This window comes from Pristis pectinata, chromosome 9 (genome assembly GCF_009764475.1).
Source record: "Pristis pectinata isolate sPriPec2 chromosome 9, sPriPec2.1.pri, whole genome shotgun sequence".
In the NCBI taxonomy this organism is placed as follows: domain Eukaryota; kingdom Metazoa; phylum Chordata; class Chondrichthyes; order Rhinopristiformes; family Pristidae; genus Pristis; species Pristis pectinata.
In genome coordinates this window covers 82,980,389-83,124,567 of record NC_067413.1, presented here as the reverse complement: position 1 = coordinate 83,124,567, position 144,179 = coordinate 82,980,389, and the positions used below count along the sequence as shown (strand labels likewise).

At 39.7% G+C, this 144,179-nt stretch overlaps 3 protein-coding genes across 8 annotated transcripts; 2 read left to right on the top strand and 1 right to left on the bottom strand.

Annotated features, from left to right (window-relative positions):
* Window positions 1-26,354: 26,354 nt before the first annotated feature.
* Window positions 26,355-36,291, bottom strand: tmem70 (transmembrane protein 70). Of its 2 annotated transcripts, XR_007956861.1 has the most exons (4): window positions 36,087-36,291; window positions 32,361-32,463; window positions 31,413-32,046; window positions 26,355-31,362 (listed from the first exon to the last, which is right to left on the bottom strand). XR_007956861.1 is itself a non-coding variant. In XM_052022728.1 (3 exons), exons 1-3 carry the CDS (start codon window positions 36,282-36,284, stop codon window positions 31,613-31,615), a joined length of 735 nt encoding a protein of 244 aa, XP_051878688.1. In that variant the 5' UTR covers window positions 36,285-36,291; the 3' UTR covers window positions 26,355-31,612. The 2 variants fall into 2 exon arrangements, 1 of the variants encoding a protein (XP_051878688.1); XM_052022728.1 differs by having other exon boundaries at window positions 26,355-32,046.
* A 6,038-nt stretch (window positions 36,292-42,329) lies between these two features.
* On the top strand, window positions 42,330-61,656 carry LOC127574081 (elongin-C). 5 transcript variants are annotated; one of them, XM_052022732.1, is made up of 5 exons: window positions 42,389-42,432; window positions 56,186-56,222; window positions 57,954-58,010; window positions 59,712-59,855; window positions 61,057-61,276. In XM_052022732.1, exons 3-5 carry the CDS (start codon window positions 58,007-58,009, stop codon window positions 61,245-61,247), a joined length of 339 nt encoding a protein of 112 aa, XP_051878692.1. In that variant the 5' UTR covers window positions 42,389-42,432; window positions 56,186-56,222; window positions 57,954-58,006; the 3' UTR covers window positions 61,248-61,276. The 5 variants fall into 5 exon arrangements, with proteins under 5 accessions (XP_051878691.1, XP_051878689.1, XP_051878692.1 ...); XM_052022731.1 differs by lacking the exon at window positions 56,186-56,222 and having other exon boundaries at window positions 42,330-42,432; XM_052022729.1 differs by lacking the exon at window positions 56,186-56,222 and having other exon boundaries at window positions 42,362-42,432; window positions 57,954-58,025; window positions 61,057-61,656.
* A 23,131-nt stretch (window positions 61,657-84,787) lies between these two features.
* Window positions 84,788-135,728, top strand: ube2wb (ubiquitin conjugating enzyme E2 Wb). Its single transcript, XM_052023696.1, has 6 exons — window positions 84,788-84,815; window positions 85,886-85,977; window positions 101,225-101,327; window positions 111,032-111,187; window positions 128,566-128,641; window positions 134,907-135,728. The coding sequence occupies exons 1-6, from the start codon at window positions 84,801-84,803 to the stop codon at window positions 134,918-134,920; spliced, it is 456 nt and encodes a 151-aa protein (XP_051879656.1). The 5' UTR covers window positions 84,788-84,800; the 3' UTR covers window positions 134,921-135,728.
* The last annotated feature ends 8,451 nt before the right edge of the window (window positions 135,729-144,179 follow it).

The following is a 144,179-nucleotide window of genomic DNA, read 5'->3' as shown; positions in this document are numbered from 1 at the left end:
AGAGTCCATCTCATCGTATAAGGGAACCGTTCAATAGTCTTACCACAGTGGGATAGAAGCTGTCCTTGAGCCTGGTGGTGTGTGCCCTCGGGCTCCTGTATCTTCTGCCTGATGGGAGGGGGAGAAGACAGAAAGACCCGGGTGGATGGGGTCTTTGATTATGCTGGCTGCTTCACCAAGGCAGCAAGAGGGGAGACTGGTTTCCATGATGTGCTGGGCTGCGTCCACAACTCTCCACAGTTTTTTGTGGTCTGGGGCAGAGCAATTGCCATACCAAGCCATGATGCATCCAGATAGGATGCTTTCTTTGGTGCATTGATAAAAGTTGGTGAGTGTCAATGGGGACATGGCAAATTTCTTTAGCCTCCTGAGAAAGTAGAGGCGCTGGTGAGCTTTCTTGGCTGTGGTGTCTATGTGGTTGAACCAGGACAGGCTATTGGTGATGTTCACTCCTAGGAACTTGAAGCTCTCAACCCTCTCAACCTCAGAACCATTGATGTAGACAGGTGCATGTACACCACCCCCTTTCCTGAAGTCAATGACCAGCTCTTTTGTTTTGTTGACATTGAGGGAAAGGTTGTTGTCATGACACCAATTCACTAAGCTCTCTATCTCCTTCCTGTAATCCGTCTCATCATTATTTGAGATACGGCCTACAACGGTGGTATTAACTGCAAACATGGAGATGGAGTTAGAGCAGAATCTGGTCACACAGCCATGAGTATATAGGGAGTAGAGTAGAGGGCTGAGGACACAGCCTTGTGGGCACCAGTGTTGAGAATAATCGTGCTGGAGGTTTTGCTGGCTATCCTTACTGATTGCGGTCTGAATATGTTAGAGTGTTTTGAAGTTGAAACAAACAGAATGAACAAGTTCAAACTGTTGGCCTGGTGTATTTGGACTTCCAGGCGGCCTTCAATAAGGTGTCATACGAAAGGTTATTAAACAAAATTAGACCTCATAATATTCAGGATAATATACTGGCATAGATCAAAGATTGCTTAACAGTCAGAAAACAAAAGGAATAAATGGGTTATTATCGGGTTGGGAAGATGAGAACTTGTGGGGCCCCATAGGCATTGGTGCCAAGGTCCCAGCTTTCTATGTGGTTTGAATGAGGGAGCCAGGTGTAATATATCCAAGTTTGATGATGATACAAAGCTGCCTGGAAGTGTGGACTGAGAGAAGGATGATGCAAAGATTCAGGAAGCTAAGTGAACATCTATGGATATGGAAGATGGAATGCAATGTGAAGTCAACCACCTTAATGCTAAGGGCAGGGTATTTTAAAATGAGAGATTAAAAGATTTTGGTGTTCAGAGGGGCCTGGGTGTCTTTGTGCATAAAACTCTGAACATGAAAGTAGAGCAAGCAACGAGAACGCAAACAGTAAATATTGGCCTTTACTGCCAGAAGATTTGAGTACAAAATTTGAAATGTCTTCCTCCAATTATCTAGAGTCCTGGTGAGACTACATCAGGAACATTATGTACAGGTCTAACCACCCTACCCAAGGAAGGAAACACTTGTGATAGGATTGTAGCAAAGGTTCACCTGATTGATTTCATGATGGTGGCTTTGCCACGTGAGGGTACATTAATCAGACCAGGCCCACAGGCTCTTGGACTTAGAACAATGAGACAATTTCAGAAACTTATGTCTTTTATGCGTCTTGATTAAGTAGATGCGAGGATGATGTTGCCCTGGCTGGTGTACCTAGAACAAATACTCAGTCAGAAAATAATGGGTTGGCCAATAAAGACAGAGATAAGAAAAAATGTCTTCAGCCAGAGGGTGAATTCTATACCCAGAGTCTGTGGGGAATCAGTCGTGGAGTATATTCATGACAGATTAATAGGTTTTTAAAGATTATGGGAATCATGGGATATAGAGTAAGCTCTGGAAAGTGGTGCTGAGGAAGAATATCAGCCATATCCTTACAAATGCTGGTGAAGGCACAGGGGTGCAAAACTCCTGCTTTTATTTCTTACGTACATTTGAATTTATGTTATGGGTAAGAGACTCAGGGTTGTGGGGGGGGAGTCGGGAATCAGAAGAGAGGAGGATATCAACAGATGGGGAATAGAAAGGTAGAGGGATCAACAAGTAGAGAGATGAGGATGAAGGGTTGTGGCCTATCAGTTGGGAGAGAAGTTGGGGCAAGACTGGTTAAGGGTTCATTGTCAGAGGAGATCAGGGTAAAGGGCAACTACCAACAACTACCAAAAATTATGGGGGGAGTCTGTATTTTTGTGGGGCATGGGGCGGAGGGTGTGGACAGGCTCCAATGTAGGGAGGGAATGTTGTTTGTCAGTAAGTGGAGGGGGGGGGTGCGGGGGAGGAGGAAGGTCAGAAGTCCAGGAAAGGTCACCTGTTGGGGTAGTGAGGGTTGAGATTGAGGGTGGAGAAGGGGTGTGTGATGGGGGCCAAGATAGGTCTAAGAACAATACTTAATGGAGAACTGAGAGAATTGAATTCTCAGTGTTTTAAGTCAAATTGAAGCAGGCTTTGAGGTCATCCTTCTGCACGAATAGATCACACGCTCATGAACTAAGGTGGAGGATGGAACCATTGCACATCTAAACTCCTCTTATATGTAAGTTCATCAGATGTGCAGAGGACCCAAAGGAGGAAATCACAATCTTCATACAACATGCTGCAAGTCCCCTGATATTCCATTATGTTTCATTTTTCATTGAATGTGAATTGCTTAGTACACAAAAACACTTTGCTGCATTATCCCGTTTTCAGGAAGAGATGCAATTCCTCAAGTTTGAGGTTAGCATTAATGGAAGAATGTTGGAGATTAAGACAGAGAAGGAAGAGTGGAAATAAGTGATGGACAAGGCTGAGCGGTCCCACTACCAACAGATCTCAACAGAATTTCCCAGACCTGCTGCATCTAACAACAAACAGTGGTGGACAACCACCTATGGGAGCAAATGCCCTTTGAAAATCAAAACCCAGTCATCTAACACAGCAGCAGCAGATCAGTCCATCATGTCCATACCAGCCAAGGGGAAAAGCTATTCAGCCTGATCAAACTTTCTCGTTTTTAATCTGTATCATTTGAGATAATTATTCTTTGAGAAAACATCCAACTAGTTTTTAAATGTGATGAGCATTTCTGCATCTGGCATGATTTGAGACAACTGTTTCCAGACCACAATCAGTCTGGATGAAAGATTTCCTTCTCAATTTCATTTCAACATTCTACAAAACGCTTTAAACCAATGGCCACTGGTCACCGACCATTCATAATTGAGTTAAATGCTTCCTATCCACTCCACCCAGGCCCTTTATGACTTTATATACCTCAATCAAAGATCCTTTCAATCTCTTCTGCAAGAAAGAAAACAACTTTAATGCAGCCAATCCCTCATCATAGCTAAGTCCTTCAGTACTCTCTCTAGTTATATCACATCTGCTTTGTAATGTGGTGACCAGAACTATACATAGTATCTATGGCCAATTTAGTGTTTTGCTTTTGTATGATTCTTGTCTGAACTTCAACTTCATGTTTTGCCTCTCCAATAAAGTTTTCTTTTCTGCCTTCTTAATCTTTTCTGTCCTCTGCATTGTCACCATGTTAGGATTGCACATTCAGATTTCAAGCATCTGCAATTTTTTGGCTTTCATTTATTATTTTGCATTCCCTTTCCTTCTTTGCAGTTCAATGTTGGAAATAATCTTTCCTTCAGTTCAATGTGGGAAATATGAAATAAAAACAGAAAATGCTAGAAACACTCAGTAGGTCAGGCAGCATCTGTGGTAAGAAAAACAGGGTTAATGTTTCAGATCCTCGAGGGTGTCAAGCCTGAAACATTCTCTTTTTCTTTCCATGGATGTTGCCTGACCTGCTGAGATTTTGCAGCATTTTCTGTTTAAGTTCAAACTTGCAATTTATGTCTCCCACTGATCTGAAACTGAGTTACTTTCAAGTAGCTGTTGAAGGCTGGGCTGAAGTGTTTGCACATATCATCAGCCAAACGCACTGAACTGATGTCCCACTAAGACACCCCCTGAATCCTTACTATGACAGATAACAACTTGAGTAACTGTGGGCAGCATTGATCAGCAGCTCAGCAATTAAGACAACAAAGACAATGGGCCATCAGAGAATGCTGGCATTGTACTGAAGACTTCTGCTTCCCTCTTATTGGAGATTGCTCTTTGCAGCAACCATCTTTACTACTGGAATAATAGTTTTCCCCTCTGATTCCACGGTGCACAGCTCATTCACAACTGCAGAAATAATAAAAGGTTTAACATGGGCAAAAAGTACAGGTGTGTCAATGGGAGGTTTAGAGTCATAGAGTCATACAGCATGGAACCAGGCCCTTTGGTCCAACTCATCCATGCTGACCAAGGTGCTTCCTGAACTAGTCCTATTTGCCTGCATTTGGCCCATATCCCTCTTAAACCCTTCCTATCCTTGAACCTGTCCAAATGTCTGAAACGTTGTAATTGTACCCACTTCTACCACTTCCTCAGGCACCTCGTTCCACATACCCACCAGCCTCTGTGTGGAGAAAGATGCCCCTCAGGTCCACTTTAAATTTTTCCCCTCTCACTGTAATGTATGCCCTTTAGTTTTAGACTCTCCTACCCTGGGAAAAAGACCACGACTATTCACCTTATCTATGCCCTCATGATCATATATGCAACCACAAGGTCACCCCTCAGCCTCCTACACTGCAGGCTGAACAGTCTCAGCTGATTCAGTCTGTCCTTATAACTCAAGCCCTCCAAGTCCTGGCAAAATCCTTGTGAATCTTTTCTGCGCCCTCTCCAGCGTAATCATACCCTTCCTATATAGTATGGTAACCAGAATTGCACACAATATTCCACCTGCAGTCTCACCAACATCCAGTACAGTAACTCAGTGCCCCATCAATGGATGCAATCATGCCAATATGCTTTCTTCACCATCTTGTCTACCTCTGTTACCACTTTCAGGGAATTATATACTTATACCCCTAGGTGTCTCCATACTACAGCACTCCCCAGGGCCTTGTCATTTACAGTTTAAGTCTTACCCTGGTTTAACTTCCCAAAATGCAACACTTGGAATTTCTCCGAGTTAAATTTTATCTGCCATTCCTTTACCCACTTTCCCAGTTAATCTAGATTCTGTTGTAACCTTGACAGCCTTTTTCACTGTCCACCACACCACCAATTTAGGTGTCATCTGCAATCTTACTAATGATGCCATCTACATTCTCATCCAAATCATTAAATATATGACAAATAACAGGGGACCCAACACCAATCCCCTGCTGTGCACCACTGGTCACAGGCCTTCAATCTGAAAAACAACCCTCCACTACCATTCTCTGACCTCTTCCACCAAGCAAATTTTGTTTCCAGATGAAAAATACGATGATGCTGGAGGAGCTCAGCAGGCCAGGCAGCATCCATGGAGAAAATCAGGCAGTCAACGTTTCGGGTTAGGACCCTTCTTCAGACCGTTGACTGCCTGGCTTTTCTCCATGGATGCTGCTTGACCTGCTGAGTTCCTCCAGCATCATCGTGTTTTTCATCTCGATTCCAGCATCTGCAGTCCTTTGTTTCTCAAATGTTGCTCCCAATTGGTTAGCTCACCCTGGATCCCTAGAGTTCAAAGTAGTGACAGTATCCCCATTCTAGATATGGGGACCCAAAGGCGCAAAAAAAAAACAATGAGCTTAATCATCAGTCTTGCCACTGAGCAGATTGTTGTGTAGTGAGCTGCATTCTTTGACATGTCATATTCATGCTCACACTCCAGGGCAACGTAGTACAAGCTGCATCAGTTCTGTTCTGAGCATTTAATGTAATGAAAATAATCTACTTTATCTGGTAGACATTAACAATCTCAAAACACTAATCAAAATTAACTTAACTAATCATTGATTTCAATGTTGCTTAGGGACCTTTGTGTTTGGAAAAACAGCAGCAATATTTAACTATGTAATAACAGTTGCTGTAATTGTTATATGTGAATTGCCAGGAAACAAGCCACCATACAAAAGTGACATACAGCATACAATCTTTCAGAAGCACAAAAATATTGACAGTATGCAGTTGCAGTGAGATAAAAAACTTCTAATATGAAAGATAAAACATTTAGTCTGTATCACCTACAGCTTTGCTCTGCCAGCCTGTGGTTTAACAGTATCTACAATACCTTGTCTGGGACATTATTCCATTGAGTAAATTAGTTTTTTTTCTAATAAATAATTTGTGTAATGTCACATTAATGCTTATGTTCTCTGGTTATGCAAGCCTGACATATTTTCAAGATGTAATGGATACTTTTAAACATGTTATATATTCTAATTAGATCCTCAGTTTTCTGAATTCAAGCCTATAAAATTTGAGTTCCCTAATCTCTCCTTCTAATTCTCCTTTATACTTGGGATCTTTATTTCAACTCTGCACAGGGCCTCGCAAATACCAAGAAATTGCATTAATATAATATCTTACCATAACCTCAGGACATCCCAAAAAGATGGCTTCTGTAAAGGTGTCAATGTTTTGCCAATTTGTGCACAGCAATATCCCACCATCAGTGAATGAGAAATTATTAACTAATATGCTTGACAGCACGGCTGGGGGATGAATATTGTCCTTCAATGACTGCATTATTCTTTAACAGACAGATGGGCCCTTCGTTTTAGTACTTCACCTAAAGGAGGCCACCCCTGACAATGCTGTACTGCACTGCATTGAAAAATTAAACCAGGTTATAATGAGGCACGCATGCTATCAAATGAGTCAAATTGACAATGCATATATCATTTTTTGGCTTACTAACTAGAATCGAACAATAAATAATTTAAACTCTGAAGGTGTCATTCAGGTAAATTCAAGGTCAATACATCCTTCCCAAAGTGTGCTGCCTGGAACTGTTCACCATATTCCAACTAACCAGAGTTTTTCCATTGCTGTAAGATAACTTCAACTCACTTGAATTCTAGATCTCCATTTATAAGGTCCAACATTTCATTAATTTCTTAAATTATTTTCTTCATTGCAGTCATTATGCTAGTGGTAATTTTGGTGTTGGAGTCCCCAATTTAATATTAGTTTCCTGGGAATGTCCTGCATGCTATTCTTTTCCTCTACTATAAAAGTAGAGGCTAACTAATTATTCCACTTGTCCAGCCTTTAAACATGGATGTACAGAGAACATGAAATGGATCCAATCTCTTTGGATCTCCATGGTTTCTATCTTTTCACTGCTTAGAGGGCAGTTTTCTTTCAGTTTCAGGTACAAAATGAGTTACCTTGCCACTGCCTTGCACATTTGTACAATCTATCAACACCTATCTTTGTAATTTAATACTTCCATCAACTATGCTAATATTCTTCATTATTTTTGTAATATTGGCAACTTAGATATGCAAGTTTCTATTCCACCAGGCTATTTCCCAGTCACATCAATAATTTACCTTCAACTATGAACTTCAATTTTGGCTGAAAGTCACTTGTGAAGGGCTTTATCAAACCACGCTCTTAAGGTTCATCTATATAATCTATTATAGACACATACAGAATTTTTTGAAGAGGTGATTACATATGTACATACTCCTATCCAGCTCTAAAAAAAGTCAGTCAGGTTCATCAGTTTTGCCCTTGGCAACTTTCTCTAATCAATTAAAAAAGGATGATCTAATCCTTAATTGTAAAATCTAGTAATTTCCAAGCAATAGATGTGGGTTATTGAATCTATCATTCCCTGGTTAACCCTTCTTAACCTTCATTAAAATTCCCAACCTAAAGGAACAGTTACGAAATTAAGACAGACTTATAAGATTAAAGTTAGGGTTTCTGCAGGGGTCTCACCTACATAAAAATACTAGAGTCTTGTCATCTTTTGGTGCTGTTATTTTCTTCATTGCAGTCATTATGCTAGTGGTAATTTTGGTGTTAGAGTCCCCAATTTAATATTAGTTTCCTGGGAATGTCCTGCATGCTATTCTTTTCCTCTACTATAAAAGTAGAGGCTAACTAATTATTCCACTTGTCCAGAAGTGGACTTTCCATGAAAATATCACTGTTATATGTTTGTAAGACCCTATTGGTATTGGTTTATTATTGTCACTTGTACCGAGGTACTGTGAAAAACTTATCTTGCATACCGATTGTACAGGTCAATTCATTACACAATGCAGTTATGTTGGGTTGGTACAGAGTGCATTGATGTAGTACAGGTAAAAACAATAACAGTACAGAGTAAAGTGTCACAGCTACAGAGAAAGTGCAGTGCAATAAGGTGCAAGGTCACAACAAGGTAGATCGTGAGATCATAGTCCATCTCATTGTATAAGGGAACTGTTCAATAGTCTTATCATAGTGGGGTAGAAGCTGTCCTTAAGTCTGGTGGTACGTGCCCTCAGGCTCCTGTATCTTCTACCTCATGGAAGAGGAGAGAAGAGTGAATGACCCAGGTGGGTGGGGTCTTTGATTATGCTGGCTGCTTCATCAAGACAGCAAGAGATGAAAACAGTGAGAGATGAAGACAGAGTCCAAGGAGGGGAGGCTGGTGTCCGTGACGCGCTGGGCTGTGTCGACAACTCTCTCTGCAATATAGCTCCTGACCAACTTTATCTTAGTAAGTAAACAATTCTGTTGAATTTGATATCTCTTGTAAACTTCTTTCCATACTCAGTTTGTTTTGCAACTTTTGTTATGCTTTGTACATTTCCCATTCACTGATGTCTTGCTAGATTTTGAATTTTCATATTTTTCTTTTATTTTGATGTTGCCTCTTACCTCATGTCTTCGTGGTTATTCTTTAACAACTGGACCTCTTGGTATATAATCTGGTTCTGTATCATGTTAAATTATTCCTTTTCAACACCTCCTACTGATCTTCTGTCATTTTACCCATGAACAGATCTGCCAAGTTTACCACAAGCAGTCTCTGTTCATTAAATTGAAATTGGCTTTATCCAAATGTAGAATCTTAGTAGTTGCCTCATATTTCTTCTTTTCAATTACTACATTCAATACAATCGCATGATGATTGATACTAGCTTAATGTTCCACACCATTAGGCTGTTAACTAAAAACAGCTAATTTCCCATTAACCTGGCTCATTATTCACTACTTTTTATTTTAGTTTTTTAATTTTATTGACTTTGCCACATTGTAATTTATGCCTGTTATTAATTCCAAGGATCTTTGAAGGTCTCTTATGAGAACAACTATATTCATTGAATACTAACACAATCCACTTCTTGGAAAATTTACATTGGTAATCTGGCAAAAAATTGTAAATTAACAAAGGGATCAATATGCTTTGCAAAGCTGATCATCATCTCTCTGTCTAGTTCAATATATTTGTGTACTTTACAACAATTTGGTTATTTCAAATAAATTAGGGCTGTCGATTAGTCAAAACCATCAAGCTTGATTATCACTGGTTTTTTAATACATTAATCATGCATGTCAACAGAAATTAGTCAAGATTGTCCAGTGCTTGAGCTCCCCAGTGACCTCTGTTAAATCCACTTTGCGTGAGCCTTCAATGGACCAGCATCTTTTCAGAGCATGGGTAACTTTTACTTATCTCTAGTCCTAAAATTTTTCAGATTCAGGCAGCTGTCAACAAACATAATTGTTAAATTCTTATATTGGCTTCATTTCACCACTTTCCATGCTCAACATCCACTTAAAGCTATAATTGTATTAACATAAGGTGGAAAGTTACAATCTTGTGGTTACATGTTATAGAAATATTGACATTACTTTATGCAGATGTTGTAAACCATCAGCCTGACCCAACACTAGTTTGAGCAATACTTTGGAGACTTAATATGTCACTTCATGTGATATCCAGTAACTGCACTCAGTTCACCGTCACTCTGCACCTCACCTTCAGTATGAAGAAAAAGGATCCAGCTCAAAGTTCTCGTGGTTAGTACAGTGATGTACCACATTGTAGCGGTCTGATATTGATTCTGAGGATGCTCTATCTGAAACATCATCACTCCATTAATTCCTAGGGTTGATTTAACTAGCCAGGTGGGTGCAGTCTCCCATACAGTTGCGCATGTGTTATTCCCTAAGTCTGTGTTCAGTTGTGTGGGATGATTCCAGAGGAAAGGATCATTCCATTTGTTTAAGGTAGGTACTCTCCTACTAGACTTAAAGTTCCTTGATCCCAGAACACAATGTCTCGAGTGCATCTTAAAGACCACATCTCACAACAAGTGATAATTTACACTCAAAGGGTTTAAGAAATAAATACAGTAATGATAAAGGCTTAAATTTAACAGATTATTCACTAGGAGTTAGCGCAGAGATTCTTTTAAAATAAAATTTTAACAATGTGCTTTCACACATAAACTGATGAAAACTGTTCCCCCATCCATTTTCTCCCTCAGATTAGTGCTATCTGAAAAATTGGAAGGTAGTTAGACATGAATAATAGAAGAAAATCTAAAGAATTACTGTATGTTTACTGCAAACAAAAAATCTCCAATTTCAAGAAAATTTTTTGGACAATACACTTGTTATAAATGAGCAAACAGCAACCTTAAATAAAATTGGTAAATTGGTTTATTATTGACACATGTACCAAGGTACAATGAAAAACTTGTCTTGCATACCATCCATACAGATCATTTCATTACAGTGCATTGAGGCAGTTCAAAGTAAAAACAATAACAGAATGCAGAATAAAGTGCTACAGTTAGAGAAAGTGCAATGCAGGTGGACAATAAGGTGCAAGGCCATAACACGGTAGGTTGGGACATCAATAGTCCAACTTACCGTACTGAGGGATGTTCAATAGTCTTATAACAGTATGATAGAAGCTGTCCTTGAGCCTGGCGGTACATGCTTTCGGGCTTTTGCATCTTCTGACTGATGGGATGGGGAAGAGGAGAGAATGTCCTGGGTAGGTGGGATCTTTGATTATGCTGGCTGCTTTACAGTGGCAGCGAGAAGTGTAAACAGAGTCCATGGAGGGGAGGCTGGTTTCCGTGATGTGCTGAGCTGTGTCCACAACTCTCTGCAGTTATCTGTGGTCCTGGGCAGAGCAGTTGCCATACCAAACTGTGATACATCCAAATAGGATCCTTTCTATGATGCATTGATAAAAATTGGTGAGGGTCAAAGGGCACATGCTAAATTTCTTCAGCTTCCTGAGGAAGTAGAGGCACTGGTGAGCTTTCTTGGCTGTGGCATCTACATGACTGCATCAGGACAGGCTATTGGGGATGTTCACTCCCAGGAACTTGAAGCTCTCAGCCTCAACACTGTTGATGTAAACAGGAGCTTGTGCACCGCCCCCCCCCCCCCCTTCCTGAAGTCAATGACCAACTCTTTTGCTTTGTTGACGTTGAGGGAAAGGTTATTGTCATGACACCATGTCACTAGGCTCTCTATCTCCTTCCTGTACTCTGACTCATTGTTATTTGAGATACTGCCCACTACGGTGGTATCATCTGCAAACTTCTGGACGGAGTTAGAGCAGAATCTGGCCACACAGTCATGAGTGTATAGGGAGTAGAGTAGGGGGGTGAGGATGCAACCTTGTGGGGCACCAGTGTTGAGAATAATCACGGTGGAGATGTTGCTGGCTTTCCTTACTGATTGTGGTCTGTCAGGTAATATAAGCTGTGTAAAAATAAACAGCATGAACTAGTCTATATATTTGACATAGTTTAACTCAAAAACCAAACCTCAGTCTTATCCAGATTTGTTATCTCCAGATGCCTGCAGCAAGAATGCATAACTCATGGTGAACCAAAAATTAACTGAAGGTGGACTGAAATTCCTATCCCAAGGTGCTGTGGGGCCCAGCGCCTGAGCTGAACCCTTCAAACAGTCTGTAAACTGGAGAGGAAATCCTGAACTATGTTTATTTAGAAAACACTTTTTTAAAATCCGGACCCAAGCTATGTGACAACATCAAAGTAACACGACACTGCATACATAACAAGATGACTTTGGCAATGTCTAGCTCCCATCTTCAACAGGCATTCACAGATGTGAATACAAATGAAAACATTCATTAACAAGTTGCTGATAAACTCAAAACTACCCCCCCACCCCCCATTCAAACCATCTTTGTTGTGCTAATCAAACATGCCTTCATGAGACACAGAGAATGAAAATAGTACAGTCAAAAGGGAAGGTGTGTTAATCAATTGATCACAGGTGCAATTTTTGGATTATGTGTAGTGCGCAGAGAATGACAAGCAGCTGCAGTTAAGGATTATAGTGGTGTAAATGGTGCAAGGAGTTGGGAGGCAAAACAACCCAAGTGGTCAGCATGGGGAATTCCATCTAAAGTCATCCAGAGTTAGAGAATAAGTAATTTTCGGAGTTTAAAAAGTAGCTTGCAAGGCAACTGCAAGCAGGATCAATCACTTGTAGGGAGGGAAAGGCCAGCAGCTATATTGAGGTACCACATACAGAGATCCTATTAGAGTGCAATAGCTTGCAACATTTTATATCATACCTTCAGTAATTTCATTTAACATCATGTGTAATATCTTTTTTAATGCTTGAATTTATATGATTTTATTAGTGGCGTTTGGTCAGGTTTTAATTAAACTGTTTAAGAGAGTTCTAAATTGCGTTTCTGTGAGCCTTATCTGATTTGCCCCACCCAAACAGTTCACAATGAACTCAAACAAAATAGCAGTGAAAGAAACTACCTACATTACTTAATAATCCAATGATTCAGCATTCCTCCACAAGCTGTTTTCAGTCTTCACCACACTAATCAAGGCAGATCAGTGAACTAATAAAATACCTCAGGTGTTTACCAACTAATCTCACTGTAACATAATCAGCACACATTATACTTCATTGCAAAAGATCCTGGTGGGTTTTTACAAAGCATACTTAAATTTTATATGCCAAAAACTGATTTTAACATACATATCAAAATGCAATAGATTTTTAAAATACTCTTAAATGTTTATACAGAGAGGTTGCAAAGAAGATTCACCAAGATATTGCCTGGAATAAGGAGAGACTGGAGTGGAGGTAGTTAGGTGGGACAAGATTGAGGTATATAAAATTATGAGGAGTATAAATAGGTAGACTACAGGAAACTATTCCCCATATCAGAGGACATAGTTTCAGGGTAAGGGTCAAAAGATTTAGGGGGGATTTGAGGGGGACCTTTTTCTACCCAGAGAATTCCTGGAATACACCACTGGAGAGAGTGGTGGAAACAGGATTACTAACAGTTTTTAAGAAATGTCTAGCACTTAAATTGCCTAGGCAGAAAGCTATGAGCTAAATGCTGGGATTTATATGGTGGGTGCCCACTGGTCACTGAATAGCCTAATTCCCTTCTGTATGACTCAATATTGCATCTTCCCACTTATCCTAGTGCATTTTCAATCTTTGTTACCTTACAAGGTGTCTAAAATACCAACTGAAAATTATGCTTTTTCCTTTCTGGTTTACATCTGAAAGAATTCTTTCATGTGATTGGTCCTTCAGGTAGCTTGATGAAAGCACAGTTGCTGAACATATGAATTAGGAGCAGGAGTTGGCCACTCAGACCCTCAAACCTGCTCCATCACTTAGAACATAGAACACTACAGCACAGTACAGGCCCTTCGGCCCACAATGTTGTACCGACATTTTATCCTGCTCTAAGATCTATTTAATCCTTCCCTCCCACATAGCCCCCTATTTTTCTATCATTCATGTGTCTATCTAAGAGCATACTAAGATCATAACTTCAAATCTGCATTCTAGTAACCTTCCCCCCACCCCCGCTCATCAAGAATCTATGCCAGCTGCCTTAAAAATATCCAGAAACCATCCATGAGGAAGAGAGTTTCAAAGATGCTCAATCTCAGAAAAGAAAATCGCCTCATCACCCCTGATCTTTGAACAGTGACCCCCTAGATTGTTCCAGAAGAGGAAATATCCTTTCCACGTTCAACAAGTTAAGAACCCTCAGGATCTTAAATGTTTCAATGAAGTTCCCTTTCACTCTTCTGAACTACAGTAGGTACAAGCCTAGCCTGTCCAACCATTCCACATGAGACAATTCACCCATTGCAGGTATAAGACTAGTAAATCTTCATTGAACAACTTCCAATGCATTTACACCTTTCCTTAATCAAGGAGACCAACACTGCACACAATACTCCAGACGTGGACTCACCAATGCTCTACACAAGTTAAGCACAACCCCCCACCTTTGTATTCAGTTCCCCTAACAATAAACAATAATGTTCAGTTAGCTTTCCTAATTACTTGCTTCACCTGGATACTAGGTGTGACACCAAAATCCCTCTGCTTTTCAGTGATCTAGAATCTATCACAACTTAAGATAGGATATTTCTTTTATTTATCCTGCCAATATCAAAAATGTCACATTTTCCCACATTATGATCCATTTGTCAGACCTTTGCCCACCCACTTTACATATTTATATTCATTTATAGTTTTCTGATGCCTTCTGCTTAATTTACTTTCCTACCTTTCTTTGTTGTCAGCACATTAAACAACCATACAGAATCAGGTTTATTATCACTGACTTATATAACATGAAATTTGTTGTTTTGCGGCAGCAGTACCGTGCAAAGACATAAAAATTACTCGAAATTACAAAATAGTGCAAAAAACAAGGAATAACGAAGTAGTGTTCATGGGTTCATCAACCATTCAGAAATCTGTTGGCAGAAGGAAAGAAGCTGTTCCTAAATTGTCGAGTGAGGGTCTTCAGGCTCCTGTACCTCCGCCTCAATGGTAGTAATGAGAAGAGGGCATGTCCCTAATGGTGAGAGTCGTTAGAGATGGATGCCGCCTTCTTGAGGCACCGCCTCTTGAAGATGTCCTCGATGGTGGGGAGGGTTGTGCCCGTGATGGAGCTGGCTAAGTCACAATCCTCTGTAGCCTCTTGTGATCCTGTGCATTGGAGCCTCCGCACCAGGCTGTGATGCAACCGGTCAGAATACTGTCCTCCGTACGTCTATAGAAACTTGCACGAGTCTTTGGTGAAGTACCAAATCTCCTCAATCTCCTAATGAAGTAGAGCAGCTGGCATGGCTTCTTTGTGACTGCCTTTGGTGGCTTCATCCACATCTTTGATTTATATTTAAATGGTTGAGAACCCAGCATCAATGCTTGTGGCCCACCAGTCATAAAATCTTGCCAACTAGTAGAATCCTATTTGGACCTTCTCTGTTAGCTTGCCAATATTTTATCTAAGCCTGTGTGTTACCTCCCACACAATGAGCTTTTATTTGAACTCTGGGAATCCTTTTTGAACTGACTCCAATGTTTGCTTCCTTTTTCTTGACCAGAGCCTCAATATCTTTCGTCAGCCAAGGTTCCCTAAACTTGCCAGGTTTACCCTTCACCCTAACAGGAACATGCTGCTCCTAGACTCTTGATATCACACTCTTAAAAGCCTCCCACTTGCTATTCATTCCTTCCCTTCCAACAGGCTCAACCAATCGACCTCTGCTAGATCCTGCCAAATTCCCCCAAAATTAGCCCTGCTCCAGTTTAGGACCCCAACCTGCAGACCTGTCCTATCCTTTTCCGTCACTTTCTTAAAACTAATAGAATTGTGGTCACTAGAGCTAAAGTGCTCCCTGACTGCAACTTCAGTTACTTGTCCTGCCTCACTTCCTAAGAGAAGGTCCAGTATTGCACCCTCCTGAGTAGGACCCTCCATACATTGACATAGGAAACTTTTCTGGACACATGTCACAAATCCACCAGTCCAGGCCCTTAACACTCTGGGTAGTCCAGTCAATACCAGGGAAATTAAAATCTCCCACTAATACAACCCTATCATTCTTACAACTATGAGCAACTTCTCTACAGACCTGCTTAAGTTCCCGTTGACTACTGGGGGGGGGGGGGGGGGGGGGGGAGGCGCGGGGAGGGTCATCTATAATACAGCCCCACTAGTGTGACCCTTCCCTTCTTGTTTCTAAGTTCTACCCATATGGCCTCACTGGACGATCTCCTGAGAATGTCATCTCTCAGCACTGCCGTACAAGTCATCACTTCCCCACAAAAATCTAAGACATTGGCTGTTTCTCACAAACCTCTGAAAAATCTCACTTTTGATTTCTTGAGGCACACCAAGTCAAGTGAGTAAAAGTATTTACTCATTAAAGTGAAGCACACATTTTTTAGTTAGTGAGAATTATGAGAACTCAAATATAGCTTTCTAGTCCTGTATGTTCTCAGTGTCAGATAATTCAGCAGACTTTCTCCCAAATATCAAATGGAAAGCACAATGGACTATAACAGAACCTCCACATGATGTTGTGAATTCTTTGATGCCAAGCAAATGACGACTTAGCAAACCCACCAGTCCTAAAAGCTTTCACATCCCCTTCTCAGTGGTTCTCCCACATTCTTGGACTCTTAATTCTACCTCTATTATTAATTCCATTATTGTCACTTTAGCATTACTTTTTGCACTACTTCAGACTGCACTACAATCTTTGCATCATTCCGTTGTTTTGCACGCATCACTGTATTAATTCGAACATAGAATAGTACAGCACAGGATCAGGCCCTTCAGCCCACGATGCTGTGTCGAATTAGTTAGACTCCTAACTAAACTAATCCCTTCTGCCTATACAATGTCCATATACCTCCATTCTCTCCAATGTACATGTGCCTATCGAAGAGTCTCTTTCATGGCTCTATCGTATTTGCCTCCACTACCACCCTGGCAGCACATTCCAGGCAACACCACTCACTGTGTAAAAGAAACTTGACCCACACATCTCCTTTGAATTTATCCCCCCTCACTTTAAGTGCATGTTCTCTGGTATTAGACATTTCCACCCTGGGAAAAAGATACCAGCTGTCTACTCTATCTGTGCCTCTCAATTTTATAAACTTCGATCAGGTCTTCCCTCAGCCTCCACCGCTCCAGAGAAAACAACCCAAGTATGTCCAACCTCTCCTTATTCCAGGCAGCATCCTGGTAAATCTCTTCTGCACCCTCTCCAAAGCCTTCACATCCTTCCTATAATGGGATGACCAGAATTGAATGCAATACTCCAGATGCGGCCTAACCAGCTTTATAAAGCTGCCCATATCTGCAACTGATCTATATCTGGCTGTATCCTTTGGCAATCTTCTACACTATCCACAACACCACAATCTTTGTTTCATCTGCAAACTTACTAACCACCCATCCACATTTTCATCCAAGCCATATATATAAATTGCACAAACAGCAGAGGTCCCAGTACAAATCTCTGTGGAACACCACTAGTCACAGACCTCCAGCCAGAATAAGTCCCATTGACCACTACCCTGTCTTCAAGCCAATTCTGAATCCAACCGGCCAAGTCACTGTGGATCCCATGCATCTTAAATTGTTATATTTATTATTACAATGTATACTGTTTACTGTTTGAACTTCACAGGAGCAAGGAATTTCATTGCACCCTGGTGTATATGACAATAATCTGAATCTGGACTATTAATAACTGATAAGTTAAAGGCAAATGCATTTGCAGAACACTAAACTGTTAAGTGACTATATTCACAGTAAAGAAAGCAAGTTCAAATATATAAAGTCCATTATTCAACTACCACTAATTGCTACTGTTACCAAATATTTACACTGTCTTTGGTGATACTGCTAGTATAGAGTTCAGTGGCATTGCTGATTTATACACTTCAGCATTGTGTTTACTTTACAGAAACTAACATCTGTCTCACCTTGAACCCACCTGCACAAAGTGATAAAAGAAGATTGATTGGTATGACAAGTAAATGACTCCATTACCATAATATCACAATGGTATAAAGCAAACTGGGTGGACTTTCAACATTTCTCATTCAACAACTATGCTTTATTCCTCTTAAAGGTTTTGCTTTCTTTCTTGTCTCTCAGCCCTACCCTATAAAAGAAATTGCAACTAGAAAGTTACCCATATAAAAAACTTTGATAGGTAAAAACATTAATGCATTTCTAAAACCCGTTCTCCTTCCAAGAACAGCTTAGAGCCTTTTGCCCCAAATCCTACCAAAGAACACTGTATGGCATTGCACTATGATATCTTTCACCCAGTATCCTGTAGATGCAAATGCACCTGTAGAGATTTCAAGTTTGCTATGATCAATATGCAATCAAATGATCTATTAGTGTGGATGGTCAAAACTCAAGAAGCTTATTGGCTGAGTACAAGAGATTATAATCTGTAGAACACCTGCATTTGTCAATATAATACTTAGTTTTAAAATTGTACATACTAAACAATAGAGGAGATGGGTTAGCTATAACTGTTACCAAAATCAGAAATATTTAACTGTGTGTTTAGAGAAGATGATACAAGTATAGGGTGGCACTGTAGTGTAGCAGTTAGCGTAACGCTATTACAGCGCCAGCGGCCTGGGTTCAATTCTGCTGTTGATCTCCCCGTGACTGCATGTGTTTCCTCCGGGTGCTCTGGTTTCCTCCCATGTTGTAGAGACGCACAGGTTAAGAAGTTGTAGGCATGCCATGTCGGTGCCAGAAGCATGGCGACGCTTGCTGGCTGCCCCCAGCACATCCTATGCAAAAAGACACATTTCACTGTGTGTGTTTTGATGTACATGTGACTAATAAATAAACATTAAAAATATTATTATTGCAATTTGTGGTCGAGGAAGATAATTTCATAATGTGTGGCTAAGAAGTTGGAAGTTATAACAGATTAGGATAGTGCGAGAAAGGAAAGGAAGCCAGTCTTGAAGAGTACAACATACATATTAGAACAAAGGTCAAGAAAAGGAAGCTTATGGATGGAAACAGCAATTGTGTTTCGGCCATTAGGAGAACGGATCCTTTGATTTCCTCCTCAATAGATCAGTAAAAGTGACCTCTTTTTTCTTAATTTTCTTGCTATGTTGGTTTAAAGAAAATATTTCCCCATATCTTCAAAGTCAGTAGTACTTAATGGTATGAGCCAACTGAATGTTATTACATTAAATTCAAATAACAAAACATTGGCTCATCTGGTTTCAATTTACATTTTGAATGAGGGGTTCACTATCAATTAACCTTTTGTAAGTCTGTTGCCCTTTAAAATCTGTTGAGCTCTACTCCAAATCCTTCCCATGAAAAATCCAAAAATATCAAATAATTGAAGCAACTAAAGGTTCTGCTGCCAATCATTGGAAAAAATGGTGGTTAACAAAGGGTGTCAAGGCATTCAATGGTTGTCTTAATACTAGTGTATTGCCAATAGCAGTTATCATGTGTAAATAAAAGACATGCAAATTGGTTCAAGAGCACTTCAGTCCAGGATTTTTTGCTTGTAAAAAAGTTTGCTTCACTTACTTTATTGCCCCCACGTACTTCGGATTATCAGAAAAAAAGATTCAGTATCCTTGCTACTTATTGAAAGCAACAAACAAGGAAAGCATAAAAAAAGCATGATTTAGAAAAGGAATGATTTTCAAGTTCACTTTACTAATGGGAAGTCCAGCTCACCAACTGCATATGTTGAAAATCAGTAGTGTACTAGAACATAGAACACTACGGCACAGTACAGGCCCTTTGGCCCACAATGTTGTGCCAACATTTTATCCTGCTCTAAGATCTATCTAACCCTTCCCTCCCACATAACCCCCTATTTTTCTATCATTCATGTGTCTATCTAAGAGTCTCATAAATGTCCCTAATGTATCTGCCCCCACAACCTCTGCCGGCAGTGCGTTCCACGCACACACCACTCTGTGTAAAAAAAACTTACCCCTGACATCTCCCTTTTACCTTCCTCCAATCACCTTAAAATTATGTCCCCTCTTGTTAGCCATAGTCGCCCTAGGAAGAAGTCTCTGACTGTCCACTCAATCTATGCCTCTTATCATCTTGTACACGTCTATACTGCTCATGAATTTCTTCTAAAGCCTCTCACATTATGGGTATTTTAAACAGGGTGCTGGAGACTTCATTAAAATAAATCAATTACAGATGGCTGCAGATGAGGATTCTCACCTGGAATATAAACATACATTTCTCTGATACTCTAGCAGGTTCTGGTCTCATTTCTCAAAAACTGTGAATGTATTGTCCACACATTCAACGCTGGCATTCCAACTACCTTGTGTTTAGGTTTGTAATGAAGGTTTTTTTTCAAATAAATGTTAAGTTAGCCATAGAACCTTGAACTGAAATATTTTCAGTATACATCTGTTTCTGAAGATGTCTGATTAAATCTGCTGCTATTGTACAGTTGAATCGTGAAGCACATTAGTAGAAGTAATCAGCTTACAAAGTGCACCATTTCTGAATTATGTAGCAGGGTGGAATTTTTTATTTGTAAATAAAATAAATATTAAGCTGGCAAGGATAAGTTCAAACTAATGCAGTGGAAATAGGTAATTCAAGACAATATATTAGTATTGAGCCTGTGCTCTAGTCCTATAAATTGGTAGTTTGTATTGGCTGGCTGGGCTATCCTGATGTAACGTGTTCTTTGTGAAAAATTAGTTAGCTAAAAGCAAGGCTGATTGTTTAATATGTGGGACAATGTGTTGGGCAAAATAACATTCCTGACAGAAAAGATTAATGCAGTTTTAAAACAGATTACTCATTTAATATTTTCAGAACAACTGATGTTATTGAAAGGTTGAAGGAACTTGGGGCAAGGCTGGGGAGTTAAATGCAAGTAAAGCAGCAGTGGTTAAAAACAAGTCTTAGGAAAGTGATTCAAAAGAATTAGCCACTGCTGTGTGTGCTTGTGGAAGGCATGGATTAGCCAGGTTTAACATCTTCAAAAGGTGAATAGTTTGCAATTATTGTTTACCTTCATGTGTGGAACAAGTGCCCTGGATTAGCAGTGAATAGCTGGAGGAGACCAAGGATGAGCATCACAGTAACAGTGAGGGCCACTGGGCAGAAGGAAAAGGATCATTTTTAATTCTACAAGTGAAACATTTGTAATTTATCTCTGGATCTTTGGGTAACTAGCATCATCCAACTCTTGCTGACAGTTCTTTCGTTACAGAATCACCAGTCAAACTTCCACTGTCCCGAAATGGCTGAAACAATTTTCCAATAAAGACCATATCTTAGCCAAGCAACTGACAGAATTTAAACAAACAGCACAATGGCAGGAAACTCGTGTTGTTAGCTGATCAGAAAACACTGCAATATTAAACCATACGGAATAGAGATGTGGTTATTTTGCTGCTCTTCAAATGTATTGAAGGTTCAGGGAGCAAGAGTATTAACATGGAAAAAAAAAGACATCAGACAGCAGTTAATAAAAACAGCGATAAAGCATTCAGAGAGATGCTTGCTGGTGTTACCAAATTAAATGCAAGGCTCTTTCAAACATATTACTGAATTTTTTTTTCCAATTTTCACACTCAGCATAGACTGGAAAAATATACACATTTTCAAAATGCAGAAATTAGGATGTCAGTCTATGCAAAATTATTTAAGATCAAATCCAACTTTTATTTTTCTTTGGAGTCAAGGATCTCAAGTAGCAGAAGGTACAAAAGAATTGAACAGATAAATTTAATGCATGTAAATATATTTAAATTTTCTTGAGACATGGAAAATAGATGCAAAAAAAGTTTTTAAAACTAAGTGATTGATCAGTTAAGCAATTATTTACGATAGCGAAAATTGAATGAAAATTGTTAACATAAGGGTGCGTGGAACACACTGCCTGCAGAGGTAGTGGGGGCAGATACATTAGGGACATTTAAGAGACTCTTAGATAGACACATGAATGATGGAGAAATGGGGGGGCGATGTGGGAGGGAAGGGTTAGATAGATCTTAGAGCAGGATAAAATATCAGCACAAAGATCCTGTATTGTGCTATAGTGTTCTATGTACTCATTTACACCATAATTGGCATGAAAGTATCAATAAGTACAATGACTTTTTAATAAGCCTGTAGTCAGTTTATCATGGGATTGTACATTGGAAGTCAAAACCAGATGTCTGGAAAGTTAAATAAGAAGTGGGTAATAAATTGGGCCCAAGTGTGACAATGTTTTTTTTGATTACTTCAAAATTATATTGTCCTTTTTTATTATTTAGTTGATTTACTATTCAAGTTAAACACCAAAACCTATGGCTAATTGGGAATACATACCGGTTTTCTCCAACGACCTATTGTCACGATCATCCAGAGTTGGCTGTCTTATAATGAATTAGTATTCTACTTACAAGTATATTTTTAAATAAAAGCCTCCAATGATTTGCAGCAAACTAAATGTGTCTATGATAGAAATTAGAATATAGAAAGAGCAGGGGTAGGCTTTATGGCCCCTCAAGGCTGCTCTTCCGTTCAATAACATCACAGTTGATCCTGCATGTCAACCACTTTCCTGCCCGATCCCTATATGCTTGCATTTCTTCAAGCATTGATTTCAACCTTAGATATAAATACTGAAATCTAAATCAACTGTAGCAGACAATTCAAGAAGTACAACTCATCTTTCTCCCTGTGTCACGTACTGGTGTGAATAGAGATGGGAAGATAGGACAGATGAATGTGTGGCTCAAGAGCTGGAGCAGGAGGGAGGACTTCAGGTTGTTCCAGAGTTAAACAGCACAGAAATGGACCCTTCAGCAAGTAGATAGGGTGGTAAAGAGAGTGTATGGCATGCTTGCCTTCATTGGTCAGGGCATTGAGTATCAGAGTAAGGAAGTCGCATTGCAGCTAAGCAAAACCTTGGTTAGGTCACACTTGGAGTAGCGTGTACAATTCTGGTCACCCCATTACAGCTTTGGAAAGGGTACAGAAGAGGTTTGCAAGGATGATGCCTAGATTTGAGGGTATGAGCTAGGAGAGATTAAAATTTTAGGTTGTTTTCTCTGGTGCTTCAGGTGCTGAGCAGAGACCTGATTGAAGTTTATAAGTTATGAGAGGCATAGATAGGGTAGACAGTCAGAATCTTTTTCCCAGGGTAGAAATGTCAAATACTAGAGGACATGCATTTAAGGTGAGAGGGGTAAGTTTAAAGGAGATTTGCAGGCAAGCTTTTTTTTTAAAAAAAAGCAGAGTGGTTGGTGCATGGATCAGGCTGCCAAGGCTAGTGGTGGAAGCAGACACGATAGTGATGTTTAAGAGGCTTTTAGATAGACACACGGATATACAAGGAATGGAGGGATAGGGATCACATGCAGGCAGAAGAGATTCTTTAATTTGATGTGGTATTCAGGGCAGACATCGTGGGCCGAAGGGCATGTTCCTGTGCTGTTCTATGTTTCACATGAATCAGCACACAATCCCTCTGTGCACCATCATTTAATAAATTTCTCACCATTGAAAACTGAGAATAGGTGAGACCTCCCATTGATATGTCTGCCAGCTTGAAAAGCTCTGCTTGTTCCTACTCCCAATTAGTTCCTATACATTAAATACATTACTGCCCAGACCTACAAAGTTTTATTTTGTATAACAACCTTGTGCATGGTATCTTATAAAATACCTTTAGAAAATGCAGATACACTATATCCCACTTATTAATCCTTAGCTACACTGCTAGCTATAACTTCAAAAGAAATCCTCAAACATGATTTTCCCTTCATAAAACCATGCTGACTCCACCTATTCATACTATTTTTCTAGTTCCCTGTTACTATGGTCTAAATAGGTCAGCATGTAATCTTCATCTGATGGTTCAGAGAATTACTGAGTGTCAACTTGTTTCTGACTTTCTATGAAGGCAATGCATAAAGCAAAAATTAGCTGGAGGTCAAATGTCTCCTACTCCACTGGTGAACTAGTATAAACATCATAAGCTGATGGGAAAGACCCACTTCACCTACAGACCCTTAGCTTTACACCAGGCATGGCTGGTTTTGTAACATGGGGTTTGCAATCTAGGTTGGTAGCGGTAAGGGAAGGCAAGTAACTTTTCTTAAAAATTGATTTCTAACATTTAGTTGTATTTTAAAAACATTTTTAAAAAATTTATTTTAAGTTAATTTAAGCATTTAAGAAGTCTCCATAGAGACATTTAACAATTGTTCAAAGGCTTTCAAGGCCATCAGGGCAAGAAGATCTTCAGCCAGGGCTCCTGGACAAATGGACTGTGAAAAAGCACAGCCATGGAAAAAGTATGCAGAGTGGGCAGCTGGCCAGATCGCACATAATCGAGTCCAATGCTAGATTCTAGCATTTGGCAATAATGGACATCAGCTAACATCTTATAATTCCATATTTTGTCCTCTCCCTTTCTTAAACAGTGGTGTCACTTTTGCTACATTCTAATCTGCTATAAATTGTTCCAGTAGTAATGGAGTTTTGGAAGATCACAAATGTTCAATTAGCTGTACAACCACCCCTTTAGAACCTGTGATGCAGATGACTAAGGGGGGGGGGGGTTATCCAGTTTTAGTCACATTACTTTCCCTACAGTTATACTAATCCCATTATCATTTGGCTTGGTTTCCCTCCATTGCCGAAGACAATAAATACCACAAAATGAAGAAAAGAATATTTATTAGTAATCAAATGCAGCATACGTGGAGAGAGAAATAGTGCTAATGCATCAGATCAATGAGCTTACATCAGAGCTGGAAAAGTGAGAAAGTACGTTTTAACTTACAATGGAGAATGGATGGAGAGAAAACAAAAGGAATATCTGCAATAGGTTGGAGATGAAGGTTGGCTGGGTGACATGTAATTTGTCTCATTTAAAGGAGGGCAGTGAATGATTGTTAGTCAAATAGTGAAATGAATGAAGCCAGAAGAAAGAAAAAACAAATAATGCTGAAAATGAGATGAAGAACACAGCAGTGCTGGAAACCTGAAATTAGAGAGAATGCTGGAAGTACTCAGGTCAAACTGCACCTGTGGAGAGTGAAAACCGACTTAGCATTGCAGGTGTATGATCTTGCATCAGAACTGGCCAGTTCTGATACAAGCAGAAAGGTCGGTTGGAATTACTAAATTCATGATCGTGTCCCAAGGGCTGCAATTTGCCAAATGAATGATCAAGTACTGTCCTTTTATGGGAATAGTGGAAGAGATCAGATGGAATGCAGGATTAAAAGGATGGGCAATTGAAAGCTCAGAATCATCTTATTCTGCAATGTGCTCAGCCAATCTGTATTTGGTTTCTCCAGTGTAAAGGAAGCTATATCATGAGGACTGAATGCAGTACAATGAACTCAAAGTCCAACTGAATTGCTGCTGCACCCAAAGGGACTGTTTGTGTCCCTAGATGGTGGAAAGGTAGGAGGTAAAATAGATGTTGCATCACCTGCAGTTGCATAGGAAAATGTCAGGGAGTGGTTGGTTGAGATGGAAGAGCCAAACAGGGAGCTATGGAGAAGCCACTCCATTCAGAATGCTGAAAAATGAAAGAAAGGCATGTCTAGTGCTTGTTGCCTTCACCCCACAGTCATATCTTTATTCTTCCCACCCCTTCCCTCTTTCCAACTTGTACTCATTTGATCACTTTCCCAATTCTGATTAAGACCTAAAATGTCAACTGTTTCTCTCTCCAGAAGCTGCCTGACATGCAGAGTGTTTCTGGCACTTTTAGTATTTGTTGAATCTCTGGTTGAGATGCAAAACAGACACAGCAGAGGATCTCTGCAAAGCAAAAGGAAGGGAATGGATAGGAAAAGAGAAGTTACGCTTTAAAGCGACTAAATCTGGACTCCTTTTCGGCATCATAAAACAAACATTCAGGAAAGGATTTGCAGAATACTAGGCATGGATGCTTAAGGCAGAGATAACAACAAAGCTGTATGACCTGTGTGATAGCACAGGATTCCTGAGGTGTGCAAGTATGAATAGCAGATATATGAGAAAGACTGCAAAATTCTTATTAATTTATTCTGGACTCAATTTCCTACAAGTTGTCTCCTATTGGAAAAGTTTTGTAAAAATATTTTGATGACAATATATGCAATGGCCAGATTATCCAACCTGCAGACTGAAAATTGCCATAGTAACTATCGGGTCACTTTTTCTCACCAGTTAAAATGGTGTTCAGATCAAAGTGGTTTGCCAGTTTTCCAGCCTGTAGGCCAAGGAAGCCAGTCCCTCAACACACCAATGGGAGTTGGAATCTCAGGGCTTTTACACCAGCATTCAAGTGATTCAACTCCAATGAGATTTTTCTACCCAACTGGACCAACCATCTCACCAATATGCTGAGATGCCTCAAGCTCAGTGAGATGGACTCCCCAGGGTGGGCGAGGAAGAACAAATTTGAATAACAGTATCCATATAATTCTTTGCTCAAAATACCAGCCAACAAGGTGGAGGGATTTTGGCCTTTTCTCAGGCGTGTCCTTTTGTTGGAGTAAGGATCAAGTATGAAGCCACTCCAAATTAGGACATAGTTGAGAGATAGCACTACAGGTTTTCACATTAACCATCTGATGAAATAAAGGAAGTTCTGTCATCGGTGTGTACACAAGGGGCTGAAAACAGGCCTCACTCATGTGCTAACTAACCTTGAATGCTGTGGGGTAAGTATGCTAGAGCAAGGAGTTTGCAAACCACACAGTGTGGTCGCAAACTACTGGGGAGTCATTGACAGATGTCCAATTGCACATCACAACCCAATTAGGAAGCAATTTCCAGCAGTATATCAATTACAAAAGAAGTGCTAAATTATGGCAGCTTTCCAAATTCATCATAAAGAATCCAAAGTATAGCCCTGGAGGAAATCCCAATAATTTTCTAATTCATAATGGTGCCTGACCCAATATTGAACAAACATGGCAAGGTACCCAATTAACTACAAATATCAAGGTATAAGATTTGAGACAATAAGACTTTAAAATAGAGATGGCACACACTCTAATCCAATTTTCTCCCATTGTCCTGCCACATCTGATAACTACATTTTTACTCCACAAATACATGCAATCAAAACTAGATAATTACTGAAAAACACATTTGAAGTAAAATAAAGATCTCAGATTATTTATTCAATTGCTGAGCTCATGTAAATATATTTAAAGACAGCACAAAGGGTGAGGTTTTCAAATATATAAATACTTGCTGTCTTTAGTTACACAATAACTAAAGCTGTGATTCATATTTTAATGTGCAAACATCACTTACAATTTCACTGACTTTCAGAACCAAGTGCAATGTTTGGTACAAATGAGGAAATTTGTCACAGAATTGATGCACAATCATCAAGTTATCAAAATGAAGTGGATGTGACAATTAATAGTCAAAAAATTGACCATCACAAATACTGAGGTTTGATCATGTGCTCCTCCAAGTTACATAAATATAGCTATGCAATATAATGTTCTACAATTTAAATATCCTCAGTATCTTCATAGGAATAATTGATAATTAATGTGTTTTCACCACCTAGTGGCAAAACACTTAAAACATTTTCAGATTTAAACAACAGACTCAATATCCATATTTCACAATTGCTTCTCTTCTCTGTAGTAACACCCCATATGCCAAATCCATTGGCTGAGCCCATCGTGTAAAAGTCACCATCAACAAAGAGGATCAAAAAAAAAGCCACACAACTTGGTCTAGTACCAGAACAATGCCAAGCACTGGGTCTCATTTTCACAACAAATGGCCACAATATTGCATGTGTTCATTCAATCAGGTCTCAAATTCCTTTAAACAAATCTTTCAAATAATGATCTATGTTCACTTTATACATTTATAATTTTAGCTACAAACTTGTACATGACATTCAACAAGGTATCACTGTGAGCAATATTATCACTGATGTTAGGTCAAGTGGATTCTTGGATTTGGTTAAATATTTTATAAGTATATATACTTTTTGAAGAGAGTTTGGAATAGTGTAGGAACAGTTTAAAAATGCCAATTTCCTATCTTTATGTCCCAAAATAGAATCTCAAATCTCAGCTTAAGACATACAAACTGTGACCAAAGATTGCTTTAATTTGCAATCAAATATACAAAATATCTAACTTCCTCCTTCCACCAACAATAGCCTGAAAGCTCTTGATCCAAAAATTATTGGATGATTATAGGAGAAGTGCTTTCTTTAAAAGGCCGGAGCAAAATGAGAGGTGTTACAACAGAACGCCAGTAGGAAACAAAAAAAAGTCCACACACATTTATTAAATATCATGCTCATTCAAATACAATGAATTTCTATTAAACAATCAGTAACAGGGTTAGAGACGAATTTCTCAAGTTTGTTTTCCTGATAATCAACTGAGATTTTTTTTGGGCCTCCAAGGAGATTGCTCAGCCAGCTGGCGGAGATGTGAATGTACTATGAAATGCTTGCCTTCCCTGTCACTTCAAGATGTTCAAATTAAAGAGAAAAGACAAAGCGATATTTCAGGGTAACATAACAACAACAGAAAATGCTGCAAACACTCAGTGGGCAAGTTTCAAAGAGATGGGGATGGATGAAGACAAAGGGAATTTCTCTGTTTGGGTGAGATCTCACCATCTCTACAACTTAAAACCAACTTGTTCTCTCTTTCCCAATTTTAGCAAAGGATATACAACCTGAAACATTAACTCTTTTTCTTTTTCTTTCACAAATGCTTCCTGACCAGCTAAGTGATTCCAGCATTTTCTGCTTTAATTTCAGATTTCCAGCATCTGCCATTATTTTTATTTTTCATTTTCAGGATAAAAAGCAACTTTACTTAAGAAGAGATAGAATATACAGACAAGCATATACAACCAATTGGAGCCAGAGCAGGGAAAGACTAGACAAAGACCAACATGATACCTCTTTATCCAAATGTGCACAGCAGTCACAAGGTAATTGAATTTGACACAACCAGAAATAAATGGGTTCAATCAAATAAATATTACAAAGTAACCAAGTCTGTGAAATAAACATTAAGAGGATATTTAGTGGAGACACAAGAGACTGCAGATGCTGGGATCTGGAGCAAAAAAAAGAACAAACTGCTGGGAGGAACTCAACAGGTCAAACAGCATCTGTAGAGGCAAAGAGATAGTTGATGTTTCAGGTTGAGACCCTGCACCAGGGTTAATACAGGGTCTCAACCAGAAACATCAACTATCCCTTTGCCTCCACAGAAACTGCTCGACCTGCTGAGTTCCTCCAGCAGTTTTTTTTTAAACAAGAGGATATTTAAGTTTTAAAAGAGAAAAAGAAAATTGAAAAGTGGGCAGGGCAACCCTGATATTAAAGAATGGGATAAAGGATTTTAGCTCAGAAAATCAAGCAGCAATATTGGTTTGAGTGGACCTAAAAAAAGCTGCAAGGAGCTGAAAACATTGGTGGTAGCTGAAAATAATCCTCCAACAGTAATAACATTGGGCATAGTACATGCCAGGAACTTAGAGGTTCATGTAATAAGGATTATGAAATACTCATGGGAGACATTAATGTAGAGACTGGGCAAACCAAATTACTAACTGTGTGGAGGATGAATTCACGGAATGTCAAGGATGGTTTCCTAGATCAGTATGTGAACCTACAATCAAACAAGTGGTTAAGGAACCTCGAAGGAATTTTTCAGATATCATAGAATTTATAAGAAGAATGAAAGCGACTGAATTCAATCCGAAACCAGGATCTTAAGTATGTATAAAGGAAACTATGCAGAGCAAGTAGCTCAATTTGTCTATGGTAGTTTGAAAACTAAATTAAAAAGGTACTACAGTAAACAGTGGGTAACTTTTAAAGAGTATATAGTCGACAAATAATATGGCAGAATAAAAAACCAGAAGGAAAAGTGGTCCAGCTATGATTATCCAGGTAGGTCAAAGATAATTTACAATAAAAGGAAAAGACTTATAATGTTGCCAAAAAAAAAGTAAGCTGGAGATTGGGGAAAGTTCAAAACTGAGCAAAGGATGGCCTAGGCATTGACAAGGGAACATAAAATATATAAGTGGGCTGGAGGGAAACATGAAAAGAGATTGTAAGAACTTCTATAAATATCCCAAAAAGGAAAAGATGAACAAAAGTTAATGCAGCTCCCTTACAGGCAGACAGGAAAAATTATACTGGAGAATAAAGAAATGGCAGAAATATTAAACATGTTTCTTTTCCCCCACAGAAGACATAGAAAACAACTGGAAATAGCAAAGTAAATGAGAAGCTCAAATAAATTACTCATTAAAAAAAAGAGTATTGAAGGAATTACTGGGACCCAAAGCCAATAAATCCCTGACGATCTGGATCCTTGCATTTCAAAGATGGTAGCCATGAAGATAGTGGTTGCAAGGCTGTCATCTTCTAGAATTCCATACATTCTAGAACTGTTCCCCAAGACTGGAAAATTGTAGAAGTAACCTCACTATTCGAGAACAAAGGGAGAGAGAAAAACTATAAACTAGCTCATCTAACACCAGCACTAAGGAAAACACATTATGGAAATGATAAGTGGGCACTTAGTAAATAATATTAGGATTGGACAGAGTCAATTTGGAGATACAGAAGGGAAACTATACTTGACTGAACTGTTGGGATTTTTTGTGTTTCTAACTAGTAGAACAGACAAGGATAAACGAGTCGACATGTTTTCTTTTGATTTCCAGCAGGCTTTTGGTAAGGTATACAAGAGAATATTAAACAATATTAGAGTGCACGATATTGTGGTAACATACTGAACTTGTCAGAGGATTGTTAAGGACAAAATATAGTAAAAATAAGCAGAGTATTTTACATGTAGCAAGCTGTAACCAGAAGGGTGCCACAGAAAGCAGTGCATGAAAGTTGGTCACATGACTTTCTCTTCACCATGGCAATCAGCAAGTGGTGCAGAGTCCACCATTTGGACAGCCTGCTGTATTGTGGACATTTACCCAAGCAGTACGCATTGTGGTTGCAAATTTATGAATAGGGTGAACACCAGTTAGGCTATCTGGTCTTGTATTTTGAATGAACATGGTATTTTACAAATACGTACTAAGCAATTTCAACAGTTTATGCAAACCAAAGAAGGTTCCTTTGATGCAGCAATTTCTTACTATTTTGTGGATCAGCAAATTAGGAAGCCACTTCTATCACAAGCCTACAGTTCTGAACTTTACACTTTAGTACAGTACCTATTCATCCAAATATCAAAAAGAAACAACTAAAGTGGTATGGGAACAGTGGGATAGAGAGTTGCTTCTCCATCATCAAGTTCTAACACACATCCTTACAAGATCAAAAGATATCCAATAGTCTTTCTTACAGTTCTCCTATTCCTTTCAAGCTCACAGTAATAATTGCAGAGGCCAAAGTGCATTTTATTATTTATCCTACTGCATAATATGGAGAATATTAAAGTTGGAGAGGAGACAAATCAGTTCTCAGATGACACAAGCACTTCCTATTGAGCAACTTCAATTGCTGCAGTACATTTAGGAAAAGAATAATTTGTAAATAATGTTTGAACACATTAGAAACAACACTAAAACTGAAAAAATTGAAATCTCAGCAGGTCAAATACTAGAACAATTCTCAGCAATGATTCTCATGAAGCTCCATGAATCTATAGCATCAATGCTGCTATAGATTCATGGAGCTTCATGTCCAATGGACCTACTGTGTATTTTGATACCTAATTTGCATTTCAGATTTCTAACATCTACATTATTTTAAAATATATACAGTAAGCTCCTCATATTTAAGTGTATATAAAATTAAATGGAGCCTTTTGCTAACTCCAAATGATTAAAGAAACAATTTTACTATGTAAACAAACTGTACACACAACCTCCTCACCCAATCTCATTTCCTTATTACTTTTTTAATTCCTCCAAATCAAAGGAAAAAGGTTGATCGTAACCCATAAGGTGATTATAATCATTTGGATGCCAGAAAAGCATTGGATTTACTAGCATTGACTTCTTGTTTGCATAGAATGTGGTGAACATCTTGCTGACTCCAGGAACCTTTACATCCTTTTGATGGAAAATAGTTTTCTTCTGTTGGAGGAGGGCGCTGTAAGTGACTGCTGTGTAATTGTCAGTTTCCGCATTGTGATAGAGGCGAATCACATAACCTTTAGTGAGGAGATGCAATACCATGGGACTTAAAAAAGTAAAAAATCCAATGATGCCACAGAAAGCAACTTGTAATGCAGGGCTCTGAATTCCAAGGCCAGACTGCAGAATGATATAAGGCACCATACAACAACTAAAAATGCTGGTGGAGTAAGAGAAGAACTTCACACCTGTAAAATGAAAGTTAGATATATTTAACAAAATGGTTAATCAAGTTTACAATTTTAGTACAAGGCTAAAAACATTTTGGCACAAACATAATGAACTATTTTAGCAAATATGATGTTTCACATTTATCGAATGCTCAAATACTTGAAATTAATTAGGTGCAGGATAGGTGTTGCAAACTTTGGAAAAAAAATTATATGTAGCATTTAATCCTTAAAAATGTTCTCACTCGGGTAGATAATTTCAGATATTTTTCCTGTTCCAATTCCAGCAATATGTAGTCAAACAATAATCAGAAGGTAATGCCACCCCTTACCAAATACTGCCTTGGCCAAGTTTCCAGCGTAAATCAATCGCCCCTCCCCGGTGTTTCCATCTGAACAAAGACAGCGAGAATGTTGACTGCATGTAAGGTTAACCTGCACATAGAAGAAAAATTCTTATGGTATCAAGTAGAATGACTAGAAAAAAAATTGTAGACACTGGAGGGCAAAAATAAAACCAGAAATGCTGGAAATACTCGGAAGGTCAGACAACAATCAGGGAGAAACAGTTTACTTTTTTGGTCAATGACATTTCTTCAAAACTCATTTGGAAGAAATATCATTGGCCCGAAAAGTTAATGCTCACTTTTCATAGATGCTGCCTGAACTCGAGTATTTCTAGGATTTTCCCAGTTTTATTTAGGATCTTTCAATTATTCCTTACTTAAATAAAGGTGGTCAGATGCAAAAAAGTGTTCTGAACCTCTTTTAGCTGAAGGACGCATATGCTCGGGAATAGAATTTTAAAAAAAATGACTCTTCTCAAATATTCACAGGCTAAATCTAGGAAAGGAATCTCCCCTTTACCCTTATGTAGCCTCATTCTCAAAACAGGACGTCTTATCCCAGCAAGCTCAAAGTGAGCTGACTATGTCTTCTTTCAGGTCCCTTTTTGGAATCAGTTTCTGATCTCAATCTCTCCTGCTCAACATTAAGTTTTTCTTCCTTAGTTCAGCATCAACATTAAAGAACAAAAGTTAATTTAAAATATTAGCACCAACATACCCCAAGTACTAATTAAGCCAATGCATTTTAATGATATTGCAATAGGGTAAAACACATGCTGTGATGTACTTGAATTAGGTCACTGACATCACAAATGCACTTACACCACAGAAAGTCATTTAGCTTGCATGCCCTGGCCAGCTCTTTACTCACATAATTCAAACATAATGCTATTGCTCTTCACTCTCCCCATAGCTTTAAAATCACTTTTTGTTCTCAAAGCTCTGTCCTCCTTTAAGAGGATCTTAAACAAGGAAAGGATACCAAAGTTCAGGACTGTACTTCCAGAGCTACGGACCCATCCAGCTGTAGGCACTCTGAACTGCGAATGCAAAATTAAGTTTGGAATATGCAAAAAACAAGAACTAAAAGAGCACAAATGTCAGAGCTGTAATGGTGGGATATTAGGAGAGGGGAGATTTGAAAACCGGGATTGCAAAAATCAATGTGCAAGCGAACAGAACTTGGTGCAAGTTAGGATATGGGCAGAAGCAATTTTGATGAGCAGAAATTTATAGAGACTAACCAGAACAGTATAGGAATGCTCAAGTCCAAACAACAGGTTAACAAACAACAACTGGCATCTATACAGAGCCTTTAAATAACTTAAGCATCCTTAAGCATGGTTGAGATAGAAGCTTTAAGGAGCATCTTTGCAAAGTGATGGAGAGGTTTATTGGTAGGATCCCAGAGCTTAGTCATAACAGCTGTAGACACTGCTAACAACCATGAAGTGATTAAACTCAGACACATGCAAGAGGCCAGAGTTGAAGTACAGAAATCCTGGAAGGCTGGAGAAAGTTGTCAAAATAAAGAGATAAGACCATGAAGAAATTTTAAAAAATGTTTAAAAATTTACAAGTCAAAATATTGATTAATTAAGTGCTAACGTAGGACAGAGAGTACAGGGGTAATAAGTGACAGGAGCATGGTGCAAGTTAGAATATAACTTGCAGAGTTTTGACTAACAAACTTATGGAGAATGAATGATGGAAGGCTTACCAGCACTGCAACAGAATACAGAGATATGGATGATCGTTTCAGCAGTTTCAGCAGTAACAGACTGGGTAGTAAAAATACAAGGTTAGTGATTGCCAAGGTACAGTCCAAAGCTCTCTCAGGCTCAACACCAAGCCAAAGCCGCAGGTGGTCCGATTCAGCCTCAGACAGTTGCCAAGAAATGCAGTTACAGTGTAGTGTTTGTGATGCTGGGGACATTTGGGGGAAAGGAAGAAGAGAAGAGACGGTAGACAGAAAGCAATGACATCAGCCTTCCCGATATTCAAGTGGGAAAATCCATTTAAGCTACGTGACTACTTGAGAATCAGTAGCAGGATCAAGGTCATTAGAGCTGGATTGCAAAACCTGATGCTCTCAACTGATATTGGAAAGAGGGCCTGGAAGGACTTCAAAGATGATAGGATGGGAGGGGGAAGAGAAGACATTGCAGGTAATTCATTGATAATTACCAAAGTACGAGGAGGATGCGATTGCGCTGGAAAGGGTGTAAAATCAGAATCAGATTTATTATCACTGACATATGTCATGAAATTTGTTTATGCAAGACATAAAAATTATTAAGTCACCAAAAAATAAATAAAATAGTGCAAGAGGAACAACGAGGTAGTGTTCATGGACCATTCAGAAATCTGATAGTGGAGGGGAAGAGGCTGGTCCTGAAACGTTGAGTGTGGGTCTTCAGGCTCCTGTACCTCATGTTCCGATGGTGAGAGTCCTTAATGATGGATGCCGCCTTCTTGGGGCACCGCCTCTTGAAGATGTCCTCGATAGTGGGGAGGGTTGTGCCCGTGACAGAGCTGGCTGAGTCTAAAACCCTCTGCAGTCACTTTTGATCCTGCACATTGGAGCCTCCATACCAGGCGGTGATGCCACCAGTCAGAATACTCTCCACCGTACAACTACAGAAATTTGCAAGAGCGTTTGGTGACATACCAAATCTCCTCAAACTCCTAACACAGTAGAGCTGCTGGCGTGCCTTCTTTGTGATTGCATCAATGTGTTGGGCCCAGGATTGATCCTCTGAGGTGTAGACACCAGGAACTTGAAGCTCGCTCACCCTTTCACAACCACTGACCCCTCAATGATGACTGGTGTGTATTCTCCGGCATCCCCTTCCTGAAGTCCATGATCATTTCCTTGGTCTTGCTCACTTTGAGTGTGAGGTTGTTGTTGCAACACCACTCAACCAGCCAATCCTTCTCACTATGGTGCCTGGATTGGAACAGTTCAGCTACAAGGAGAGATTGGATAGGCTAGGTTTGTTTTCCCTGGAATGGAGGCAGCTAAAGAATGACGTGATAGCATACAAAATTATGAGGGTAGATAATCAGAATCATTTTCCCCCACAGTGGGGGTGTTTAAAAGAGGGCAATAGGTATAAAGTGAGAGGCAGGAGGTTCAGGATTTGAAGGGGAAATTTCCCCCCCCCCCCTCCCCAGAGTGGAATCTGGAACGTGTTGCCTGAGGTGGTGGAGGAAAATACTCTCAGATCATTTAAGAAACATCTAGACAAATACTCGAATTGCCAAGGCACAGAAGGGCTTGGACCAAATGCAGGAAATCAGGATTAGTATGGATAAGTACACTGGTTGGCATTGACATGCTGGGCCAAAGAGCCCATTTCGGTGCTGTATGCCTCTATGACTATTATAAATGGACAGATAAGAATGGAGACAGGTAACAAGAGTACCGCTCAAAAGGGGTGTCAAAGAACGGAAATGTAGTCAACGCAGTCAAAACCTGAAAACACATCAAGATGAAAGGTGGTCGCAGTCATAAAGGATGTAACTTGCGCCAATCTGCAGCTGGAATGGAGCGAAGCAATGTTCTACACACTCTTACAACTGCCGTGCTCTCACCTACAAGAATTTATCTACTTCAAGTGCCCTGATAGTGTAAACCCTCCAAAGATGAGTGGTTCATCGGCTGCTAAGTGAAACCCAGGCCCCTCTGTCACCCCTCCGCTCCTTTACCTGGGCGCCAACGCGGCTGGCTGCGGCTCGGGACCCTCCCGTACGCTCCAGCCGCCCACTGTCCAGCAGCCGATAACCAGGACGGTTTTTGAGGCCACTAACGACACAGAAGGTCCTGGCGGCCGAGAACACGGAACCCGCCGCCGGTGTCCTGATCAAACCCGCGCCAAGGCGCCACACCAGACCCAACGCCGCCATCCGCAGTCCCCGCCACCTCCAAACACGCGGGCACATCATTGGCTGCCGGTAATCACCAATCACAGGCTCGCTTACAGCAGGAGCTCCGCCTCATTCCCCTATTCGGACCGGTTAGGGTCAACCAGCAGGGCAGTGGGTCTGGTGGCAGGTTGTCCATGTGCAACATCAACTCTTTCTCTCTCCACCAATACCGCCTAGGATCTTACAGTGGGATTGTAATATATTGTAGGAATAAATTGGGAACGATGTAGTTAAATAATTGTGTACCATTTTATAGTTGGGATGGATTACCTTTCACTCCACTTCTGTGGTTTGGGGCATGGCTGATGAAGCCCAATGTGTGACCTACCGACATTCCCTGTGGTGGGTCAGGAGGTACACGGCGGGGTGGGCAGTATTATGCCCCATCCACCACTTATATTGGGCTTCTGTGTGCTGCCAACACATAAACTCATGGTTCTCCACTTCAGTGCTAGGCATTCTCAAGAACAATGAGGATGTTGTGTTTTCAAAGAGGCTTTAGGAACATCCTTAAGTCTTTTCCTCTGTCCACCCTGCGACAGAACTTGGTAACAGACTATCTGTTTGGGGAGTCCGGTATGAGAGGCATGCCTGAGTATGATTGGAGCCTCAATACTGGGGCATTGGTCTGAGAGGTTGGTGATGTTGATTTGTTTATCCTGCCAGTGGATTTGGAGAGTTTTATGGAGACAGCATTGATGGTACTCCTCTGGCGCTTTGAGATGCCTAATGTCAGTAGTTCAAGTTTCAGATGCATATAGGGAGGCAAGGATTATTACAACCTGGTAGACTATGAGTTTTATGCCAAGTTTGATGACTTGATCTTTAAATACACTTTTTGTCAGATTACCAAAACCTGGCACACTGAAGGTGATGGTGAATTTAATCACGTGTGTCTGCCTTACTTACCAACAGGTCCTTAGCAGAGACAATCTTGGTGCATACCAGTGTAAAGCAAGGCTTATCATTTCCCTGACACTTTTTTCATTCTCTTTTGCCTCAGTACTGCACCTCACCTCCAACAAACTTCCAGCTAGAGTGGAACTATTCTGGAGGACTGTTGAGAAACTTGAACCACTTCACCTTCACTCTGGAACAACGTCAGCCAAATTACTGTTTGCAGACAAAGCTTATATAGTCAAAGTGCATTCAAAAACAGACAGGCCTTACACTCAACATCTACACAATAAATATCCTCTATCAACCTTTATAATGCACCCTTTTACAATACAAGTCTCTGATGAGACTCTGAAAAACATGAACACTTCCAACAATACATGTACTACATGTACTGAATTGGTCATTGGCATATTAGGTTCTATATACATACTACACATTTTATGACTACACCAACGTGGGTCAGGAGATGCATGGCGGGGTGGACTGTGCCCCTTCCACCACTTATATTGGGCTTCTGTGTGCTGCCAGCACATAAACTCATGGTTCTCCACTCTGGCACCAGGAATTCCCAAGAACAAAGATCAAGTCATCAAACCTGGCACAAAACTCATAGTCTAACAAATTTCTTGGGAATTCATCAGAACATCAGAAGAAAGGAAACACAAGAGACTGCAGGTGCTAGGATCTGCAGCAAAAATAAAACAAACTGCTGGAGGAACTCAGTGAGTCAAGCAGCATCTGTGGATGCATAGGGATAGTTGACATTTCAGGTCATGACCCTACATCAGGACCGAGAGTGTAGAGGGAAGATTGTATGAACATTGTATTTTCCAATTTCAGGTAACCCAATGCCCTTGTACCTTTCCCACTGCTACCTGTCCACTTAGGTTCCCTCTCCTTTGTTCACCTTTCCCATTTCCATCTGCCCATCACCCATACACCTATCCACCTGGGTTTCTTCTTTTCTGGCCTACTCTCCCTTTCCCCTCACACATCTAGTTCCATGCACCATCCATCCCGATGCAGGGACACGACCTGAAACATTGACTATCCCTTTGCCTCCACAGATGCTGCTTAACTTGCTGAGTTCTTCCAGCAGTTTATTTTTAACATCAGTAGAAACACTGGCAAAACTGAATGTACCTTTGATAGCAAAGGAAAGACGAACACTGTATCTACAGAACACATGATGAAGGGAAATGACTACAATCATGTCAATAAAATGAAGATATAAAATTTTATTGCCTGAGCAAAATAAGGAATAGAAATTTCCATGGCAAATGATGAAAATAAATCAAATGAGATCATCCAAGTAAAAGGTGACATTAAAAAGAAAAAAATGTTATATATTGTAAAAATAGAGAACTATATGTGTACTATTTTAAACTGTGTTACTCACTGATGTGCTATATTCTGTACAAATATCATCTTTGGCACAACAATGTATTTATTCTTTCAATCTCTGTACAAAGAGTACTCATTGTTTCACTCAGCAGAGCACATGGCATGAGATTGGAAGAATAAACAAATTGTTGTGCCAAAGATTTTATTTGGAAGTCTGATTAACAAACTGTATTCTGGAAACAAACAAGATGTAACATCATCGCATGTCATTTTAAAAGCATTCAAGTTTATCCGAATTAGTAGGTGGAGCTTATTTGACACCACCAAGTGATGATTTTATGTTGCAGAATGCACTGTCAACGCTCAAAGAATCTCCATGAGCTTGGCTCCAGATAATAACTTGCAGAAAGCACTGATTTATTTTGGCAAACAGTTTTCTCTCAGACTCTGCCGAAAGAATGGAAGCAGGTAGTCCCGTTGCGCCATTACCAGGTTCCTGATGCTCGTGGTTGGTTGGACCCTGTTGGAATGTTCCTGTCAATGTTTGCTACACTAAGTGACCAGCATGACTCTGCAGCTCATAATCAAAGGAGACAGGGCATTTGCCCAAAAAAGGATCTTAGCTCGAGCTGGGGAAGGGTGGATAATGGATTCTGTGGTCCCTATCCTCACTGCTGCTGTCTCTGTTCCCACTACTGAAATGCTGCCCTGCTCTCATTCATCATAAGACCAGGACTGAATTTTCAGGGCTACCCAACCAAACTGGATCATCCAATTCTCTTCCGTTTCTCTCATACCTTGATAAAAGGGTCTTGGAGCAAATCATGACTGTTCTGTACCCGCTATATGCCATCCGCATTTCCTTCAAAGAGAGCTTCTTTGGTTTAGTTGCAATTCTGCCAAGTCTAAACGATTCATTCCTCATATCTTTTATATCCCATTCTGTCTAATTCCGGTTTCTCCTCTTTCCCAACAATTTGGTATTGCACCCAGTCTAATCCGTAGATCTCTTCATTCTCTGTACTTTTAATATCAGATCTAGTCTAATCCCACTGTACTTCCAAACAGCGTGAGATTATTGGACATTGGCCCAAAGTGGGCCCTCTTGCTCACTGCTTCTTCTGCAGCTACGTCTGGGACCCACTACCCACAGGGTTGTTGCCGAGAACCTGCAGCCACAGCGAGACAAAAAAAGGTAGTAGTCTGTTAGGCTTTGGGGACTACAGGGCAAATGCTATCCAGTATCCTTCAGTATGGGACCTGAATTTCAGGGCAGCATTTGACCTGTGACCCCCAAAGCCTAATTCCTTTGCAAAAAGGAGTGGATGGCCACCCCATTGATGTCTGACCTGTAATATTTCCATAATTTTATGCTTTTATTTCTGATTCCAAACTGTTATTTGTTTTAGCTCCATTGGAGCTAAAACAATCTGCAGAAACAACTTGGAGACTCAAGACACTGCATATGCTGGAATCTGGAACAACAAACAAACTGCTGGAGGAACTCAGCGGGTCAAGCAGCATCTTGGGGGGGGGGGGGGGGCGTGAGGAAAGGAGTTGTCAATGTTTTGGGCCAAAACCCTGCATCAGGACTAAGAGAGAAGCGGGAAGTGTGGGGTTGGGGCACCATCAGGTTGAAGGCTGTGGAGGGGAGATCTCCTGACGTGATGAGATCTGTGACGGTGAGGGAGATGGTGGCCTGGTGTTCGTTGGTGGGGGACATAGTTGGTAGCTATCCAAGAGCTGTCACCCTGATGCAGGGCTTCAACCCGATACCTCGACAATTTCTTTCCATCCACAAATGCAGCTCAACCCACTGAGTTCCTCCAGCAGTTTGTTTGTTACTACAGAAACAACTTATTCACTACCTTGAATGGAATTAAAGAGTTTGTAACTAGCATCTCTGAAAAGCTGCAATTTAAGAGGTGCAGTGCAGTACCAAGAGGGAGAAAAGGATCCCAGCTTGAACTGTGGACTAGAATAGTCTGTTCACATTAACTTGCAAATATGCAGTGATGGACAATGTCAGGTCACTAATAACACTCACAATCCCCCCACCCCAACATATCTCTGGGGCAATAATAGTCCATCAGGAGATAGAGAGCTTATTGACATGGTGTCACGACAACAACCTTTCCCTGAATGTCAGCAAAACAAAAGAACTCATCATTGACTTCAGGACGGGGGGGGGGGGGAAGGTGGGGGTGGGGGGTGCACTGCACATGCTCCTGCCTACTGCAACAGCGCTGAGGTCAAGAGAGTTGAGACCTTCAAGTTCCCAGGAGTGAATATCACCAATAGCCTGTCCTGGTCCAACCACATAGAGGCCATGGCCAAGAAAGCTCACTAGCGCCTCTACTTCCTCAGGAGGCTAAAGAAATTTGGCATGTCCCCTTTGACCCTCATCAATTTTTATTGATGCACCAGAGAAAGCATCCTATCTAGTTTTATCACGGCTTGATATAGCAACTGCTCTGCCCAGGACCGCAAGAAACTGCAAAGAGTTGTGGACACAGCCCAGCACATCACGGAAACCAGCTTCCCCTCCAGAGACTCTGTCTTCACTTCTCGCTGCCTCGGTAAAGCAGCCAGCATAATCGAAGACCCCACCCACCCTGGACATTTTGTCTTTCCCTTCTCCCATTGGACAGAAGATACAAAAGCCTGAAAGCACGTACGACACAAAGGGCAGCTTCTATCTGCTGTTATAAGACTAATGAAAGGTTCCAAGGTACAATAAGATGGATTCTTGACCTCACAATCTACCTCTAGCAGTTAACATAACACTATTACAGCGCCAGTGACCTGGGTTCAATTCCAGCTGCTGTCTGTAAGGAGTTTGTACATTCTCCACATGCCTGCGTGGGTTTCCTCCGGGTGCTCCGGTTTCCTCCCACATTCCAAAGACGTACGGGTTAGGAAGTTGAGGGCATGCTATGTTGGCGCCAGAAGCGTGGCAACACTTGTGGGCTGCCCCCAGAACACTCTATGCAAAGATGCATTTCACTGTGTGTTTCAACGTACATGTGACGAATAAAGATATCTTTATTGTCTACCTGCACTGCCCTTTCTCTGTAACTGTGACATTTTACTCTGCATTCTGCATTGTTTTACCTTGTACTACCTCGATGCACTGTGTAATGAATTGACCTGTACAAACGGTATGCAAGATAATTTTTTCACTGTACCTCAATACAAGTGACAATAATAAACCAATACCAATTCTTCTAGACCACCTGGAGAGTGATAACCCTCACTGCAACCTGCCTGGGTCTGTAATAATCCTCCCGCCAGTCTACCTAGGTCAATAATATCCCTCACTGCACTGACCTGGACCTGCAATTTTTTTTAACCAAAACAAACTTCATTCATAATAAAAAAACAAACTATATACAATAATAAGACAGTGCAAAACTTTACATTCATGTACAGATCAATCATTAGTGTTACTTTTTATATAAAAAAAACCGATGCCACTCGTGTGGCTCCCTGGGGTGCTCCCCAATCCCATATTTACAGTATTTAAGGGGCTTCCTCACCCGACCCTGTCCCTCCCGCTCCTGTGGCAGAAGAACCCTAGACTGTGGTCCTTCCCCACCGAGCCCTTGTGATGGCTGCACCCAGCTTCAGTGCGTCCCTCAGCACGTACTCCTGCAGGTTGGACCTGCAGTTCCCCTGCCCTGCCCTGCCCTGGTCTGTGAGCTCCTTGCCTGCAGTGGCCTCCCTGACGGGCTCCATTCCCCCGCCTCCCCCGCGTCGTCACCACCGTTTGACCCGCTGACGGTCGGCAGGCGACCGGGCGGAACTTGTCTTTTGCGCTTCCGGATCAGCAATCTGGCCGCATCCTGAGGACGAGGGGCCCGTGGGTCTTGGCAGCGTCTCGGTAAATGTTCCCGGTCGGACCGGAGGGAGGGAGGGAGGGAGGCGGCGGGTTTAATGTTAACGCTGCGTGGAGAGGCTCGGCCTCCGACGGTGCCGGAAGCCAGCCGGGTGTTGTTGACTGGAGCGGGGACCGCGACCCCGTGGCCCCGGGGATCGGCTCCTCCGCCGGGGCCTGGCTCAGCCCCGGTGTTCGTCCCGGGTCCCGGCCCCCGGCCCCGCTGCTGGGAGTGCAGGGGATCGCGGCGCTTCCTCCTTCCTCCGGGTGGGGGCGATTCCAACTGGTCCTGGTCCTGCCCTTGGTGACCTGTGAAACGAGGGTGAAACCTGTTCAGTCACGGTGAAGTTTCTGAGTCTGCACAGACTCTGATGCCACTCCATTGTCAACCCCAATCGATGCCCTTTAATTTTCCCAGATGTACCACATGATGCGCTTCCCAAGATGTAGGAATCATATCAAGTTCATCTGAATAGATGGAGGTCTTTTGGCCTGCTCACAAAATAACTATTCTGCCTAATTTCAATCTCTGGTCGGTAGCCTTGTGGTGTTCGTATCCAAGTTCTTTCAATGTGATGAGGGCTTCTGCCTCTCCCACCTACTTGGGCAGTGAGTTTCAGACCCCCAGCACCCTTTCTGTGGGGAAAAAACTCATCCTGGTCTTGCCTGTAATCTTTCTACTAAATCTATGCCCCCCCCCCCTCCTGACTTTGACCTATCTGCTAAGAGAATTAAGTCCTTCCTGTTAACTCCTAGATTCCTCATTTTATACAATTAAATCTTATGTCAATCTCTGTTCGAAAGAAATAATCCCAATCTTTCCTCAGTCCTGGCAACATTTTTGTAAATCTCTGCACCCCTTTGAGCACATCTTTTATATAATGTGGTGACCAGAACCGTATGCTGCGGTCTAACCAGTATTGCATATAGTTCTAACATAACTGCTCATTTTTTATGCCTCAGCTAAAAAATGGAAAGAATCCCATATGCCTCTTCAACTTCCTTATTGATGTGCTCTGCTACTGCTAAAGATTTGTGGATATATATTTCAGGATCCCACTCTTCTTCCATTGTCCTTAATTTCCTTCCTTTCATTATATATTCCTCTGCCCTGTGGCACCTGAAATGCAACAACCTTGCACTCCTTTGGACTGAGTTCTTCCTTGGATTGAATCCTTGAGCTCAAATGCTGTTGCCACAGAAGATGGAAAATGATAGTCAAAGCTACTGCAATTTTGCTTCCCTGCTTCTTTTAACAGCCTGGGATGTCCTATCCCTGCTTCTGTATGGGCATAGTTGTAACTTTATTCAGCAGTTTACTGCAGCAATTAGAAGATGTACTTGATTGTATTACCATTTAAGAAATGGGGCATTTTGATTTAAGTTAGGATTTCTTTGTCCTGCTGAGGGAGTGAAGTATTGCAGTCTCTTTGAGATGTTTGATTCTCAGTGGACTGCTTGTTCAAAAAATTGTCATTATTTGAGGAAGAAAGAAAATCACTCTACAAGTTTTTGTTGTGTTAGCAAACTAATCTGACCTAAATGCTTTTCCTGTATGTATGTAGTTTCAAGATTTTGTGAAATCTGGTAAAAGCTCAGATGCAGTGAAAGCCTTATCCTGTGAACATAATGATATGCTGGGTTGTGGATTGCCAACTGTCAAAGAACAATTCCTGTGTTTAATTGTATTCTGACATAAACTTAGTCGTGACCTTGCCCTTGGGCTATATACTCATACAGCTGGAATGACTGAATTACAATTTTAAATTGGAACCTAGAGTATGATTTAAAATTGTAGTGGCTCATCTCAGTCTCTGCTGAGAACAACCTGCTCTGTGGTACTCAAAACTATGAAGTTCATTGTATTTGTCCCTGTGTGGTGAAAAAAGTAATAAATATGTGTGAGAGAGAGATTTGTTTGAGAGAGATTGAGAGAGAGTGATTTTTTTTAATGCAGGTGCTGTTTTGTGAGAGATGAGGAAATCAGCTTGTATATTAGCAATGTCTGTAAACAATAAATGAAACTATTCACTTAACAGCTGACAAAAGCATTGAAGTGGTAAAATGAGCAATAAATGGAAGAGCACAATTCCTTGCATTGCTGGATTTGGAAAGATATTCAGAAGCAAAATAAAAACACCCAAGGTGTTTTGAGTGTAGACAACATAGATCTGTCACATAGCGTTCTACTACACAGAATATTCCGTTGCATTCCAGAGCATTGTTATTTCAGTTTGCAGATTCAATGAGCTAAATGTTATCTCTGTAGTAGTCTTTGTGGTGGCAGATTAATAATATTACTATAATTGAAAGACTGTAAAATGAAGGAGATGTTTTGTGTGGTGCACTGTGACTGAACAGTCATTTTTGTGGTTTCAATTGCGTCATATAGTGACCTGCATGACTTCAAATAAAAGCAGAAAATGCTGTAAGATCTCAGGAGGTCAGGCAGCATTTGTGGAAGGAGAAATAGTTAATGTTTCGGGTCTGGGATCCTTTGTTATAACTGGCAAAATGGAAAATTGATATGCAAAGTGGAGAGATGGCGCTTAGCCAGAAAGACGGCAAGATCTAGTATGTTACAAGGTTAGCATAATAGTAATTTTTTGGTGAATTTAAGCCTATAATAATTAGTGAGGTTGTGTCCTGCTAACTTATAATCGTGTTTGGTAATTTCATAAAGAATTCAGGTACCATAAAAACATTAAAAATGTTCACTGCATTTAGATGCTGAATGACTTGCACAGGGATTTAAATTTGACAGCTAGCCTGAGTAAAGATGGCCATAAAAGTACCAGGCCGTCCGAGGGGTGAAAAAAGCTATCTACTTTGCTAATCCCCTTCAGAGGAAGAGACTCGCTATCCTTACCCAGACTGGTGTATGTAACTCCAGACTGACAGCCGTATGATTAACTCTTATCATCTGAAATGGTTGAACAAGACACTTTGGGGGGGAATTAAATATGGGAATTGTATGGAGCCTTGCCAGCACTGCACACATCCCAAAAATACAAACATTTGGTATAAGTTCAGTGCTTCTTGCATGTTAATTTAGTTGGTTCCACATGCCGATTATTCTACTTAACGCTTCACAAATCTTCACAAAACTATAGTGGTAAAGGTTTAGACATCAAGGAATTAGATCTCTTGTTGCTGTCTCAAAATTCTAAAATGATATTAGCATAATTTAAACCCACCTTAAGATCATAATTATGTGGCAGATTTGTAACCTAATTTATATTTTTGGTATCATAAATTGACCATATAGTACAAAAGTAATGGGACAAATATCAGGAATGTGCTGCCAGAGGTGGTCGTGGAATCAGGTGCAATTACTAAGTTTAAGAGGCATTTAGACAGAGAAAGCAGAGAAGAATATGGTCCCAATGTGGGTAAGTGTGATTAGTGTGGACGGACCAAAAGGTCGGCTTGGAGCGAGTGGGCTGAGTGGCCTGTTTCTGTGCTGTAAGGCTCTATGACTCTCAAAGAGAAACAATAAATGCTGGAAATTGTCAGCAAAATAGTCATCCTCCTGAAACATTGACACTATTTCACTCTTCACAGATGCTTCTTGACCTTAATTTTTCCAGCAATTTCTGTTTTCATTTCAGATTTGTAGAGACCATTTTTCCTAGCTCTAAAGAGCACAGCTTCTCAGTATCTACCCTGTCATTGCCTCTCAGTATCTTGTATGGTATATTTCTCAATTCCAGTGAATGTGGAGCAATCTAGACCAATGATAGGACAACCTCTTATCACCCAGAATCAGTCCAGTGAACAAATGTTGCACTGATGCAAATATATCCTTCCACTGATACAGAGATCAAAATTGCTCACAATACTCCAATCTGAGATCTCACCAAAGCCGTGTATAATCAGTGAATGATGTTCTCACTTTCATACTCTGGCTTCCTTTCGACAAAGGCCAATGTACCTATAGCCTTTCAAATTGTTTTACCTGCATGTTTACTTTGTGCATCTTTTGAACCAGCGTACTCTACATATAACGTGAATCAATTTCTCAGTAGTTAAACATTGTTTTTCTGTTTCTTCTTCCAGTGTAAATAACCTTGCATCTTCTCACATTATTCCACCTGCCCACTCCCTTAACCTGTCCATATCCCTTTCCAGTCTTGTGTCCACATCATAGGATATCCAAGTTATTAATATATATTTTGTACAGCTAAGTATCCAGTAGTGATGCCTGTGGCATTTGACTTTCACAGTCTACCAATCTGGAAAAAAAAATTATTTCTACTGTTTCATGTCCTGTAACTAATTCTCTAGTCATGCCAATACATTGCTCTCAAACCTAGAAGCCCTTTGTGTGGTACCTTATCACATGCTTTTTGAAAATCTAGATACACCAAATCCATTAGTTCACACTTAAATGTCCTATTTGTTACAGTTACTTTAAAGAAAACATTTTGATTTGTCAAACATGATTGTCCCTTCAAAATATTCTTGTTCCCTTTGCCCATTTATGTTACGATCTTCTCAATACCTATTGCTACATCCTTAAAGATGGATTCCAGTATTTTGCTGACAATTTATATAAAGCTAACTTTATAAATAGTTCCTTGTTTATTCTTTTCCTTCCCTTTTAAATAGCAAATATAATTTGCTGGAAAATGAAAGGTTTTGTTATGTGGACTAGCATTTGCCACGTGGACAGTGAGTATTATAGCTTTGAAGGGAAGAATGGATCAATGAAAGATGCAAATAGGGGAAACAGTAGGACAATGAGATAGAATCATACAGCACAGAAACAGGTCCTTTGGCACAACTGGTCCACGCCAACCTAGATTCCCATCTCAGCTAGTCCCATTTGCCTGCAATTGGCCCATATCCCTCTCAACCTTTCTTATCGGCGTATCTGTCAAGTTCCTTTTAAATGCTACCTGCCTCAACCACTTCTTCTGGTAGCTCATTCCATATACTGACCACCCTCCGGATGAAAAAGTTGACCCTCAATTCTGCATTCTTAACTGGAATCAGAAGGCTCAAGTCCTATTCCAGAGATTTGAACACAAAAACCTAGACTGACACTTACATAAGGTGTTTTTGGATATAACATTAAGTTTATGTCTTGCCAGCCCTCTCAGATGGATATAAAAAATCCTTTGGCATTATTTTGGATAAGTACAGGAAAGTTATCCCTGGTGGCTATTACATATTACATATCCTTCAATCAACATCAGTTAACAGATTATATGGTCATTGTTCCATTGCTGTTCCAGTGGATCCCACATTCTTACGAGAACATAAGAATTAGGAGCAGGAATAGGCCATCTGGTCCTTCAAGTCTGCTCAGCCATTTATCAAGATCATGGCATTAGGATCCCATCCTTCTATGCTCCAACTCCATTGGTTCCCATAATATCTAGAAATTTTATCTCTATTTTGAATGAACTCAATGATTGAGGCTGCACAGCTGTCTAGGATAGAGACTTCCTAGAGATTCACCACTGTCTGCATGAAGAAATTTCTCCTCATTTCAGTCCAAAAAGGCTTATCCCTTATTCTGAGATGTGCCCCCTGGTGCTAGACTCCTCAGCCTTGGGAAACATCCTCCCTTTATCCACCTGATGGAGTTTGTAAGCATTTTATAGGTTTCAATGAAATTTCTCCTTTTAAACTCTAGAGAATATGAGCCTAGTCTACTGAATTTCTCCTCATATGACAAACCCAGCATCCCTGGTGAATCTTCTGTGCACTCCCTCTATGGCAAGTATATCCTTTTGTAAATAAGGAGACCAAAAGTATAGAAATAACTTCCAGCAATAGTCTTACTAAAGCCCTAAATAATTGCACTATGACACCTTATATACCAAATTCCTCTTGTAATGGACGCTGACAAACCATTTGCTCTCCCCGTGCTTCCTAGAATCAGATTTAGAATCAGAATCAGATTTATTATCATGGAATATGACATGAAATTTGTTGTTTTGTGGCAGCAGTACAGTGCAAAGACATAAAAATCTATAAATTACAAAAATAAATAGTGCAAGAACAAAAAAGCAATAATAAGGTGGTGTTCATGGGTTCATTGATCGTTCAGAAATCTGATGGCGGAGGGGAAGAAGCTGTTCTTGAATCGCTGAGTTTGGATCTTCAGTGTCCTGTACCTCCTCCCTGATGGTAGTAACAAGAAGAGGGCATGTCCCAGATGGTGATGCTCCTTAATGATAGATGCCACCTTCTTGAGGCATTGCCTCTTGAAGATGTCCTCGATGGTGGGGAGAGTTGTGCCTGTGATGGAGCTGGCTGAGGCTATAACCTTCTGCAGCCTCTTGCGATTGGAGGCAGTGATGCAACCAGTCAGAGTGCTCTCCACCATACATCTATAGAAATTTGCAAGAGTCTTTGGTAACATGCCAAATCCCCTCAGATGCCTAACGAAGTAGAGCCACTGGCGTGCCTTCTTCATGATTGCATCAATATGTTGGGCCCAAGATAGATCCTCTGAGATGTTGATACCCAGGAACTTGAAGCTGCTCACCCTTTCAACCGCTGACCTCTCAATGAAGACTGGTGTGTGTTCTCCCGACTTCCACTTCCTGAAATCCACAATCAGTTCCTTGGTCTTGTTGACTTTGAGTGCAAGGTTGTTGTTGCAACACCACTCAACTAGCCCACCTATCTATCTCACTCCTATAAGCCTCCTCATCACCATCTGAGATTCTACCAACAACAGTGGTGTCATCGGTGAATTTGTAGATGGTGTTTGAGCTGTGCTTAGCCGCACAGTCGTGAGTGTAGAGAGTAGAGCAGTGGGCTAATCACGCATCCTTGAGGTGCGCCTGTGTTGATCGTCAGTGAGGAGGAAATGTTATTGCCGATACACACTGCTTATGGTCTCCCTTTAAGGAAGTCGAGGATCCAGTTGCAGAGGGAGGTAGGCTCAGGTTTTGAAGTTTGGTTATTAGTACTGAGGGAATGATGGTGTTGAACACCAAGCTGTGATCGATAAACTGTAGCCTGACGTATGTCTTGCCTTGCAGTTGTCTAGGTTGCCTATACCTATCTGTCAGCTTTCAGTGATTTATCTGCAGATGCCATTGAACCTCAATATAGAACATAGAACAGTACAGCACTGGACAGGCCATTCGGCCCACAATATTGTGCCAGTCTTGATGCTGATTTACACTAAATGTCCTCCTGTTTATCATCCATATCCCTCCATTCCTTTCATATTCATGTGTCTATCTAAAAGCCTCTTAAACTCCACCAAACTGCCCGATTCTACTACTACCCAAGTAACCCATTCCAGGCACCTACCACTCTCTGCATAATAAAACTTGCCCCTCACGTCACCTTTAAACTTCCCCCTTCTAACCTTAAAAACATGTCCTCGGGTGTTGGACATTTCTTTCCTGGGGAACAGATTCTGACTATCTACCCTATCTATGCCTACCATAATTTTAAAAAGCTCTATCAGGTCTCCCCTCGGCCTCTGACACTCTAAGGAGAACAACCCACGTTTGTCCAACTTTTCCTTATAGCTCGTACCCTCTAATCCAGGCAGCATCCTGGTAAACCTCTTCTGCACCTTTTCCACAATCTTCACATCCTTCCTATTATGGGGCGACCAGAACGGCACACAATACTCCAAGTGCGGTCTGGCTAAAGTTTGAAATAGCTTCAGTATGACTTCCTTACTCTTGTGCTCAACACCCCTACCAATGTAGGCAAGCATTCCATACACCTTCTTTACCACCTTATCCATTTGCGTAGCCAATTTCAGTGAACTATGCACCTGGACCTCAAGATCCCTCTGTAGCTCACTGCTGTTCAGGGGCCTACATTAATTGTATACTTTCTCCTTTCATTTGATCTCCCAAAGTGCTACACCTCACACTTGCCCAGATTAAACTCCATCTGCCACTTCTATGCCCAAATCTGTAACTGATCTATATCCCACTGTATTCTTTTATAGTCCTTTACACTGTCCACAACTCCACCAATCTAAGTGTCATCTGCAAAATTGCTAACCTACCCATCTACATTTTCATCCAAATCATTGATATACATCACAAACAACAGAGGTCCCAGCACTGATCCTTGCAGAACACCACTGGACATGGACCTCCAGCCAGAATAACAACCTTCCACCCCTACTTTCTATGTTCTATGGGCAAGCCAGTTCCGAATCCACCCTGGATCCCGTGCATCTTTGTCTTCTGAATCAACCTGCCATGAGGGACCTTGTCAAATGCCTTACTAAAGTCCATGTAGATAAGATCCACTTCCTTACCTATATTGTCCCTATTTCCCTTCTTGAACAAAGGCACAACATTTGCTACTCTCCAGTCCACCAGGACCTTGCCTGTTGCTAGTGAGGACACAAAGATCCTTGTCAAAGCCCAAGCAATCTCCTCACTTGCTTCTTTAAATATTCTGGGATATATGCCATCAGGCACTGGGGACTTAATCTACCTTAATGCTTTTCAGAAGACCAAGCACTGCCTTCTCCTTTATCTCAAAATGTCCCAGCACATTAGCATGCCCCACTCTGTTTTCACCATCCTCCAATTTCTTTTCCTCGGTAAATACCAATGCAAAATACTCATTTAGTACCTCAGCCACTTGCTCTGACTCCAAGCACAAATTCCCTCCTTTATCCTTGAGTGAACCTACCCTCTCCTTAGTTATCCTCTTTTTCTTAATACAAGTATAAAATGCCTTGGGATTATCCATGACCCTGCTCACCAAGAAAATTTCATGGCCTCTTTTGACCTTCCTAATCGCCTGCTTGAACATTTTCCTGCTATCTTTATATTCTACCAGGGCCCTTCCTAAACTTCACATATGCTTCCTCTCTCTTCTTGACTAAATTTAGGACCTCTAAGGTCATCCAAGGTTCCCCTACCTTACCATCCATGTCCATACTCCTTACCAGAACATGCTAATCCTGAACTCTGATCAGCTGGTCTTTAAACAACTCCTGCATGTCAGATGCAGACTTGTCCAACAGCAGCTGCTCCCAATCAGTGCCCTTTAGCTCCTTTCTTATCCTGCCGTGATTTGCCCTCCCCCATATTAGTACCTTCCTGCAAGATCCAATTTTATCCTTACTCATAACTATCTTAAAACATAATGAGTTGTAGTCACTATTCCTAAAATGTGCCCAACATTTCCCAGTCTCTCACCACTTGAAATATATTTTGCTTTTCTATGTTATCCACTGAAAGGGATGACCTTACAGTATCCACTTGGCATTCTGTCATCCACCTACTAGGTGTGTTATATCCCCTTGATGCCTCTCTGCATTCCAGTCACAGTTCCACATAGTTTGGTATGATCAGCAAATTGTAAATATGGTATTTAGTCTTCTCACTAAATTGTTGATATAGATTATGAATGGCTGGGGCCCAAGCACTGATCCTTACGTACCCAGTCAGTCACAGCTTCCCAACCTGAGAGAGCCCTCATTTTCCCTGGCTGTTAACCTATTCTTATTCCATACTAGTTGTCTCCAATTTCCTTTGCTCTAACCTCACAGACAGTATTCTGAAAATCTAAAAACACTACATCCACTGGTTCTCCCATTACCTACACAATTTCCCTTTCATAAATCCATCCTGATTCTGCTCAATCCTATCATTGCTTTGTAAGTGTTCTGCTATTACATCCTTTATTGTAGATTCCAGCATTTCCCCTGACTAACACATTGGTAGTTTCCTATTTTCTTTCTTCCTCTTTTAGAACATAGAACAATTACAGCACAATTCAGGCCCTTTGGCCCACAAAGCTGTGCCGAACATGTCCCTACCCTAGAAATTACTAGGCTTACGCATAGCCCTCTATTGTACTCAGCTCCATATACCTATCTAACAGTCTCTTGAAAGACCCTATGGTATCAGCCTCCACCACCGTTTCCGGCAGCCCATTCCATGCACTCACCACTCTCTGAGTAAAAAAAACTTATCCCTGACATCTCCTCTATATCTACTCTCCAGCACCTTAAACCTATGTCCTCTTGTGGCCACCAATTCAGCCCTGGGGAAAAGCCTCTGACTATCTACCCTATCAATACCTCTCATCATCTTATACACCTCAATCAGGTCCCCCCTCATCCTCCGTCTCTCCAAGGAGAAAAGGCCGAGTTCCCTCAACCTGTTTTCATAAGGCATGCTCTGCATTCCAGGCAGCATCTTTGTAAATCTCCTCTGCACCCTCTCTGTGGCTTCCACATCTTTCCTGTAGTGAGGCAACCAGAACTGAGCACAATACTCCAAGTGGGGTCTGACCAGGGACCTATATAGCTGCAACAATACCTCACGGCTCCTAAATTCAATTCCCCGATTGATGAAGGACAATACACCATATACCTTCTTAACCACAGAGTCAACCTGCGCAGCTGCTTTGAGTGTCCTATGGATTTGGACCCCAAGATCCCTCTGATCCTCCACACTGCCAAGAGTCCTACCTTTAATACTATATTCCGCCAACATATTTGACCTACCAAAATGAACCACTTCACATTTATCTGGGTTGAACTGCATCTGCCACTTCTCAGCCCAACTCTGCATCCTATCTATGTCCCTCTGTAACTCTGACAGCCCTCCAAACTATCCACAACACTCCCAACCTTCGTGTCATCTGCAAACTTACTAACCCATCTTAAGTACTAACCTTAAATAACAGGACCATACTTGTTTCCCTCTAATCTGCAGGAGCCATTCCAGAGTCATTAATAAATGACAACCAGAGCACCTACTAATTCTATAGTCTCCTCTTTCAAGACACTGGATGTCGATCATTGGGTCCTTAGGATTTATTGGCTTTTGGTCTCACCAACTTCTCTCGTGCTATTTTCTAATTTCCTTCAGTTCCTAATTCTAGACCCTTGGTTGTCAAATATTTCTGGTGGGTTTATTTTGTCTTCTATGAGAAATGGCACAAAGTATTTGCTTAATTCTCTATTCCCTTCTCTCAGTTCCTCCGCCTCCACTGCATCCGTTCTCGTGATGAGGCTTACCATTCCAGGACATCTGAGATGTCCTCTTTTTTTCAGTAAACGGGGTTTCCCTTCCACCATTATCAATGCAGCCCTCATCCACATCTCCATTTCCTGCATGTCTTCCCTCACCCTATCCCCCACCCACGACATAACAGGGATAAGGGGTCCCTTGTCCTCACCTACCACCCTATGAGCCCCCGCATCCAACATGTCATTCTGCGCAACTTCCGCCATCTTCAATGGGATCCCACCACCTGGCACATCTTCCCCTCCCTCTCCCCTCTGCTTTCTGCAGGGATCACACAGACTGGTATGGACTAGGAGAGGTCACCGAAGGCTTGTTAATGGTAGTGGAGGAGGTGTAAATGGAGGAACCACAGGAAATGATAACTGCTGGAACAGTGAAAAGTAGAACCAACAGGTGAAGCAGCATCTGTGTGGAGAAAGAAAAGCTATGTTATTTGAAAACTGGCGGGGAATCGAAAAACATTTAAAAAAAACGTGGATTCTGAAATAAAAACCATAAATTATGGAAACAGTAGGCCAGGCATCCACAGAGAAAGAAATAGAGTTAATTCCCAGGCTTATGACCCCTGCCTCTGGCCATAACATGTGAGATTGTTAGTCTGTGATGTTAGCTCTTTTTCCCTCACTATAGATGCTGAATGATCTGCCTGGTTTACCACAAAACCACTACACCTACTTCACCATTTAGACTGTTCCGAGATCAACAGTACAACTGCTGGTAAAAAGCAAAAACTCATTCTAATGTTTGCTAAGAGCAGTCACCAAAGGGACAATTCTCATAGATTGGTACAGCACAGAAATGGGCCTTTTGAACCACCTCGTCTATGCTGACTGTGATGCCTATCAGCACTAATCTGACTATCTATCCTTTCTATGCCCCTCATAATTTTATAAACCTCTCTAAGGTCACCCCTTAGCTTCTTACGTTCCAGGGGGCATAAACCCAGCCTCCCCAATCTCTCCTTATAACTACATCCCTCCATTCCATGCAACATCCTGGTGTAACTTTTCTGCACTCTCTCTTTTGTTACCATATCCTTCCTGTAGTTTGGCAACCAGAATTGTACACAACACTCTTGTTGTGAAAAATTGACAGATTAAATAGAAAAATATATGCTCCCACTTAGCTTTATAGGTGAGGGATTTGGAGAAATCATGAATTTTGTTGAACTCAATAAAACCTAAACACAAAACAACAGCAGCAAGATTGGAAGAGCTTAAAGAAAATATCAGGGCTCTGTGTAAAACCTAAGGAACCCTGAAAAAGTTATCATTATAACAGATAAATGGATGGCATTGAATACAAAGATGTATTTCATTATACCTGTCTTTACATCCAAGTATTGAGTATGCAAAGTGTTGCTTTGCCCTGAGTTTTGAAGCGCGGTATGCACTGCCCAGAATACAGCATATTTATGTGCATGTGTAGTATCTGGGAACCTGAAGGGTCAAATTATGGCATAATGGTGCAAGCAACATGGTCCAAGCCAATGAAAGTTTACTTGAATTGTGTTGGTCCCATGCTTTACTTGGACATTTCACCTGGCTATCTGATGGCTTTAAAGTACGAATTGTATGGTTACTGCTTGAAAAATGTTGGTGTCATATTTTCATTGTTGCAAATGCTTTAAAACAGAAACAGGATGTACAGAACATCAGCTTATTCCATATTGCGCTCCACATGTTGAAATTCCTGATGTGATCCATCAGAGTGATTACGGGAATAGAGGTGACAGCTAGTTTATCTGACAGGCATTTTACAAGCTGATAGCAGATGAAACCTTGCAAATAGTTGAAGAATAATTGTTTGGCATTATACTTTCCTGTAAAGTCCTACGGGGATGCTGGGCAGTCAATGTGTTGTATCTATTTAATGCTGTACCCAGTTACAACTGCGTTACTTTCTAAAAATAAACTGAGCAGAGTCCAGTGAAATGTTAGAATTTCAAGTCAGTCAGTGTGGATGCTTTGGAGAGGCTGAATGCTCCTCCTAGCACGGAAGCAGTAGGAAGAGTACTGCTTAAGGCTTCATTTCAGCCTTGAACTTCAGACACAAACCTATGAAGTTTTTTGATTCCCTTTATGAGTAGCTCTGTGAGAGATAGAGAGGGAACATGAAAATCTTCCCAACAGCATTAGAGAGAGCTTAGAGAATGAGTGTGATGAATGAGTAAGATGGTCGCCACAATCATAGACACAATGGCAAAGAAAAATCACAACAAATCATGAATGGATATAAGCACACCTTTTGGAGAGAAATATCTAGCTTGGGAAAGAATTGATCACATGAAAATTGAACACTATTTTCAGGAGCCCTGTATTTCTGCTGATCAAGATCCAATTACTTGGAGAAAGACAATGAAAGACAAATGAAAGCCTTTACAAGTAAACTAGTTGACAATCAAATTTTACTCTGGGTGTTCCCACGACATCAGTTCCAGCAGAAAGAGTGTTCTCCATTGCAGAGCATGCAGACAATGGACTTTGCAGCTCACTGTCACCAAATCTTATCTTTTCTTTCAAGGAAGAGATAAAAATATAAAGTATGGCTTTAGTTGAAACAAAATAATATTTGGAAAGGGGACTGAAGTTGTAATTTGTTTGCGCTATTTTTAAACAACCTAGATAAGTTGTCAGTATTTGGATTTTGAATTGGACTTGGGGAAATGTTCCAAATGTTTGACAATATTACTATAATAAGTATTCAAACATTTTAAGCAGTGGAGTATTCGGGCACTAAATTAATCAAAATTTCTGTCCCTTTAGGTACCAGCCTAGGTTTTGTATTCGAGCAGAGGCAAAAGTATGAAGGGCAATTATAATGTATCCTTGAAGTTACCAAGCAGTAAAAATTGTCATCCATGTTGGGCTGTCTGTACAAAATTAGCTGAAGACTAATAATAACCATTTGAAACAGTTAACTAAAACTATTGTAGAGTAAGGTAACAAATATGATGGTTTTTTTTCTGTTTTGTACTTTAGATACTTTCCTTAGGATGAGAAAAGATATTTGAAATCACTATTTTTAAATCCAACTGGTAGCTCCATATAAATGGGACGTTAAGGATGTACCAGGAATGGGTCTACAGTAATTTCTTGTGTAACAACATATGTGATAGACACACAAAACTAATTCGACTGATTTTCCAGGTCTGTACTAGAGACAGCTAACGCGGCATTGGGTTCTAAAATCTGATTTGTACAGCCATTGGAACTTCCTCAGATACTTCTGTTTGATCAAATACTTCAAAATTTGTATAATGAGATAACTAAACTAGTGGAAAATTCAACCCATCTCAGCTCATGCATTCAGAAAGACTCTTCCAGGGCATTAATATTAAAATTCCCATGATGGATAATGATAGGTTATTACCCTGAAACATTGACGCTGTTTCTTATTCCACAGATAACACCCAGCCTGCTGAATGTTTCCGGCATTTTCTGGTTTTACTTCATATTTTCAGTATCTGCAGGTTTATTTTTGTTTTTAAATTATAGTTTTTAGTTTCTTCTCCAGCTTAGTCCAAAACCTTGGTCCTTCCCATCTCTAATCCCTTTGATTTTTGCAGTCCTTAAGAATTGCCGTGTTTCTGCAGACAGAGGCACTTGCACCTCTTCTATCCAGCACCAAAGTTTTAAACAAGTTGCCTCTCCTGTATTTTTTTATCTAAAATATGACTTAAAACTTATCTCAAGGAACCTCTGAAATATGGGAAGAAGTAGCTGACAAATCAAAAAACCACATAGATTAAGAGAAATGACTACAATAAAGCCAGAAAAGGGAGTTTTAAGGAATTACGTGAAGATGAAAATCTGAATCAATTAATAAAGGCAATTCATACAACATTGGCTGATGGAAAGGAAGGACAGGAAGGATACATTGGAGACTGAAGACAAACATTGAGAGGTTGATGTGGTCTGGAATACATCAGAAGTAGGAAGGGTTGAGCCCATAAAAGGACTTAAATGGTAGGATGAGAATTGAAAATTCAAACTTCAGGGAATCTGGGAGCAAGTTTAGGTTAACACTGATGGCTGTGATATGCATGCAGTGCTTGATCTGGGTTGGATACAGGCAGCAGTTAATGTTCAAAGAGGCTGAGAAGCCAGGTAAAGAACGTTTGAAATTTTTATTTGATGTAGAAGATGAAAGTTTCAGCCATGATTTAAACTGTGCCTTCTGTCATTTGCCCAACTCAGTTTTATCCCGGTCAATCTTTGACCCTCTGGGACAAAGAATTTTCAAAGTTACAGGCTCTGCTTGTACGTATGCTGGCTAAAAATGAATTCAAATGTTTAGTTACATTTATTGACTTGCATATAAATTGAAGGTTCACAATTCAATAGAAGTGACTTAATTTTATATTGAAATGCTATGCTTATTAATGTTGATTAAGATAGAAATTTTATCTGCCGGTTACTTTGTTGACCTTGAAGTTCATTATAAACTCTGTTTGGCAATTTTTTTCTGGATGTTGCTCACATTCCAGAACAATTTACAGGAAATGCACTTTTTTGTTTTCCCCTCTTTTAGGACCCTATCAGAAGGTTTTCTTTTGAAAAATTGGTAGCTCGTCTCTAAGGAAAATGGGCAAGTATTATGCTGGTACCTTTGAAAATTTTGTGTGCTGTTTATTTTTGTATCAGCATTTATTGGATGCATAAGGTGAATCAATGTGCTATAAAATCACTTTAATGTACTAAGCCCAGCAAAGTAAATTTTGATCTTGTTGAATGCTTTTGTGCTGATTTGAATGAGAAATAAGAATATAGTAACCTAAAAGTGTTATATTAGCAATCCAGAGAGCATGGCACAGATTTTGAAGTCAGTGATGAGTCACCTGTGCCTATTGCAAATCTACAAGAAAAATTTCCACTTATTTCACGAGGTTTCCCTGAAGGTGGGTGGATGTGGTGTGGAGGGGATTGGGAGGGGAGAGCAGGGGTATCATAGGATGTTTAGGATGCAGGGGTTGTTGGATTGTGGTGGGAGAAACAGAGCAGTGTTGAGTCTTCTGGAAGGAAAAATGGATGGGGGTTATAGGGATTATAAGGGACAGTGTGGGATGGGGATGCTGGCAAAAGCAGAGAGAGAGAAATGTGATTAGGGAGAGAGAGAGGGGGGATGCAAGAGATCCAAGAACTAGATATAGGAAAGTGCAACCAACTGAATTCCTGGCTTCAAATTAAAGGAGCCAATTCCCTTCATCACCCCCTACCATTTGCCCCCAACTCTTGCCCTAATCTCTCAACAGTCTCCTCCATAGCGCCTGAACTCTCTCTTCCCTTCCTCCCCCATTTCCCAACTCTCCTGCCTCCCCCAGGCGATCCTGTCCCATCCTCCTGCCATACCCCATGTAGTCCCCGTACCCTATCCTTCCCTCCCACCACTCTTGCCACTCCCTGCGCGCTCCTTTCTGCCATCCTGCACGATGCAATTCCCAACCACCCATGGCAGCCCGCTCTGCCACCGTACCGCACGATACCCGCCACCCACCCCTCAGCTGTGCTTAATCGCTCTCTCCTCCTCCTCCTCCTCCTCCTCCCCCCTCCCTCCTTTCTCTCCTGCCCGCCCCCACACCCCTGTCCACACACACTCAGGTGCTCTTTCTCCACCCTCCCCTCTCTTGTCAGCCAGTGGTTTGCTCACTCACCCTTAGCAGCTCACCTACATGCTTATTCTCTCTTGTCTTGCTTTTCTCCCTTCTCGCAAACACTGGGCATCACCCCCTTTCAGTGGGTCTGTCTAGGTATGTGTCATAGCCACCTGTGTGTCCCAGCAGGGTGGTTTGTGTTTGCTGTGGTGGGCTACAGTGTTAGGGGCTGTCTGTTGTAGTTCTTGCAGTAAGGCTGGTGGAGTTTGTCAAGCACACTGTGGCCCAGGGGACATCAAATAATTTTGTGGTGTGTTCTACATTTGCATTTTTCATAGGGACCAGGTTGTACCTTTAACTGAATTGTTCTCAATGTTTGATTGTCACATTTCTTTAGTGCTTCCTGATCAATCATTGTCGTTTGGAAAAAGTTTTTTTTTTGGTTGCTCTAAGGCAACTAGTGTTTGGTTTTCAAACATTTGCCGCTTGAGCTGCATTCTAAAATTGTAGGACTCTGTTGTATCTACTTTGCAGTAGCCTCTGCCTCACAAAGTAGAAATTAAATCATTGATGCTAGCCAATTCATTCTGCAGTATGAATTACATATTTCTAATTTGATGATTTGTAGTAGATTTAAATTGATTTAATTTAAATGAACCATAGAAGTTTTAAGCCAATATTATTGTAACATCTTACAGATGGCGAAGAGAGGACTTATGGAGGCTGTGAAGGCCCAGATGCTATGTATGTAAAGTTGATCTCATCTGATGGTCATGAATTTATTGTGAAAAGAGAACATGCATTGACATCTGGCACTATTAAAGCTATGTTGAGTGGCCCTGGTAAGTTGTACTTTTACTTAATGATCTGCATTTGGTGATGTTAGACAGCTGGATTGTATATATTTAGGATTTGCGATCCCTTCAGTTACTTTCTTTTCAGTTACTCCTTATCCCCTCCTTGTGGAATAGGAGACTATTTTACTCTATCTCTTCTCCCTAGATTCCTGATTAAAATAATATATAAGTTCCCAGTGTTAGGAAATAAACCATCTTTATTCACAAGATGGGCTCCAAAAATATCGCAACATCTGAGCTATTTAATTGTCTACATGGTTGAAACTCTCAATCCTGCTTGTCGATACCACCCAACCCAACCTTATATTTAATTTCCAACAAACATATCAAATGTATAGGTTGTTTTCTCCCTCTCCTTGAACACACCAGCTAATCAACCTTAATATCCTAAGAGAATAATTACTTGGTCTTCAGAACAAAATTTTCATAAGAGTAATCTTTCAGCATTGAAACTACCTTAAATTTATGGAAAATAATATAATTGGTAAGATGGAGATTACAAATAACTTTGTTTTTGCTGAAATGCAATTAGGTTTCTGTTAATCAAAATTTAAAGCAAGGTTAACATGGATTAAACTTCAAATTAATGTTTGGATTGCAAACTATCATCTATAAAACTTTACTACTAAAATAGCTCTTTGAGCAAATTAAATATTTGGGCTTTAATTAGGAGAGTGAAAGTACCCCTTTGCTCTGAGATTGTAGCTAAAAGTTAGGGATTGGTTAAAACAATGCTATTGTGAAGTTGCTGGGCAGGTATCCTGGCAGAGTTCTCAACTATGGCTGTCAAGAAGGATAACCAAGTTAATTTGCATTAACCCTATCAGTCCTGGAGAGGCCTGAGTAGTTCACACCCCCATCACCAGCTGAAGGACGAAGCACAGAGAACAGGTTCCTGCTGGAACAGTAGGATGGAAAGGGCAGGTTTTTTTTATTGCTGACTTGTTGTTTTATTGATAATGCATTTGACATCAGCAGAAGTGTGCAACCTTCTGATTTGCTGATTCCTGGTATAACTGACAATTTGTATGGGTTTCAAAATGAGCAGGGCTTCTGTACAATTACTTGGTTTTTTTGAAAGATGAAGAATATCCACAGTACTAAAGTGTACTGTATTCAAAACAGTTCATGTAGAGAATTAATTTAAGTTAATGCACTATTTTGATATTGGTTTTTGATCTTTCAGGACAATTTGCTGAAAATGAAACAAATGAAGTAAATTTTCGTGAGATTCCATCCCATGTGCTATCAAAAGTATGCATGTATTTTACCTACAAGGTTCGCTACACCAACAGTTCTACAGAGATTCCTGAATTTCCAATTGCTCCAGAGATTGCACTGGAACTGCTGATGGCTGCAAACTTCTTAGATTGTTAGAAAATAAAAATGTAACTTATAATCCAAAATGATATGTTAAGCTTGTCTATTTAACTACTTGCATAATTAATAAGTGACTTTAAAATGGTGTTGCATTTATGTCTGATAACTCACACCAAAATCTTTTCTTTTAATGGAGATGTATTTTTTTCAAGCGTTGAGTAAAGATAATGGGAATTCTTTAGCTTCTTGTATATTAAGTGAATTAGTCGTTTTTTTCCCATCTCATGATGTTCTATATTGGTGTGCAGATGGTTTCCAGCTGTTAACTTTCCTGGTTTTTCAAGAAAAATGAACAACTGTAGCCCCAAATTTCCATACTTTTGTTATTGTGTTGATACAGTTCCCAGCTGAATTTCCATCCGGTACCCCTATAGAATTGACAAGTAATAAACTGTCTTAAAATACAGTAGCCACATTGTATAGTATGTAACTTTGCTCTGCACCACAACATGAGGCTTCTATCATAACTGATATCTTAATTTTCTTGTGGATTGACAATGCAATCAGTTTATTTTATGTATTCCTTTTTACCTCACCTGAATGTGCTATTAACTAAATATTTCTTGAACTTTTATTTCTCTATGTACATGGCAAAGTAACATTTTCCCCAAAAATCTTATTTTTCCATTAAGGGAGAACATGATGAAAGATAAATATAAAACTTACCGGAAATGTTTTATTTTCATTTGGGGGAAAGCTGGTTGGTCAAGTTCAAGAGATTGTTAGATAAGCATATGGAGGAATTTAAGATAGAGGGATATGTGGGAGGAAGGGGTTAGATAGTCTTAGAAGTGGTTTGAAGGTCGGCACAACATGGTGGGCCGAAGGGCCTGTATTGTGCTGTATTGTTCTATGGTCCTATGGAAAAAGAAATCTTAGTTTGACCAACCACCAACTTTTTTTTTAGGAGGGGGGAAGAGTTGAGGAGGAAAGCAGGATCTTTTGGTGTATTTGTCCCTTACTACTAATAGTATCATGTAGATATTTTTATGGACTTGCGGTGAGCTTTTGTTTTCAGCTTGAAGACCATCAGTAGTAGGGAATGCAGTGCATCTATTTTTACTCCCATTATCAGCATTATACATGCAGCTTAGCTATAAATAGATGCCAGGAAGAGGAAAGCTCCTCCTTTCTGGCTCTAACCAGTGCAAAAGATATTTTTTCATATTTTAGGATGTGGGTGTCATTGGCCAGTATTTATTCCCCATGCTTAAATGTCCTAGAACAGGTGATGTTGAGCCACCTTCTTGAATTGTTGCAGTCCTTCTCATGAAGGTACTTCTACAATGCAGGTGGGGAGGGAGTTCTAGGATTTAGACCCATTGACATTCAAGGAACAACAATATATTTTGAAGCCAAAATAGTACGCAACTTCGAGGGGAGCACACAGGTAGTGATGCTCCCATGGATCAGCTGCCCTTGTCCTTTGTGATGGGGGTCACAGATCTGGGAGGTGGTGTCAGAGCACGTAAGTGAAGTACCTGGTGTGCTTTTTGCAGATGGTACACACAGCAGCCCCAGCTTGCTGGTAGTGGAGGGAATGGATGTTTTGGCTGGTGGATTGGAGGCTGATTAAGTGGATGGTTTTGAGCTGGAGGGTGTCAAGCTTCTTGACTGTTGCTGAAACTGCACTCATCCAGGCATGTTGTCAGTATGCCATCACACCCTGATAGGTGTCTTTAGATAGTGAAATGGACAATAATGACTCCCAGGCAGTTGATGGTGGAGAATTTGGTCATGGTGGCAACATTCTTCATCAAGGATAGGTTAAATTCTCTTGTTCCTGATGGTCATGTGCAAATGAATTTAGTACTAGTCCTTGCTTCATTTGCTGAGTCGAGAATGGAATTGAACATTGTGCAATCATCAGAGAATGTCCCCACTTCTGACCTTGTGTTGGATGGAAGGTCGTCAAAGAAGTAGATGAAAATGGGTGAGTCTCGTTCACTGGCCTGATGTCTGGAAGTTGAGATGATTTCTCTTCAACAACCACAATCATCTCTATTTGAGGATTACTCCAACAATTAGAGTGTTTTCCTCTTGATATATATTGAATTCCGTTTTATTTGGGCACCTTGATACCACGCTTCGTCCACTGCTGCCTTGATATTGTGGGGAGTCACTGTCACTTCACCTGTGGAATTCATCTCTTGAATCCATGTTTGGATGAAGGCTCTGATGAAATCTAGTGCTGAGTGCTCCTGGCGAGACCCCCACTGGCATTGGTGATCAGGTTATTTGTAAATCCCACTTTCTGGCACTGTTGATGACACTTTCCATCACATTGCTGATGATTGAGAGGAAATTGAATGAACAATAATTAGCCAAATTGGACTTTTCCTGTTTTTTGAGGACAGGACATACCAAGTCAAATTTTCACATTGTCGGGCTGTGGCTCTGCTGGACCAGCTTTTCTGGAGGCACAACAAGATGTTTCTTTCTAAATGTGCGATGTTCTCTGATCTCTGAGCCTTTGCTTTGTCCACTGCTCTCAGCCATTTATAGACATCACATGAAGTGAATCACGGTGCAGACCTTGAGAGGAAGCCAAGATGAATCCATCTAACCAATTTGTAATTTCTTTGAATAAGATTTGTACCAATTTGAGCCTGTGTTTTTAAAGATTGGGTAGTGCTGCTCACAATTCATTTCATGTTAAATGCTTCAAGTTGACTGAGAAAGTTTTCATCTATTATTTTGGTACAATTCAAACAAAGTTGTATTGGGCAGATTACTTAATCCACCTGGACTTTCCTCTTTTGTATTTCAATTGATCCACCACTCCTTTTCACTACAGTTGATTCATGCCACATCTGGTTGTTCAAGTGCCAAGTAGTCACTGTGCAAACACTTCAAGGTTGTGGGAGGTGAAACATTCTGGAGTGTGTTTATATTTTCTTGCAGGTTGTTTAAGAACAGCAATGACAAATATTTGGGAGTATCCCAACTTGGAATGCAGCAGGGTAGGAAAAATTAATATCAATTATTTAAAAGGCTTTGAGCAAAAAGGAAGTCTATGTTTAACTAGAGATGTGTTCAGAACTTAATACTTAGTCATTAATAATCTGCTCTGAAATCTATACCACTACCAAATGTACTACATTAACTTTTTTTTATTATATACCAAAACATGTTCAGACTAAATATATAAATCATTCTTGGATAGATTGAAACTGCACTTGCTATCATGGTAGCTTGTAGTAGAGAAATTGTTAAATTCTTTTACAGTGCCCTGTGCTGCAAGAAATGTTATGTCAAAACATTTTTGATAGACAAAAAGCATATTGAAGTCTTCAAGATATCATGTTGGTCAAATATGAATACAAATGAGTTTGTATTTAAAACTGAGTAGATTCAATTGGGTGCATATCTGACATTACTAATGTCAGGTTTTCATTCCAATTCTTGCAGTGTCCTCCAATAAATCTGTTAGTCCTGTTAAAAGCAGCACGTGTAGTAGTTTCCCCTCCATTCTGGACTGGTGCAACAAATTGTTCCAACTTAAAACTTTGTTCTGCGTGTGCAGAGAGATGTTTTAATTCAAAGAGCTGTTTGCTTCAAAGCCATCATGCATCAATTATTACTTTTATCAGTACAAAGTTTTATTAATAGTTTTGTCTATGTCATCCATCCTCTATATTTCATATGCCCCATAGATTTTACCCTCATTTTGCCACAATTTCTAATTGCTGTTCCACATCTTCATCAAATAGCTTACCTACTGTCGGGCCTGTGACTTGGCACCTCTTTCTAGATGATGCATTCGATTGACTTTTCCCGTCTGTTCGCTGGTACTTCCTGTTCTGTGTCCCATATCTGATACTCCTCCGCTTACATAAAATTTATACCTTCACCAACTGACCTTTCCAAATTAACAATTAAATATTTAAAACTGTCAGAGTTTGCAGCTTTATGGACATCAGCTGTGATCTATAACATTTTACTCACATTGATCTTCTCCATGGTGTTTTTGGGGTGAGAGAGGGGTGCAGTTCTCTTTTATCATTTGATAGAGAAATAAGCTATTTTGCCATTAGCCTACCTCAGCGTGGTTCCTGCAAAGCTTGCTATCCCAGTTCAGCCTTTTTGTTTTGTTACTTGTTTCTCCAACAGAGAACTTCTGCTTAAAAGCAGGATCTGCCAGCTTTTAAGTACTCCTTACAAATAACCCACCCACCTCGTCAGCCACCTGTGAAAGAGTCTGTGGTTCCCACATTTCCACCTAGGAACCCAGTGCCTTCCTATTGAAGAAGACAACTGGGCAGGAGCTTGGCTCATGAGTGCAGGCTAAACTGAAGCTTTCCGCTCAAGGGAAAGATGGGCCTCTGGACACCTGCGCTAAGCCAGTGCATTCCTCATTGAGTTCAGTGGAGCAGAATGGGCTTCCTCAGATTGCCTGCTGAACCAGGTGGTACAAGAACAGAAGACTCATTGAAATGAATCAGGGAAGGGTAATTACACCTTTTGATGTTACTCAGTTTAAATTTATTTAATTATTTTAACTGAGTGTTTTAATTCTTTAAAATTTTTCTTTAAATATTTTTATCAATAGTTCTGAAGTGTTTTTGAATGCTTGAATGTCAAAGACACTCACAACATTTGATCTCCCTGTTGGCTTCGAGAGCTGGTAAGCCACTGCCAAGGCATTGCTGGCTGTTAAAGCCATTGTGAGAGTGCAGCCAGCCCCTTGGACTCAGAAAGGCCTAGCAATAAGATTTCATGTTAGCATTTCCACATGTTTACCATTGTAATGGGTTGTTGATGAACCAAGTAAATCACTCAATTTCAAAGAAGATAATCTGCCATTTCTCTGATTTGAATTTCTGAATAACAAACATGGAATCTTGGGCTACAAACAACATCATGTTTAAACACAAGATGCTTTCTGCATAAAATCTCTACTAGAAGGTTTCAGCCTTGGTCTCTCCCTAGAGCTGAAGATTGAATTTCATATATTTTTCATGGTGCTAGTTAGCTACAGGTGAAACCTACGCATTAAGCTTATGCAGACTTCAGTTTTCTGGGATATTTTTGCAAAATGTTACTTCAAATATAATTTATTTGGCTGTAATAAAAATCATTAACAGGAAAACTAGAGATTCTAGTTTAAATTATTCCAAAGCAATCTTGCCCTGCCTGGTCAACTTCATTCTTCATAAGGTCATCTAAAGCTCTGCTTGCATCTTGACTCACATTAATTCACTCATCACCCCAAGGTTTTCTGTCTGGCTTTGGTATCTGCTTAAGCAATGTCTCATTTTAAAATACTCATTCTTGTTTTCACGTCCCTTCATGGTTTGCCCCTCCTTATCTTTGCTGTTTCCTTTCTTCAGGAATGCCTTTACTCCAATACCAACCTCTTGGTCAGCAATGAACTTAATCAGTCCCTCTGTGTTGGTAGTTATCCTTTTAGTTATCAAAGCCATAAGCTCTGGAATAACACAAAAGCCAAGAAAATGGAAGCCTCTCAAGCTTTCCCTGCCATTCAATATGGCCGTTTTTCCTGAGGTCTCGACTCCTTTACCAGGAGTTGACAGCTTTGAAAGATGGATCTTTCAAAAATTTATATACCTCATCTTTGAATACCTCCAATGTTCTAGCCTCCACAATGCTCCAGAGTAAATTCCAGAGATTCACTACCCTCTGTCAGGAGAAATTCCAAGCACCTCAGTTTTAAATGGCCATCGTATTGTAACTATATCCCCTTGTTCAAGGCACTTCTGCTAGTGGGAACATTTCAGCATCTATCCTGTTTAAGATCAACCCTCATTCTTCTAAATTCCAAAGAGTACAGATCCAACTTTTGCTATTCATGCTAGGTCAACCCTCTCACCCCAGGAATTAGCTGAGTGAATCTCTTTTGTACTGCCTCCAACGGCAGAATACCCACGTCTTAAGTCTCCACCCCTTAACCTCTTTCCTTCTCAAATACACTTCTTAAAAACTGTCTCTTTGGCCAAGCATTTGGTCATCCATTCCAATATCTCACACAGCTTGGTATTAAACTTCGTTTTATAATGCTTTTGTGAACTGCCTTGGGACAGATTGCTACGTTAGAGGGAGCTGTAGAATGAAAAGTTGTTAATAAATTGCAAAAGCTTTATTTGGGTTTTTTATTCCCTCATTGTCATACTCTTTCTCCACAGGAGTGATGAAATTATTGCTATTAGATATTTTATAACATATTAAAACACTAAGCTGAAAAACCAATCCTTTTCTGACTCAAGTTATATTACATCAGATATAGATATGGAAATGGAGAGGCTATATTGTCAGATTACAGATTTTTTGAAACGTAATGATCAGCACTTTTAATCTAATGTTACTGCCTAATTGTATATTCTATTACCTTCTTTCCTTCCTCCGCCACCCCACCCCACTCTTGGCATGGTTAGCTGTGTCTTAACTGTTGAAATTTCTTCTTGCAAAGCTCAGGAATTCTATGCCCCAGTGGGTGGTGGAAGCTGGATTATTAGAAGCATTTAAAGTGGAGGTGGATAAATATTTGATAGGTCAAGAAATAGAGGGGTATGGAAAAATGGCACAGCATTTGAGGCCAGCATAGATCAGCTATGGTCCTATTAACTGGCGGGGCAGCTCGAAGGGCCTGATGTCCCACTGCTGCTCCTATTTTCTCGTGTTCTTGTGTCAGTGCAGAGCCCATTCATTTACGTGTGGGAAGCTGAACAAAGAGTTGCAATTCCTGTACTGAATGCAAATACTGTCATCTTTGTGCATGGAGCCAGCACTAAGTGATTAATGGAAAGGAAAGCACTGTGCAAAGCTTACAATAGCAAAGTTTTTATTCTAAAAATACAAGCTTTACTGGCAGCATCTTATGAATTTTTATTGAGTTTGTTGCTTTGAAGGAAAATTACCTCCTGTGCATTGATAATATTTAAACTATCCAAAGGCTGACTTTAAAGAAATCTAAATGTTGGAAATCTGAAATAAAACAATGCTGGTATAAGACAGGCTACTGAATACCTATAAAGGAAAGAAATCCGTTTACATTTTACATTTGTACCTTTTATCAGAACAATCTTTAATTCTGATGTATAGTTCACACTCAAACTGTCTCAAACTGTCTGCTATGGAGAGGTAAGAGGGACGAGAGTGCATGTTTCCAGGGCTGCCACAAGAGTCGGGGTGGAAATTCATCTTTGGGTGCATGCACTAAACTTGTGCTAGAGGACCACCCAGCTATGTTGCTCCTCCATAAGACATAGGAGCAGAATTAAGCCATTCAGCCCATCGAGTTTGCTCTGCCATTCAATCATGCCTGATTTATTTTTCCCTCTCAACCCTATTTTCCTACCTTCTCCCCATAAGTTTTGATGCCCTTACTAATCAAGAACCTATCAACCTCCACTTTAAATATACCCAATGACTTGGCCTCCACAGCCGTCTGTGGCAATGAATTCCACAGGTTCACCACCCTCTGGCGAAAGAAATTCCTCCTCATCTCTGTTCTAGAGGAATGTCCTTCTATTCTGAGGCTGTGCCCTCTGGTCCTAGACTCTCCCACTACTGGAAACATCCTCTCCATGTCCACTCTAGGCCTTTCAATATTTGGTAGGTTTCAATGAGATCCCCCTCATCCTTTGGTGAGTACAGCCCCAGAGCCATCAAACGCTCCTCATGCATTAACTCTTTCATTCTCATGATCAATCTTGTATACCTCCTCTGGACCCTCTCCAATGCCAGCACATCCTTCCTTAGATATGGGGCCCAAAACTGCTCATAATATTCCAAATGTGGTCTGACCAATGCCTTATAAAACCTCAGCATTACATCCTCTACCACATTTACTTTCGTTGAAGTCAATGGAGCTGAATGTCAAGCGGATGTATAACAGGCTGATACCCTGACATCCGTTTAGAGCTAAAACTGGAATCTCATTAATCTTGGTGGAGACCAGTGGAATTTACAAAATGATGCTGGTTTCATCCTGTGCTGTCAAGCCTACATTCCTTTCCTCCTCCTCCTGACTGTTACATTCAATCTACAGTCTTTGCTCCTCTTTGCTAAACCTATCTCCCTGCCCCCCACTAAAAATGTACTCTACCATACCAGCAGTCCCAGCAGTTATTTAAATAAATATGGATACATGATATTTGTTGTGTTTACTCTGGGTGCAATGGTCTTTGGTCTTTCTCATTGAAAGTTTTCTTTAAATTAACTGCACTGTATTTCTTAGTGTTTACTTACAGCATTGTATCTGAGATCGATAATATGTCGAAAATAACAGTGATCATATCCACAATGTCCTTGCCTTGCAAGGTATGGATTTTTAATTAATTCCATTTAATCAGAACCTCGCTTGCTTCTAGTTTTAACACTTCATCCTTTGTACAATTTATTCTATTATGAAGATATTTTAATTTTCCTATTAAAATTACAGTAATTCTATCCCAGAAGGGTGCCACTCAGGGAGAAGGTTAGGTGGTATAAGAAAGATTCATCTGGGTTGCCAAATACTAATAATATCTGTTGTGGGTACTCATAGAAGTAGAAGCCAAGAAAAAAAATAGCCTTTTATATGATGGGAAGTAGATACAGAGGAGGTGTGAGGAAAGACTTCTTTACGCAGATTGGTTATGATCCAATACTCAGTTTGTAAGGTTGAGGGAAAGAATCAATTGGAGTTTTGAAAGGAAATTAGATATTTAAGGAAAATGAATGAGATACCTTTTAAAGGAAAGAATAGAGGAATGGGGCTGACAATATTGTCCTATCAAGAGCTGATAGGCTGAATGGCTTCGATAATTATTCTATGTTCAGCAGAACTTGTGTGGAGATAAGTGGCTTTTAGAAAAGTAATTGCATTTGTATGCAGCAAAGTAATGATTGTGTTGCTCAACTTGCAACCCAGAGATGTGGGTCACTGATCTAGAGAGTTCAAATGAATGAAAGCTCAGATTCCAACACTAACAGTTTTAGAATTTAAGTCAGTTTTTGGAAGTGTGGAGATAAAAACCTAATATAGTCAGTGGAGATTATAATGAAGTTATTGATACAATGTGGTGCTTATCATCGCTTATCAGTATTCCAAACTCCCTGAAATTTTACCTGAGTGGTTCCCACTTACTGCTGGTATCCATCTACCAAAGTAACCTACTCAGTTCTTTTCAGATTTTCCTTTCAGCTGGAGTTGCCATTGATTGTAAGCAGTTATGTACATAATGCTCCAAACAAAGCTGGTACAAGTGAAAGTACTGTGGTCTCTGGAAGTGTTGGGTCGATGCTAAACAGCTATCAAATAGCAATCCTTCTTAATTCCAGGAAAGAGCATCCTAAGCCAGAGGAACTGAATTAGGTCATCAACAAGCATGGTGTCAGAGGTGGATGAGGCTTAAGGAAGGTCTTATATTATTTAAAGTTTTCATCAGGTACTACAATCCAGAAATAAATGGAATATTTAAGTGTAATACTTAAGACATTACAAGAGGCTAGTAAGAAATTGACAAAATGACCAGCAGGGATTACTCTGAAGTTGATACACTTGACTGCCCATGGACAGGGATATTTTGTGTTTTGGTGATTATCCATAACAGCGATCATGCCCATCCCCAATTGTCCCCTGAACAGAGGAGGTAGTTAAGAGTTGATCACAAATGTGGGTATGGAGTCACATATGAATGTCCAGATTTCTTTTTGGAAGGACAGTAATGAACTGGATGGAGGTTTTTTTAAAACAATCTGGTGGTTTCATAGTTATTTAAATATTCAAATTATTTATTTATAGCAAACGCTGATAATTCACTCTAAATATTTAGAAATCCCAATGGTTCAGTGTTTGGCTCACCAGATGATGTTTGCTGCTCTCCTTAACTCACTGGGACCCAGTTCCTGTGCTCCCTTTAAACTTACTGGGATCACTGCAAAATTTATTATAATAATATGTGACACATTTAAAAAATAGTATATTGAAAGTGCGTTTGGACATTAATTGTAATAACATTCAATAGTCGAGAAAATCTGCTAGTCCGTTTCCACCAAAGTCTTGACCTTGCAGGATATTTCGGAGTCTTACGATAAATGGATTTAAATTCCCAGCTGCTGGAGAAGTCTTTGAACTCCTGTGCCTGGATCGATGGTCCAAAACTTGGGCCGTGAGTCCAGCAACTTAACCACTACTATATTGCTCCTTAACTATAGTAACTGGGCACACCTTGAGGAACAGGATGGATTTCCCACCAGCTCTATTTAAAGGAATCATTATCTATTTTTATGTTAGTTGTTTGTTGATTTCTGCTGTCTATTGCTATGATTGTTGCAGATTTTTTTTCAGATTATTTAAAATTCCTGGTCTATTGGAAGTGGCACACTAAATTCTGAAGACTTTATCCTGACTTCAAGGTTTCTGCAGAAGCTCGTTGCTCCTATACATGAATTTATTTGTTGCCATTTGCCATGAAGTGCAAAGGGCACACAGAGGACACACAGCAAGAAGAGGAAGGAAGAGAGGGAGAGCAGCTCTCAGCATGATGCTGAACTAATAGGCAGCAAGGAACAATGTAATTTGTGCTTCACTAAAATCATCCTCACTGAAATCTGCCACCTTATGTAGCCACAAACTCCAACCTCGGTACACCAGGTATAGCTTTGCCAGCGGCTCATAACGTGACTGGCAATTTGTTTATGTGTTAGTCTCATTATCTGGAACTGGAAATATTTGCAACACCATTTTGTTGTTCACTGTTGTGTAAGGAAGATTACTATTATTCTCATTCAAAGAGAACAGACAATGTTTCATTCTATTTTTGCTCGAAAGTAGTAGATGGAGCAAACAAGCAACTGTGCTGGAATTGCAAGCTTCCCTATAATGCAAGGTGCCAGAGCATGCACAGACATCACTGCAGGGTTCCACATGTTAACACTGATACGCACTGCTCCAATCCTCAGAGTCTGGCTGTTGTGTGATCATACACAGTGCATTAAGCATTATATCTTGCAGTCATGTTCTGTGGTAATCCTCTGTGCCAATTATATTGAACCATGATGAACATGCTTGCCGGATCAGAATCATTGTCACCTAACATCATCACTTACTTTGGTCTTTGTGTGCTTTAAACATTGAAAGCCACAGTGCCATACAAAATGTGATAAATCAGAACACTAGCAATACTTCTGTGCCCAGGCTGTACCAGAGAAGGCCTATAGCACTTGGCAGAACATGTGACAGGAATCACTGTGGTCTGCTATCTACAACATAATCCTGCCATCATGATGGCATGGCACTGCACAGATACCAACTAAATGGTGAGGAGTAGAAGGGAAGTGAAACCTAGATTGCCTCTCTGTCTGCAAATATCACAACTATACCTGTAGCTGCAATCCCAACTGTCCCAGACCTTCTGTCAGTGACCATCACATTGTCAATATGGCAATAAATTAAAAAGTCAACATAAAAATAAATATTCCTGAACAAATTAATGAAGCAAAATATACCACCTTGCATAGAAGTATGCACTTCCTACTACCTTTATCCATTCATTTAGTAGCCATCTTCCTAACCTCAACCCTGAGCTCCTTTGAGTACTGGTATTCATAGCCAAGAAGGCAACAGACTGAGTCTTTGCTTCAGCACCCAGTTGTCTTGTGGCACCAACATGATTTGGAATGTAACCTAAGACATAAGTGATTAAAAGCTGTATTATGGTTGGCTCCAAAAGTGTACAAGTGGAATTATCCACCACTTGAATACCAGGAAGGATGGGCTCCAAGCTCTTCACAAAGCCTTTTGAAATTGGTGACAAACTCTTCCGTGCTCCTTGACATTGGAAGTCAATCTGGGAGGATTTCTAATGCATTATATTTCATTGTGCATACTGGGATTGGTGCTGGGCATCAATTTTTTAGAACTTATCTAAATTTCTTGTACAAAGGCATCAAAGTTGCTATTGCTAGATTTGTCTTTGACACAAAAATAAATAGAAGAGTAAGTAGTGAAGAGGATGTAAGGAGGCTAAAAAGAGACATAGATAGGTGAAAGAAGTGGGTAAAGATCTGGCAAATGGAATATAATGTGGGAAAATACATTTTTAAATTTTTCCTGCCAAAAAAACATAGAAGTATATTATCTAAGTAGTGAGAGATTGCAGAGCTCTGAGATGCAGAGAGATCTGAGTGTCCTAGTGCATGATTTGCAAGCGGCTGCTTTGAGGGTCCATCAAGTAAGTAGGAGAGCTAACAAAATGTTGGGAGCGTTAAATACAAGGAAGAAGATTATGCTCTGGTTACGTAGGGCATTGGTGAGACCACATTTGGAGTACAGTATACAGTATTGGTCTTCTTATTTAAGGAAGGATCTTAATGATGAGGTTCAGAGAAGATTTAACTGGAATGGCCTTGTCTTATAAGGAAAGATTGGGCAGACTAGGCTTGTATCTGCTGAAATTTAGAAGAATGAAAGAGGACTTGTTTGAAATATTTAAGATCCTGGAAGGTCTTGATGGGGTGGATGTGGAGAAGATGTTTCCTCTTCTGAGAGAATCTGGAATTAGAGGTCACTGCTTAAAAATAGTGGTTGCACACTTAATACAGAGGCAAGGTGATTTTTTTCTCTCTCAGATCATTGAGATTTGGAGATCTCTTCTTCAAAAGGTGGTGCAAGCAGAATCTTTGAGTATTTTTAAAGTAGAGGTAGATCAGCAAGGGGGTGAAAGGTTAACTTGGGGAGATGGGAATACAGAGGTAAGGTTATATTCAGATCAGGTGAAGGTTATGGGTAAGGCTGTGGTGAGCAGATTGGGGAAAATAAAGTACACACACTTGCATCATTATGAACAGATTATGTGATGAGGGGAAAATTTGATATGAGATGGAGATTTATTGTAAGGATACTGTCACCTTCTACTTCTTCAGTTCCACTGCTGGCCACGGCCTCAGCAGGAATTGCTCAGATGATAGCAAAAACTGTCTCATCCACCTCCAGCTTGCACCTGCTCTCCTCTAGTTAACTACTGCTGCATCTGATTATGCAGACCTTGATCAACAAGAGAAAGAGAAATGTGTTAGTGAAGTGCTGTATGTTTTGTTGAACAGTTAGCTGTGTGTAAGCTTTGAGATGTGATAGGAGGCTTGTAGCAATGTTAAATGTTTGGTTAATGTGTATCTATGAATACTTTGTGCATGGCCTGATTGATAAAGGTTGTCAGGAAGTAAGTTGTGCAGATGTATTGCATTGGGCAGTGTTTGAGGCTAGTAGCACATACAATGTAATACAGCATTTGAAGATACCTTAACTGACCTTATTCATATGTGAAGCTGTTGAACTTCTTGCAACATTACATCTGGTCCTCATGGCTTGACTCCTGATGTTCATTGTCATGGTTATCTATTCCCATTGTCTTAGAGACTTTGCCCGAAATACCTTATGGTTTCTTGCTGGTTAGGGCACATCACTGCTCACCTTAATCTACTTCACTAAGGCATCTGGTGCAGAGTTCATACTGCTCACAATATAACCTCCCAGCCACTCACCTCCCCAGGTGCATGCTTTGAGCGCACAATAATTAATTTGACTGCATGCAGCAATTGTGTAATTTGGTTGACAACATGTAGTTGACATGCTGCCTGCATTGGAAGCAACATGTGCGGGTTTTTCACTTATCACAATGCTGCCATTTATTTTTGAAGGCAATCTAATTTGATCCCCATTATCTTCATGATTGTAAACATCTTTATAAATCTTGAAATCATCACAATAACAAGCATCCATCTGAACAATAGAAATTAAGTTGATCATAAATTGAAGACGAAGACACAGACAACAATGAACCTTTTTTGGGTATCATTCTTATTTATTAAGTTTTGCATCAGATTGCCAGTTCCCAAGAAAATAAAGTTTCATTACAGCACAGTAGTATGACTATCAACTGGGTCACACTTTAAGGAAAAATAGACAGTCAAAATTTAGGTTTTAACTGATTCGTTTGATCATTTCTTTCCTGAACTGCATAAATTGTGTACACTAAAGAATGACAAAAAGAAATTCTGATTTTCTTTCATCACCTGCATTGTTTTTCTAAAAAAAGTAGCAATAAATTCAACTGGAACAAGTGATTAATTTAAGACTATCTGCAGACACAATTAAAATAACATGATTTTGTGTGTCATATTAAAGTCAAAAGGAAATATTGCACAACCATTTCATTGGAAAAGTTTTATGCCATAAAATACTTGAATTGTAGATTAATTATAGCAAATCTCTTCAAATATAACATAATTGGTGCATTGCACAATATTCACTCCTGCTCCCACTGTATGGTACAATCATTGGTCAGAAATTAGTTTCAGGAAGTGTAGGAGGAAGTTCTTGGGAGCAGATGCATGTCCTGAATCAGATTTTTGAAACATAATCAAGCTGCAAACAGCATTTTGGAACAGAATGAGTCTACCATCAGGATGGTGGAGTGGAAATAGCTTCACAAGAAGAAACATAGAACACTACAGCACAGTACAGACCCTTCAGCCCACAATGTCACACGCACCCACCACCCTCTGTGTAAAAAACTTACCCCTGACATCCCCCTTATACCTTCATCCAATCACCTTAAAATGATGTCCCGTTTTGTTAGCCATTGTTGCCCTGGGAAAAAGTCTCTGACTGTCCACTCGATCTATGCCTCCTATCATCTTGTACACCTCTATCAAGTCACCTCTCATCCTCCTTCTCTCCAAAGAGAAAAGCCCTAGCTTGCTCAACCTATCCTCATAAGACAACCTATCCTCAACTTATCCTCATAACAAAATTCAGTGAAGCAAGATTGTAAACATTATATTCATCTACTGTTTGTCATCAACATTTTTTTTCTCTGCACAACTTTAAACTCCTGTATCTAATAATGGAACTCTCAGCAATTTCTGTTTCCAAAACATCTACGGTTCCTCTTTGTTAACAGCCCCATTTCTGAATATGGATAAGGTGAATTGCTTTTAACCCTAGCACAACATTTTAGTTCTTACTCTGTCTGGTTTGCATCCGAACAATTTACAGATTTTAAATACTACTACTGCACAACTTAATATTTCAGAATATGTTTACTATTTGACCTAAATGAGCACTGAACTTCTGGTTTCCAGGGTTATCCAGTCATGTTGCTCTTTAAATATGTCATTTCACTTTAAATTTAAAACAAAAATGAAATCTGCCTTACTTAAATTACATTGACAGCCACATTTGAAGTTTTAACTGCAGGGTCTACATTTGATAATGAAATTATCTTTCTAATGAGCTACAGAAGGTTTAGTACTAAGATTTTAATTTATCACAGTATTTGTATCGGTATCAAATAATGTCCACAATAAAGAAACATTAATCAGCAGTGATCATGTTACCCTGAATTAAAATGGCAGATGGACAAACAACTATATTTTTAACATAGTGACAGCAATTGAGCTGGTGTGCATAGATCAATCTCTGTTATCTTATTGTGTGTGTAAAAAAATATTTTAGCACCTCATTAGCAGAGTAGCAAACTGATGCCAAGTAAACAGTGTTTAGTCCCATGTTGTTTCTTTTGTCTACATAAATTATGAATTTTAGACATCAACATTAATTTAATTGTTTAAAATCATGCAATATAATTTTACCGCACGAACTGCATTGTGTTTGCAAATAAGTGTCATACACTGTGGAAATTTTTTTAATAATCTATAAGATTCCTTAATAGAGCTATTAAAGATTGAATTCTGTTGCCTTGCATAAGATGAATACTGTACAAAATGGAAATGTATTATGAATATAATTGTTTTATATGTCACAGGTTTATTAGCATATACAATGTACAACTCGCAGTACAATTAAATTCAGATAAGAATCATTCTGGAATCACAAAATAAATTATGGGTAAATATGAAGAACATAAGAACTTAAGAAAATAGGAGCAGAAGCAGACATTGGCCCTCAAGTTTGCTCGACTACTCAATATGATCATGGCTGATCTGCCCCAGGCCTCATCTCCTGTGTTAGTTCCACATAACCCCCAATATTTATTTCCTCAAATATTCAATGATTTCATAATTTTCATCTAAAGTACTTTTCCATAAACCTTGAACTCCAATCTAATATTGAACATGGTGTTCTTGTGCTGGAATTAAGACCCGTGACAAGAGAGATCTTCAATTCTTGCTATCAGTGCTGGTTGAGGAGGGCTCAAGAAATTATATGAATGGGTCCACTCTAGATGAGAAATGGGTTACTAAAAGTTCCCTGTGGTTGGCTAAGAGCAACATTAGTGGATGCATAATAGCATATTCTCCATCTATCTGGCTACAAAATAAAAATACAGCAAAGCTAGCTGTGTACAAGATTTAGGAAATAAATATGTAGAAAGGAATAAAATTTACAACACAGGATTCCATGTGGCACATCATTTCATTGCCATTTGAAGAAGAGCTATCCAGCCCAATCCTACCTTCCAACAAAAGAAAAAGAGAAAGAGAGAGAGAGAAAGAAAGAGAGAAAAAGAGAAAGAAAAAGAGGAGAGAGAAAGAGAAAGAAAGAGAGAAAGAGAGAGAGAGAGAGAGAGAAAGAAATAACTTTTATATGCACTTTTTTTATGTGATGAAGGTTCCTGATTCAACCAAGGTTCCAGGCAGTGAGTTCCAGACTTCTACCACCCTCTGTGTGGAAATGTATTTTCATCTCTAATCCTCTGCAATTATTTAAATTTATGCCACTTGATTTTTGACTCCACTGCTAAGAGAAATAAGTCCTAACTATCATCTAGCCCTCTCGTTGTTTTACACACCTCAAGAATGTCTCCTCTCAGCCTCCTGTTCTACACAGAAAACAATCCAAGCCTATCTTACCTTTTGTGATTGCTACCATTTTACAATCTTGGCAACATTCCTGTAAATCTCTGTTGCACTTGCTCCAGTGCAATCAGATCCTTCCTGCAATATAGCAACCAGATCTACACACAGTATCTCAAGTTGTGGTCTAAGTAGTGTCGTATCCACAGCTCGTTAACTTTCAGTATAGCTATAGATAAGGATAGGTATAGGGCTAGCGGGAGGGTTTTAAATTGGAGCAGGGCTAATTATGAAGGCATAAGGCAGGGACTAGGTAGAGTAAACTGGGAACACCTTTTTGCTAGCAGGTCCACGTCGAGCATGTGGGAAGTGTTTAAGGCTCAAATACACAGAGCTCAGGATAGGTATGTCCTGATTAGAAGGAAGGACATGAATGGCAAAATAAGGGAATCTTGGATGTCCAGAGAAGTGATGAACTTAGTCAAGTAGAAAAAGGACAAGTACGTAGAGCTTCGGAAGTTAGGATCAGACAGAGCACGCAAGGATTATAGAGAAGCTAGAAATGAACTCATGAAAGGAATTAGGAAAGCCAGGAGGGGCCATGAAGAGTCCTTAGCAACTAGGATTAAGGAGAATCCAAAGGCATTCTATACTTATGTCAGGAATAACAGGATAATGAGGGAAAGGGTAGGACCACTTAAGGATAAAGAAAGGAACCTATGTTTGGATGCAGAGGATGTGGGTGAAGTTCTGAATGAGTATTTCTCTTCAGTATTTACCCAGGAAAGGGACATGCAGGACGCAGAAATTGGAACTGAGGGCAGAAACATGTTAGGGCATTTATGGTCAAGGAGGAGGTAGTATTAGGTCTCCTAAACAGTATTAAGGTGGATAAGTCCCCAGTACCCATTGGGATATACCCCAGGTTACTGAGGGAGGCGAGAAAGGAAATTGCTGGGGCCTTGACCACTCTCTTTATGTCCTCTTTGACCACGGGTGAGGTCCCGGATGACTGGTAAGTGGCTAATGTTGTTCCTCTATTTAAGAAAGTAACAAGGGAAAATCTGGGGAACTATAGACCAGTGAGTCTCACGTCAGTTGCAGGGAAATTGCTGGAGAAAGTTCTTAGAGATAGGATATACAAGCATCTGGAATCCAATGGCTTGATTCGGGAAACCCAGCATGGCTTTGTGTGGGGCAAGTCGTGTCTTACTAACCTGGTTGAGTATTTTGACAGAGTGACGAGAGAGATTGATGAAGGTAGAGCTGTGGATGTCATCTTTATGGACTTCAGTAAGGCATTTGACAAGGTCCCACATAATCAGTTAACCAAGAAAGTTTGGATACATGGGGTCAGTGCATTACCATCAAGGCAGGGTATATCAGAAACAACACCAGGCATACCAATAACTGAGCTGTCAGCCTTGTGAAATTATAAGACAACATGCAGAAGCAGCATTTTATAGACAGAGGTAATCAATCTCACAACCAACTGATCAAAACAAAACTCTGCAGTATTGTGACATCCAATTGTGAATAGTAACAAGCAATTAAAACATTAACAGGTGGAAAATGTTCCATAAACATTTTCATCCTCTACAATTGTTGAGCCCAACAAGTGAGTGCAAAAGAAAACTCTGAAACATTTCCAGCCATCTTAAGCCAGAAGTGTTAAATAGTTGATCCATCTAGACCACTTCCTGAGATACCTCTCTTCAGAGATCCCTGTATCAGCCAATTCAATTCATTGCAAGTTATATCAAGGTCATTGAGCACAATACAGAAAACGCTGGACAATTGAACAATATTCTGGCTATAATCCTGAAAACTTATACTGTAGAAATAATATGTCATTACTGAAGTTATCCTTGAGATCAAGGCATTTCACTGAGTATGGCATCAAGGCACCTGAGCTAAACTGAAGTCAATGGGAATCGGAGAACTCTTCACTAAGTAGTCTGTGATGATTTCACACTTCTCAGTTCAATTTGCAAGCTCTCAGATAATTATAACATGCCACCTAAACTGGCCAACATCCAGCCTTGGGCTGATGAGTGGCAAGCAGCATTCATGCCACACAGTGTCAGGTCAGGAGAGAGAGTACACCCACCACCCTTGACAATACAATTGTTAAATCTTCCACCATCAATAACTTAGAGGTATAATTTCCAAAAACTCAGCTGGACCATACACATAAACACCAGGGCTGCAAGAACAGGGCAGAGGCTGTGCATTTTGTCCTGAGTGATTCATCTTTTGATTCCTTAAACTTCTCCTCACTTATAAGGAATGTCAGGAGTGTGATGCAATTCTCCCCACTTCCTTGGCTGAATGCAGTTCCAATGATATTCAGGAAACTCAACACCATCTAGAACAAAATAGTCCACTTGATCACCATCCCATTCACCAGTTTAAATATTCATTCTCTCCATCACCAGTACATTGTGGCTGTATTATGTACCACCTATAGGATAGGCTGCAGCAACTCCCAAAGCCCTTCGCAAACCTGCTTTTGCAACATTTCAAAGTAATTCATTCATCCTAACATGTAGCATATGTTCCTTGTTTAGGTTTGTTCTTGACTGCTATAATTTTTTCAGCATTCAGACCAATGATTTGCTGAATTATTTTCATTAATAATTTGGTATTTGCTGGTTGAAAGAGCACCATTTCTGCAAGAAGCAGAATTCTGGAAAATCAACCAGTTGCAGGTTTTTCGTTGGATGTAGCTGACAGCTGTTCTTTCTTGTTCTACTGGTTTATATGCAGGATTATAAACAGTAATGCAGAATTAAAGCCTGTATAGTGTTTACGCCACACAGAACACTGATGTGTAATTTACACATTTTTGCCTAGTAATGTCAGGATGCTGAAATAGCATCTTTCCAGTTTAGTGAAAAGTGCCCAAAGGTATCATGTGAAAAATTTTTTTAGCATTGGAAGTGATGACGTCTTAAGCAGTGGAGTCTACACTTGCAATTTCCCCAGCTGAATAACAGAGCAGAAGCAGCAAGATTTGGATCACATTCATTTAAGGACAACATGAAATTGGATAACCAGGATCAGAGGACAGAAAGTCTCAAAGAATTCAGACTGGTTTTGGGTGAGGGCAATGAACAGGACAGTAAATCACAGTGAGCTTGGTTCCAGAGTAAAGCTAACAAAGGCTGAACAGTTTCCCACTCATCCTGCTGATTAACTCCAATCCAGCTGGGAACATGCTGCAAGTGAGAAGTATAGCAACCAGGAAGATTGGGAAGTGTTGATACAATGACACCGCCTTACTTGATCACAGTCTGCACTAGGATTAGGCTTATGGTGGATCTGGTGATGAGGATCACGGCTTGCATGTCATCGTGAAGCAGACAGTAGATGATGGCAAAGTTTTGAGGACTGCCAAATTTGAAAAGGATGCTCCATAACCTCCCTTGTTCAACAACATTGAAGTGCTTGTGAGGCAAAAGAAGGCCACATATAATGGTTGGTATTGATCCCTACATTTTTCTTGGATCTGTCTTGCAGTGGAGGTTCTATCCTTTGTGTTTCTTGACTGATAGAATCCAAATTGTAACTTTGGGAGGAGCTCTGGCCATTGAAAGGAGTCAGTTCAGAAGGATGATTTTATTCATCCATTTTTTGGGGAGATCTGGGCACTGCTGGCAAGGTCAATAATTACTGCTGACCTCTAATTTCTTTTGAGAAAGTAGTGGCAAACTGCCTTCTTGAATCAAGCAGTCCTTCAAGACTTCAGTATCCCACAATACTGGTGAGTGAGCATTTCCAGAATCTAGGCCCAGCAATAATGAAGGACCTGCAATATAATTTCAAAATAAGTTGGTGTACAGATGGAGGGGAACCTGCAAGTGGTGGTAGTCCCATGCACCTGCTGCCCTTACTCTCCTGGGAGCACAGGTTCCAGGTTTGGGAGGTACTGTTGGGGTAGCCAAGGTGAGTAAAAATTGTGCATTGTGAAGATGGTACAAATTGCAGCCAATGTGTACTGGTATTGGAGAGAGTGACTGTTCAGGGTAGTTGATATGGTGCCAATCAAGCAGGCTGCTTTTTCCTAGATGGTGTTGAGCCTCTTGAGAGTTGTTGGCACTGCACTCATCCAGGCAAGTATTCCATCATGTTCCTAACTTGTGCCTTGTAGATGGTGAAAAAGCTTTGTGAGTGAATTAGTACCAAAGAATAAAATCTACGCCCACGTGCAAATTAGCTTTAGAATCTGGAATTTGAGCCTTTTATCTATACAATCACAGCAGGTGGCTTTACTGCCTCATTATCACTTACATATTAATAATTCAAGATGAAAAGTTTGCTTTAACAAAGTTTTCTATGTTAACAACCTTCTGGACAACTAGCTAGATACATGTTCACTGTTTGGGCGTTTTTAAGAAAATAAAGCTGTTCGGAACTTCCAGGCAGCCGTATTCATTTAGTTAGTCACAATCAATGTCACCCCTAGCAGTTGTTTAAACTGATTACGTGACTTCTAGTCTCACATTTGTCCCCATTATAAATCTATCTGATCCAAGATCTCAGTGTTATTCAGGGCGAGTGTAAGGTTTGCATTATGTCATTGTTTGATACCTCCAGCTAAAAGGGCTGAACATGATTGAAGCACTTCATGATGGCAGATGTCAGAGCCACCAGACAGTAGTCATTAAGGCACGTTACCTTGTTTTTCTTATGACATGGAAACAGAGAAAACGCGTCAAGGACCTCAGTACTGGCAATCAATAATAAGCTTTTATGAGTTAGAGGATAGTATGCACCTGCAGTTAGAGACGCCTTTTCCATGTTCCTTAAGCAGAAGGTCACTTCAACATTTCAATGACCTATTGATTCTTCCTGAATTTGGTTTATGGTAGACCAAGAACCTCCGAGTCATCACTGGTGCAGTATATCATTTTCAGAAGTCTTTGATATCAAATTTTTACCAATGAATCAGATGAAACTGGGTACTGCTATGTTCATAAACCTGAATCTAGCTCCTGCTCTGGAAATTTCCTTCTTTAGCTTTGTAGTTTTAGGCTGAATAATAATTTTGTCTTTGTGGAAAAATATAGTAAATGAACATATATTCTATTTTTACTGCAACAACAGCCAAAACAAAAATGAATATAAAGACTAGCACTGTCAGGTCAGTGTTTACAATGTCAAGGTTTACAATGAAGGATCTGAAATAGGGCCCATTAAACATCAGTAACAAAAACTGAAAAGCAGTAACCATACTATGCACTGCATGTTGATAATGCCCAGAAATATTTTGCAATTCTAAATTAATCCTACTCTATACATTGATATTGCAGGTTCTGTTAAAATGATAACATTTCTCACTATGACTTTTACAAATAATAATACCAAGATAAACTATATGTAATGGCAAACTTTCTGACATCAACTACTTTCTGTCCAATCTACTGATTGATGATGCTTTCACTGTTGGTGTTTCCTTTACCAAAGAAAGTTGTTCTGATCTCCTACACAACTGCTCTCACTTCAAGAGAGATCAGAAAACTGATCAATTGACAGCTTATGATGGAAGGTCAAAGAAGCCCACAAAAGAAGTGGATAAGTATCCCCAAAATTGTCAAACGTTGATAAATTGTAAAGAGCTTATCCTGAGCATGGTTGATGTCACTTCATTATCCTGAATAGGCAGGGTATTCAGGGTAGCAGCAGGAAATTCACTTCCAAATGCAAGTCCACTGCTAACCTGTTGGAATTTCTTCTGGATAGTCTTATTGTATATGAAAGGGTGTTTGGACCTCAGGACCTGATGAAGGGTCTCGACCCAAAATGTCTACTGTTCATTTCCCTCCATAGATGCTGCCTGACCTGCTGAGTTCCTCCAGCATTTTATGTGTGTTGCAAGAGTTAGTGGAAGACAAGAGACTGCAGATGCCCAAATCTGGTACAAAAATAACAGAAACCTGGAAGAACTCAGCAGGTTAAGCAGCATCTGTGGAGGCAAAAGATGCATGTTGACCTGGTGCATCAGGACAGTTCAGTGGAGGGTGAGGAACAACATGATGCTCCTTTCAACAAAAATATGTATGAAATTTATCAAAATTGCAAAGCCATTTAATACAGATGGGTGTCCACTGGACGTCGTGGGCCCAATGCCACATGACCTTAAATTGGAAATGTTTGCTTCAAGAGGATGGCACGTTTCAAAACGAGTTATATTGAAGGAAGCAACTTCACCTGCTTGGACAGTCAGCACATTCGTTGTTGTCTTTACCTCTCGTTGCCTTGGTGAAGCAGCCAGCATAATCAAAGACCCCACTCACCTGGGACATTCTCTCTCCTCTTCCATCAGGAGCCTGAGGGCACGTACCACCAGACTTAAGGACAGCTTCTACCCCACTGTGATAAGACTATTGAATGGTTCCCTTATACAATGAGATGGACTCTGACCTCACGATCTACCTTGCTGTGACATTGCACCTTATTGCACTGCACTATCTCTGTAGCTGTGACACTTTACTCTGTACTGTTATTATTTTTACCTCTACTACATCAATGCACTCTGTACTAACTCAATGTAACTGCACTGTGTAATGAATTGACCTGTACGATCGGTATGCAAGACAAGCTTTTCAGTGTACCTCGGTACAAGTGACAATAATAAACCGATACCACCGCGTGTCGACTCCGGGGCTCCAGTCCGCGCGTTCACGTTCTCTTCCTGGCTCGGGGGCGCGGGTGCGTGCTTGCGCGATGACGCAACGACGTCTTTGCCGCTGAATGTGGTCTCTGGCGCAGGGGGTTTCCATCATGGCGTCAATGCAGGTGAGTGTGCCGCCGCCGGGAAGGCGCTGCACCGAGGCCATCCTAGCGGAGCCAGCGATGGGTTTCCTTCCTGTGATGGAGCCGCGGCGGCCGGGGGGTGGGTGGGCTGGCACGCAGGGCGCTTGCACGGCCACCTCCTCCACAGGGCTTTGAGGGAGGCGAGCGGCGGCCGGAGGGACCGGCCCGCCGTGTGTTTGGACATTTTGTCCGTGTATCGGCGGCTGCTGCTTCTGAAGCGTCGGCGGAGCCCGCAGTTGTCCCGCCGTTTGGCAGCTGCCGGACTTGCAAGCGAGGTCGATGGTAAACGGGGAGTTCGGGGTTGCTGAGACCCCCCCGGGGAGAGGTGGGCTCCCATCCCTTTCCCTCCTCCCGATCACCGTCCGGCGAGGTGATGCCGGCGGCACTGGTGCCCGGCCGCCCGTCTGAAGGTTACAGGTGTCAGCCGGCCGCAGCCACCGAGGCCCTGCAGGAACAGCAACTCATCGCCGCGGCTGCATTTGACAGGCTTTCACCAGCTTCGCTTTGTCAAACCTCCCCTTGTGAGGTAACCTGTAATCAAGAGAAGGCTCACATAGGTAAACTTCGGCAAACACCTCGTTTTTTCCCCCCGGTAATCGGCTTTTTAATGTGGGAACGATCAAGTAATACTGGATACCACAGGTGTGAACCTGCAGCTCTTTAGTGTTCATCCTCAGTGGTAAAACTTCTGTTAGTCTAGAAAAAGATCCTTTTTTAACATCTTCGGTTTAAGAAAGTACGTATAAATATTCTAGGATACTGCAATTTAATCAGTTGCTGTAAATTTATTTCTGTCCATGTTGTGTCACACGTATATTAAACACAAGTTCGACAACTTGGAGTTAGATTCATGTCCAACAGCTGTATAAATCGTGGCTTTTAGTATTTATATATTGTATCGTTTATTAAAATTGGAAATATATAAAACTGAATACATAATTTGTACATTTGTTGATAAATTAATTCAGTGGAACATATTTTTATGCAGAGAATGTATTTGCTGGGTGAACAATGTGCAATGTTTCTAACTATTGCATACAATTTCTTATTAGAAAAGATTACAGAAAGAACTAATGGCATTGCAAAATGACCCACCCCCAGGAATGACTTTAAATGAGAAGAGTGTGCAAAATTCAATTACACAGTATGTACTTGGAAACTTTTTATATTTCTATTTTAAAATGTGAAGATTGATTTAAAGGAGATGTTTTCTTTTAAATCTTGACAATGTTACTAGAACTAAAGATCCCTTCCAATAAAATTATAGTTAATGAAGACAAATGACATACATATTTTAAAGTTTGCTAAGTTGAACAAGGATATTTTTGAGATGACCATATCCTTAAGGGTACCAAATGGTCACTTGTCAGATTTTTGAAATAAAATGCATTTTCACAACATGAATGTTTGTTTATAATTTCACAAAATGGATATCAAGGTGAAGCAGTGTGGGTAAAAAAAAGAAACAAGTTTGTGGTGATTGTGAGGTTTCTCACAAGGTTTGTCTGATATTTTGTGAGCGCTAATTTTAAAAGAAAAGCTCTGGAAATTTAAGAGCCACACAATGTAAAATAATTATTATTTTATATGTATTTGCCAGAAACTACATGATCAGGGTGTTTAAGAGATTTTAATGTAACTTTAGTAATGTAGGTATATTGTTTGAGTTTTGTTGCAATGTGGCTATAATGTCACCTTATTTTTTTAAAGTTCTAAGGTCTACATAGTTCCTTTGTTTGCCCTTTGAGTTTAGCAATGTTTGGCTATTTAATGAAGCAGCTTGGCAGTGTTGCAGTTTTTGTGATTATTTATGTATATTCATTGTTTTTTAATAGCTTTATTTAACTCTCCACTCTCTGAAGAGGTTTAGAACTGTGTATGGTCAGCATCATAAATTTGTAATGCTTTCATTTGTGCCTTTGTGTATCTGTTTTGTAACGAAATAACAATGACATTTCTGCCCAAGAGCAAATACATTTTCTATAGATTATTTGCAAGTAATTGAATGTTTACTAGGTTATTACTGATATATCTAACTTTCAGAATTCACTGAAGTCAGTAAAGTAATATGGTTTCTAAAAATCTGTGGTGCTGCAGAAAAGCTTTTGTTCTGCAAGTTATCATTATCTGTAATGTATAGCACTGATATGTTGTAAACAAATAACAGTGAGGTTGTTACACTTGATCTAATGATCCCAATTACAAAAGAATAATTAAAGAAAGTAGAACAAACAGTCACATTTGTTGAAGACTGTAGGACTTTGGTGCAAACAGTTCACCTTCAGATCCTCTTCCCAGGAGACTTCATATTATTTAAATATTAAAGGAAACAACAAACCACATTTTTAGTTTGATGGATTGACTTTGTGTTGGGTTATGTATTTGATACTTCGAGTGAAATGGACCTTTTAATATTAACAGCATATTGCATTTAATCAAAAGATAGTGAACATCATGTGACCTGAGGAATCATCTCAATGGATCAACTAATGTGTTTGAAAACTGATACTAATTCCATCTAAACAACTGGTTTAAGAAAAGTTTTAATGTCTGCTTGAGCATAGCAATAAAAAAAACTGGACCAACTACAGCATTGTACACGCTCTACTTTGAAATCAGTCGGATAACCCATTTACTATTTTTTTTGCAAGCAATAGTAAACTTAAATTCAGTTTATCATTTGATAGGAATTGAATTAAATTTGGATTTAATTCTTGCTCATGGGAGTGTATCAGTGTGTCAGAAAATGATACTATCATTTTAATATTTTATGATTTTTATGCATTTAGATGAGCTAAAAGAAATGGATAGTCACAGTATTCAACAAAATATCCTTCAGAAGTGAATAACTGTCAGAGATAAAATTGGGGCAACTGAATTTGAGAAAAAGTCCAACATTGTGTTCTATGATTCTATGATTTATGTTTTATATTTGGACCAGTTATTGAATTGTGTAGTTGGTTGAACTGTAGACATTGATTTCTCAGTTCAGTATAAACTTAAGCCCGTGAAAGTGGAGTGCTTTATGGATATGCCAGAATATTTGAAATATGCCTATAAACAATCTGTTTTATTGTAGAATGTTGTGCCACAGACGTAGACATTTCAAAACCACCAATCCTGTGTCAGTTTTTCGAAGAGTTATCCAACTAGTTCTACTCCTTTACTTTTTCGCAAAGACCTTGGAAATTTTCCCACTTAAAATATTTACCCAACTCTGTTTTGAAAGTAATTTTTGAATCTGCTTCCAACACAATTTAAAGCTTAAGCATTCCAGTTCCACAACTTAAGCCCTTTTTTTTCCTCATTGTCTTGGATTATTTTGCCAATTATCTATATCTTTCTCATGGTCATACAGTATAGAAACATGCCCTTTGGCCCACTATGTCTAAACTGACCATCAATTACCCATCTACACTAATCCCATTTACTGGCACTTGGTTTGTAGCCAATTGAAGTTGTCATCTGAATTGTTCTTGAATGTGAGAGTACCCACTTCCACCACCTATTCAGGCAGTGCATTCCAGATTCCAACTTCATTTTGGGTGGAAAAACACTTCTTCCTCAGATCCTTTCAAAACCTCTTCCCTTTTACCCTCAATCTATGTCCTCTTGTTTTTGACACCTTTGTTATGAGGAAAAGTTTCCTACTCTCTATTCTGTCTATGCCCATCAATTTTGTCTCCCTCAGTCAGACCTCTCTCCCCTCGGCCTCCTTCACTCCAGGGAACACAAACCAGCCAATCCAGTCTCTCCTCGTAACTGAAGCATTCCATCCAAGGCAACATCAGGAGAATCTCTTCTGCAACCTCTCCAATGCATTCATAACCTTCCTATAGTGTGATGGCCTGAATTGCACATAGTATTCCAGCTTTGGCCTAACCAATCTTTTTTTATAAAGATGTACCATAATCTCACCACTTTATCTATCTATGCTGCCACCTTCAGGGATCCTTGGACTTGTACAACAAAGTCTTTCTGTTCCTCAAATCTCCCTAGGGCCCTATCATTCATTGTGCATGCACTACGCTTGTTAGTCCTCCTGATTACTGACCCATCTGCCCGTAGAAGTAGTTACCCTTTTCTTAATTCTATCAAAGCAGTTCAAACCAGATCTTCATTTAACTATCTCTTGTTCAAGGAGGACAACACCAGATTTTTCATCTCTCCACATTACAGATGTCTTTCATTCCTGTTAATGTTGTAAATCCCCCTGCATCCCCTTTAAGGCATTGATGCGCTTCCAAAATTTTGGTACCAGAATTGGCCACCTGGGGCCTACCAGGGTTTTATAAAGGTTCCAAGCCTTTCTTCACGAAGATTACAACTTCATCCTGTACTTTAAAGTTTTTTTAACAGATTCTTCCGTCTTCAAAGATGTGCACCGGACATCCAGGTTTATCTGCTTCTGCATTCTAGGTTGTAGTGCTTCTCGTCATTCTTACTATCAAAATAAATTACTTCATAATTCATCTTATTAAATTTCATCTGCCTATTTTACCAGCATGCTTGTCCTCCTGAAGTTTGTTCCTGTCATCTTTACTTGTTTACCATATCTCCAAGCTTTCTGCCGACTTTAACATTATGCAGTATGTATCCAAAAGGTCAGTGATTTCAACACCATCCTGTGGTACATCATTGTACATTTTGTCTAGTTTGGAAACTGACCGTTCACAACTAATCTCTGTTAACCAGTTTCCTCTTCACAGAATCTTTTTTCTCCTTTAATCCAATAGGCTTTAATTTTGTCCATTTTCATTGTGGTACTTAATCAACAGCCCTTTGATAGTCCATATACATCAACATTCATTCATCTCTTCATTATTTCATCAAAGAACTGAAAGTTAGTCAAATATGATTTGCTTTTAAAATATCCATGCTGACTTGGATTTATTTCATTCAGTTTTTCCAAACAGTTTTTTTTCTTGGATAACTGCCTGAAGAAGAAACCTGAAAGTTTTCTTTTATGTTATCCATAAATCCTTTTCCAAATACTATTTTTCTCTTTATTTCCTTTTTTTTCCGTTCCCCCTGAAGTTTGTATTCAACTTAGTTCTTTTTAAAAGGACGGTCAAAACATTTATCTCTTTGCTCTCTTGGTTTCAGTTAAGATTTAATAACAACATACTTTGATTCATGATAGAGTTGATTATTTTTTCATGTTATTAATCTTTGAGAGTTGTTTATAATTAGTGAGTTTTTTATACATATATGCAATCCAGTTTTGATATACATAAGAAAAACAGCATATGCCCAACAAAATCCATTGATGTTGGCCTTGAAGGTTTCAATTGATTCCTATCTACTACCTTTTGAGAGTGTTTCACTTTCCGACTGTTCATTGTGTTAAAAAAAAGTTACGTTTGGCCTGAATAGTTGAACTGTAAATGTCATTTTTTTGGTCTGTATTTGCATCCTCTACATGAGAGTGAACACCTTGGTTGGGTCATCCTAATCTTTCAAACTCGAGGAAATGTCAGCTGAAGAAATACAACCTGACCTCCAACCATTTAAGACCTCATAGAATTGCAGTGAATTTGCACAATTCTGCAGGCAGTGTATCTTTACTGAGGATTGTTGTCCAAAAGCTAATGCACTGTTCCAGATGTTTTTCCAAGACTGCGCAAATGAAGCTTCATTTATTCTCTTCTGAATTTCATGCATGTGGAGATCAAGGCCATCATTCCATTTGTCTTTTTTGATTACTTTTTATACTTATCAGCAAGCTTTGGTGATTTTGTGTATGTGGACAAGCAAATCCCTTTGCTGCACCACAGCTGTTAGTCTTCCATCACTTTTTAAAAAAAAATATCTAATTTATCTTCCCTGCTCCGAAGGAGTCAAACCTTCGTTAACCTGCTTACTTAATTTTTCCCATTCCCAATACTCTCTTTTGTAGCTTCCTGCTCTTATCAGCAAAACTTGCTGTCTTCCAAATTGATGTCATCTGCAAATTTCAATTTTATAAAAAAGAATTATGTATCCAGATCATTAATATACATGATTAAAAGTTAAGACCTCAGAGCAGGTCTTTAGAGAACATTAGTTGTCACAGATAACCAATGATAGAACGCTCTCTTTATCGCATCTATGGTTCTCCACCGATTATCCATTTCAGATAGTAAACTCCAATTCAGTAAATGTTCTGCTAACTATGTGGAACCTCATCATATATATCTTCTTGAAGCCCATTTAAACAATAACATGGACAATTTCCTTGCTCGTTATCCGCTTTTTAAAAGCAAAGTACAGTAAAAGTGTTAAAAAGAATTTTTAAGATTTAAAACTTTAAAATAGAAATCTTTTGATTTCTTTCAACATTCTAAAGGAGCTAACATTGAGAAATATTGAAGAAGCTCACTGAAAATCACAAAAAAAATTCAGATTGCTAGTTGAAGTTTAGGAGTTTCAATCTGACCCTTTTGAGAGCTTCTTGAAGGGGATGAAATTGATTTTAATTGCTCTCTTAATTTGGAAATCACCATGATATTACAAATTTGTGACTTTAAGAGCAAGACATTGCTGCATACTGATTTACTGGAATATTGATTCACACTGTTTTGGCCTGTTCATCTGTATTGTTTATGTTTTTAATTTCAACAACCTGGATTTGTATAGCACCCTTCTCCCAAGTCTCTTCACAGATATTTGCCACAAGAACATAAATAGGCATAGGTTGCTTGCTCCATCATTCAAAAAGATAATGAGTGATTTGTGTACCTCAAGTCTATTTTCTCACCTGATTTTCCCCATTTTTCTGATTTTGTTTGCCTAGAACAAAACTGCTACTTAGCTTCAAGTGTACTCATTAGCTATAACTGAGGTAGAAAATTCTAAATTTTTGCAGCTCCCTCTGTGAAATAATTTTCTCCTCATCTCATTCCTAATTGTTCAACCTTCTATCCTGCATCTCTGCCTCTGAGTTGTTGATCCTTAAGGGAAGGAACACAGAATCTGATCTATAATATTAGCTTCCTCAATGAGGTTACCTTTTTCTTCAGAATTCCAGTGAATATAGGCTAGTTTTAGTCATATCTCTCTTCCTTTATCAATCTATTCAATTCAGGGATCTATTGAGTGAATTTACACAGTCCTAGCTCCAAGGCAAGCATATTTTTCTTCAGGTGCATAGACACAGCACTCTAAATGTGGTCCCGCTGAAACCCGGCACAATCTCTAAAGGACATTAAGTGTGTACTTAAACCTCCTTGCAATGAAGATCATTTCCATCTCAATTGGCTTGTTACAAAGACAATACTAGAACATTGAACAAGTCCTTAGGCCCATGATGTCTGCTCCAACCATGATGTAACTACTTCCATCTGCCTGCACAAGGTCCATTTCCCATTATTCCTTGTCTGTTCATGTATCATCTAGATGCTTCTTAAACTTTACTGTCATGTCTGCTTCTGCCACTTCCCCTGGCACTGTGTTCCAGGTACTTACCACCCTCTGTGTAAAGTGAGAAAGAAAAGTTGCCTTTAACTTTCCCCTCCCTCACCTTAAATCAATGCCCTCTAGTATTTGACATTTCCATTTCAGGAAAAAGACTCTGACTATCTACCCTATCTATGCCCCTCATAATTTCGTATACTTCTCTCAGATCGCCCCTCAGTCAACAGTGAAAATAATCCAAGTTTGTCCAACCTTTCCTTATAGATAATACTCTTCAATCCAGAGAACATCCTGTGAATCTCTTCAACCTTTCCAAAGCCTCCACATCCTTCCTGCTTGTGTGTTATCTGTCTACCTGCACTGCACTTTCTCTGTAACTGTAACACTATATTCTGCATTCTGTTTTCCTTTTTACTACCTCAATGCACATACATATGAATAATCTGTCCGGATGGCACACAAATAAAAGCTTTTCACTGTATCTCGGTACATGTGACAATATACCAATAGTGATGCAACAACCAGAAATTGACAATATTCTAAACGTGACCTAACCGAAGTTTTATGCAGTTGCAACATGACTTCCTGGCTTTTATACTCAATGCTTCATAGAAACTGGTATCAGGACTCATTTTTTCGAGTTGGCACATGTTCAAATTGCACAGGAAAACACATTTTGTGTTACTATTCTCTGTTACCCCAGGGAATGATGGCTGGATATTTTTTAACATTTTTTTTCATATTTTTCATTTTAAAACTTAGATTTTTAGGTTTAGTAGAGCTGAACTTAAATCTTTGACAGCTGTGATATTTGTAAACTTGATTTGTCTTATTTGCTACGTTAGTCATTTTAATTTCAACCAACTCTTTTTCTGAAACAGGAACCGCTTTAGTCCAGTAACAACTGCTTACACTTTTCCTCAGGTTGGAGCTCCAGTTCTGTGGTTTCTGAGGTGGCTGATGAGGCCAATGTAGAGAATTTGATTATTAATACACAAGATAGTTGCTCTTTATAGTCACCTTATAATTTGAATTAAATTTTTTTTTCACTCTTTCACTGATGGATTGCATAATATGTTTGCAATAGACTATTATGGTATCATAATTTGGGGATGCCCATAATACAACTCTTGGCTTGGGTTGTTGTAGGGCTGCCAATATTTTCTAATATCCGAGATCTAAGGAAGCATTCTCAATAGTCTCTCTTGCATGATCTCCCACTGTTGTGAAGATCAAAGAACATATTTGTTGGGGGAAGAATTCTACATGATGAGGATTGGGGTGGGGGGCAGGTTGAAGTGAACATTGTGATGGGGGAAAATTGGAGAGGGGAGAAAGGATTGCTGGGGGAAAGAGAGCGGGTGAAGGGAGAGAGAGAGAGACGAGAGTGGGTTGATCCAACTCCACTTTTGATTATTTTTGGAAGAGCTGAGATGTTGGCTCAGTGTCTGTTGTTCCTTTACACATTGTTATCAGTGACCAATTTTCAGTGTATCATTGGGATGTTTTCTGTGTTTAAGACACTTAACATGCTTCGAATAGATTGAATATATTGTTCAAGCCTCAGGATTACTTGCCCAGTAACTTAAACGTTATGCTACTGCTTTCTTGACATTTTGTATGTATTTTTTTTTTAAAAAACTACTAATCAAATTATTACCCTGAGCAATTTAGCACCTTAAGAATTTTGGAAATTTCTGACCTTTTGACTTCTTAGGTTTTGGTAATTATTAAAAAAACCCTCAAATTTCCATATCATTTGTTAAAACTGCAACATCTTATTGTCTTCCTGTATCGGAATGCTCAACTACTTGCAGATTCTACACCTCAGTGTCAAACTTGGGGATTTAGATTGGCGATCAATATCCATTCTAAGCCTGTTGGTTCCCACAGCTGTCTTGACTGCGCCTCCTTCACACTGCTTCCTATAAGGATTTCCATTTTCCCCGGTTTCTTCATCTCTGACATATCTGCTCTGACGTCAAGGTTTCCCACATCAATGCCATTAAGATGTCATCTTTTATCCTTAATTGTGGCTTCCCCTCTACCGTAGTTGATAGGGCTCTCAACCTCTCATCCTTTATGTTCTGTATTTCTTCTCCCATACCCTTCCTCATGGTCACATTAGGGTTCCCCATGTTCTCCACCTTCCATTCCAACAGTATTCTCATTCAACGGACCATCTTCTATAATTTCCACCACCTTCAATGGGATTCCACCACAAGACCCAATTACCCACTCCTCCCCTTTCAGATTCTTATGTAGTCATAGGAAATGCAACACCTGCTCACTATCTCTTCCCACCATACAGTTGAAGCAGCAGTTCAGATGCATTTCCATTCTAATACATTAAATTTTATTCTCACAGTGTGGTCTTTATATTGGAGAAATTAAACACAGATTGGATGACCAATTTTTAGCTGAGTTTCCAGTCTTCGTGTAATCACCGTTTAATTTTCCGTCCCACTTTCATTCGCTTCCCTCTGTCCTTGGCTTCCTACGTTTTTCCAATGATGCCTAACATGGGCTTGAGGAACAGCACTTAAACTTCCATATGGGCGTATTACAGTCCTCCAATCTTTATTGATTTTAACATTTTCAGGTCATCACCCTTTTTTGTTTCTCCCCACAGATGTGGCTGTACTTTAGTTTCAATTTGTTTCTTTTTTCCACTTTCTGTGTCTATCTGCTGATTTTTGAAGCATTTGTTACATTGACAATTTTGGTCCATGTCTTATCCCTCTGTTCTCTTCACCCTCCCCCTCTCTGCAACTTAAAATGCCCTTGTTTTCTCACTTTTCCAATTCTGTTGAAGTTGTTGACCTGTTTCTTGCTCCATGGTTACTGTTTGGTGTTACGAACCAGCAACAAAAGAAACACTGAGTCATGTATAAGTGTTTAAAACTACTTTATTAATAACTACTTATGATAATAAGAAAAATAAAAGTAAAAATGTTAGAATGTTAGAAGTAAAAATGTTAAATCTTAAACATTAACGCCAACAACTAAACTCGTAGTGTGTGTGTGGCAAAATCCCAAACTCCTTATATCCTTTATTTTCTGTCGTCATAACCACGCCAACACACACACACACCACTATGCTCTATCTTAAAGGGACATTCACCAATAGTAACCCAGTTCGTAACATTGACCTGCTGTGTGTTTCCAGCATTTTCTGTTTCTCATTTGGATTTCCAGCATTTGCATTTTTTTTTGCTCTAAATGCACCACTCCACCTATGACCTAATCAATATTTTGTACAAAGTACTTCTTGCCTTTTTTAAAACATGTACTGCCATCTTTAAACATTTACTTACCTATGCCCCATATTGGACCTTTGGTTGTAAATTGTAATGTATTGCATTTCATTTTATCCAACACAGTATATAGCCTTTCTCTAAGTTGAACCCTAATATTCTGCTAATCAGTGTCACCCTACATTCTTCCCCATAATTTGCCATGTCTGATGGATGTCTGGACACTGGTTCAATTCACAAAATTGGAAAATAAGGTCTTGCAACATTTCCATTAAACACATCATTCTCTACATCCTACCAGTCTGCAGGTCATTTATTTGCTTTCTATTCTCTAGTCTTGGATATATTGCCTTTGATCCATGTCTTTCTATTTCTGTAATAAATCTAAAATACTCTATATTTTGTCAAGCTATCTCCAAAAATCTATCGAAGCAATAACAACACTTCATTTTATACAAAAATTGCACTTCAAAGGTGCATATTAGATGCAAAACCTGTTTGTAATGTTGAGAAGTCAGGAACAGCATTAGGTAAATGTTCTTCATATGTATGTTCGTGTTTTTTTTGTAGCAATAAAAATATCAAATATCTTGCACAGCTTGCCTTTTGTTTTCAATGTTAATTAATTCCCTATTTAAGAACTAGATCTAAATAAATTGAGGACAATGTCTACTTTGTCTACAGTAATGAATTTTAATATGACCATCCTTCCTTTTATCTGTTACCTACCATGAATAATTATGGGTGGGAATATTTTTAGATCTAACTTTTTTTTCCCCTTTGTATCATTATTCCACCCTCTTTGACAATCTCTGGTTCCCTGAGTCAACTTGGAAGACTTGCGCCTTTACACACAAACAGTGTACCCCAGTCATATTTTCTGTCCTATCTTTCTGTGGAACAGTCCTCGTTCCAAACCTTCTCTGGTACCATTCTCCAACTCTTTAACCATTACATCAGTGACTGCATTGTTGCTGCTTCCTGCACTTGTGCAGAACTTGTCAATTTCACACCTTCGATACTAACTTCAATCCTTCTCTAAAAATCACTTGGATGATTTTCAGCACTTCTATCATTTTCTGGATCTCTCTGTTTCCATCGTGGGAGACAAACTATACACTGGCATTTACTTTCATCTACATAGACTACATCTCTTTCCCATCTTGTCTCTTGTAAGGATGCCATTCCTTTCTCTCATTTTCTCAGTCTCTGCCACATCTGCTCTCAAGGCTTCCATTCAAGGACATCTGAAATGTTCTCCTTTTTCATTAAATATGGCTTCTCTTCTACTGTGGTTGATGGGGCCCTTGCAAGAAAGGGCCCCATCAACCTCCATTTCCCAGACCTCTGCTCTCAACCCCCTCCCTCCAAACAGAACAGAGATAGTGTTCCACTTGTCATCAACTTTCACCCTCCACATCCTGGACATCATCCTTTGTTATTTCCTCTGGCTGCAATGAGATCCCTTCACTAGCCACACTTTGTTCTTCCCACCCCTTATGGCCTTCCGCAGAGACCACTCTCAGTGACTTCCTGGTCCGCTCATCCCTCTACATCCACCCACCCACCCACCCTGACCCCTGACACTTTCCCCTGGAACTGCAGGAGGTGCAACACTTGTTCCTACACTTCTTCCCTTAACATCATCCAGGGACTTAAACAGCCCTTCCAGGTGAGGCAAAGATTGACATGCATCTCCTCCAACCTCACCTACTGCACTCAGTGCTCCTGATGTGGGCTTGTCTACATTGGTGAGACCAAAACAACTAGTTTACAGAGCACCTGCACTCTGTCCGCATTGGCCACCTCAAACTCCCCTTCTCAATCCCACATCGACCTGTCCATCCTTGGCCTTCTCCCTTGCCAGGATGAGGCCCAATGCAAATTGGAAGAACAATGCCTCATATCATAGGCTTATGGGAGACAGCATACAAACAAAATCACACTGGAACTTGGAACACCAAATTCAAATTTACATGTTTGAAAATGTTTTTATGAAATTGCTTAATGTAGAGTCGCAGAGCAATACAGCATGGATATAGGCCTTTCAGACCAACAAGTCCATGCCAACCATGGTGCCCATACAGCTAGTTCTGTAATGTACCTGCCTTAACCACTTCATTTGGTAGCTCATTTCATATACTCTGTCCCTCTTAAATCTTTTCTGTCTCACCCTAAACCTATGCCCCCTAGTTTTGGACTACCCTACCCTGTGGAAAAAACTGTTACTATCCACCTTATCTATGCCTCTCGTAATTTTAAACACTTCTATCAGGTCTCCCCTAATTCTCCTACTTTCCAAGGAATAAAGACCTAGCCTGGCAAACCTCTCCCTATAACTAGGGTCTTCTAGTCCGTGCAACATCCTCGTAAATCTTCCCTGCACTCTTTCCAGTTTAACCACATCTTTCCTGTAATAGGGTGACCAAAACTGCCCGCTGTACTCCAAGGGACCCTCAACAATGACTTGTACAATTGCAACATAATGTCCTAACTCCTGTACTAAGTGCCCTGACTGATAAAGGCCAGCATGCTAAACACCTTTTTCATCACCCTGTCTACCTGTGACACCGCTTTCAATGAACCATGCACTTGTACTCCAAGATCCCTCTCTTCCATTACATTCCCTAACTGATCAAGATCCCCCTGCAATCTATGATAACCTCCTTCACTATCAACACCACCTCCTAATTTCATGTCACCTGCAAACGTACTTATTAAGCCTTGTGCATTTGCATCCAAATCATTTATATAAATAACGCATAACAAGGGTCCCAACACCAACCCTTGTGGCACACCACTAGTCACCGGCCTCCTTCCTGAGGAACAACCTTAAATTATCAAGCTCTGCTTACTACCTCCGAGTCAATTTTGAATCCACCTAATTACCTCTCCCTGGATTCCATGGGACCTAACCTTCCAGACCAGCCTACCATGTGGGACGTTGTCGAAGACCTTGCTAAAGTCCAAATAGACAACATCCACTGCATACCCTCATCTACCCTTTTTGTTACCTCTTCAAAAAAAACTCTCAAAGATTCGTCAAGCACGACTTTCCACGCTCAAAACCATGCTGACTCTTCCTAATCAGACTTTTTGTATCCAAATGCTGGTAGACCCTGTCCCTCAGAATTCCCTCTAGTAACTTCCCTGCCACTGATGTCAGGCTGACTGGCCTGTAGTTCCCTGGCTTGTCCTTGCTACCCTTAAGCAACAGAGTGACATTAGCCACCTTCCAGTCTTCGGGAACTTCACCAGTGGCTAATGATGAAGCGAATATCTCCGCAAGGGCCTCCTCAATTTCTTCGCTAATTCTTAGAGATTTTTGCTGGTTGCATGAGAGTTCTAGATGCATAAGTACTGGATAAGCGAGTGTTTACTTTTAATCACAAAAGAGCTAAAATGTAGTTTATGGCATGTAAGAGAGAATAAGTTGCAGGGCTGAAGAGAAGGAGAATGGGATAGTTGAGTTTACTCTGCTTGGAGTCTGCATTAACCAATGGACTGAATGGTGTGTGACATAATAAGTACTGTAAATCGACAAGTTTCTTTTCTATTGAGAGTTTGGATAGAATTCTGCCTTCTCAAAGTCATGGTAAATTATTAGTGCTGTTAACAAAAAATCAGTATAACATTTGGAGACACAAACGAGTGCAGGTGCTGGAATCTGGAGCAAAAAACTGCTGGAAGAACTCAGTGGATCAGGCAGCGTCAATGGTGGCTAAGGGATGGTTGAATATTTCGGGTTGTAACCCTGCATCAGGACTGAGAGTGTAGAGGGAAGATAGCCAATCTGTAGAAGTGAAAGGAGGGGTGAGACAGAGACCAGTAGGCAATAGGTATAACCAGGTGGAGGGGATGATGGGCAGTTGGAGCCAGGTGGGGAAGTGGGGGGGAATGTTGAGACAGAGGGTGGTAAGTGATAGGTAGAAATGTAAGAAAAAAAGGCAGTGGGAGTGGGGAAGGAGAAGGGTAGAGACAGAGGCTGGTAGGTGATATGTGGAAGCAGATAAGGAAGGTATGATGGGCATATGGAACCAGGTGGGAAGGGTAAATCACTCCCATCAATCCACCTCCCTCTGTTCACCTTTTTTTTATTATCTCTCCCTCCCTTGTTACCAAGACATTCTCCTACCCCACGATATGGTTCCATATGCCCATCACCCACAGACCTATCTACCTGGGTTTCTTCTCCCTTAGTTTGCCTTCCCTATCCCCTCCCTCAGCTGGTTCCATTACCAGGTGGACGGAGGAAAAGATTCAAGGCTGTGTTCAAAACCTCCAGGAAGAAATGCAATATCCCCACTGACTCTTGGGGGAGAAGGAACATTTGGAATGGTACTGAAAAACTCAAAGCCACATAGCAGAAGGAGAAGATCATCTTACAAAGTACTGATCCATCCAGCTCATTAGCTTCCATTTCCCCCCACCCTCATCAGTAACAGTTACTGTCGAAGTAACAGTTACTGTCTAAGTAACAGACAGCCTCTGAGAAAATTGTTTCTGGCATAGGGAGTTAAATGACATCCCCTGAAATTGCAGTGCACTATTGTTACCCACTATTTGCTAAACTTTGAATAGAAATAAATCTTGAGAGATGCTTTGAGCTTTTCATATATATTGAATGGCTGGGCATTTAATAGAGCACAGTTTTCTGGCCCACAGTCGCAAAAACCATTATCAGCTTTATGGGGAGACAAGAGAGACTGCAGATGCTGGAAATCTGGAGCCATGTACACAAAATGCTGGAGGAACTTAGTCCCGATTTCTCGGCCCGAAATGTCATCCGTTCATTTCCTTCTGTAGATGCTGTCTGACCTGCTGAGTTCCTCTAGCATTTTGTGTGTGTTGCTTATGATCAGCTTTATTTTGTTGAAGCGTTGTTGTAATTCTTGTTCCAAATGTAGCAGGAACCTAGTCTGTGTCACTTGCTTCACTTTCCAGGGCTTTGATTCAATAGAAAGGTGGCGTTCTGCTCTAAAATGGCAAATTAAAGCACAGTATTCAAGTTGTTCAGTTTGGGATTTCTGCTTGCAGAAATTTTATAGTTTTTAGTATTCAAGCAGTTAACAGCCTCCAAAAGAAAAGCACTGAGACATTTGCAACTGGCATGTTTTTGCTGAAGGAACCATTGTGAAATAGCTTGCTAATTGGTCCATTTGCTTGATTCAACACATTCCTGGTGGTGACACCTGTACCACTTCAGAAAAATGTCTAAAGTTCATAATTTTATGTGCAAAGCATAGCACAGGTGCTCCAAAATCTGCCAGGTGCTTTTCTGGAAAGCAAAAAGGCAATTTTGCAGTATTTTCTTTCACGTAATTGAGAACACCTTTTTGTTTCTCACCACAATTTTTTCTGTGTTTTTGTGCTTATGACTATTTTCACCACTGCTACCATTGACCAGCCCATCCCATAAACAAATAGGATTGTTCAGAAGATTCGGTCACAAAATCAATATTCTGAAAGTTTGTGTGCTGCATTCTTAAAGCAAAATGCATGAAAATGTAAATTCTGCCTGATTCACATATATTGATGACACAGAGTTTTATTTCATTCCCCTCCACTTTTGCCCCTATTTCTCTCCCTTCCAACCTGTACTTGACGTTGCAGGTGCCCTTACCTTTTTACTTAATAGAAAATTTGTTAGGTGGCAAGAATATATTACGTTGACGTGGATGTGCTCAAATGACCAGAGTTCTGTACAGATCAGAACTGTTTTTTCCATGTTGTTTGCAGATGGATTGTAGACATGGAAGGCGCTCCTGGCACATTATATGAAGGGGAGAAATTTCAGCTTCTCTTCAAGTTCAGCAGTCGTTATCCTTTTGATTCACCTCAGGTAATACTTGTATACAGACAGATCCAGATGACTGCAATTTTATTTCTGTAAGTGTATGTTTAACTATTTATTGGGATGTTGGTAAAGTTAACACAAATTTGCAGTTTGTTTTGTTGCAGTAAAAAGAAATTCATAGATGTTGATACCAACTGACCTGTGTTGCAGAGTTATCTGAATAAAATCTAGTAATAAGAATAACAGATCAGAAGCTGAGTGCTGAATATTATTTCCAAACGCTTCAGAAAAATAAATTTGCGTATCCAGCCTGATACTTCAGTGTAGTATTGAGGAAGTGCTGAATTATATGAAGTGCCATGTATCAATGAGAAGCTCTACATTGACCCTGGCTGCACCCACAAGTGGACATAAAGGTTCCTGCAGCAGTATTTTGAATTGCACTAGAGTTTTCCTGGTTTCATGGTCAATATATATTCCTCATTTTATCTGGTCATTATCATACTACTACTGTTTGTGGGAGGTTGGTGAATGCAAATTGGCTGCTGAGTTTCCTGAATACCAATGCATCAAAAAGTATTTCATCGGCTATGTTGTAAAACTCTTCAGAATAATCAGAAAGGACATGATTAATGTTCCATAAATGCAAGGTATTTGTCTATGTCTGCTCTTTTTGGTTTCTAAGAATGGACAAGACTACCAAACTGAGGAACCATCTTTGTTGTCTTTATAGGTACATATGTTTTCTCAAATACTTGATTTTGAACTTAATTGTCAGATTGACATTATTAACCTAAGGAAAAATACAGTTCACATTGACTCTAATTTGAAGAAGTTGACAGATAAATTAGCAACTAAGTTTGCAACATAATCTGTTTCAAATAAACATCTTTTTGGAAGTTATGAGGCAACTATTCTTGTGTTTTAGGGTCAAGGTGGAGAGCCAGCGAATAAAATATTACATATTCTTGCTGACTTTGGGCACATATTTAAGCAATCTGCTCAACATTTGTCTGATGTCTTTATTTATGGTTCAAAATACTTTTAGTTAGGTTTATGCTCTTGGTGGGTAGTACATGTGTGCAACACAACAAGCGAGTTCAGGACTAAACAAAAAGCAGTGTACTGTATTCCAAAAGGCTGGACAATCTGGATGTGTTTTTCTAGTTCTGCTTTAACTCAAAACTGATGAGGAGCAGCCATTATGGACTGATGTTTTATATTTTATGGCAGTCTGCAAAAAGCTTACAGATATTAAAATTATTTACACAATATATAGAATCCTTCTAGTGTAGGCAGATTATGCCTTGTGGCTAGGTTTTCGCTGTTGACATTGGGGGGAGAGAGAGAGAGATCAGATTACTTGCCTTGTATTAGTCTGTTAGTTATTGGTAAAATTCATAAGTAGACCTAAAAAAGTGAGCATGGATGGATAAACTAACTCAGAGATCAACTCGATTCTGTCAAAAGAAAGACACATTCTATAGCATTTTAGGTACAAAAGGCGTAGTCTCAGATTAGAATAGAGAATTTATAAAACAGCAAAAAGGACTGATTGTATATATAAAAAGAATCAGGAAGTTGTGTTTGTTGAGCATGGACATTGGCTGATGCAGTTTAAAGTGTTTAATTGTGAATTATATTTTGGGACTAAAAGCTTTCTGCAAAGTTTTGTAAAATGGTATATCAATAAAAATATCAATACAGGCTCATGTATACAGGCTGAAATCAATACATTTCAGAAGACGAACAGAATTTCTGTGTTTTTATTGAGGGTCATTGAGTACAAGAGGGAAAAGTTATGATTGAATAATGAAAAAAATCAGCTAACATTTTCAGGATAGTTTATTAATGCAGATGTATAATTTGGTAGGTCCTTTCATCACAATCAAAATTCCAGTCGAGTTTTATTCTAGCTATGATAATACTGAACAAAACTTAAAAATGCTAAATATTAGCATTCAGTTTTGAAACAAATTATTTGATTTCATAGCTGAATTTATTTGTTTCCCGCTTGGAAAATTCTAGGCTTTTTTTTTCATTATATTTGTTGAGAAATGAATGTTTGACTGCATTAAGTGTTCATGTCTGTGCCTATGACCAATACATTTTAGTTATCAAGAATTAACCTCTTTGGTGTGATAAACCTAACACATTTTAGGTGAGTTATATATTAGTTGACATCAGCAAATGTTTCCAGATGTTCTAATTGTGACCTTTACCCAACCTTTGACTTAACCCACCAACATCCCCTCCTGTACAAGAGGGTTAATTTAAGTGAGTTGAAAAGGAATCAAAATCTTGTATTGGTAGTGAATATTGGCAGAAAAAATTGCAATTGGAGGCTGACATAATACAGAATTACATAGAATGTACAGCACATGAACATGGAATTTAGCCTCAACAGTCCATGCTGGATTATGCTCCACTCAAGGCACCTCCTGTTTTACCACTTCTAAATCTGTCTGTGTAGTCTTCTATTTCCTTCTCCCTCATATGCTTGACCAGCCTGCCCTTAAATGCATAGTATCTGCTTAAGCCATCCTCCTGGATGTTGTACCAGAGATTAAGTAAATGGACCACCAGCCAGAGCTCTGGGCGATTGATCCAGAGACAAAGAATACCACCATGGGAACTTAAATTCAAGTACTTAAATGAATTAAAATTTGTTCAGTCACAGTAATGGTATCTAAGGAACTACTAGATTGTTGTTAAAAACCCATCTGATTCCCTAATGTATTTCAGGAAACGAATTCGGCCATTCTTTCCTGGTCTTATCACTTCAGACACACCAATAAGAGTGACTCTTCAGTTCAGTGGCATTTAGGGATGGGCAGTAAAGCCAGTAACATCTGTATTTCCTGAATGAATTTTTTTTTTAAAAAGCAAGATCGCCATTCTCACCACTCTATCTCAATGTGGTTTCTTCTGACTATGCTATTGGATTTCTTGATGATATTTTATATAGGTGAATCAGTTATGTTCTCCTCTCTATGTCCACCCATAACTCCCTATCACTTGTCATTTAATGGCATTGTCATTGTTGAATCCCCCTAAATCAACATCCTGGAGGTTACTCCTGACCAGAATCTCAACTGGACTAGGAATAAAAACTATTATGGTGAGTCTAAGGCCGCATATTGTGAAACAAATAAATCACTTCCTGACATCCCAAAGCCTTTCCACCATCTACATGGTACAAGTTAAGACAGTGATGGAGTATCCTCCACTTGCCTGGGTGGGTGCAGCTCCAATATTGTATTTACTAAACTCAATACCATATAGTGTAAAGCAGCCAGCTTGATTGGTCTCCTATCTGACGCCCAAAACATCCATTCCCTCCACCACTGGCACTCTGGCTACGTTATGCACCATCTACAAAATACACTGCACTTACTCACCTGGACTACTTCGATAGCACCTCTATAACCATTGATCTGTATCACCAAGAAAGACAAGGGGTTTAGATACATGGGAGTACCACCACCTGCAGATTCCTCTCCAAATGGTATACCATCCTGTGTTGGAAATATATCACTTGTTTCTTCATCCTGCTGGATCTGAATCCTGAAACACCTTCCACAGCATCACTGTGGGAGTACCTTCACCAGAAGGACTCCTGCAGTTCAAGGAAACATCTCTCCATCACCTTCTCAAGGCTTTGCCAGTGATACCCAGATCCTGAAAAAACGAATAAATAATTTTAAACAGCTCTATTAGGTCACCCCCAGCATCATTTTCTCAAGAGTCTGTTCATCCTTTTTGATATATACACTCCCGTATCTCTGGTTTCATCCTTGTAAATCTTACCTGCACCCTCTCCAGTCCCTCTATATCCTTTTTTGATATAATTTCTAGAAATGTACACAGTACTTGAAGGATTGTACAACTGAGGCTCGATACAGGTTTAGCATTACTTCCCTTTTCAATTCTTTCTCTCTAGAAATAAACCCTAGTGTTTTGTTTGCTTTCTTTATAGCCTTGCTAACCTGTGGCTCAACCTTTAGTGATTGGTGTATTTGTACTCCAAGATCCCTTTGTTCCTCTACTTCAGCTAGACTCCCACCTTCCATGTAGTAAGTGACTTTCCTATTCTTCCTATCAAAATCTACTAATTTGCATTTATCTGCATTGAACTTCATTTGCCAAATATTTGCCCTTATTGATGTCCTCTTGTAAATTTTTGGGTACCTCATGGTGATTATTCCTCCTCATTTGGTATCTTTGGCAATTTTAGAAGTTGCTTTTTTGATTCCAAAGTCTAAACTGTTAATGTAATGTTCCTAATACTAATTCTTGCAGAACATCTCTACTCACATTCTCCTGCTGCTCCTTACTTCCAGTTTCTTGCTTTCCATCCTGAAGCTAAACTGGCCATCCTGACTCCACATTTTCAGAGCTTAGTCAGTAGTTAGTCTGTTTGTGGGATATCTTATCAAAAGCCTTTTGTAAAATCTAGTTAAATTACAAATACTGCATTACTATTTTCTAGTCCATTAAAATAATTCAAGGTTGATTAACCAAGAAGTTCTCTTTAGAAAACCATGCTGACTATCTGTGATTATATTTTGAGTTTCTAGGGGTTCTGTTTTCTCCTTGATTCAATTATTTTTCCTCACACCAATCTTAAATTGACTAGCACAAAATTTCCTAAATGTGTTCCGTCCCATTTCTGAAATCTAAGCGTAACCTTCTGGCACCATAATTTTTTCCTAATGTTTGCTGGATAGTTCAGTTACGGGCTAGACACATTCCCACAAGAGGACGAGGAAGAACATGCAATGTCGAAACTCCCTGGATGATAAGGTACAGAGAGCAAAATGAAATTGAAAGTGGGTGTGGTAAATGTCAGATTCAAATTCAACAGGGAATCAAGCAAAATACAAAAAAAATAAGGCAGCTGAAAATGGAAAAGAGTGGTAAGCAGAATTTTAAGAGGAGATTAACTGAGAACTTGTCTTTTAACAAACACAGGAATAATCAAAGGAAGATTGGGCCAAAAATGATATGATCTTGTGTTATGATATTAAATAAGTATTTTGTATCCTCGTTGATTATCAAAGAGATCATTACCAGTGTCATAATAATGGCAGAGGTGATTGAGAAATTTAATCAGAGAAAAATAAAGGAGATGGGTGAAGGGTTGGTGTCTTTTGAAGTAGGAGGTCACCCAGTCTAGAATAATACATCTTAAATTGCCAGCTGTTTGCCCACTTCTTTAGTTGAGAAACACATTACTACTCTGCTCATCATTTACTAAAATTCTAAATTGTGTCTTATCCAAGAACTTTGATTCATGTTATGGTGGCCCAGGTCATTAATGTATCAAAAAAAACAGTGGTTTATTTGTTTATTATTGTCATGTGTACCGAGATACAGTGAAAAGCAGTGGTCCCAATATCTGCCAACATTTATCAATTGTCTTGAAGTCAGATCAGAAGTGGGAAATGAGAGAGGATATTTTTGGAGAATTGGCCACAATACGGCAATCTGCATAGAAAGCTGACTGCTCAAGGTTTGCAAATTTTACACCTGTGATTAAAAAAAGGGAGATGGATAAACCCAACAATGTCAGGGCTGTCAACCTAAAGTTGTTGGTGGTGGAATCTTTAGCTATATTAATCTGGGGGAAAAAATTAATTGGTATGTAGAAACTTGTATTAGAAGCAAATTGTTTGCTGAACTTGATTTAAGTAATGGAGGCTGTTATAGACTGATGTTTTCTCATAACATATAAGGACACCACTTGGTCTATCAGGTCAATGCCAACATCAAAGCAATCCCTTTCACTCATTTACTTCTCTGTACACTTTTCTTTCTCGCATATCTATCAATCTACCAACCAGCCCATCTGTGAGGTGTGGGAAGCAACCAGAGTATCCAGGATAAATTCAGGCAGTCAATAGCAGAACATGTCAGCTCCACACAAATATCACCGGAGGTCAGGATCAAACTCAGGCTGCAGGAGATATGCGGCAATCGCAATAACCTGTGCACCACTGTTGTGTATATGGGCTTTCTAAAGGCATTTGATAAAGTATGGCATAGTGGATGCTGTCCTATGGTATCAAAGGGCCAAAATTTGTAGGCATACAAAACTGACAAGGGGACAGAAAGCAGAATACTGAACTGTTGTTTTTCAGACAGTAGGGAATTGTGTAGTGATGTCCATCTAGGATTAAGACCATTTCTCTTGTTGTAATTAATGAGTTGCACTCCAGTGTAAAGGGCATAATCTTAAAGTTTGCAAGTGACATAAAAAGCAAATATAGTGAAAAGGATAGTAACAGACTTCAGGAAGACATAGTTGAAACACCTTCCAGTACAAGTTAGGTTTGTAGACCCTTCTCGTTTAGAAAAGCAGCATCTCTCATTTGTTTTCTGCAATGCAGTTGTGATGGGGATGGATGAATATTTAGCCAAGAAAGTGGAACACAATACACATGGCTTCTGTTAGGCTAACCACGTTTAAGTACAATATCATTGTGTTAGAAATTATTCTCAATTATCATATCAAACTGCAGCTTAAAGGATGCATTAGAGAAGGCAAGCTGTGGAGTGAGTATTCTGCCAAAACAAGTACCCCAACATTAGTACAAAAAGTATTTTAAGTAGATGCATTGACAAGGATTTTGACAAATAGCCTCAAGCAGATTTAGTTTCAAAATACATACTTTCATTTTTCAGTTGTCTTTTAATTAGTTGTCTGACAATGAGGGATGTGAAATAAATGTTACTTTGGCAGTTTCCCCCAATTCGAAGAGCAATTTTTTTCCTACATTATGAACAGAATAGTACAGTCCTTACAGCGTATACATGAGTACTCCACTGAGAGCTGTAGAGTTCTTCGTTCTCTAGTCTGAACAGTCACAGGTAGGTTTTCCCTTTCACGCTGTGAAGATCCTGGTGGAAGTCTGTGCCATCCACATGCACTGTCACAGTTATGAATTGCACACAGCCTTATGTAAGGAGGCTATGTATGAGGGCTGATGTTGGTTTTGTTGAGGCAAAGAATGCTGCTGCTCAGTGCAGAGATGTGGGGCTTACAACTGCACAGTGACTTGCATAGTATATGCAGATGACTGCTGTGGACTGGCAGCACCAGCTCCATGCATAGACAGACCACCTAGATCCTACAGTCTTTCTCTTGTGTCCTGTTTAACCTATTAGATGCAGCAGTATTCCCCCTCACAACCCCCAACTCTCTTTGACTGACTGCATAAGCTCAAAAGCCAGTAACCACCCTTAAGCTTGTTACCATAAAGGAATCCCTGGGATGGGGAGAGCTGTGCTGTTAACCACAGGGGTGATGGCAGCTTCCATCACGTCCAACAGGGGGTGATGAAATAGACCATAGGATTTGGGCAATCTGTCAACGCATGGAGCAGATGCTGTTAATGGCCCACATCTTAGCACTGAACCGCCACACCACTTGCCTTAACCTATCCAAAGTCAGCCCTTGTACTAAGCCTTAGGTGATTCATTTTTAGATATGTGCCAGGTTTCTGGCAGAGCCACAAGCAACAATAGGGAGGGTGGGGATTTACACCAAGTTCTTGGTACCCAGCTTCCTGGTGCAACACTGAAGATTGCAGGGGTTCACACCAGGTTCCTTGCGCAGTTGCACTGTTGATAATGAATTGTTATATGTACAAAGTTATAAAAACTCTTCTCAGCACTGATTCTTCAGCACTGTTCTTTGTGGGAACACATCCTGTGCACTAAGCAAGGTACCAGTGTAGCTTGCATATACGTGCGTGCATGATTTCATCAAAATATTCTAAAGTATATAGACGTGTAGTGTGAATTATCTTGACTATGTTTTGAGATATTCAAGTACATATGACCTTAGAAAATCAATGTTTAGATTCACCGTCAAATGAAGAATGAGTTATTACTTAGGAAACAATGACACTGAAAGCTGCAAATTAAATGTTACAGAGATCTGCTACTTATTTTTTTTAAACTGTTCCTTTTCATTCCTGCTTCAGAAGAACAAGATAACTGTGTCGTTTCTACACTCAGTCCCCTGTAGCATATGACCCAAAACTGTTAGTTTAGTTTTAAATTTAGAGTATTTTGTGTCATGGATTTGCAGGCTCAGAATGACGAGATTGTTGAGAACAATGATGTTCAACTTCTATAGCAGCTTTAACAAAGCAAAATGATTCTGTGCTTAACTGCATTGAGACATTATCTAATAAAAAATATATAATATACTAATCAATATAATGAAATATTGGGGAAGGTGACCAAAAGTTTGATAAGAGTTAGTTTTAAAGGGCACGGCCATCAACAGTATAGCAACTAATTTGAAGATGAAATAAATGGAAATAATTAACCCTCCAGGATATCTGCATTGTTATGAAAATGAAGATTACAGAGATAAAGACGAGCTGGTCCATATAGGGATTTGGAAACAAGGATGCAAATTTTAAATTTAGTGTTATTTTACTGGGAGTCAGTTTAGGTTATCAGTCACAGGACAATGGATGAATGAGAATAGATAAAGTTGTGATGTGGAAGCAGATAACAGATATTCCATATTTATTGAGATTAGAATGAAAGAGGTCAGCCACAACTGCATTCGAATAATTGCATTTACAGGTAGCAAAGGTATGGATAATATCACTGGATTTGGCCAGCTGATATTATGTAGGTGGTTGATGGTAGTATATCCTCTTTGCTAGGTTCACAATATTTCTTCAAGCAACGTGTAGTGGAGGTTTTATCTCATCATTTTGGATCTTTCCCATCACATTTGTATCAAAACCTCAGATATGGAAGGACAACAGAAAAGACTGTGCCATTCCTCACTTGGACTCCACGTGTTACTGTTCTAATTATGGTGTTTATCATTTTTCTATAAATGAAGATTGTTACTAAAGGATTTCCTTCAAAAAGCCATTGCTCCAAGGGAATTGAGGAAGGTAGGGTTCAGGTAAACTATTCCGTGTACTTTTTGATGTTTGAGGAAAATCTTCAAGAGACCTATTTAGTTGAAAGATGTTTTCTTGAATGGAATGTCGAAGGTTAAACTGATAGGTTGTGTACAGACAATATCGTGGTAAATGAATGCTTTTGATTTCTGGAATGGAAGCAATGGAGTCCAGACATCTGACATGGGACCTTTTGTATTTATGACTGATTTGGGTACATTGAGGATTGATGTGGCATCACATTTGGCAAACTGAGGAGATAGGTTAATGACAATGTCAAATAGGTGGTAGATGAATTTCAGTGCAGTGAATTGTAGGCAGTGTGGATAAAAGCAATAAACTACAAAGATAGAAATAGAAGAAGCAAATCCTTAAAGCTGTCGGAAATCAGTATAATTGCACATGCTGTCTTCCGTTTTTGAATCTAAAACAATGGAGCAATATACTTTCTAAATGATGAAGAGCTGTTATTGGCTGAGGACAAAGAGACTTGGTTTGGGGGAATGATATGTAAACTCTACATATATGCTATTAAAATGCCATTAACAGGTGCAGAAAATGATTAAAAAGCAAACAGAATAATTGGTTGAGGAAAAGAATACAAGGAGTAGAAGTTATCCTGCCCTTTTCCAAATACCTGGTAAAAGTACATTTGACATATAGTGAGCAATTAAGACCAGCGCACCTTTACTATATTTTCTGTTAATCCTAATTCTGTAAACAGTGATGAAAAAATATGTCTTCAAGGTTGTTGACAATTTGTGGATTGATATATGTGTAGTGCTGAAATTATTTTCCTTTCTTTTTTAGGTTATGTTCACTGGTGAAAATATTCCAGTTCATCCTCACGTTTACAGCAATGGACACATTTGTCTATCGATTCTGACAGAAGACTGGTCTCCAGCTCTTTCTGTGCAGTCAGTTTGTCTTAGCATCATCAGCATGCTTTCCAGTTGCAAAGAAAAGGTAATCCATGATTAGATGCAAAGCTATTACTGATCAAAGCCTTTTTTTGTCCTTGACCAGCCCGATTGTTTTCTTCAAATTGTGAAAGGGAAAGATGAAAATATGTTGCTTGTGCTTAATATTTGCATGCACTAGAAAAATATTTTGAAGATGTAATGCTCACTTATCCAAGCATGTTACTTCACTATTTGCGATGAATTGTGCATGTTTTTATACCTCTTTTTCTTGAGGAGAATGGGTTGATGTTGATGTCCATGAGGTATGTGCATTTCCTTGTGGTTGTTGAGTCTTCGTAGATGTTATCAGCAGGGAAAGTAGAAAGTAGCTTGACTGTTTATTAAAGTTGCATTTAATTCAAACAGGTAATTTGATTTCCCCTCTGACTTGTGAGATCTTGGGATACTTAAACTATACTTGAATTTACATATGAAAAATTGTTTAAATGAAAGATTAGCTGGATCTACACAGGATAGAAAAATACAAGTAACATGGTATTTGGTAGCTAATCGTAAAATGTGAAATGATTGAAGATGTGATTATGTAATACTTGCCTTTAATTGTAGTTAAGACCAGGACTAGCAAATGATCCTTAGTCTCATTCTTCCATTGTCCACATTATTTTTCTTAACAGGTTAATCTTTTTTGGACAGTGAAATCAGTTTTGACTACATTTTTATTATGTAATGTTACCTTGATAAAGGAGTGATTCAGTTTATTGACTTCAAGTGATGTTTACTGATTTTCACCTTTGGAACAATATCTTAGGTTATTGTTGCCACAAAAGTTGCTCTTGTTTAGTACCCCTTGAGCTATACATGAACAAAGCTATTCCAGACATTTCAGTCATCAAGAGATCAGCCATTAGACTATGTTCTAATCTTCAGTGTGCTCCTTTGAATGCATGGGACCAGGCGTATTTAGAACTGAAACCTTTTGCAAAATTTGATAATTGTTGAACCAGTCTCTAAGAAAAAATCATTTTGAATAAACTCCATTGTTTATTTAAACCATTACGCTAACCTTGAACTTATTTTCTTTCGAGAATAACATTGTAATTTTATGAAATAACTAACATTGAATAGGAGTTTTGATCAGGCTGAAATACTTAACTTTACAATTAAGTTGATAACTGTTTCCTCTCTATTGCAATGTATTCCATTGTGTTTGGTTCATCTAAAAGTTACTTTTTATGTTTGTGAAAGGTGACATAAACCTGATTTTAAAATAATGTATTCCAATAGTCAATTGAATGACTAAAAATTCATAGCCAGTATTAAATTTTCTTCACACATTAAAACTCCAATAATCCAGTATCTGACCATTTGGAAATCCTGAAGGATCAGCATCTGGGTCACCAGGGAATGTTTCTCATGTTCCCCTTCCAACTCACTTTGGCCCTGGTTCTCACGATCCCCTTCCTCCTCACTGGGACCCCAGTTTCCACACTCCCATTAAGCTTGGTTTTACTGGGAAATTTATTATAATATGTGTAACTTTTTTTTAAGGAAAGTGAATTAAAAATGTGTTTGGATATAAATATGAATAAATCCAATAGTCCAGAAAATTTGCTAATCCAGAACCAGCAAAGTCCTGAGTGTGCTGGATTATCGGAGTTTCACTGTATTGGGGAACATCTTACAAAGAGCAGCAAGCTGCTTGAACTTGCACACTTCCTACAAATATCCCCCCAGCCATATTCTTATGATGGGCAGTCAGGTCCCAGCATATTGCTGAGGCCCTGACTGCAATGATAGGCTTTGTGTCGGACTGGTCTTAGCAGCCAGTAAGGCCCTACCCCCAGGCTTACCAGCTGCCAAAGCTGAGTTAACTGAGCTTGTAGCATTACAGAATGCTGTCACAACTGGAGACTTGAGGAAGAAGAATCAATTTAAATTCTTAAAAACTCGTAGTGATAGTTAATAAAAATTACGATGGATGAAATGGGATTTTAGTTGATTTCTAATGGAAGCCAGTGAATGAAGAATAGTTTTCATAACGCTGTGTAGCAACAGCTGGGAAAAAAGTACATTTAGTGGTCAGATTAGTAAATGTACAAGGGTGCTCAGTCATTTCTAGTTCTGCTAAAAGTAAGTTCAAATGGACACAATGGAAAATCAGACAGAACCCATTTTTCAAGTACAGACATGCCATAGTAAATAGTCAGAGTTTACTCCAACTACAATTGAATACATTGAAGTTGGAATAGAGTGGATAGTTTGTGCAGTGTAAAACATCAAAGTGTGCTAGAAATTTAACGGAAAAGTCTATTTGTACTCCTAAATGAGTAGAAATTTTCTTTCTAGAATTTGCTCAGGTTGAACAAGTTAGATCACAAAGCACTTACTGGTGTCCCATATTCCTGGCTCTCCAAGATTGATGGGGGGGGGGGGGGGGGGTGGGGGGAGCATGGGTTTTTGAACAGTGTAGGGAGTGGAAGTTGGTGCTTGAATGCTGAATGCTAGAGAGAGCTGTGTTTTCCAGCATGGGACTCTATTATTGGTGTCCAACAATTCAGAAGTTCGGCATTGGAGTGGCAAAGCTTTGACGTTGTACCCTGCTGTGTAATCAATAGGAATGCCAAAAAAACAAAGCCGAATTTAGTTTACCATATGACACCTATTGAAGTAACTTTTGTGACCTCATAAGTAACTTCAAATATAAAATTAATTTATGTTATAACAGTCTACTGCTCTTCTCTCTATGCACTGCTGTATTGTGGCAACAGAAATGTCAACTGTTTCTTTCCCTCCATAGATGCTGCCTGACCTGCTGAGTTCCTCCAGCACTTTTTGTGTATTGCTCCAGATTCTAGCAACTGCAGAATTTATTGTGTCTCTGTCCTTTAAATATGATTATTTAAGAAATAAGATTAAATTGGTTAAATAGCTCAGAATAGGAAATGCATAGAGTCAGTTTGATTTGATCCAATGGTCCATTCCATATTTTCATAATTTATTTGAGAAATTTCATTGCTTCAGTTTTACATTCTTCATTTAGTGATGTAGTTCAATTCAGAATAATCTGTTGTATGCATGGATTAGAAAAATAAGCCATACTCTATTGACTACTTGAAATTGTATATTACCATCATCATCTTTCAAAGATGAAGCCAGTATTTTTTATTCCCTAATGGAATTTGGACTTTGCCAGGTTAATATTTAATGACCTACCCCAAAGGACATAGAAAGTGATAGTAATCTGCCTCAATGAACTGTTGTAGTCTGAAGAATTAGAGTAGGCCATTTGGCCCCTTGAACCTGCTCTACCATTCAAACAGATTGTGGCTGATCTTTTACCTCTATGCCACTTTCATGCACTCATCCCACATTCCATTGAAAAATCTTATATATTCAGTGACAGCTTTGGACATCACTACTCAAGAGTGCACCGCTCTTTGAGCAGTGATATCCAAAGAGTCACTGTCCTCTGGGTGAAGGACTTTCTTCTCCATCCTGAATGGCTGACCTTTTTTATCTTGAGACTGTGACTCTAGTTCTAGATGCCTTGGTCAGAGAAGATAGCAACCTTGCATCTACCCTGTGAAGCTCTGTAGTAATTCAGTATCTTTTAAGATGTCACTTCTGCCACTTCTAAACATATTAACTACTTACTGTACCTGCATGTTAGCTTTCAGTGATTCATATGCAAGGGAACTCGGGTCCCTCTGCACGCCAACAACTTCTAATCTTTCATTACTTAAATAAAAATACTTCTCATTTCTATCAAATTTGATGAGTTCATATTTTTCCACGTTATATTCCACCTACTTGTTCATTCCACTCCATGTCCTTGTCCATTTAGTCAACCATTTTATACCCGCCTTGAAGTCTCTCAATAACCACCTCACAGCCTATACTGCCTTTTAGTTTTGTACCACCAGCAAACTTGGACATAATACATTTGATCCCTTCATCCAAATTATTCATATAGATTGTGATTAGCTGGGCCCACAGTACTGATACTCCATTTGCTACAAGCTCCTAACCAGAAAAAAAAACCTTGTTTATTTATACTGCTTTCTCTTGGCTAACTCGAACTCTGCTGGCATATTGCCTTCTACATCATGCGCTCTAATTTTGTTTATTAATCTCTTGTATGGCACCTTATCACAGACATTTTGGGAATGCAAATTTCTGAGTGTTACTAATAGTAATTTGAGTTCATTCATTCCAGATGTGCAGTTCTTCACAATTTCCAGAAGGGCTTCTATGTCCTCTTCCTTGAAGGCAGAAGCAAATATCTACCTGCAGTTTTGTTTGGATTTGAAAACTCAGAAATATTCAGAAGACGGAAATCTTTCTAACTTTCCAGCATTGGACTTTTGTAATGACTTAGCTGATGTATACTGTATATAGTTGAGCCACACTAAAGATCCTTCTGTACTATTAGTTTATAGCTGTCCTGCATATCACATCTGTGTTTCTGAGCTTGGGAGAAGAAAATTAACCAGGATTGCTGCTTCTGTGCCAGAAATAAATGTCAGATAAGAAAAGGATCAGGATTGATTGTGCTACTTCCTGGAGTCACTTGCTTTTGAGAATCACACAGCAGTAATATCATTTTGGCAAGGCGCAGATGAACTGTGATGATATTGAGTGTACCCATTCTAGAGTCCTAAACTTAAGTCAAGACCTTAAGTCATACGGTTAGAGGTGTTTATCAGTATCCTCACTTTAGGGAGATTATACTATATCAACCTATAATGCAAAGACTAATTTACTTAACTATTTTAGTCTCTTTTCTGAAGAGGTTTGGCTGTCAATAATCACTATTTTGAGCAGTGGGTCCCCCCTCCTATCCAAGGCGGAGAAGCTTCCAGCTAACAAAACCGATTAAACACAGTTATTTTATTTAAATGAGGCACCTTTAGTCAAGGAGTAAATTCTAACAGAGATTATAATTCTACAAAGGATTTCCAAACACAATTACAATTCTTACAAAACCAGAAAAACATACCAATGAGTTGCCAATGAGCAAGTTGTCCGTTGCTGAAAGAAGGCTCTGGAAAGAGATCCTCCTTGGTTTGAGGCTGAGGAGTGATAGTCTACATCTCTGTAACACCTCTCCATCTCTTACTGCCTTCTAATATTTATATCTTTTTTTGCCAGTCATCTGGTGACGATCTCATCTGCATGTGATGTTTTCACAACTGCATTGATCAGGTCAGATGGCAGGAGCCTTATGTTAACATAGACAATATTGTTTCTTCTGATTAGGTTGCAGTCTCAGTTAAATCAATAATCGGCTTCCTGAGCCTTGACAGTTATTGTTTCTCAAGAAGCTGGGTAAATAAAACTAGTTAAAGATTACCAGTAAACATCTTGAACCTTGAACAGTTTCTTCTGCTGTGCTAAAAAGCTGAGTTTAGTAAAAGCCTCTTGACCCTGGATAGTGAATATCCATCACATCGCCCCTTGCTAAGCAAAGGTTTCTAGCCTAGCTAGTCCTTGCTGAAACTATTTTCAAAATCAGACTCCTGCCAGGATTCCTCCTGGGAGCAGAGTCTCACTCCACCAACTGTTCCAGTAGGCTACCAGTACTAGAGCAGCTTTTCTTGATCGGGTGCTCAAGGGACTCATTAAGTACCTCCCCATAGAAGGGTTTCTGTGTGATCATAAATTGTTTAAGTGTTCACTTCCATGATCTCAGCTGTACATATCCCTAGACTCTTAGTGGAGTTTTAATCATCATTCAATCTATAAATGCATGACAACAACGCAAAACATATCATATGAGAATGTTTTGCGTTGTTGTCACTTTGGTCCATCTTGAATAAGTCCATTTTAGTCCATCTTGAATGTTTCTTTTTCTTCGTAAACAGATCTTGCTTATTCCAACTTTGAAATATTTCAAGCTTTGGTCAGCGTCTTTGTATTATTACCTCTTCTCATCAGCTGGTGATTTTTTTATGCTATAGTGAAGGTGGTCCATTTCTTTTCACGGAAGTGTTCATACTTCCTTGGACGTTCCACAAGATTCATTATTTGAATTTTCTGAAAATAAGTCTTATAAGCAAAACCACTGATTCTTTTTCTTGTTAGGCTATGTATTGCTATCTTCTTCTCCTGGTAAGTCTTTTACAGTAGTAAAGGATAAAGTGCATGATATAGTAAGACATATCAGTTTGAATATAAATGTCAAAGGGGTAAACCATGAGGGTATAACGCCATCAATAGCGGTGAATAATATATTAACGAAGTACAACATGTAAAGGTTACCCATGTTAAAAGTATATGTACAATACCCATACCATGCCCATATATACCCAACCCCCCCCCCCCCCCCCCCCACTCCCCCAAGATGAGTTGAGAAACATGCATATCCATAGGTAATAATTGTGATCAGAATCAGGAAAAGGAGAGGAACAAGGATGACATGATAAAGGTGGTCCCTGCTCTTTACTCTTCCAGGGTTGAAGGTGAACCTTTCCTATTCCTAAAACAATAACCCTTCGTGGATATATCATTCCTAGGCAATGTATGTAGGAGATCTTCCTCGAGTGAATGGGAATTTTTACGTTTTTTTTAGACTTACGCATGTGTCTTATCTTCTCAGTCCACTTTACTCATGTCCCTTCAGGATGCGAGGATTCTATCGTGGATGCATATATCGATTTAATATCGGGGTTTCAACTCATTCTGAGGGTATAAATGCTGCTGGGGCAGGTTTATTGTTTTCTGTGGAGACAAATCTACTTATAGTCCTGTTTTCCGTACTGATCTCGATTACCACAGTCCTATCATTGATAACCTGGGTAACGAGACAAGGAGGTTTCCATTTAGGATGGAATTTCTTTTGAATCCAATCACCTATTTTCGGTAACCAAACTTTCTTGTCAGGTTCTTTTATCATTTCTGGAAACTCTCGCATCTAGTGTAGGTGATGGTTGGCCTGATTTAGCAATCAGGGGTGTATGCAAATGAACATTCTACATAAGAAATAAGGTGTAACATTCTTATGTACCCCAATTTTTGCTAATGGCATATTGTTTACAGTTAGCTGCATTTCAGGGACAAGTGTAGCCCATTTTTTACCTTTAGAGGATACCAGTTTTGCCAGGCTTCTTTTAGTCTCCTGATTCCTTCTCTCCACTGCCCCACTCGATTGTGGGTGGACTGGAGTGCTGTACTCCACTTGTATTCCTGCTTGTTCACACATGGCTTGAAAGCTCTTACCAATGAAGGAAAGCCCTCGGTCTGCATATAAATAGGCAGGAGTGCCAGCATGTGGGAACATAGAGTTCTGGAGTGCTGTGATGGTAGCGGTCTCACTACAAGAAGTGGTGGGGATTAGCCACATATATCCTGTACAAAGACCAACTACCACAAGAATATACTTATTTAGTTTCCGATAAGGTGGGTTGCCTTGGGATGCCAGAAATGGGCCTATAGAATCAATTTGCCATGCCTGCATTGGTGCCTTTGGTTTTGTCTTTTAGGAAGTGGTCTTGTGACTGTTCCTTCATTGTAGGCCAGATATTCTTTACAATTTGCAACAAGTTACTTGCAATCAGTCAACATATAAGGCCACCAGTATAACATGGCTAATTTTGCATGAGTGGCTTGTCCGCCACATGATTGTGTCCAAGTCCTTGGTGGGCTTCTCGAATCAGTTCTTCCCACTTATTAGCAGGAGATATTTGCTTCTTATCAGTGGTATACCCAAACCTTACCTTCACCACCATCAGTCTCATACTGTGTTGGAAATCCTTTGGGATTGGGTTTAATAGTATCTAGGAGTATTTTTAACATATCATCCTGATTACTTTTTTTTGTTTCTTAGTTACTACCTTAACCCTTGCCTCCCTTACCATAACAAGGTCCATTCCAACAGCTTGTTCTGCTTGTTCATCGGCTAACTTGTTAACATAGCTGTGTAAGCAGCCTGCAGTGTATCCTGGAATGTGTAACACCTTTACTAGCGTTGAGTCAATAATAATTCATAGATAGTCTTCCGCATGGACAAGCGTGGAAGTGGTTTTCCTCTGAGTTTTCCCTCCTGTAATTGACAGATAGGGAGATCCCTTTCCACTGCATTTCTAGGACTCAGTGAATTGCGCTGTATGGCTCCCTAAAAGATGAGCTTGTAATTCATGAGGTTCAAATTCTGTCACTGATAAGAATTTACCTCTTATAATCCCTGCTCCTGTTTGTGGCCTACTTGGTTTACTTTTCTGGATTCTCATTGCTGATCCATTACAACACCATATCTCGGAATAGTTTTTAAGGATATTGTGCCTTATTAGGTTCTTCGTCCTCCATGACTGGTAAGGATTGTAAGTCATAGCTTACAGGAATATATTCCCATCATAAAGTCGTATCTTGTAAGAGTGCTTGTCATTTTCTGTACCTCACTGAGGTAGCTCTGTTCATTTATTGGTAATTTGTTATTATTTTTCAGAGATGCAAATTGTGTTTTTATGATAGGTTTTTCTCCTTGTAGTGGTCTTACTGCAATAAGTGTATGGAACACCACAGTGAGACTTCATTCTAAGGTAGTAAATTTCTGTTCTGTTGGTGTGAAGTCGTATGAGGCATAATGTACAGGCGCTTGTGTTTCTTCTCCCTCATTATAGCAGATGGCAATCACGAATTCGCAGAGCAAGAGATTTTGTTAAGTCTTTTGTTCGGAAGTCTATTGCTAGTTGAACTGCATTCGTCAATTTTTCTAGTGCCTCGATTGTCTGGAGTAAAGACAAAAGGTTTTTCATTATTTGGAGTACATGTGTCATATAATGGTTTGGCAAGTTGGGCATATTCAGGGATAAAAGCTCTAGTGTAACTTAATAGACCCAAGATTGATTGTAAAGCTCTTAGGGTTTTCGGATGTCCTACACAAGCGACCTCCTGTCTAAATGCAGGGGTTAAACACGTCCTACATTGGTAATTGTTGTGCCTAGAAAGTTTACTTCTGTTCAGCAAAGTTGAGATTTTTTAATGTTAATTACGTAGCCTCTGCTAGTATTTTGATGACATTCTCAATCTGTGTTAGATGTTCTTCTAATGTATCTGCTGTGCAGTATTTATCATCTACATATGCACAAATGTCTGGTATTCCCTGCAGAGTATGAATAACTCCTGCAGAAAATATTTATGGACTTGAGGCAGTCTGGTCCAGTGATATTGTGAGCTGTCAGGAGCCATAAAAACTGTGTAATGTCTGTCACTTTCAAGGACAGGATGTGACCAGAAGCCATTAGCTAGATCTATGCAAGATTTATATTTTTTACAAGTTAATCCTTGCAACATTTGCTGTAATGACTGTTGTTGGGCTGAATTAGGCTCTGTGTTTATTTAGGAAGATATAGTCGATGATTAATTGCCATCGTCTGCCAGGTTTCTCTACACCAAACATGGACGAGTTAAATCGAGAAGGTGCTTTGATCAAGACTCTTTGTTTACATAGTGAGTCTACAGTTTCTTCTAGTGATTGTCTTCCTGTAAGGTCAGAAATATACCACTGCTTCTGACGAGGGAAAGAAATGCATCCTAATTTAGTTGTTTCAATATTAACCACCCCACAGTGGTTAGGATGTTGTTGTAGGTGATCATAATACTTGTATAAAAGGTTTTTTAATTTTGTTCTGATCACTTTATCTTGGTGCTGATCTAATTGTTTCTGGATATGGATGTCTCTTTCCCGGTGTAGTTGCATTGGCTCAAGGTTTGGTGATAATGTGAATCCAACGGGAGGCATCAGGTGCTGCTATCAGGAGGGCGAGTTTCGCATTAACTGGGGAAAGTTGATCCACAGATTTTATAACTACTTCTATTGTTCATTTAATCCCGTATGTCTGTATGGGCACTTTATAGGTTAGACATTCTTCCTTGTTTCCACGAATGCCAATATTTGTAATTTTCCCTGTCGGCTCCCCTAGTTCATTGCCTTTAATAATGTCTGAATTCAAGCCAGATGTCTGTGCCTGTATCAAAATGGCAGGGTCTGATTTTTCTAAAAATACAGACCCTGGCATAAGGAAAGACGAAATTAGGTGTGCCTTTATCCTATTGTCCATTTTCGTCATTTTCAAGAGGGTGAACATTGGAATTCTCCTGGCTGGTTTTTATTACGTTAACATTGGCCTTTCCTCTCCATGTTCTGTTGAGTAGTACCTGTATTTACTTTTCCCTGTTTTGAACAAGATGTAGGTGAGCGAGCGGCTTGTTGGGATGATCCCTGTCCTTTCATACTTTGTTTAGGGGGTTGTGAATAATGAGACGTACCCCGTGGTGGCCCTTCAATTTTGTATTTGTCTCCATAGTATCTACAGGGTCTCTGAATGTCCCCTCAATCTCGTAGTAAATATCTTGGTTTAAAAGTTTGTTCCTCAAAGACTGGAGCTGAAGATAAAGATCTCGACTTGTTGTGTCTAACCATCTGTTTGTGAGTGAGTGTCTCTGTCTAAAGTAGGTGTTCTTCAGAATCTGTCTAGGTTGTTGATTACTATGTCCCTGCTGGGGGGCTTGTGTATTGGAACGTTGTGATTGCGATCGACCCAAGGTTTGAGTTTGATTATAATTGCCTCCGTTTAATGGTTTCATTACTGCCCCTGGGGGGGGGGAGGGGGGAGGCGGGGGCGCGGGCGCGGTGGAGAGAGAGGAGGAGGTCCTCCATTGCCCCGTCGCTGCCCTAGTGTTGGAACAAGTGGTAATCCTGCTGCTACCAAGCAGACTCATAGATTTCAGGCTGTTGAAGAAATCCTTTCTTGTATTGGGTGTTGGTTAGGGACCATTTCACACATTGTACAGAGGTGCTGATTAGGATAAAGGGGTAATAATACTGAATGAAGTAAGCCCCAGTCTGCTCGTACCATTTGTTCTCCTATTCTGTAGGCTGCTACTAAGCCTTGGTTTCTGACTATATTCCCCAGTATGGTTTTAAATTCTCCACGAACATCACCACCATTTGTTTGTCTGTAAATCCATATATTTGATATGAATCCTCACACTCATTTTGAGGTGGTATCAAGGCGACAAGGAATAACATCAATAAAAATTGCTGGATTTGCTGGGGAGTATTTTTTGCCTAGAAGGCTTGTAGCCTCTCGGCATTTTTAAGTAATCACTTCAGAATTCCTCCAGCATTAGCTGGAGGTGAAGTACATACAGCCTGTAAGCCTTGAACAGTTAATGGTCCAAAGACTTGGGGAGCTGGTGCTGGGGAAGCCGCAATGGCTTCTTGTATAACATGTCCTCGTATTCTTCTCCTTCCTGCTCTACTGAGTCTCGCTAATAAGTTTAGTACACAAGTGCAAGCTTCAATTCTCCAAGCCTTATTGGTACCTCTAGGGTTTGTTGGTTGGGGAGCTATTTGATTTGGTTCAGGAATAAATACATGGTGTCCCCACACATTGTTGTCTCGGAAGGTGGTCGCCATGTTGTTCTTTGTAGGCGTGTGGTCCCCACCCAGGAGCTAGATCTTGATCTAAAAATGGGTCAATTTGTTGTCTCCAGGCATGGATTATCACTACATTATTTGGATCTGGTACAAATTGTGGTGGTCTGAGTTCAGCAGGCATTAAACCAGGATTGGGTCTATCTAGTCTACATCCTACACTATGTTCTACTCCCTCATCATCCCAGTCTCTGGTTTGGAGAATAAAATATTCATCATGCTCAATTTGAGGAGATTCAAATCTATTATTTCATATTTCTGTTATACTATTACATATTCATAATATCAACCAGCATTTGCCTGAGCAGTTACTGGAACAGGATGTTAGTCATTTATAGGACTAGGTGGTGTGCTGTAGCACTTGTGGAGCGTGCTTTGAATTGGACAACTGCTAATTAATACTAACTATTAGTAATTACTTTTCTAAAATAAATGTGCCTCATGTTGGGCGCCACCTGTGATGATGTTGAGTGTACCCGTTCTAGCATTCTAAGCTGAAGCCAAGTCTTATAGTTAGAGGTGTCTATCGGTATCCTCACTTTAGGGAGATTATACTATATCAGCCTATAATGCAAAGACTAATTTACTTAACTACTTTAGTCTCTTTTCCGAAGGGGTTTAGCTGTCAGTAATCACCATTTCAAGCAGTGGGTCCCCCCTCCCAACCAAGGAGGTACTTCCAGCTAACGAAACAGATGAAACACTATTATTTATTTAAATGGGGCACATTTAGTTGAGGAGTAAATTCTAACAGAGATTGTAATTCTACAAAAGATTTCCAAACATAAGTACAATTCTTACAAACTAGAAAAACACACCAATGAGTTGCCAATGATCAAGTTGTCCGACACAGTAAGAAGGCTCTGGAAAGAGATCCATCTCGGGTCAAAGCTGAGGAGTGGACTCCATGTCTTCATCTCTAACTTCTCCCCACTGCCTTCTAATATTTTTTTTTGCCAGTCGTGCGGTCTCAGTTAAGTCAACAATCGGCTTCCTGAGCCTAGACAGTATTGCTTCCTCAAGAAGTTGGGTAAATAGAACTAGTTAAAGATTAACAATAAACATCTTGAACCTTGAACAGTTTCTTGTGCTGTGCTAAAAAGCTGAGTTTAGCAAAAACCCTCCTGGCCCTGGATGGTGAATATCCATCACTGGGAGAGATATTCCATTTTGTGGAAGATGGATGGGGAGTATGAAGGAGAGAAGTCAAGTTTATCATGATTTTGTATAGCAGACTATAACATTTCTTGCAAAGTTAGTAGAATACCTTATTAGAGTACTGATGCAAGGTCATTCACTTGAAGCATTTTCTCTGTTTCTTTCTCCATGGATGTTCAGTATCTGATGTCTTTTTCAATCTGTAGTATCTGCAGTATTTGTTTTGAAAGTTTAAAAAGAAGCCTTTTTGACATTATTATTTTGTTTAAAAGGAAGTGGTTGATAATTTCAATCAAATTAGAAATAATATCCTTGTGTTCAAATGTTCGACATTAACATCTGGTATTCCATAACATTGCAGTATTAAGGTAGCATGCCTGTTTATTTAAATAATGTGCCTTTGCCCCCACTATACCTTTGTTGCTTTGTTCAAGCCCAAGCTAGCAGCAGAAGGGCTTAGTGGGAATTTAGTTGGAGCAACTGCATTATCAACAATTTGAATATATGTATTAAAGAATTTTGTGTGATGCAAGTGCAACCCACTACCAATGGTGACACTAGAACATAAGAATTAGAGTGCACTGGTACCCCAATTAGTGTGCAGGATACATGTTCAGGAATGAGAGTGCACTAAACGGAGTCATTATAGCATTGTACAGGTGTGTTACAGACAATGCTGCCAGGAACCTGCTACAAATCCAGCATGAACCTGACTTGGTGTGGCATGGTTGCCTGTGAAGACTGCTGTTGGCTAGGGAGAGTGTTGTAGCTGCTCAACGTTATGGTATGGGGCTCAGTACTGCATCCTGGCTGGTAGTGTGTGAGGGCCATTGTTGGGGATTGGCAGCCTGAGATCTCCCTCATCATGTGATGGAAGCTGTTGTCTTCACCTCTTTTTGGCTAAACAGCTCTCTCCAGTTCAGAAATTTCACTATGATAGCGAGAGTTGGAAGATTATGTTGCAGCTGGTACAAGATGTTGGTGAGGCTGCAATAGTTGGTGAGCACTATTGGTCACCCTGTTATAAGATGGACATCATTAAGCTGGAAAGAGTGCAAAGAAGACTTAGAATGTTGCCAGGACTCTAGGGCCTGCGTTATAGGGAGAGGTTGGGCAGGCTAGGACAAGCGTAGGAGACTGAGGGGTGACCTTATAGAGGTGTATATAATCATGAGGGGTATTGATAGGTTGAATGCACACAATCTTTTTCCCAGGGAAAGGGAACCAAAAACTAGATGGGATAGGTTTTAGAAGAGAGGGGAAAGATTTAAAAGGGACCTGAGGGGTAACTTCTTCATGCAGAGAACGGTGCATATATGGAACGAGCTGCCAGAGAAAGTAGATGAGGCAGGTACAATAACGGCATTTAAGAGACATTGGATAAGTATGTGGATAGGAAAGTTTTAGAGGGATACGGGCCAAATGCTGGCAAATGGGACTAGCTTAGGTGGGCACCTTGGTCTGCATGGACAAGTTCAGCCGAGGTGTCTGTTTCAGTGCTTTATTCTTCTATAACTCTAACATGTTGCAATGAGGATATTAGAACCCTGCAACTAGATATAGATAGGTTAAGTGAGTGGGGGGGAAATAGGCAAATTAAATTTAATGAAGGAAGGTATGAGGTTATGTACTTTGGTAAGAGGAATCTGAAGGCAGACTATTATCTAAATGGAAAAAGTTTGCAGATGAGTGAAGTACAAGGATCTAGATGTTCTTGTGCATGAATCGTAAAAGGTAAGCAGGGAGGTGCAGCATATTGGCCTTTCTTGCAAGAGGGTTGGAGTTTAGAAATAAGTATTGTTACAATTTTACTGGGTATTGATGAGGCCACACCTGGAGTACCATGCACAGTTTAGGTCCCTTCATTTAAGAAAGGATACATTGGCATTGGAGGCAGTCCAAAAGAGGCTAATTCTTCTGATGAGAATGTTGTCCTATCATGAATGGCTAAAGAAATTAGATCTATATTCATTGGAGTTTAGAAGAATGAGGGGTGGTCTTACTAGACCATATAAGATCCTGAAGGAGCATGATGGGGTAGATGTTGGGATGTTTCGAGTAATGAGAGAATCTTGAGTGAGGGGATATTGTTACGAGATGAGAGGATAGTCATTTAAAGCTGAGGTGTGTTGGAATTTCTCTCAGAGGGTTGTGAATCTCTGGAATTGTCTACCCTGGAGACTTGTGGAGTCTAGATCACTGTGGGTATTTAAAAAAGAAGTAGAGTTCTTGGTAGAAGTCCCTACATGTTACAGGTTGTCATGAAGGTGGTGTTTTCTGGTGACCTGTCAGGCAAATGTGTTGGTATTTACATAAGTATTACCATCAAGGCTCTTTCAAAGGAAAGATGGAGGATGAAGAACATGGTAAATTTATGATAATATATACATATATATGCTATCTAGTCTACCTAGCACCTATTCAGCTAGTTGAATTGGTGTATACGTAGTTTATAATGAGTTTATACTTGGGATTTGGAGTATTCAGCATATAACCATTTTAATAGTTAATAATCTGTTCCCTTTAGTACAGGGTTGTTACCGTTATTGGGCCAGATTCAACGTTGTGGTGAATTTTTGTTTTATAAAATGGATTGACTTTGTTGTTCGTTTAGCTATTTCAAAGTTATACAAAAGCAGAAATTCAGTTTCATTAATATCACGATGGCTGAATTTCAAAGTGTATGAAACTACTTGGCCTGATCTGTGAAAAATTTCAGTTGAAGGAGATGGAGTCATCCTTTATGGAGCGGGCTGTTCATAGTGGGTGGGAAGGGTGGTTTGGAGGAGGGAAGCCAAAGTCGAAGGGGGTGGATTTGGTGGCATGGAGTCATTGCCCAGTTCCCCCTAGGACGGGGGAGTGATTTCAATAAGTAGGGAGATTTTGTTATATATTGAATAATTCGGGTGTGCGAGTGTAGAATCCGACAATTTAAGATGCAGTAGGTGATCATTGGGCCTGTCATATCTTTGCTGGGATCAGTTCCAGCTCAGGAGGGAAGAGAAAATGTGTAACTAATTTTACCAGGTGAGGATGGGGTAGAAGACACAATTTGTCCATTCTGAATTCTGTGGAGATTTACTTGGTGAAAACAATTGGTGGCAGGATTTGACTTCAGTCCAAGGATCCCTAAAGGTTTCAGCACAGGTAGAAAAAATGATAAAAAAAGGCATATGAAATATTTGCCTTCATTAGCCAGGGCACAGTATATAAGAGCAGGGAGGTGATGGTACCACTTGATGAAACATTGGTTAGGCCACAGTCAGAGTACTATGAGCAGTTCTGATGCCACACCGTGGGAAGGACGTGATTACACTGGAGAGGTGATTCACCCGGATGCTGCCTGGGATGGAGCAATTCAGCTTGGAGGAGAGATTTGATGCGTGTTTGTTTTGCTTGGAGTGGAGGAAGGTGATAAAGGCATAGATAGTGAGAACTTTTTACTTGTAGCAGACGTGTCTAAAACCAGAGGGCATGCGTTTATGGTAAGGAGTGTGACATTTAGTGGGATCTGGAGAGAATTTTTTTTTAACCCTAAGGGTGGTTAGAATCTGGATTGCACTGCCTAATTGGACAGGGGAGGTAGAGACTTGCAGAACACTTGAGTATCTAGAAGAGCGCTTGAATTACCTCAGTATAGAAGCTTGCAGACCAAGTGCTGATAAATGGGATTAGTATAGATGTGTACTTGAAGGTCAGCCAAAGAGTATGTTTCTATCCTGTATGATTCTGACTCTATACCCTGGGAGAAGGGATGGTTCAGTGTTTCTCACACTTGTTTCTGTTTAATCAATGGGTAGAGCTTGATTGGTCTTTCCATTTATTGGGACTGATGATGGGTTTCTCTTTGAGTGTTGTTCTTGCTTTGTGTTGGGTTGTCATCTTTCAATATAGCGAGACAGTGTCAAGATTTTATTTGGGCTGGGGTAGGTGAATGGAGCAAGTGTTAGTTAGATTCATTAATTAAATGATTACATGGTTTCAGACTTCATTATCCTCTGAGGCTCCTGTGAATGATATTCATTATGCACCCTATCCTAAAGTATGGGATACCTTGCCTAGCACTTGGACTATGTGATTCCCTTTACTTTTTGCTAACCAACAGTAAAAGTAAATTTCAGCCAGTATATGCAAAAATAATGGCATTCCCCAAAAAGAGTGAACTCAAAAAAGGAGTGCAGAGCTCTGATTGAACAGGGAATTTACATTACTTCATACCGTAGGAAGGTATGAACAGAAATGGATCATGAGCTTTGATTCCAAAAATGTATTGTTCCTAAAGCTTAATTTTTGCATATTAAGTTTATCATCAAAATCTTATTCAAACATTGATTTTCCTTTCATGAAAACATTGCTATTTTGGTGCATTTTATACCCAGTAGTTATTTTGTTAAACCAAAAACAATTAAAATAATTGTTTCATTGCTGCTAGAGTGGATGGCTCTTGCAGTGGTTTCATTTACTGGAGTAGTTTACATTGAGGTATGTTGTTGATGACTATAAACCACAAGGATTGCATACTTCATTCCTTGCAGTTCCATCCCCCCTCAATCTCCATTGCATGCTAATGTGTTTCATGGCTAGTTCAGTGCAACTGGCTAAGATCAACTGATTTGGGACGGAAAATTGAACTGGATCCTCCTTGGTCAGTATGTTATAGCTACTGGATACACTGGCGACGCCAAGGTGGAAAATTGGTCTGCAGTCATGATGGTACATATTGGATAAGGTTATTCCAGAGTCTTGGGGTGAGTTGTTCTGATGTGTAAAATGAATTACCTTTGTGCATTATTGTTAACTATTTCGATTTATCTGCTTTATTACAGAGGCGGCCTCCTGATAATTCATTTTATGTAAGGACGTGTAATAAAAATCCAAAGAAAACAAAATGGTGGTATCATGGTAGGTGCAGATCCATATAGCATTATGCAGTGTGTTAGTTTAGAAATATTGGTCAAAAGTTTGAAATGTCAAATCATGATTTTGTTCTGCATTGTTATCTTGTTAAGCATTCAGAATGCATTGTCAAGAATGAAAGCATTAGTGGAATCAGCACTAAGAGAGGTAATATTAGCTTTAAATATAGAGATGCATCACCAATGGGCTGCTCTGCTGGGAACCTGGCATAAACTCCTGCCCTTCTGTCATGTGTTGCTGTGCTAGAAACTTGGTTAAGGGCACAGCTCTCCCCTATTGCTCTCACAGCAATGGAGCAGTTAAAGTGATCTAAGTGCTACCTGGCTCAGTGTAGAGCGAGCCACCAAGGTAATGTGCAGGGCTTGCCCGTGAAGACTGTTGTTGGTCTGACTGGAGTAAGCTGTGCAGGCACTCTGTGCTGAAATGTATGGACTTGGGGCCAGTGTTGGGGCCGCTTCTTTTTACCTTGTACGTTAACAATTTGGATGATGGAGTAAATGGTTTTGTGGCTAAGTTTGCGGATAACACCAAGATAGGTGGAGGAGTAGAGAGTATTGAGGAGACAGGAAGGTTGCAGAGAGACCTAGATAGTTTAGGAGAATGGGCAAGGAAATGGCAGATGAGATTCAATGTTGAGAAATGTGCAGTTGTACACTTTGGAAACAAATAAACGGGCAGATTATTATCTAGGAGAGAAAATTCAAAGTACAGAAGTACAAAGGGACTTGGGGGTACTCGTGCAGGATACCTTAAAGGTTAACCACCAGGTCGGATCAGTGGTAAAGAAAGTGAATGCTATGTTGGCATTCATTTTGAGAGGTATAGTGTGTAAAAGTAAGGAGGTGTTGATGAGGCTCTATGGGGCACTAGTGAGGCCTCATTTGGAATACTGTGCACAGTTTTGGGCCCCATATCTTAGGAAAGATGTGCTGATGTTGGAGAGGGTTCAGAGGAGATTTACGAGGATGATTCCCGGAATGAAAGGGCTTACATATGACGAGCGTTTGTCGGCTCTTGGACTGTACTCACTGGAGTACAGAAGAATGAGAGGGGACCTCATAGAGACATTTAAAATGTTGAAAGGACTGGACAAGCTGTTTCCCTTGGTGGGTGAGTTCAGGACCAGAGGGGACAATCTTAGAATTAGAGGGTACAGGTTTAAAACAGAGATGAGGAGAAATTTCTTTAGCCAGAGGGTGGTGAATTTGTGGAATTCCTTGCCAGGTACAGCAGTGGAGGCCAGATCATTGGAGGCGTTTAAGGAAGAGATAGATAGATATCTAAATAGTCGGGGTATTGAGGGATATGGGGATAAGGCCGGAAATTGGGGTTAGAATAGTGTGTTTTTTTTTGCTCTCTCCAATTTCTCATTTCTTTTTCTTTTTTCCCTTTTCTTTGGAGCAGACTCGATGGGCCAAATGGCCTACTTCTGCTCCCTTGTCTTGTGATCCCAGCTGGAACTGTGAGTGCAGGCCATTGCTCAGGGTCTGGAAGTGATGGTTCCAGGTGTTGACAGAAAGCCTGAATTCTGCAGGCTCTCTCATCACCTCCTGTTGGATGTAATGGAGAACGTTGTCTCCCCCTTTCTTAGTATGGCCACACAACTCTCTTCCTCTTTGGTACTAAACTTGACAACCAGCAATTATCATTGAGGCTACCATATAGAAACCTCCATGCTGGTAAGAGGTAAGCAACCAAAACGAAAGGGGTAACGGGAGGTGGGGGAGGCAATGTATGCAACAGCCATTGCTGGTCTCTAGCAATAACCTGCACTGCCCTTGGCCAGCCAGGTTGCAGCACTAAGCCACACATCTTGGTGCTGAGCAGCTGTGCTGCTTACCCCAGCCTGGCCAACATGTAACCATTGCATGCTGAGAGTCCCTAGCAGTACCTGCACTCCCTGTGCCAGTCCATGTGCAGCTCTGAGCCCCATGTCTAGGTGCTGAGCATCTACACTCTTGCCCTAGTCCACCCATCTTCGCAGCAGCCACTGTGCATTACCTCAGTGGTTTACTCCACACTGAACCATGTGGTGATGAAATTCTCAGTACACTGCTGTGGGAGCGCCAGTGGAGAGCAAGGGTTCATGCCAGTTTCCTGGTGCAGGAGCACATAGCCTGGGTGGATGTCTTTTGTTTAAGCACAGCAGGGTTAGTATGTGGAATAGCCACTGCTGAATGTTTGCACTTCAGAGCAAGAGTGCAAGAACAAATCAATGATCAGCAAGTAGTACTAAGTGGGATATTGGTGTGTTAAATATAAAATAAAACACATTTTTGTGGTGTGCTGCGCTTTTTTGATTTAAACGCAGCTGAAATTATTAAACTCAATTTTCATTGAGTTTGTGTTTAAATATGATAGTACCACAGTGGATGTTAACAAGCTGACTTCTACACCCAAGACCAATTGAATCAAAAAATGAATTGTTTTACTGAGCGAGAGAACCTTTATTTACCCATCTAGAACAACTTAATTTCAGACACTGAAGCATATTAAGTATATATTGGCCATGGAAAGGTGATCGTATCTATTTACCACAATGCTACCAGAAGACAGTATTAAGTAATGAAGATGTATAAAGATGGTTTGTGTCCTCTTTAGGTTAGGTTAAGGACTAATTTTGTTGAGATTTTTAAAGTTATAAAAAGATTTGAGAGGGTAAATGTAGACAAATGTTTGGTGGGGCATCCAGAACAAGAAGACATTATGTTAAAATTTGTGCCCGGACACTTGGATTTGAAATGAAAATGCATATTCTCCAGAATATTGCAGATCTGGAACAAATTTTCAAGATTCTTCAGTTAGAGAAGCTTTTGCTAGAGATACCCTATGATCAGGGCAAAAGATTGAAATGAGTTTACAGTAGTACCATGGGATATAATTTGCACAGTGATTAGCCATTTCATGGTTGTGGCAGGACGGAATCCTGTTTGAAGAGATTGAAATGGTGCTTTAGGAAAGATGTACATGTTTATGTACTAGTCTTATCTTTATATAATTGTTCAGGGACTTTGAAGAGGAAAGAGAACTTGCATAAGCAGTAGGTTTCAGGGTTTCTTTTTGTGAGGCAATGTTAATGGATAAAATGAGAGAGTGAAGGCCTAGGTGGAATTAAGAGGAATACTGGAGAAAACAGGGAATGTAGCTAAGTCAGAAAATAGTCTGGAGGGGACACAAGAGATTCTGCAGATGCTGGAATCTGGAGCAACATACACAATGCTGGAGGAACTCAGCAGGTCAGGCAGCATCTATGGAGGGAAATAAATAGTTGATGTTTCAGGTCAAGACCATTCATCAGGACTGGATTGGAAGAGGGCAGAAGCCAGAATAAAAAGGGGGGGGGGGGGAGGGGGAGGAGCATAAGCTGGCAGGTGAGTCCAGGTGAGAGGGGGAAGGTTGGGGGGTGGGCGATGAATGGAATGATGTGAGAAACTGGGTGATAGGTGGAAGAGGCAAAGTGCTGAAGAAGAAGGAATCCAGTAGGAGAGGACAATAGACCATGGAATAAAGGGAAGGAGGTGGGGAATCAGAGGGAGGTGATGGGCAGCAGGGGAAAGAGAAGGGGTGGGGGGGATGCCACAGGAATGAGAGAAAACAAAAGGGGGGAGGAGGGGAAACAGGAGCGGTTATCAGAAGTTAGAGAAATCAGTGTTGATGCCGTCAGGTTGGAGAATATGAGGTGTTGCTCCTCCAACCTGCATCTGGCCTCAATATGGCAGTAGAGGAAGCTGTAGATAGACATGCCAGTATGGGAGTGAGAAGTGGAATTGGTGTGGCTCGCCACCAGGAGATCCTGGCTGTTGCGGCGGATGGAGCGAAGGTGGTCGACAAAGTGGTCACACACTCTGCATCGGGTCTCACTGATGCAGAGGAAGCTGCACTGGGAGCAGCAGAAGTAACAAATTACACCCTTGGATTCACAGGTGAAGTGCTGTCTCACCTGGAAGGACTGTCGAGGGCCCTGAATGGTGGTGAGGGAGGAGGTGTAGGGGCAGGTGTAACACTTTGCACAGTTGCAGGGATGAGTGTCAGCAGGGTGATCAGTGGGGAGGGACGAGTGGACAAGGGAGTCACAGAGAGAGCGAACCTTGCGTAATGTGGAGCGGGATGGGGAGGGGAAGATGTGCCTGGTGGTGAGATCCCATTGGAGATGGCGGAAGTTGCGGAGAATAATGTGTTGGATGCGGAGGCTCGTGGGGTGGTAGGTGAAGACAAGGGGAACCCTATCCTTGGTATGTCGGGGGGATGGGGTGAGGGCAGAGGTACGGGGGGTGGAGGAGATGCGGGTGAGGGCTGCATAGATAGTGGTGGAAGGGGAACCCCGTTTACTGAAAAAAGAGGACATCTTTGATGTTCTGGAATGGAAAGCCTCATCACGAGAACAGATGCGGCAGAGGTGGAGGAACTGAGATAGGGAATAGCATCCTTACAAGTGACAGGGTGGGAAGAGGTGTAGTCATGTAGGGGAGGGGAGATTTATTTTTGTGAGCAGTGAAAAGAAATTAAAGCAGCAGAAGCAAGTCAGCAATACTCTTCACCTTTGTGACCAAGAAATTCCAGAGCTCCTTGCACTTGGTAAAAGATGGACTGCCATGGGATGCCAGGTTTGTTGCCAGTGGATTAAGGAAAGTATAAATTATCCTTGTTCTCTAGGGTAATCTCCTTGGGCTGGAGGTAAATATGGGGCCCAGCCCAAGAGGAACAACCACTTGTCAGCAAGTGGTCAGGTCGTCAATGGAAAGAAAAGGTGATTAGCTGTTATATAATGACTGGTGCCCCCTGACAATTCAAGTGGGGAAGGGTAGGCAGTAAAGAGCAGTGTACAGTTCTAAGTTGCCTAGGTGAATAGTTTATTTTCCAGGGATGAACTCAGGAAGAAGTGAGTTTGGAAGGGTGTAGTGCTGAGGAAGAGTTTGAAAACAAACTTCTCAATAACTAAAACTGAAGATGCTCCATGAGGTGAATATTGGGAGCATGACCAAAATATATATAGAAGATATTAGGTAATGATGTTTAGAGGGAATTCAGAGGTCAAATACAGCTAGTGGGATCAGAATGGATGATGGGGTTAGTCTTTTGAGAATCTGAAAGAGGCTCATGCATAGACTGGAGTTGGGAGGGTTGTTGAAAACTAGGATTTAAAGATGGAATGGAACAACACAGTACGTGTAAATGAAAATTTACAAGAGAAATGGGGAAGGTCTTATAGTTTTGGCTAGGGCTGTTGGTGAAAAGTATAGCTGGTTACCACAATGAATTGAATCAACTACCTCTTAATCCATATTTAAATTCATTTGCATTTGGTTGTATTGCTTATTATTTGCTTTGCCTCCTGTACTAGTATCAAATGCAAATATGGTATATCTGCAATTTCAATCATTTCATGTTTGTTCTGAATCTTGATTTTTTTTTTGAAGATGTGCAAGGCTTGTGGATTAGGAAAGGGTTGAAGAAGTGGGGATATCTCGGAAAGGGATGGGATTCGAGTATCGGGCTCATGAGAGAAAGATGGTTCAGAAGGAGTTCGGGGTGTGGGGGGGTTAATGGGTTAAAGCACGACAACTAAGTGGAAGTGGAGTAGAGGCTGAGGGATTACTTTAAAGAGCTGGCCACGGCTACTGCAGTTCCCCACAATGCAATGCATCAGAGAAAGATGAAGGTGCAGCAACGTGACATCTGTTCACGTCCTCGGACTGGAGAAGTCGTGGCAAAGGAGGGATTTGACAGAGACTGCCAACCCATTTCATGTGATGATATCATATCTAGATCTTATTGTCCCACATTATTGAGTGACTAAAAATAAAAATTGACAAAATTTGTTGTTTCTTATGAATTTTGTGTTTATTTATTTTCCACATAATTCTATAAGAGTGAATTTTATTCTGTGTCTCAAATTTTTGGATAGTGATTTGTGAATTCCATAAGGGAGAATTTCTGTAATTCGAACGGCTGTAATGCAGGGGTTGCCTGTATTTGTGCATTAGAATTCAGTAATGTGAATGCTGGAACATTTTGAATAGGGTTCACTGTGTCACAATGAAGATGACATACTTTTAATTTATCTTAAAGTTGTACGTTGACCTGTTTCTAATAACTGTCAGCTAATGGAGCTCAAAAATTGATGTTAATTTTAGATTGGTAAGACTTTTCCAGGCTTTACATCCTCCATATCATTTTTACACAACTGAGAATATTGCAAACCCCACTGTTCAGCTGAGTATTCTTATTTGGGTCTATTTTCGTTTTACAGATGATACATGTTGATGGTTCAGAATCTTGATCTTAGTAGAGGGAAAAGTACTGCTGAGTCCAAAAGCACTTTGATCAGTCAATCTTCGAACTTTAACAGAAACTTGCCGGCAGGCACTGAAGACTACTTCCTTCACTGCATTTTTACTGGTGTACATCTGGGCACATGCTGATAGCTGGTTAAGTCCCTGCAACTGACCCTATTTGGTTTATTAACAGTATTAATGCAGCACTTAGGAAGAAACGTTATAATTTTAACAATAAACCATCTCTTTATTTTTTTGTGTGAGGAGATACCTTGTGAGAAGGTTTAAAGCCCTCCTACATTGTGCAATAAATAGATACTGATGCATGTTTGGAGATTTACAACAGAAAGAAATCTGTGCAATAAAACTTACGGGATCCATTTTTAATTGACATTTGCAATTTTATTATTGTACTAAATTTAATGCATTATGGTCAAATGGCAGGGTATGTAAAAACTTGTGGCATGTTTAGGCTGCAACAAATTTCATTTAATGAAGCATTCCAGAACAGGAAAATTTTGAATATCATTTGTCTCATTTACAAAAATATATTTAATTTATTGTACTTGAGTTGAGCCAAATTGCCTTTTGAGCAATATATTCTTTGTCGGGATTTTTCGGGGTCATTGACTAGTCTTCAGTGTGGGCCCTTTTGCTCCTATTCTTTTCAAAATGGACAGTTTAAACTGGAACACATCCATTATGTATTGCTTCATATTAATTTTTTTTCTTCAGTGTCACATTTTTGTTATCATACTTGAAGCTTCTAATATGAAATATATTTTGAATGAAAAGCTGTTTTGTTGTAATATTGTCTTGTAAATTATTTTCATTTCACTTGTAGATGACAACTTGTCTTTAGTCCTTTACAATATAAAAAGTACAATTCATCTTGAAGGATACAATTAATGTTTTGACAAATTGTTTTTTTATTACGTAAAGGTGTTTAAATTGTACGCGTGTGTTTTTGGTTTATTAGCTTCACTTGATAATGGAAAACATAGAGCTAATCTTTGTTATACCATTATTTATTAATGAAATTAGATACCATAGGTTGGAATTTGAAGGTAATTGTAAAAATATGGGACTTGGAAAATAAATGCCACTGTGGCATTATTAGTAGTAGCAAAATTAGGGCTGAAAACTGTGGAAAACTACTTCAGGGTGCAACCTTAACCTCCAAAGATAATGAGGTAGATCAGAGATGACAGTGACCTTTTTCCAAAGGAGTGCTGATATGTCTAAGAAATGTAACCCTTTGTGTACTGAATCGCCTTAGCAGCATTCACAAGTTGATTTTGTTAACTCCTGCAAACACATTTTATAAATTTTTAATATAAGAAAAGAGATAAGTAAGAAAGCTTATTTTCTTCCACAGTACCCTCCATAAATCAAATTAAGAAGTCTATCCAAAGTTATTTTTAATGGTGCAGCACATCAGCTACATGGTGTAACATCCCCTTCTTGAAAATATGCAAAATTGTGAAGTTGTTTTGTGAGGGAATGTAACTGTAACTTTTTAACCTGCGTTTTATTGATTGACATCTTAAATTAATTTTCTTGTTGGATTAAGTTATCCACAATCTACTTTTATTTGCAACATTCAAGTAGTTTGTCAGTGCATAGCCAGTGGCATTTCTCAGCTCAATGATGATCTGAACAGTTGTTTATCAACACCTGACTCCTGATTTCACTGCTGTACTTCAATCGGAAGTGCCTATGTACTGATTGGCATTGGCCATAATATAATCAGAAATCTAAATGTTACGCTCCATGATTAACAGTTCAGCTTAAATTATTTACATCTTTTTGTGAATTTTCTTAAATTAGGATATCTTTATCATAGATTTGTCAAACTGGGATTTAAATTTCGGCAACTTCAGCATCTCAGCAGATGACCACTGTGAGAGCCCTATTCAGACAAGTGGTGAGAATTTTGTATGAAGCTACAACATATCATTAATTCAAGCATTCTTTTTCCCCATCTCTATTTGTATGAAGGTTGTGCAGCCTTCAGCATTCTGGTAGAGGTTGATCTTAGCAAATGTTGTCACTTAAAAATCTTGCTATTCAGGATATGATTTCAAAAATTGGCCAAACACTTCTGTGTATAATTTGAGATGAAATCCCTTTAGGAACACTGTTATGTTTTAACTAGATTTAGTTTATTACCTTTTTTTAAAGAACACCAGCTAATTGATGCTGTGACCTGAATGTAACCTATATATTTGTACAGTCTTGCACTTGCAAAAGTTTTAACAAAATGCTGCATTTACCACTTGTTAATATCATTGGAGGTGGAAGTAATCTTAAGGTTTTCAGTGTTTATTTGGCACTGTAACAAGTCAAAGTTACACACTGTTTAATTACATCTATATTTTCTGAGTGATGTACTGTGGGGAAAATACATAGCAATGAATTGGCTAAGGAAAAATAAATTTTAGTTTTATAAGGCACTTAAATAACATTTATTAATGAATAACAGTACAGTACTCTGCAAAGCATCATTTTCACTTCTGAACACAATTACCACAACTTTGTGAATGAGAATTTTGGTATGTTGTGAGTAAATCCTCACATGTAGAATATCCATCATTTTATAGAAACCTTGCCGTTCTTCAGAGGTCCTCTATTTATTCCACATGGTTCTTCCTCACCTACTGAAAAAAAAGGACTGATTTCTGCTGAGTAAGGTAGCTACTAAGAAATTGCATATTGAGATTTAAGTTGGGTCTGTGGACAGTTAGTTCATGAAGTTCTGAATAGTGCACTGATGGTGCTGGATTACAGTTTACACTATCAATATTCCTCACTGCTAACAAATTTGTGAAAATCTGACTTTATGCAGAATTGAAGCCTGACCCTTGAAACTTGCTATGCAACTTCTAGTTCACTTAGTTTTTATCCACAGTATTTGTGATGATGTTATTTTGTTGTTTTTTTATGTCTCAATGCAAGGAGAAGTAGAAAGTGTGAGATTGTTACTGTGTAAATGACATAGAGATGATTAGGTGCTCCCTAATTCACATCCTTGCTATTTGTGGCTTTTCCTTTTGTTTTCAATTATTTACCTTATATCTATTGTAAATTTATTTGCACTTTCATGTCTTTATTCTTAAAAACATTTTGTATGTATGTATATACGTGTGTGTGTGTGTGTGTGTGTGTGTGTGAGAGAGATGTATACATTGCATTTTGTATATAAAATTAATTCAGTCATCTACAGCTCTGCTGATTCGCTAAGTCCTTGGCAGCAAAGTGATGACTCGGTGTCTATCTGAAAGACACTAGATTGTGCTAACTGAGGTGGGATAGCAGTAGGAGCTGACAGCATCTCTCATTTAGGGAAATGGTGAAAACCAGCTGGTGCTCCTGTGAACTATCACCAACCTCTTCATTAGTAATCCCTGGAAGTCCGGATTAGGTTCAGCTGTGATGTTTCAGTGGCGAATTATCCACGAGATGCATTCCAACCGGCTTTTTAAGAAGCAGAATGTTGTTCATCTTCTTAGGATGGGCCATGGGTGTGAAGAGAGAAGAAAATTGCTGATAATTTGCATTAATTTTAATATATTCCCCATTGCAAAATAAGTATTAGTAATTTACTGTTATACTACTGAAACATTTCATTGGTAGAGATACCTGCACAAAATTCTAAAAGCCACTTTTTTCAATGTTCTGCATGAATCTTTTTATGTACGTACAGCCGTTCTCTGTGCAAATAGTTGCCTAAACATGGAATGATACACAATTCCCAAACTATATTTGGATTGCCTGCAAAGTCACTATAATTAGTATAGGTGAAATTGCATTTCAGATTGATGTTATTTTCCACTGAAATATTCTGATGTAACTAGGAAATACGATGCCTGGTGTGGAACTGAGTAATACAGACAGGGATGTTATGAAATTCTATTTCCATTCTGTGATGAGCCACTCAACTCTGATTGCTGGACAGATGTTAAAATAAGATTGTGATTGGGCTTTTGGAAGATGGGAGCAGGTGTGGTGGTGGGTTGGGTTGGGGTATATAGTGGTGGCTGGTGCAGATGACAATGATGATAAATAGCTAGTGATCCTATGCAGTCAAAGAAACATACATTTCTGGGGAAAAGGTAAAACTTGGATAAGGTTAGGATTGGGTTTCATGAGATTGCCCTCAAAAACATGAATTACATATGTTAGAGGGAAGAGAAAAAGAAGAAATATCCACTATGATAATAGTACATTCTCTGGTTCTTGCATATTTTCCTACATTTTTTTTCTGATTTACACTTTTTTATCTTGTCATTTCTATAAATGTGAACTTTGCTGTTTTTACTCAGTGGAAATAAGAAATATGACGCACTGTCTTGGGAACTACTTTTGTGAATGTGTTCTCTGATGTCTGATCATCTTGAATATTTTTTTGACTGGTCACTTTCACCACCAATCTATCAGGGCAGATTCATAATCTTATAAAAATTGTGCTCCCTTTAAGAAAAAGAAGTTTATTTCTTATGCAAGGACAATGACATTCAACTTAGTTGTTTTAAAAATAATAAAAGTTAACATTAAAATCTTAATCTGTACCTCTTGTGCTGTTTATTGGGGAACACAAGTAAATAGAAGCAGGAGTAGGCCGTTGGACCCTTCAGACCTGCCCCACGATTTAATATAATCATGGCTGTTCTATGCTGGCCTCAACTCCTGAGCCATTTCTCCATTGCACTCTATTCCTCGATCTATCAAATATTTATCTACCTCCACTTTAAGTACTTCTAATGATCCAGCTTCCACAGCCCACCAGGGCAGGGAATCCCAGAGATTCATCAACCTCTGCGTGAAGAGATTTCTATGTACCTCAATTTTAGATGACCTGCCCCATTGGGTCCTGGCAAATAGTCCACATTTCCTCCTAGTGAAAATATCCCAACATCTACTGTGTCAAGTCAACTTAGGATCATACATGTTTGAATAAAGTCACCCCTCATTCTTCTAAATTCCAAGGAATAGAGCCCAAACTATTTAGTCTCTGTTGGTAGGACAATCCTTCCATCAGGAATTAGCCTGGTGAATCTCCTTTGTACTGCCTCCAATTTCACTTTATTTTTTTATAGTTAAAGAGATCAAAACAGTACACAGTATTCCAGGTGAGGACTTGCCAACGCCCCGCACAATTGCAACAAATCCCTATTTTTAAACACAATTTGCAATGAAGGCCAAAATGCCATTTGTCTTCCTAACTACACGTTGGACCTGCCTACTAGCTTTTTGTGATTCATGCACTAAAATGCTTAGATCCCTCCGTACTTCACTCACTTGCGGTCTCTCCTCATTAAGATAATCTTCCTTTTGATTTCTCCTATGGAAGTGCATGATCTCACACTTTTCCCACATTAAACTCCATTTGCCAGTCTTTTGCCCACTCACTCGATCTATATCCCATTGCAGAATCACAGTATCCTAATCACAACATGCCTTTCCACCTATTTTCATATCATTGGCAAATGTGAAAACTTGCATACTGTTCCTTTCTCCGAGTCATTAATATAAATTATGAACAATTGTGGGTCAAGAATGTATCCCCTGCAGTACTCCACTAGTTACCACCTAGTCTAAAAAGGATCAATTTATTCCAAATTTGTTTTCTATGAGGCCAGTTTTCAATCAATTCTAACACTTCTTCCAGCGCTGTGGACTTTCAATTTACGAACCAGCCTCCTCTGTTGCATCTTGTCAAATGCCTTTTGGAAATATAAATATACCACATCTACAGGTTCCCCCCATCAACTCTCCCTATTATATCCTCCAAGAATTTGTGCAAATTTTTAAAAGATGATTTGCTTTTCATAAAACTATGTTCATGAGGTTTAGTTGTATTCAGCTTTCCTGAATGATTAGCTGTTTCCTCTGACTGGCATCTTGACAATAATAGTTGTTACACTAAGATTACACTTAATTGCTTTATGCCTCTTTCTGAACAAGGGAATACATTGACTGTTTTCCAATCTTCTTGTACCCTCCCTGAGTTTAACTAGTTAATAAAAATCTCAACCAGCGCATCCCTATCTGCACCCACTTCCTTTAAAACTCTTGCGTCCAGTCCTTTAGCCCCAAGTTTCTCCAATGCTTTATCCCTTGTAACTGTGATTTTTTTTTTGTAAGTTCTAGCATGTTACTTGAAATTAGCCCATCTGATATCTCAGAGATATGAGCAATGTCTTCCACCATGAAGACCTGTGCAAAATATTTATTCAATATATCTGCCATTTTTTTGTTTGCTGTTATTAATTCACCAGCATCGTTCTCTGGAGGCTCGACATTTACCTTAGCTGCCCTCTTCCTATGTATATATCCATAGGAATTTTTACTGATTTTATACTGCATGCAAGTTTTCCCTCAAAATTCATTTCTCCCTTGTTCTGAGCTTTTTAGCCTTCTGCTGCTGGATCCTAAAAACTTCCCTGTCCCCTGGTCTACCATGAACCCTTGCCACTTCTATACCCTAGCTTTTAATTTTACATTATCCTTTACTTCCTTTGTCAACCTGGTGTACCAGAAACTGGTATATAACTCACTAATACAAAAATAGCCCTTCATTTTTCATTTATTTGAATTTACACAGGTTTTATCTCATGCTATTACCAGTATTGCAAACAAGATTGTAGGCTTAATTTTAAAAATTGTTTTCAGTAACTAATGGTATTCAGTGGTAATAAAAGTTAAAAGGTGTTTGGATTGTAGTGACTATTTTGTGCCTGTTTAGAGCTCTACTTTTGAGAGTATTGTTGAGCAATATATCCTACTGCCCTAGCTCTTAATAGCTGTTAGAAATGTATCTGCAGTATAATAAATCCTTAATTGATATTCTATTCCAATCTATCTTATTAAAATGGTGAATAATGAATTAATTATTTGAAATTGTTTACATTTAAATAGGCCCAAATCAAAAAAGACTGTCATAAATGTTGATGCGCTTAAGCCATTGTGTTTGTGGGAGGAAATTGAGTTGTTAAACATGGTTGTTTTCTGAGAAAAGCCAGAAATGTAAGATTGATGCAAATGAACACATCAATAAAATATCTGAAATTGGGACCTAGGCAAGATCAAAACAGTAGTTCCTGGAGAAGGTTAATGAATTGGAGAAATGGATATGGAAGACATGTTGCACCTACAATACACCTGTAGGTATCATAAATTAACAATAATTGCATAATATGTTTAGGAAGCCCCTTCAAAAGCAGTAGCTGATTTCAAGAAAGCTAAAGGCAAAAAGCAATATTTTAGAGAAATAATACCAACCACAATGAAAAACATCAAAAGAAAAAATATATAAAAATAAGTCTTGGTTGGCTATATGGGGCCACTTACTCCCTGGAAGGGAAAAGTTTTGTGTCTCCATTTTAAGTAGCTTGTTTGTTTCTTTTAACAATATTTTTATTAATTCCACAAAAAAAAACAGAGTACATGCATCAAAGAGAGGATAAAAATACTACTGAATACATTGTGTTAAATCATACTTGAGATCACAATACTCTAAATTAATAATCACATGTAATAGTTAAAGAAAAAATTGGAATAATTTTATTATTAAAAAAATCTACACCCACTACCAGAAACCGAAGCTGTCTGGTAAAAGAAAAGACAAGGAAAGACCCTTGAGACATAACGATATCAGCCACTATCTGTACTTTAGTCACCAAATCAAAGGTTTTGAAAATAATTCAAAGAAGGTTCCCACAGGGTTTGAAAGTCTAAATCAGATTCAAGAATTGAACAACGGATCTTCTCTAGATTCAGGTATGACATAACATCCCGTAATCATTGAGCATGAGAGTAGGTGGAGGAACTTCCTCCATTTAAGCAACACAGTCCTCCCGGCTATAAGAGAAATAAAAGCCAGAATATGTAGATCAGAAGCCTCCAAAGTTATATCTTTCTCTCCAACAATCCCAAATAATGCAGTCAAAGGATTAAGTTTAAAATTTATTTTAAAAAGCACAGAGAAAGTTTGAAACACCTCTGTCCAATATTTTTTTAAGACTCTGACACATCCAAAACATGTGAATTAAAGAAGCCTCTCCATTATTGCATTTGTCACAATAAGGAGATATATCTGAATAAAAACGGGATAGTTTGTCTTTAGACAAGTGAGGTCTATGGAACACTTTAAATTGAAGGGGAGAGTGATGGGCGCATAATAGAAACATAGAAAAACCTACAGCACGATTCAGGCCCTTCGGCCCGCAAAGCTGTGCCGAACATGTCCTTACCTTAGAAATTACTAGGCTTACCCATAGACCTCTATTTTTCTCAGTTCCATGTACCTGTCCAAAAGTCTCTTAAAAGACCCTATCATATCCACCCCCACCACCGTTGCTGGCAGCCCATTCCACGCACTCACCACTCTCTGAGTAAAAAACTTACCCCTGACATCTCCTCTATATCTACTCCCCAGCACCTTAAACCCATGTCCTCTTGTGGCCACCATTTCAGCCTTGGGGAAAAGCCTCTGACTATCTACCCGATCAATACCTCTCATCATCTTATGCACGTCTATCAGGTCCCCCCCTCATCCTCCATCGCTTCAAGGAGAAAAGGCCGAGTTCCCTCAACCTGCTTTCATAAGGCATGCTCCGCATTCCAGGCAGCATCCTTGTAAATCTCCTCTGCACTCTTTCTATGGCTTCCACATCCTTCCTGTAGTGAGGTGACCAGAACTGAGCACAGTACTCCACGTGGGGTCTGACCAGGGTCCTATATAGCTGCAACAATACCTCTCAGCTCCTAAATTCAATTCCACAATTGATGAAGGACAATACACCATATGCCTTCTTAACCACAGAGTCAACCTGTGCAGCTGCTTTGAGTGTCCTATGGATTCAGACCCAAAGATCCCTCTGATCCTCCACAGTGCCAAGAGTCCTACCATTAGTACTATATTCTGCCATCATATTTGACCTACCAAATGAACCACTTCACACTTATCTGGGTTGAACTGCATCTGCCACTTCTCAGCCCAACTTTGCATCCTATCTATGTCCCACTGTAACCTCTGACAGTCCTCTATACTATCCACAACACCTCCAACCTTTGTGTCATCCGCAAACTTACTAACCCATCCCTTCACTTCCTCATCCAGGTTGTTTATAAATATCACAAAGAGTAAGGGTCCCAGAACAAATCCCTGAGGTACACCACTGGTCACTGACCTCCATGCAGAATACCACCCTTCAACAACTACTCTATAATGACGAAGTATTAAC

What these genes read in the sequence shown, in the direction of transcription:
- tmem70 (XM_052022728.1), bottom strand. Translation starts at nt 36,284, where the DNA reads ATGGCGGCGTTGGGTCTGGTGTGGCGCCTTGGCGCGGGTTTGATCAGG. An exon ending in CCAGCCGCGTTGGCGCCCAG is followed by an intron (nt 32,464 to 36,086) that starts GTAAAGGAGCGG and finishes TTCTATGTGCAG; the next exon opens with GTTAACCTTACATGCAGTCA. An exon ending in CTTGGCCAAGGCAGTATTTG is followed by an intron (nt 32,047 to 32,360) that starts GTAAGGGGTGGC and finishes TTCATTTTACAG; the next exon opens with GTGTGAAGTTCTTCTCTTAC.
- LOC127574081 (XM_052022729.1), top strand. An exon ending in AGCTATGTTGAGTGGCCCTG is followed by an intron (nt 59,856 to 61,056) that starts GTAAGTTGTACT and finishes TTGATCTTTCAG; the next exon opens with GACAATTTGCTGAAAATGAA.
- ube2wb (XM_052023696.1), top strand. An exon ending in ATCCTTTTGATTCACCTCAG is followed by an intron (nt 101,328 to 111,031) that starts GTAATACTTGTA and finishes TTTCTTTTTTAG; the next exon opens with GTTATGTTCACTGGTGAAAA. An exon ending in TTTCCAGTTGCAAAGAAAAG is followed by an intron (nt 111,188 to 128,565) that starts GTAATCCATGAT and finishes GCTTTATTACAG; the next exon opens with AGGCGGCCTCCTGATAATTC.